The 144,179-nt window shown below is 36.4% G+C and overlaps 6 protein-coding genes and 3 long non-coding RNA genes across 9 annotated transcripts; 7 read left to right on the forward strand and 2 right to left on the reverse strand.

Annotated features, from left to right (window-relative positions):
- Positions 1-3,112: 3,112 nt before the first annotated feature.
- LOC123663556 lies at positions 3,113-3,468 on the reverse strand. Its single transcript, XR_006744680.1, has 2 exons — positions 3,335-3,468; positions 3,113-3,209 (listed from the first exon to the last, which is right to left on the reverse strand). It is a non-coding gene; the product is annotated as an uncharacterized LOC123663556 (long non-coding RNA).
- Positions 3,469-9,319: 5,851 nt separating this feature from the next.
- LOC123663531 (general odorant-binding protein 84a-like) lies at positions 9,320-11,278 on the forward strand. Its single transcript, XM_045598207.1, has 4 exons — positions 9,320-9,512; positions 10,469-10,530; positions 10,849-10,996; positions 11,196-11,278. Exons 1-4 carry the CDS (start codon positions 9,320-9,322, stop codon positions 11,276-11,278), a joined length of 486 nt encoding a protein of 161 aa, XP_045454163.1.
- Positions 11,279-13,524: 2,246 nt separating this feature from the next.
- On the reverse strand, positions 13,525-18,908 carry LOC123663582 (zinc metalloproteinase nas-13-like; the record flags this gene model as incomplete). Its single annotated transcript, XM_045598253.1, has 7 exons — positions 13,525-13,605; positions 14,231-14,316; positions 15,024-15,157; positions 15,502-15,657; positions 16,487-16,633; positions 16,913-17,080; positions 18,770-18,908. Coding segments are annotated over 7 exons (900 nt in total), but the record flags the coding sequence as incomplete, so codon positions are not given.
- Positions 18,909-20,867: 1,959 nt separating this feature from the next.
- Positions 20,868-23,119, forward strand: LOC123663166. Its single transcript, XR_006744622.1, has 3 exons — positions 20,868-21,132; positions 21,684-21,685; positions 23,104-23,119. It is a non-coding gene; the product is annotated as an uncharacterized LOC123663166 (long non-coding RNA).
- Positions 23,120-24,187: 1,068 nt separating this feature from the next.
- Positions 24,188-39,999, forward strand: LOC123663602 (vanin-like protein 1). The gene is made up of 10 exons (XM_045598274.1): positions 24,188-24,226; positions 28,606-28,722; positions 29,635-29,757; positions 30,902-31,074; positions 32,318-32,532; positions 33,314-33,400; positions 33,782-33,885; positions 34,593-34,784; positions 38,720-38,844; positions 39,499-39,999. The coding sequence occupies exons 1-10, from the start codon at positions 24,188-24,190 to the stop codon at positions 39,938-39,940; spliced, it is 1,617 nt and encodes a 538-aa protein (XP_045454230.1). The 3' UTR covers positions 39,941-39,999.
- A 16,135-nt stretch (positions 40,000-56,134) lies between these two features.
- On the forward strand, positions 56,135-57,764 carry LOC123663603. Its single transcript, XM_045598275.1, has 4 exons — positions 56,135-56,308; positions 56,505-56,625; positions 56,926-57,065; positions 57,700-57,764. Exons 1-4 carry the CDS (start codon positions 56,239-56,241, stop codon positions 57,762-57,764), a joined length of 396 nt encoding a protein of 131 aa, XP_045454231.1. The 5' UTR covers positions 56,135-56,238.
- Positions 57,765-57,904: 140 nt separating this feature from the next.
- Positions 57,905-58,959, forward strand: LOC123663461. Its single transcript, XR_006744660.1, has 3 exons — positions 57,905-58,161; positions 58,411-58,506; positions 58,785-58,959. It is a non-coding gene; the product is annotated as an uncharacterized LOC123663461 (long non-coding RNA).
- An 8,919-nt stretch (positions 58,960-67,878) lies between these two features.
- On the forward strand, positions 67,879-69,971 carry LOC123663515. Its single transcript, XM_045598188.1, has 6 exons — positions 67,879-67,948; positions 68,233-68,372; positions 68,472-68,532; positions 68,874-68,985; positions 69,438-69,533; positions 69,898-69,971. Exons 1-6 carry the CDS (start codon positions 67,893-67,895, stop codon positions 69,958-69,960), a joined length of 528 nt encoding a protein of 175 aa, XP_045454144.1. The 5' UTR covers positions 67,879-67,892; the 3' UTR covers positions 69,961-69,971.
- An 11,766-nt stretch (positions 69,972-81,737) lies between these two features.
- LOC123663604 (fatty acid synthase-like) lies at positions 81,738-116,115 on the forward strand. Its single transcript, XM_045598276.1, has 47 exons — positions 81,738-81,884; positions 82,630-82,822; positions 82,924-83,044; positions 83,186-83,389; positions 85,934-86,050; positions 87,107-87,285; positions 87,776-87,918; positions 88,566-88,769; positions 90,491-90,677; positions 92,551-92,713; positions 92,830-92,999; positions 94,562-94,713; positions 94,938-95,121; positions 95,269-95,417; positions 95,500-95,684; positions 95,793-95,912; positions 96,018-96,127; positions 98,564-98,754; positions 99,027-99,178; positions 99,420-99,677; positions 100,133-100,247; positions 100,646-100,897; positions 101,143-101,319; positions 101,757-101,906; positions 101,988-102,097; positions 102,482-102,632; positions 102,992-103,160; positions 107,249-107,361; positions 107,898-108,062; positions 108,613-108,785; positions 108,838-108,897; positions 108,950-109,009; positions 109,062-109,121; positions 109,174-109,233; positions 109,286-109,345; positions 109,398-109,457; positions 109,510-109,569; positions 109,622-109,681; positions 110,176-110,325; positions 110,402-110,608; positions 111,813-111,915; positions 111,983-112,142; positions 112,583-112,733; positions 113,471-113,618; positions 114,183-114,359; positions 115,295-115,397; positions 115,479-116,115. Exons 1-47 carry the CDS (start codon positions 81,738-81,740, stop codon positions 116,060-116,062), a joined length of 7,167 nt encoding a protein of 2,388 aa, XP_045454232.1. The 3' UTR covers positions 116,063-116,115.
- Positions 116,116-144,179: the final 28,064 nt, after the last annotated feature.

Here is a 144,179-nt window from a genome sequence, read left to right on the forward strand (position 1 = left end):
CTGTTCCATTAGCAATACCTGCTCCATAACTTCATCGGCTGTGAGATTCAGTATAGGATTGGTTACACCATGAGAACTACCATCACTTTTTCTTACTCTTTTAACATTAACATTATTTTCTTCAGCTTGCTTTTTATTAATTGTATCTTCTAATTCGTTCGTAAATACAGTTACATCATTTTGTTCTAGTACTTCAGGTTTTTCTTGAAGTAAATTAAATATATACTTAAACACAGTTGGTATGGCTCTGACGACGTTTAGACGTTGAAAATTAAAATATGATGTACCCAGTGCTTCTTCGTCTGTAATAATAATATTCTTTATTGTAAACTAAAATATAAACAAACACAGTAATTCGCTAAAAGGTGTACAAAGGCGATTTTTTTCAGACACCTTTTGGGCACATGATACAACATAGTAGCAGCAGTTAAGTAACGAACAAAGGTAACCAAAAAACAAACAAATAAAAATGTAACAGCGTTAAACAAATTAAATAAATATTTTTAGAAAGATATATAACACATTTTTTTTACCCATTTAGGTCAGTAACACGAGCGTACGAACGTCTCAACGAATTGTAAGCGATTACCGCAGCTTGTAGACGCCGGCAAACACCAGACGTATCGCAGGCGTGTTGCTGACTTTAGCAATCTCCCCCAGGAGCTCTGTTCACCTTACTCACCACAGAAACACAATACTGCTTGAAAGCAGAATTATTTAGCTGTGATCTTCTGTAAGGTTGAGGTACTACCCCAGATGGGCTGCTCCAGATTTTGAATGGGATATTTCCTGATTTACCCTACCCCAGGACCTGCTGTGACCTTTTTTTTTTACGTGGGGAAAATCCATATTGGTAACCGGGTACCTGGTAGGGGTTTGTCAGACTCCTACTGACTAAAAAACCACCACGTGTGAGCAGTCGTCCGCCTGTGTGGGGCGAGATGGGGTCGCGCTAGCATTCGCCACCTCACCCCGTAGGACCTGCTGTGACCTACCTCAGCACACCAATCTAGCATATTAACCCTAGACACCTAACCTTCGAACATATCCCTTTTAACCTAACCATTCGTCGATTTGACGAACAGTTTTTGGCGGCGTATAATTTTATAAAAATATGTATTTTCTCGGTAGTTTTAAAAGTTAATAAAGTAAAACATACATTATTTTAGTAAAATAAAACAAAATATTTGTAGTTTGGTAAGAAAATATTTATTTTATACTAAAGTTACAAAACACTAGACTTTTTGAGATCAATGATGAAGACAATTACCTACAAATAAAATTTAAAAAACATAACAAAAATAGCCTTCTTTTCTTTGGCAAACATAAATTATAATAGTCTTGTTACTTGGTAAAACACAAAAAAACTAATTATTTTGAAGCGCACTGTACACAAAAATCAACTTTATGTTCACCACAAATTGCGGTATTGCATTTTGAGCAGTAACATTTTGTCATGCGCCTTTTTTTGTATGAACATAGGCCACAAATCTTTCTTTTTCTGTTCACAGCCTCGAGTGGCTGAAGATCATTGTTAGATGATGATGGCTGACCTTGACCTTCCTCGATGGACACTCCTAACACATTTTTTATCTTATCCTTCACGTGTCTTGGCATAGTACGAATTTCCAGACGGGTTTTGAGCCACGATTCTACCAGTTGCATATGCAGCTTCTTTATAAAATCACGTCGAGTCATTACTTTTTGTCCTATTACACAAGTATTATGGCAGTAAATTATATAGCTGTTAATACATGATATGTTCAACATACCGTAGAAAACACAGAGTGGCCACCGACTAGTTTTTCTGCTGCAAGACATTACTGAACACATTTGGTCAAACGTATCCACGCCACCTTTTGTACTATTATAAAATTGAACCATGTGAGGTTTCTTTGTGTGGGGGTCAACTGTGCCGTCCTCGTCACACGAAGAAAGTAAGTAAACCATTTTTGATGGTTTTACCTTGTAAGAAAGAAGCGTTAGGGGACCATCGTAACAGAACATCGACGTATTGACGGCTCTTGATCGATAGTTCTTCATTTCTTCAGGGATTTCCTTTTTATTGGCTCGTAAAGTACCTACAAGCGTCATTTTATAAGGTTGCTGGAGTAACTGCTTCGCCAATGGTACTGATGTGAACCAGTTATCCATGGTTACATTCCGGTTTGTACCATGAATACTGCGAGTAAGTTCTTTTACAAAATACTCCCCCAATGGCACACCTCTAGTATTGGTTCCTTTCCCGAGATATGGTGTACTATCAATCATATACCTTGTGCCGCTATCACATAGCATTTCTAACTTAACCCCATATTTCGCAGGTTTATTCGGAATATACATTCTAAACTTACATCTTCCACGGAAAGTCAATAGCTGCTCATCAATGGTGACATTTGTTCCAGGCACATAATTTTGGCGGCATTGAACCATAAGCATCTCCCATAGGTCTCGTATAGGTGTAAAGGGATCGTCCTTTTGTCGTTGCAAGCGGAATGTCTTGTCATCGAAACGCAGACATCGTAGGAGGAAATCGCATCTTTCTTTACTCATGCATGACACATATCTTGAGCCAGAATACTCGGTGTTGAATAATTCATCAAGAGACAGATGATTGTCTTTGAGAGCTGCAGATAAGACTAGAATACCTATGAGAGCTCTAATCTCTTCTTTGGTTGTCTCATTCTGAGTTGATGTATTTTGTTCATAGTTTTGCCTTTTTATTGTAATTTCAGCGTTTGTCCATTTTACAATATCTTCTTGCATCTGATTAGTTATAAAATGTTCAAATAACAGCAGAGGATCCTCTATACCCCTTAGACCACGAGTAGGTCCTCTGGCAACACGCACTATATTTATTGCAGCTGCTCTACTCGAAGTACGACCTTTGCTCGTAGTCCAAACATGACGGGACTGACTTCGAATATTTTGTTGGGGTAAGGTCAAGATAGCTGAATTATTACCTGAACCTTCTTCAGATAGAGTTGAAGGAATTTCTGGCTCCGGTACATTGTCGTTCAGATCAAGCGAAGAAATATTTTCATGGTCGGAAACCTCATCTTGAGCGTCACTTTCTGCATCATCCACCTCTAAATTATCTTCTGTTTCGCTGTTCGATGACTCCTCTAACGCACTGGGATCTTCCTCATCCATTAACAGTTGTGTTATATTATCCTCAGTCAGCCATCGCTTGGAAGCCATGGTAAAAGCTGTAAAAAAGAACAAACACTATAAACAAACGAAAGCAAACACTATAAAAATTTTATACACAAACCCTAACCATTCGTCAAAATGACGACTATTTTCGTAATATTTCGAAAAGAGAAGTACTTACCCGCCAGGCGCGGTCGTCACCCGGAAGAGCTCGACGAATACTGAATTGACAAGTGAAGATTCTGTGATCGGCGCGCGTGGCGAAAAGAAATAGCGATATTAGTGCGGCGTACTCGTCGATTCGACGAAGGTTAGGTGTCTAGGGTTAATTACTTAATAGTATGGTAGTATTTATACATTGATACCTTTGCAGTTAATTTCAGAAGTAATGAACAACACCATTAAAATTATTGGTAATATTTTCATTTTTAATATTATGTTGAGCAAACTCTTCGAAACGAAGCCGTCAGCAAAAAGGTGTCTAAAAACAATTACATGTGCTTGTTTTACAAAACTTGCCTTTTAGCTTCAATTAGAGACAATTACGGTAAAATTATACAATAACCTTACACATATTTTAACTGGCCAAGTGCGAGTCGGACTCGTCGCGCACGAAGGGTTCCGCACGAAGGGTTACCATTATCTATAAAAACGGCAAAAAACAATGTCTGTTGTATAGGAGCCTCCCTCAAATATTTGTTTTATTTTTATTTAATAATTAATTTTTATAATGAATATATAACTAAATATTCTGTGAATATTTCAAGCGTCTACCTATTGCCGTTATCAATTTCGAGCAAAAAGTGCAAAAATTGACGTTTGTTGTATGGGAGCCTCCTTAAATATTTATTTTATTTCGTATTTTTTTTAGGATTTTTTGTTATAGTGGTAACAGAAGTATATCATCTGTGAAAATTTCAACTATCATGGTTCATGAGACACAGCCTGGTGACAGACGGATGGACGGACAGCGGAGTCTTAGCAACAGGGTCTCGTTATACCCTTTGGATATAGAACCCTACAAAAGGAAATGAATAATTATTAATGATAACAATAGTATATTATTACTAAATGCAAAAAATACAGTTATGTTAGGTTTTGATATTACAGTCATATTGTAAAAGCACATTTTAATTTCTAATGATCACGGTGTTTACATAATAAATTTAAAAAAAAAAATATCTTATGACATCACGGTCGTCTGTTCCTATACTAAGTAACAATGCTTATGTCACAGGTAACTGCCGACTGTTATAACGATTTTAGTTTTTTGATAAAAATTTTACACCCAGAAGCAGTCGGGAATCAAAAGAAGAAAGCGGAAGAAAGCCGAGCCAATACAAACTGCGTTAACGGGCTAGTCATTTGTTTTCAGCCGCTAGTCGGAGCCCACATGCACTTTTTGGTTACTAGATGCACCTGGAGCTGAATTTCTAACATGCACGATGATACGAAAATCTCTGAAGAATGTTTTCATTAACTCAACACACATTTGTGATTCCTTTTGGGTTTTAAATATTCGTTATTCGCTTTCGTATTCTTACGTCGTTATATATTAGTGTTTTCTTATTTATTTTAATTTGATATATTTGATATATCCTTTACTTTTGTTTAAAATTTTTGAAGTGATCTTTTTTTTACATTATTTTGCATTAGTATTAATGGGTTAAGTGGTTTTTACTGCAGTAAACGACAAATCCATAATGATAAAACTTCCGTAACAGCCCCTTTTACTTATCTTAACTGCCAGTATTTAAGTTCGAACTCTTTACTATCTGTGTCGCAAAAGAGTTTGTATATATCAGAATTTTGTTAGGAACTTGTTGTTTTTTTTTTAATCTAACAATGGTATCTAGAATTTATTAACGCCTTTTTTAGCTGGCAATAACATCTCTATTTAAATTATTATATTTATTATTATTATATAACTTGAAATAATAAAATTTTAAATCAATAATTGCTTCTTAAATTTATCAATTCCAAATTTGACCACGCGTTATAGCAACGATCACAGCACAGGCTGTTGTGCTGGCGGTTGCAGGTTCGATCGTACGTCGCATACATTTATTGACCATACAGATATTTGCCGTGGTTTGCGTTTGTGCTTGTGACTGTAGTTTCGGACCTCCGGGTTAACCCGAGCTAGGCCTTTGAGTGTTTTGTTTTCACTTCAAAAATATACAATACTATAAATAGTACAATGTACAACCTACAATCTTATTATTTATAGTATTTGCGGTATAAATCATGTCCGCGTGGAATAGTGTCAAATGCTGGCGAAATTTTCCCATTGAATCCCAATACCCAGTACTCTAGACAAAACAGGCACTAAATTTTTTGTAAATAGTGGAAGCTATAAGTGATTGTATTAGTTCAATTATAAGGTACATACAATTTGAATATACTGAATAACTAGCTTTTACCCGCGGCTTTGCTCACATTGAATTTTTTTTTAATAAAGAGTATCCTATGTTACTTCTGTATTAGAGTTAACATAGGATACTTTTTATTACTCGAAAAGTATGTGTACAAAGTTTCATGATGATCGACTAAGCAGTTTCTTTATAATATTACTAGCTGTGCCCACGACTTTAAAAAAAATATTATTTAGTTTTCAGAGTTACAAAATAAATAAATTTCTAAAATAAAAGTCGTAAAGTTACTCCTTATTACATGAGTTATCTGCCAGTAAAAGTCCCTTCAAAGTCGCTGCAGCCTATTCAGAGATTAGCTGAAACAAGCAGACAGACAGACAGATAAAAATTATAAAAAATGTTATTTTGGTATGTTATATTGTATGTACCGTGTATACATCCATATGCATTTAGTAAAAAGCGGCTATTTTAATATTACAAACAGACACTCCAATTTTATTTTTTTGTATAGATTAGGGATATCTAATTTGACAGACGCTGTTTGCCCTGCGAACTATCAAACGTATCAATAAGTTGAAATATTTAATTTTTTTTTTCATTTTAAATTTTTCTTTGAAATTTTCTTAATTGTACTTTGCTCTACAAAATATTGGGAAATTAATTTAAAAAAATTGTCTTAAAGTGGTCAAATCCCTGTCGGTTAGCGTCTTAGCGGTTAGTATAAATTTTACGTTTTTTTTGGCATTCCAGCAAAATCTCTCACTATAATCTTCTGAAAGACCTTGGCCTGACGAGAACTGCAGTAAGTTCTATTTTAGAACGAGTGTCTAAGGCTGCACTAACAGGTTCCTACCAAAGGCTAGGCTAATATTGGCAGGGCGGGAAACTCGAGCAGTGAAGGTGAGCGTTGATGCGCATCTCAAAGGGGACCCCCTTAAGCCTACACCTAGGTCACAAGTCCTGGGAACTGCTCTGAGTTTCTCCTTTTGTCACACGATGGACCAGGTACCCGCACGGTGAATCCATGGAATGTTAAGAACTTTGTCTCTCTATTATTAACAGAATTAAAAAAGAAAGAGTTTCTCAACTCGACTGTATTTTTTGTCGTTTACCTCGAAACTTTTAAACTGTTTACTGGTTTAAAGATGGTGTTTCTCATGCACTTAAACTTAATTCAGATCTGATTAGAGTTTTTATTTATTTGAGTAATCTCTAATAATGGGTATTTAATTATTTATTTTTTCTTCTACCTACGTTGCATTACTGGTCTATGTAATTGCAGTCGATTTTTTAACCGACTTTCAAAAAAGGAGGAGGTTCTCAATTCGTCTGTATTATTTATTTATTTATATGTATGTTACATCAGAACTTTCGACCGGGTAGACCGATTTCGACAAATTTTGTTTTAATCGAAAGGTGGTGTGTGCCAATTGGTCCCATTTAAATTTATTTGAGATCTAACAACTACTTTTCGAGTTATATCTAATAATGCGTTTTTACTTGACGCTTTTTTCGTCGACCTACGTTGTACTATACCGCATAACTTTCTACTGGATGTACCGATTTTGATAATTTTTTTTTGTTAGAAAGGGGATATCTCTAGTTTGGTACCATGATAAGGAAACCAGTATCTGATGATGGGATCCCAGAGAAATCGAGGGAAACTCTCGAAAATCCGCAATAACTTTTTAATGGGTGTACCGATTTTGATAATTTTTAATTTAATTTAAAGCTGATGTTTATCATGTAGTCACATATAAATTTTATCGAGATTTGATAACTACTTTTTGAGTAATCTTTGATAACGCGTAGTTGCTTGACTATTTTTCCGTCGATCTACGTTGTATTACTTGTCGATGTAATTGAAGTCGGTTTTTTTTTCGTTTGCGAGCAAACACAATTATTTGACGTGACAACGACTAATAAATCGATGAATGCTGGCTGCATGCACGAAAAAGGATGACCCATTGTCCCGATATGCTCATTGGCCTATACGTCCGAGTAGATGTTTTGTTATGACCTTGTCACGTTTTTAAACTATCTTCCGTAAACCAACCCAATAATTTCATCCATTGTTTATCTGTGAAATCGTTGCAGTGCCTTGAATACAAACCTCATCAATATGAGATTCATTCAATTCAAATTGAAATTACAGATCCATTTAAATGATTATGATACCAACGATACGGAAGTTGTTATCGGCAATTTGCAAATTGGATCTAGACATAAACAGCTTTAGTACAAATTGAATCTTAATTAATAAAAGTGCTTAATTGTACTTTCAAATTGCGTTTATTACAGGTAATAATAAAAGCTATAATGAGGAGCCTTGCGTCAGTAAATTACTCTAATTCAGCTGAACTTGAAAACATTTTTGTCTTTCAATCTTTCGAGAAATATTTGCTGAATTTCAGTATTGATTTGACTTTTATATTGATTTTGATTTTAATTTTGATTTAATGGGATTTATTTGTGTAGTTAGTTACAGTTTATTGAATCTAATATAGATTAAGAAAAAATATAACTAACAAAAAATGATGTCTCCAATAAATGTTTATTATTATTATTATTACAACAGCAACAACAGCAACGCGCTTGTAATGCTCCTGGGACCGTACGCTTATTTGGCACCTTAATAATAAAAACAATTTTGTTTGCTCGCAAACGAAAAAAAAACTGACTTTAATTACATCGACAAGTAATACAACGAATGTAGACAAATAAAACAGTCAAGTATATACGCGTCATCAAAGATTACTAAAAAATTAGTCATCAAATCTCGATCAAAATTAAATGAGATCACATTACAAACATTCACGTTCGAATAAAACAAGAGTTATCGAAACCGGTACGCCCAATTAAATGTCGCGAAGTAGATAACAACGTAGGTCTACGTAAAAATAATCAAGTAAATACGCATTATTAAATATAACTCAAAAACTAGTGGTCAGATCTCAATTAAATTGAAACGGGACCACATGACAAACACCACCTTTTAACGAAAAAAGAGTAATCGCAATTGCTCTACCCAGTAACAAGTTCAGTGATAACATACATTAAAAAAAATAGTCGAATTGAGAACCTCCTCTTTTTTTGAAGTCAGTTAAATATAGCAGGTTCGAAGGAAATAATCAGCGAATAATTTATATTGTCTTCAGCGTCTTCGGTGCGACAAAGCCAATACTGCGGTCACCAACCCGCCTGCCCAGCGTGGTGACTATGGGCAAAACACATGAGTTCACGTTATTTTTGGCGTAAACTTGTGGAGGCCTATGTCCAGCAGTGAACTGTATAGGCTGTTATGATGAACTTATATTGAGTGAATCTAACCATAAATGAACGTTTGCAGGCGAGAGGAAACAAATGAGTTTTTATCTAAAAGGATATAGAGATATAAGTGAAAGGACAAATTTAACGGATTTTATCTTTGTGATAGTGGGAGTAGGGTCAGTAATCTCTTCAGCTTATCGCAGTATACTGTTGGACATAGACCTCCACAAGTACGCGCAAAAAATGGCGTGGCCTCATGTGTGTTGCCCATAGTGAACACGCTGGGCAGGCAGGTTGGTGACCGCAGTCAGTACGTACTCTTAGTATTCCAAGCGTTCATAAAAACAACATATATCGTCTTATTCAATATACATATGTTCGATTTTTTGGTAAAACTGATTAAACTATTTTTTTAAAGTACGTGCAGTTAATAAAAATGCTCTTAACCGCTGTCACATTAACTCAAGTATATAAAACGATCGCTACTTCAATCAGTTGTAAGTTTACATAAAAATCCTACGATGAAAACTCTTTTAAAAATAATATTAATACTAATAACATTTTCAATGACAAAATGCGAGAAAAAAATAGAAAATAAGATGAATCCGGTAGTTCTTACAACCGCTGCGTCGATGGAAGATGGAGATGGTAAAACTTTTGTCGATGTCATGGGAGTAATGATAGACTGCAATGATACCTTTCGTGTCGAAATGCGTAAGTATGCACTAAAGGCTTCTTAGTCGTTGTATTTTGTTATTGGATTTTACTCCTTAGTAAACGATATACGCTTCAGTTAGTAATATCCAACTGCTGGGAATAGGCCTCTTTCTCCAAGTAGAAGAAAGGTCGAAGCATAATCCACCACGCTGCTCCACTGCGGGTTGACGAATATATTCCCTTCTATGAGTATCGATCGCTATCAGGTGTACATGATAACAACCGGGACGACGGCTTAACGTGCTCTCCGAGGCACAGTGAGGAGACTCACAAGGACTGCACAAACACACAAACTACCGTGAACATCTGTATGGTCAATACAAATGTTTGTCATGCGTGGAGATTGAATCCGAAACCGCCAGCACAACAGCCGCAACCCAGTGCTGTGACCGTTGCGCCAAGTCGTCGTCAATAAAAGCCAAATACTATTCCGTCCGAGCTTGCTCAAAGGGAACACATGACAAGCACAAACTTTCGGATATATTCCCTTTTATGAGTAACGATTGCTGTCAGGCGTCTAGGTTAACAACCAGGACAGGAGTCGAAGGTGATGCACACTTTTCATTACTTAAATTTGATATTGTATTTTAAAATTTATCTGCAATATTAATGATTTGATTTTGTCTCTAGTGTTTGTAGGTTTTACTTTGTAGTCGCACTGATGTGACACTATCTTTAACGACTACAAAAAGGAGGAGGTGCTCAATTTGACTGTATTTCTCATAACTTTTTAATGGCAACACTGATTTTTTTTTTAATTTAAATTTAATCGAGCTCTGAGTAGTACTTTTTTAACTATCCCTAATAATGCGTATTTAAATGACTTCAATGACGTCACAACATTTTTATTTGATTACTTGTTAATGTTAATTGAAGAGTTTTTTTTAAACACAAAAAGAAACATTTTTTTTTAACTCAAATAGCAGCAGTAAAAGACAGTTTTTTTATTACAGCATATTTAGATAGTTTCAACAAGAGCGGCAGTTTTCCAGACGAAACGGACAGAACACCTAAGGTATACATTCTTAGTCATTTTACTATTTATATCATTATTGTACATTTATATGTAAAAAAATAAGACGTTAATATTAAAAAAAAACATTTTTTTTTATATAAAAAAGTCAAATCTGCTGTGTATGTATATCTAACCTTTCGAGAACTGGCTCTTGCGCTAACATTTGTATGGGTCATTCAGATGTTTGTCGTGATCAGAGCGTTTGTGCTTGTTTATTGTGTGTGTTTCCGGACCCCCGACACCCGACACAGGAGCAAATCTTAGCGGGGGCTGTTGAGTGTGAGGCGTTTTTATTTATTTATAACATTCGTTTTGTAGTGTTTTATGCGGTGCGTTTTGGAAAAAGTGGAGGTTGTCTCCGAAGACGGTCAGTTTGATGTGAACCGCACAGCTGAAGTGTTTCCACAGATCAGAGACGTTCCTCAGGAGGAAATTATTGAAATGGCAACACCGTGTGCGGAGAGATGTAAGAATTTATTTATTTCATAAGAACTACTAACAGAATTACTACCAAAACTTTTGCACTTTTTTTTTACTTTTTTAAAATTTGTATTGAGTATTCGTACAATTTCTCTTAGAGGAAATTATAGTATGAGCTTTAGACAAACAAGTTATGTGATTATTGTAAAAATTATATGAAATAAATTTTTTTGTCTTTGTTTTAGCGGAAAGTTGTAAATGCGAAAGATCATACCAATACATGAAATGTCTTCTAGAAAAAGTCATAGATAAATATGACACAACATAGTACAAAAAAAAACAAAAAATTAAATGAGTGAGGATATAAAACCGACTTTGGCTTACGTTCAATCAAATATGTTACAAATATAGATCGAGTAACGACTAATATTAAAAATAAAAATAAGTATGTATGTCAGTTCCGACGCCCGACTAGAGTTTACTTCTTAAAAAAGGTTACTGTGAAATTTCATAATTGTGTTTGCTCGCAAACGAAAAAAAGACCAACTTCAATTACATCGACAAGTAATACAACGTTTATAGATGAAAAATCGGTCAAGTAATTACGCGTTACCAAAGATAACTCAAAAAATAGTTATGAAATCTCAATTAAATTTAAATAGCACCACAAGACAAACATCAACTTTCGAGTAACACAAGGATCATTAAAATCGGACACCCAATAAAAAGTTATGCGGTAAAATACAACGTAGATCCATGAAAATACGCATTATTAGATATTTAACTCAAAAAGTACTTGTTAGATCTCAATTCAATTTAATGGGACCTCATGACATGCAACACGTTTTCACTCCCCCAATTTTTAACAGACTTCCAAAAAAGGAGGAGGTTCTCAATTCGACTGTATTTTTTTTAATGTATGTTACTTCAGAACTTTTGACTGGGTGGACCGATTTCGACAAAAAAAATTTTAATCGAAAGGTGTTGTGTTTCATTTGTTCCCATTTAAATTTATTTGAGATCTAACAAGTACTTTTCGAGTTATATCTGATAATGAGTTTTTACTTGACGCTTTTTTCGTCGATCTACGTTGTATTAAACCGCATAACTTTCTATTGGATGTACCGATTTTGATAATTTTTAATTTAAGCAAAAGCTGATGTTTATCATGTGGTCACATATAAATTTTATCGAGATCTGATAACTACTTTTTGAGTAATCTTTGATAACGCGTAGTTACTTGACTATTTTTTCGTCGATCTACGTTGTATTACTACGATGTAACTGAAGTCGTTTTTTTTTCGTTTGCGAACAAACACAATTATTCATACTGCGCTAACATCATTTCTTCTTCTTTTTTTGTGTTGTATTTTTTTATGTTAAAAAATAATAAATTGCTTAAAAACTTTTTGAGCGGCCAAATTTTTTTTTCTTTCGTAAGGAGTAAACTTCGAAAATTCTATGATTGATGTAGTTGTATAATCAAACGAACTGTGAGTTTTAATTAATACCACAAATTAGTTGCGTGACCGCGGCACATACACAGCAACTTGGTAAATCTTCTGTTTTATATCTTATCTGTATTAGTGTTAGATACCAGAAAAATATAAAAATAAGCACTTGTATTAAAATGATATACATCATCAATTTGTTTTGTTATTTTTTTTTTTTACCAATTAATCTTCCTTAATCCCCACATTGAAATTACATTTGAATGAAAAACATAATTGTGTTGAGTCGAAAACTAAAAAAGCAGACTTCAATTACATCGACAAGTAATACAACGTAGGGACACGAAAAAATAGATCTCGATAAAATTTTAATGAGATTACGTAACAAGCATTAGCTTTCGATTAAAGTAAGAATCATCAAAATCGGTTAACCCAGTAAAAAGGTATGCGGTATAATACTACGTAGATAGTATATAGTCAAGTAAATACGCATTATTACATATAACTCGAATAATACTTGTCAGATCTCAATTAAATTTAAATGTGACCACATAACACGCAACACGTTTCGGTAGGAAATCGGTCAACCCAGTCAAAAGTTCCTAGGTAACACACATATAAAAAAACGACGCTATAATCAAAAACATGGCGCCTCCACCTATAAACCTATCTCTACCTAACTCGAACCTATTTCGCGATTCATCGTCTTTGCTAATGAAATTGTTGTAGGCGCTTGGGTGCAAACAACCACTTCAAAACCAAGTACCAGTGGTCGTTTTATGTCCAATTTTTTTACTGTACAGGATCATTTCATTCATAAATAAGTATATATCTATACACTCGGACAATATAACTTAATTGCATTTGATTTACTGCGAAAATAACAAGGCACTTAATTTCTGTCTATTAGATTCATATCAGCATAGATTTTATTTTGTTTTATCAATATGGACGGTTAATAGAGGATAAAAATGGCGGGAATGTGATTTAAGTGCTATAAAATAAAAATAAGATATTATTAGTTATTTTATATTATTTTATTACATAAGTCATGTTTAGAATAATAATAACGTAAAAAAGAGACATTTAAAAAAAAATCAATTCCTTTGTAAGTGGTAATGTTCGTTGAAAATTTTAATTGTGTTTGGTTTTATCTCCAAATAAGCTTTGCCATATTGACCCGACCCATCCGGTTTGCGGTTCTCTGAAATGAATAAAAAAAAAATAGCTTAATAATGTAGGTCTAGGCGTTTTAAAATCGAGTATCAAGTTTTGTTGAATAGGGTACACAGTACACAGTAGGAAACATATGGCTCAATATTTAGACCAGTCCGACTGAGGAAGTCCCTCAAATTTACAGGCGATTAAAGTTAGATAGTACTGCTCTCAAGCAATGTTGTGTTCCTGTGGTGAGTAAGGTGATCAGTGCTCCTGAGGAGATCTCATCTTAATTCTCTATTACAACAACTGAACTTGTTTTTTTTTACTTTAAGTGAAAAATAATATGCAATGCCTCCATATTTGTTACGTATTTCAATAATTGAATGATTCATCGATGGTAGCTTTACTTTTACAAAATAATAATTTATAATTATTTAATGTTTTAATTTGTAAAATGACGATTCGAAAGTGCTCTTGGGGCCTGTTTGAATACAGCGGTTTTTGATTTTGATTTTTGATTATTTTAACGATAAGACCGAAATACGTGTACATTTTTTATATTTTGTTAGTGTTTTATTGTTTTTTTTTTTTTGGTGTATAATAAAGAATATTTGTATTGTAATATTTTTGTGTTGTATGGATATTTTAAAATTAATTGTATTACTTACTCCTTTTTACAGTTGTACATGTTGTTAATTTTTTTCACGTCACTACGGCTCAATCCTTCTCGCTGCCCGAGTTTCACTCCGCCGACCTTTAAGACAGTAATTACATTATTTTAAACATATTGTTATATTTTTTTATCATAATGGGTGAATAACAAGGGTACGGCCCGCGTGATGGTGAGTTGGTGCTGTAGCTTATGGACGCTTTACAGAAGCATTATATCCCTGGCTCTTCTCAGGAGCTCTGGTTACCTTACTCACCACATCACACATCACTCACCACATCACACATCACTCACCACATCACACATCACTCACCACACAATCATTTATGGTCTTGTGCAAGGTTAAAGGGTTTCTCCAGTCGGGATGCTCCAGGTTTTGATCAGGATATTTCTTGCTGTGTCTTATTTCAATAAAACATCACAGTTAAATTTACTTATTTTTCTAAGTCTGTTGGCGCGTTTGGGAAAAATGATGAGATAAATTTTTACGATGCGCGCGCACACCGTCACAAAAATCGACACCCAGAAGTTAGCTAGTCAACGAAGAAGAAGTTAAAACATGAAGTTAGCCAGCCAATGAAGTATAACTTCTTACTTGCAAACAAAAGTACACACACACTATTCTTAAATAAAATAATATTATTTCATTTATTTTTATAAACACAAGCACATAGACCACGACTAACCTCTATATGGCCAATACAAATGTTTGCTATGAGCGGGCCTCGGACCCGCGACATTGTTAATTAATAAATTGCTATAAAATAGTGTTGAAAATTGGAATTATTTACCTTAGGTTCAATGGTTTTTTTAGAATTTTTAGAAAAAGCGTATTCAGAATAATGCATTACACTGTTGTAGTCGTACGGTATGCCAAAGTCATTTTCGCGTTTGGGATCCTCTTTTCTAAAATTAATTTCGGAACCTGAAACAAGAATTAAATAAATATAATATTTATTTTATATAAAACTAGCTGTACCCGCGACTTCGTCCGCGTGGAATTTAAAAAAAATATTTTTAAGTTCGAAGAGTTACAAAACAAATAAATTTCGAAATTAAAAGTAGCCTAAGTTGTACTTTGTTGCTTTTTTAATTTTTAAGTCGTTTAAAATAATCATTAAAATCGGTATACCCAGTAAAAAGTTGTAAGGTAAGTAACACATGTATAAAAAAAACCATTGACTTGAGAACATCCTCCATTTTTAAAATGATTAAAAGGAGATCAAAATGAAAGATAGTTTACGTAATATTTTACTAAGGCATAGTTACCACTTTTGATGTTATTATAGTTGACTGTGACAAAGTCGTCTCGCTCTGGGCGACTCTGTTCGTGCATAAATCCAACTGCGTGTAACAATTCATGCAGGACTGTCCCTATCTTAGACACACAGCCTGGGGACTGCAGGTTCACTTCTTGACGACCACCTGCAAAATTATTAAATTAACATTGAATTATGAAAACTGTTTAGATTTTTTCCAAACTACAAGAATGGCAAACAAACATATAGTCCGCTTGATGATTAGCAGTTGCCGTAAATTATAGATGCCTGGAATATCTTGATCATCGCGATTACGTTCACGACCTTAGCCCTGTCAGAGCGCATCCTCAGAAGTTCTGGTCACTTTTCTCGGCACAGGAACACAACACTGCTTGAAATCAGTGCTATTTAACTGTGATCTTCAGTAAGGTTGAGGAACTTCACCAGTCTGGCTGCATTTGAGCAATATATTTCCTGCTGTGCCCTAACTCAATGATCATCATCACTTCAGCCTGATACAGTCCACTGCCGGACATAGGCCTCCAAGAGTTCGCAAACATGGCGTGAACTCATGTGTTTTGCCCATAGTCACCACGGTGGGCCCAGGTTTGTGACCGCAGGGCTGGCTTTGTCACACCGAAGACACTACTGCCCGTCTTCGGTGTGACAAAGCTTGTATTTCAAAGGCAGCAGTTGGATGGTTATCCCGCCATTGGTCGGCTTTTTAAGTTCTAAAGTGGTAGTAGAACTGTGTTACCCTTAGTCGCCTCTTACGACACCCACGGGAAGAGTGGGGGTGGCTATATTCTTACTGCCGTAACCACACAGCAATGATATGTAGGTATAATAACTCAGTTTTTTTTTTGTTTTTTTTTTTTGTTTTGTTGTGTTTTTTGTTTGTCTGTTTGCAGCAATACTTGTGTTTTTGTTACAGTTTTAATATCTCTAATACGTTTTATAACATTTTAAATCAACTTATTAGAATAAATAATTACCAAGTCGGCCGACACTGGACCAACAGCCAGTGTTCGCGCTCTTTATAACAATGTAATCAGTCTGACCACTGTAGGGGACGAAGCGAAGACAGGTTAGTCTGTGGTAGTCAGCTATCGCCTTCATTATCGTGTCACGTTGTTGTTGATCTGTAAATAATTAACAATTGCTACCGACAATTTCTATTTCGATGGCATTCAAAGCCGTTGTTATGTTCTCAATTCTCACTAAGAGACACCTTCATTATGGAATATTAAGCCTCGTCGTGAGCCCTTTATTCCAAGACTAAGCCTCAATGCTCTGTGATGGAATATCTTATCATCTGGTGACGTTATCAAGAATAACTAACGGTTATTTATTATACATTTTAAATAGTTATGTCAACTGATTATAACCTTCTTATATAGAAGAAATGAAATCAAACGTACTGTATCGTCCTTCAATGACGTAAGGGATTATTCCTCTTGGCCACCGCGACGCATGGTCCCGCACGCCGTTCCTGGTGTACTTAGGAATAAGTATGTCACCTTCTGCATACTCTCCAGTTTCTTCAGGGTTCATGAGAGAAGATTCCGTCCATGCTGCGAGAGCTTCACCTACACAAACGATTATACACAAATTAACCTAAACCAGTTCATGACCCGGTTAACTTCACACCATATGTTTTTAACATGCTATTTTTTAATATATATTTATTTATGTCGTTATGAATGTATTCGTGAATATGACGACCTTTTTTAATGAAATCTTGTCTTGACAATAAAGTATGCAGAAAAAAAAAGTAAGCAATCTCCTGCAGTCGTCCAAAATTCCTGCGGGTAGATACAATTCATTGTGTTATTCAAAATCAAATTCAAAAACAACTTTATTCAAACAAGCTTTAGAAGCACCTTTGAATCGTTAGTTAACAAATGAAAATTTTAAATTGATTATTATTGTTACATTTTTTATATATATATTTATACTAAGATTATATAGCTGAAAAGTTCGTTTTTATAAACACGCTAATTTCAGGAACTACAAATTAGAATTGAAAAATTCTTTTTTGTGTTGAACAGCCTTTACTGAGCAAGGCCTTTTTTGCTAAAATTAATACGTATGAAACCACCGGGCAAAGGTATTAATTAGGTAAAGGCAAAATATATATTTTATAAAATCTCTATAACTATACGCGTAAGTAAGAGTGTATGAAAATTTAAAAAGAGGAATCAGTACATTATATACATTTGGTTAATTATAATTTTAAAAATAACTATTATTTTCAACGCGAATTGAAAATATGTAATGTAAAGGTAAGAACAAAACAAAATAAAAAATTATTTCATTAAAGTAAGCTTTAAAAGTACTTTTGAATCATCGTTTCGCAAATTTAAATAACATTTATTTTAATTATTTATATAAAGCCAAAGTGAAGCTACCACCGATTCGGAATGAAGAATTGGCAAGAAACTCCGCAGTTACTGCTTAAAACGATGTGCTTAATCATAAAATTAGTACAATGAAAAACACCGCAACTAAATATATACATATTTATCATAAATATATTCCAAAATATTTTTTAATAAAAAAAACTATAAATTAACATGAAAAATTATATAAAAGAAAAACTTTAAAACTTGTCAATATGATCTACTTTACAAAAATTGACTGGAACATGTTAAGTTTAAGATGATTATAAAATTGTCTGCACATATTTTGATTTTATTTCAAGTGATTTGAATCTTGAATCTAACAGGTCAAGAGCTCGCGGGGGCTAACCTTCATCTTTTTATAATAGCTGAAAATTTCTCAACGCATGTTCACAGAAGTTCAAAGAAGCTATGGCCAAATGCGAAGTTTAACTCATATTTGCTTTAGCAGATACAAGGTATCAAAGGCGTACAAAGTTTTTTCGTATTCGCACATACGGCGAACCTAAATATTTGTCTGGTCAGGGGTTGAAAGTGTCTAAATTATTCGGGTAACGGGGAATATTTTCCAATAGCTACCTAAGTAACATGTATGAAATTTAGCGTATTGTTTGATGTGATTTCTGATACTACTTCGAGCAAAATAAATATTATAATACGCTTTATGGAATGACAAAAGTTAGTTTTCATTTTGTACGCCTTTGCTACCTGGTACTGCCTAAGGTACTATGAGTTATACTTCATATTTGGCCATTACTTATACTTTTATTGGCAGAATGCGCTGAGAACTTTTCAGCTTTTATAAAATGAGGAAGGTGGTGATATTGAGCTATAATTTGTTTCTAATATGTAGTTTTGAAATGGAAAAAGTCTTACCGCTTTCATTTTTTGGAGTACCAAACGCCTGCGGTTGTAAATTACTGAGATCTATAACATCACTGTCGTCTATACTGTTATCAATATAATCAGTAACTTCATCGTCACTAACTGGAAGACCGTTAATGGCATTTAACAAAATTAAATTTAAAAATAAATACATTGTTGCCATTTTATACAAAATGTTTTTTTTTTTTTTTATAAATGAAAACCTTTTTTTGTATTCTAGTCAATGTACCAGGCGATCACGAGTCACAAGGAGGTGTGAAAAAAAGAAATTAATTTGTCCCATTTATATCAAATGGTGTTTGTCGTCTGAAGTTCATTACACCTTTCTGATAAAGGATGTTCGTTACATGTACTCTGATAACGAATGCCTTGAAGCTTGTTTTTTATGTGTCTTAGTGTTTTGATAGTAGATCGGTAATATTTATTTAGTAATCTTTCCGGTTGTTTCGGAAAACGGAATTAATTTTATCCATGATATCATTTATATTTTCACATTATACACGGAAACGCCTTGATTAGTGTATTTTTAAGAAAATTTACTAATTTTGCATTTTTTATTTTATAAATAAATTAAAAGAAATAACTTTAAATGTGACGCTAAAAGTTATATCATTAAAAATTATTTTATACAGTTGAAAAAAAAAGTATTGCTTTAAAAGTATTGCACGCAAGTGAAAGTCAAGAATAATTAAAAACAGCTATTAATATCGCCTTATCGAAAATACGTTAAGATTTAAATGTAACCATTTACAAAACACAAACATAATTATATAAAAAAGTGTGTGTGTGCAATTCACACACGGCAGAAGTGAAGCTACTGAGAAGTCGTAATTAGGCCTTTGAAATTCGTTCTATTGACGATAATCACCGTCTCGTGAAAGAGGTCGTAAGCGCTTCCCATACATTTATGTTTTTTTTAACGTGACACATTTTCATTTCATCGAATTTCAAATCACAACGATTCCAAAAAGGTTTCACTACAAAAAATTGTGCAAACACAGTCGATAAGTAACGCTAGTATTGCGCGAGAATTACATCATATAATGTTTGCGAACGAAATAATTTTTATCATAATACGGAAACACATTTCATAACATTTACCACGCTACCAGTAACGTTGACAGATGACAGCAGTGTCTGCCGGATGTGAATTTAAATGGGTAACATTTATTTATCCGTTTTCATGACTTGTGTTAGTTAAATATTTTGAAAATATACCACTGAGATAAAAAAAAATTAAAAATTTTGCGATTTAAGAAATAAAAATGATAACACCTTCAAATTAGTCTAGGTCAATCAAATATAAGTTACAGATGTCTGTTACCCCAATAAGCGCTTATGCTTCAGCCTGTAATATTCCACTGCTGGGTATAGGCCTCTTTCCCCATGTAGGAGAAGGATCAGAGCTTAATCCACCACGCTGCTCCAATGTGGGTTGGCGGATATATTCCCTTCTATGAGTGACGATCGCTATCAGGTGTACATGATAACAATCGGGACCGACGGCTTAACGTGCTCTCCAAGGCATGGTGGGAAATCCCATAAGGACTGCACAAACACCCAGATTACGGCAAACATCTGTATAGCCAATATAAATGTTTGTCATGTGCGGTGTCACCCGCAACCGCCAGTTCAACAGCCACAAACCAGTGCTGTGACCATTGCGCCGACTCGTCGTCAATAAAAGCCAAATACTATTCCGTCTGAGGTCGGTCAAACTTAAATGGGAACACATGACAAGCACAAAGTTTCGGATATAAGAAGAAACATCAAAATTAGATCATAAAAAATATAGTCGGATTAAGAACTCTCTCCTTTTTTTTCTAAGTTGGTCAATATGTACGTTATTGTACGAGTAAGTGAATCAACGAATTAATTAGTCTGTGAACGTCTCACCGCTGGGCTAATTACCTGCTCTCAAAATGGAAAAAGGATGAGGCGTGTACTTTGCACACCGTTAGATAGAACATTTTAGAATCATATTAATCTTAACCTTGTACAACTACCATGTTCTTGCAAATAAATTAATATATTATTACTAGCTGTGCCCGCGATTTCGTCTGCGTGGAATTTAACAAAAAAGTTATTGTTCAGTTCGTTGAGTGATAAAATAAATAAATTTCTGAAATAAAAGCAGTCTAAGTTACCCTTTACTATATCAGGTATCTGCCAGGGAAAGTCCCGTCAAAATCGGTTCTGTAGTTTCAGAAATTAGGAACAAACAGACAGACAGACAAAAATTGTAAAAAATGCTATTTTGGTATATGTACCGTGTACATCTATATGCAATTAGTAAAACTCGGTTATTTTAATATTACAAACAGACACTCCAATTTTATTTAGATGTATAGATGGTTAAAATGATATAGAAAGTGATTATTTTTTGGGAATAATTCTTTTAAAGATTAAAAATATTATCTTTTATTCCTAAAAAACACATTTAAAACTTATAAATCCTATTAACTATTTCTGAATAATAACGCCATTAGTACATAATAGTTGGTTTTGTATAGGGGACCCCTATTTTTGTAGCTATCTAGTTTTATGTGACATATCTTTTATTTAACTTAATTAGACAAGGCTCACTATCTTAAAGAAGTCAGCATAAAATAATTTAACGAGGCAATTGACTTTTACACACAACGGAAATGGCGAAATAAAATGGTTTACGTAAATGTCTAAGCTTACAAGCTGCGTATCAATACTAATACTATAAAGCTGAAGAGTTTGTTTGTATGTTTATAATAATAATAATTCTTTATTTACAATTCCGCCGTAGTCTGGGTGTTTGTGCAGTCCTTATGGGACTTCCCACCATGCCTCGGAGAGCACGTTAAGCCGTCGGTCCCGGTGGTAATCATGTACACGTGATAGCGATCGTTACTCGTAGTACCGCGCATTAGAGTAGTGGTGGATTATGCTCTGACCCTTCTTTTACATGGAGAAAGAGGACTATGCCCAGGCTGAAGCAAATAATAACTAATAATACCCATCATATTTCGTCCTATCTTTTTTTAGGTTGGTCTTCTCCCACCCTGGCCTTCTATACATCGTGTAAAAGGCAAATATTCGAAATATATTTTGGCTAAACTTTTTTTACACATCCCTAGTACGTATTTTTTGGCTCTTCTCAGGGTGTCGTTTAAGGCAAATATACAGACGGCCCTTTCTCCCTGATTTAAGATGGTTATTGTCCCCTATGAATATCTGCAGAATTTATCTAGATCCATTTGTTTCATTTTATTTTATTTTAGTTAAAGATTATATGTACGTTTCATTTACTAAGGTTAAAGAAAGGTACAAAAGTATACAACACTATATTTCAAAATATGGCGCCTTCACGTCCAACGAATCTATTCAGCGATGCGTCGTCTTTGCTAATAAAATTGATGTAGGCGCTGTCGTTTTTTGTCGTAATGTCGTTTTATATTCAAAACTCTTAAGAAGTAGAACTTCTTACGCAGTGTCGGAATAAATTAAAAGTGAATTAATTGAATGTAAACGTGTCCATTGAACCATTTCGGCATGCGGCTTAAAGGTTTGATTAGTTTTACAATTCTGGGACATTTTACCTTGACTTTTCACAAATAGCTATTAAAAGAGTTCGTACAATAATTATCTTTTTCTCTTTATTAAATTTAGGCTTAAAAAAGTGAAATGGTATAATTTCTTAATAAATAATCGTTTATTTTAAGTGTTATGCTACCTATTACTGGATTCGGAAAGCAAATTCTGCAGAGAATATTATAGGATACTAGATGTGCCCGCGACTTCGTCCGCTTGGAATTCGACAAAAAAGTTATTGTTCAGTTTGCAGAGTTATAAAATAAATAAATTTCTAAAATAAAATTAGCCTAAGTTAATTATTATTACATCGGCTATCTGCCGGAAAATCGGTCCAGTTTCAGAGATTAGCCAGAACAAACAGACAGCCAGACAGACAGACAAAAATTATAAAAATATTATTTTGGTATATGTGACGTGTATATATCCATGTGCATTTAGTTAAAAGCGTTTATTTTAATATTACAAACGGACACTTAAATTTTACTTATTTGTAAAGATATTTATTTATAAGTGTTAACTGATACTTATCTGCTTGTCTTGCTTTTTAGTTAAAATTTAAATATCACACATTGAAAAATAATAATAAAATCTTTTTTTAATTTATTATTTAGTTTATAGTATACTAGATTTACCCGCGGCTTCGCTCGCATTGAATTTTTTTTAATAAAAAGCATCCTATGTTACTTCTAATACCTCCAAAAACATGTGTACAAAGTTTCATGATGATCGATTTAGTAGTTCTCGTATGAAAGCGTTAGAAACAAACTTATATTCACATTTATAATATTAAATAATATTGATTAGAGAAGTTCTAAAGAACCACAAATATATTATGGATAAATCATAAATATAGTTACAGAATGTGTCCAGTAGGCAGACATAGCTACTAAGCATTTTTTTATGGATTCTTCAATAATTTAATTAATTTAACTTATTAATTAATAGCTTATTTTTAAATTAATTAATTAATTAATTAATTAATTAAGCTTATTATTCGGTGCAGGATTACATAGTTGATAAAGATGTGTGGACTTAGTGACGCTGTATTTTATGCAACATGTTACTAATTTTGTACTAAAACATAGTTTATATATTATTTTTCAAAAGAGTAACTGCGGAGTTTCTTGCCGATTCTTCTCTCCAGAATCTACATTTATTTTTAAAGTTTTACTTTGTAAAATAACGATTCGAAAGTGCTCTTGGGGCCTATTTGAATAAAGTTGTTTTTGATTTTGCTTTTTTAATTTATTTATGTTTCTTCTTGACTTGAAAATATAAAATGAAATAATAAATTTTCTATTGCTAATCCTTCGTCCTACGTTAACGTCTATTCTGTGATAAGATATTGCAAATAATATCTTGCGTATATAAGATAATTCATACAATTTGTGTTAGTTTGTGCCGTGGCAGTGTTAAATGGGCCGGTTATCCTCAAACGAATTATGAAGCGAGCAACGGGCTTTTTTATATTGCTGTCTTTCTTGGGACTATCGATGCAGGTAATTTTATATTTATATAAAAAATCTTAGTTCATGATAAGATATTAAGGAAGTTTGAAGATTCTTCTCTGCACAATTTACATTGCGAGTCCGGTAGCTTCACTTTTAACTGTAATCGAAACCAAACTTTCAATGTATTTAAATATGTCGAAAGCAAGCGCTTATCATGTGGTCCCCTTTAAATTTTATCGTGATTTCACGAGTACTTCTTATATTACCCTAATGACGCGTATTTCGATAATTAGTTTTTCGCCTACCCACATTGTGTTCGGCATTCGATGGAAATTGAAGTGGTTTCTTTTTATTTGCAAGCAGACACAATTAACCTATTTATACAATCAAAATGTCTGTCCTTAAGGGTCTTCCCACCGTACCGCGGAGAGTACTTTAAGTTCTCGGTCCCAGTTTTTATCATATACACTTAATAGCGATCGTTACTCATAGTAGAAATATATTATCCACCAACCTGCATTGGAGCAGTGGAGTGTATTAAGTTCCCATTCTTCACCTAGATGGAGAAAGAGGCTCCCAGCAGTGGGATGTTATAAGGTGGATTGTGATCGATTAGACAAATTGTAAAATTCTTAATATAAATTCGACCAATATAGCCTTTTTGTTTCGAACTGCAAAACACGTTTTCCACGCTATCGCTTCCGTCGGATTAGTATTTATTATTTTTATTGTTTAAGTAAATCTATCATAAATTGTCGCGATAAGCCTCTAATTATATTATCTAAATCTAAATAAAACAATAAAGATATTAGGAACCGTCTATTATCTTCTGTTTATGTATTTATGGGAAAAATTAAATGGTCCGTAGTTTATTTAAGGTGTGTGGTTATGGCAGTAAAGAATATAGCCACCCTCTCTTCTCCTCTCTCAAGGGATAATACAGTTTCACTACCACCTTAGAACTTAAGCCGACCGATGGCGAGATAACTGCTGGCTTTGAAATACACAGGCCGAAGACGGGCAGCAGCGTCTTTGGTGCGACAAAGTCAGCCCTGCGGTCACCAATCTGCCAGCCCAATGTGGTGACTGTGGGCAACACTAACGAAGGCCTATGTCCAGTCGTGGACTGCGATAGGCTGATGTGATGATGTGATGATGAGTTTATTTATTCATATAAAAACCAGTACATACTACTATTTTAGTACCTATAACTGAGGTAGGGCACAGCAGGAATTTCTTGCTCAAAATATGGAGCAGCCCGACTGGGATAGTACCTCGACCTTACAGAAGATCACAGCAAAATAATACTGTTTTCAAGCAGTATTGTGTTCCAGTGTGTGTAAGGTGGGGGGATTGGGGATTGGGTCGACAACGCGCTTGCGATGCTTCTGGTGTTGCAAGCGTCTATAAGCTACGGTAATCGCTTACCATCAGGTGAGCCGTACGCTTGTTTGCCGACCTGGTGACATAAAAAAAAACCTAAAACTTCTTTACGCACACTTGACTTGGGGAGTAAGCTGGTGAATGCGTGACGAGAGCGTTACGAAAAGTGTGATCGGACGAGGCGAACGGAAGTCGAGAGGGTATAAAATGTAAGTTAGTGAAGATGAAAGTTTTACTTTAGTCGTGTGGTCTGAAGCACACTCGTTTTTTATACTCATATCTCTTGAGTATTTCCCTTTTTTATCAATTTCGTCAAATAATTACTGTACCTAATGCAAGTTTTGGAACTAAGTTCCTTATGGGGCGTTGCGGAGGGTTACCCTAGCCTTAAAAATGTCCGTAACTTTAAAAAAGCGTAAGATTTTTAAGTATCACTTACACTAAATACTAGAAATCAAAGTCGCTTCCCTCTGTCTGTCCCTATGTATGCTTAGATCTTTAAAACTACGCAACGGATTTTGATGCGGTTTTTTGTACATGTGTTTTGACGGACTGTGTAAACACTGCTCACCACTACCAAGCAAAATGAAGCCGTCAAAATCTACCGGCATGAACCTTTCATTAACAAGACATTCGCAGTTAATGTCGAAATATCGAGCTTGGCAAAATGAAAATAAAATAGTTTTAGTAATAGAAGTAACCACGTTAATCTGAAATCTCATACTTTGTACTTGTTGATTCACTTCCAAGGACCTATCTCTAGTAAACTAAAGTCAAATACACAATTACATATACATTGTTGCGACGACAGTCGCTCACACACACACGACACAATTTCTATATTCTCGTTTACTCGTTTCGAAATAAAAATTATAGATCTTGCTTGATAGATAAGAAGATAATAAAACTAGTGCGAAAAAATTATTTTGTAATCTATACAACGCGTTGTTACAATGGCGTTCTTTCGTTCAGGGCCATTAGAGATACATACACGCATAATATAGTCGAAATAATATATGAAAAATTAACCAATAGTAAGTACAGCACATTCTGCGTAACTTTGAAATCAACAAATTAAAAAAAAATTGAGAAGACTTGGGAAAATAGGCCATAAATAAACGACTTAACTGTAACTAAAAAAACTCAGTCGTTTCGGTCATTGACACAACACTAAAGTACACACGACGGTAATTTATATATAATTAACGTTATTATTTTTTGTATAAATGCGCTAGAGCAAATAAATTGTATTTAGGTTATAATATCGATTCAGATGCCACAATTATAAAAAAGGACGCCAGTTTAATAATGTTGTCTCATATAATATTGTTTACAACAAAATTGTTAATGCCCGTATGATGGTAACTGAAATGTACTTTATTAAGGGGTGGAGACCTGGTGTTCTGAAACACAGGCCTCGAGCCTAGCTTAGGTACCAGTCTCCCACAGTATTAGTGCTCATGTTATTATGTACCTATCTAATGTCCTGTTAGCAATATTGTGGTGAGAAAATAATTGTGTTTGCGCGCAAACGAAAAAAAACCGACTTCAATTACATCGACGAGTAATACAACGTAGATCGACGAAAAAATACTCAAGTAACTGCGCGTTATCAAAGATTACTCAAAAATTAGTTATCAGATCTCAATGAAATTTATATGTGACCACATGACAAACATCAGCTTTTGATTAAATTAAAAATTATTAAAATCGGTACACCCAGTAAAAAGTTATTGCGGATTTCCAAGGAGTTTCCTCGATTTCTCTGGGATCCCATCATCAGATCCTGGTTTCCTTATCATGGTACTAAACTTGGGATATCCTCTTTACAACAAAAAAAGAATTATCAAAATCGGTACACCCAGTAAAAAGTTATTGCGGATTTTCGAGAGTTTCTCTCGATTTCTCTGGGATCCCATCATCAGATCCTGGTTTCCTTATCATGGTACTAAACTTGGGATATCTCCTTTCCAACGAAAAAAGAATTATCAAAATCGATATATCCAGTAGAAAGTTATGCGGTATAATACAACGTAGGTCGACGAAAAAAGCGTCAAGTAAAAACGCATTATTAGATATAGCTCGAAAAGTAGTTGTTAGATCTCAAATAAATTTAAATGGGACCAATTGGCACACACCACCTTTCGATTAAAAGTTGAAAAAAAAAAAAAAAAAAATTTGTCGAAATCGCTCTACCCAGTCAAAAGTTGTGATGTAACATACATAAAAAAAAAAAAAATACAGTCGAATTGAGAACCTCCTCCTTTTTTGGAAGTCGGTTAATAAATAAATCTTATTATTATTATTATTATTGTATAAATAAATCGCTAAAATATTCTCGCATAAGTTCGGAACGACTACGCATAATTCGAATATTAATCTTTTCTGTTCGTTAGTGTCAAGATAAGGTACGTATAATAGAAAATTCTAAACTCTCATACATCAGCTAGTTATAATAGTTAGACTTTTAATTGAACTAGTGGTTGCCCAGTGGTCGAAATTAATTTAAATTACCATACGACTATAATTAATTTAAATTATAGAACTTTTTACTTCTATAATAATAAACAAAATATGTAGTATAATTTATGCGTGTGTATGTCAAGGTAGGGTCTAATGTTTTTTTTATTCTGTTGATTTAATGTATTTTTTATGCATAATTAAAAAAAATATATTTACATTCTGCACTCCTCTATATAAAATATAAGTTATAATTTCATACTCCTCACATAAAGTTTTTGTTTCACGTATTAATATATAAAAAACATAGCATCGCGTCGTGAGAACGCATTTGCCAATGTAAATTTATCCTACGTTCACATGCGTCAGTCAGTCTTAGTCGTATGTTGACTTGCAAAGTGTATACGCGTCTTAGGGGCCAAATACAGAATATATACAAATAATTTTCCTGCGATGTAATTACGTCACTTCATTCATTTTTTAATTAAATGATTCGTTTAGAACTTTATTCGGTTTTGCGGTGATGTTTATAATGTTTAGGTTTTGTTATTTGGTTTTCTATGTGGCTCCTATTCTAAACAGATGAGAGAGAAAAAATTATATGTTTATGTTTTTGCTTTTTTTTTATCTACTCGGTTGACAAACAAGCGAACGGCTCACCCAATGACAAGCGATTACCGAAGCTTACAGACGCCTGCAACATCAGAAGCATCGCAAGCATATTGCCGACCCTAACCCCATCCACCCAGGGGATCTCTGGTCACCTTACCTCTGGAACACAACATTAATTGAAAGCAGTATAATATTTAGCTGCGATCTTTTGTAAGGTGGAGGTACTTCTCCAGTCGGGCTGCTCTAGATTTTGAGCAAGTTCTTCATAGTGTGCCTTACCCCAGTTAAGGTATTCATAAAACCAGTTCACGACATACAAACGTACTAAACATTTATTTTGTTTTCGTTTTCCAGCGATCGACCCCAGAAGATGACAGCTACATCGCAGCTGTGGTAGAATACCAAGTTTACTCAGACACGGCCGTCAATTTACAAAATTACGTTACACTAATTCAAGATGCTGCTCAACAGGTATGGCTTTGTTTGACTCAACTTTAATCCTCCTTATCCTTTGATTAATTGATTCAACATGTAACCCCCCACTGCTGGAGATTGGCCACTTTCTTCATTTATAAGGGTATTTTTTTCTACGAATACAGTATTTTTCTTATTTTCGGAGATTACTTCTTAAGAATCCGAAAAGAAGAATATACCCCCGTAAAGAATAAAACCCCCGTTATGACAAAAATATGGGGAGTAAAATCTACTGAACGAATGACCTCGCTGATACTTTTAATATATTAATACTAAAAGCTAATCGGTATCACTACATAATATAAAACGAAGTCGCTTCCAGCTGTATGTATGCTTAGATCTTTAAAAATACGCAACGGGTTTTGATGCGGTTTTCTTTAGTCAATAGAGTGATTCCAAAGGAAGGTTGATATGTATAATACATGCATAATATAATTGAGGAACACTGATAATTTTAGAGATTTCTAATGTGATGTCGGAAATTAACACATTTTTTGCGCTTACATTGCAAATATTTATTTTTATATTTTATATTTAGTATCAGTATCACACCCGTGCGAAGCCGGGGCGTGTCGCTAGTATTTGTATAGATCATAAAAATGTTTTTCATTGTGTTTGTTTGTGTGTTGTGCGATCCTTATCCTACTTGGAGAAAGAAGGCTATGGCAGCAATGGGATGTTACAGCCTGAATTGTATTACACATACAGCATAAGCCTAGACTTGAAAGCAGGGCCATAAGCAACTACTTGACTTACATTGGAGCAGCGTGATGAATTAAGCTCTGATCCTTCCCCTACATGGGGAAAAAGACCTATGCCCAATAGTGGGATATAACAGGCTGAAGCGAAGCGAAGCAACTACTTAAGTCTGATATTTTTTCAAAATCACATTCCTTTAAATAATTTCAGGGTGCAGATATAGTCGTATTTCCTGAAATGACTCTCACCAGCGGCAGAAGTGTGGTCGTGCCCATGAATGGTACACTCAGGGAATATCCCGTTCCAGCCGTATATCCTGACTTATATGACGAGGTGAGGCTTAAACGATGTTTGAGTAAACACATTCTATACTTCTATACAAATTCTATTGAGGTCCGAAATAGCAGAAAATGTTTTGCTCCAAATCAATCTAACAGAAAATAACATTGCTCTCAAGTATAGTTTTGTTTCTGTGTTGAGTAAGGTAACCAAAATCCTTGGAGATGATCGGTTAAAAGGTACGTTTAGTCTTTTTGTGGCAATTTAGCAGGCGTCAAATTGCTACGGTTACGACTCAACAGCAGGAGGTCCGCACATTTATTTGCAACAAAAAAATGACCGTTTTTTTTAATGTCACTAGGTCGGCAAACAAGCGTACGGCTCACCTGATGGTAAGCAATTACCGTAGCTTATAGACACCTGCAACACCAGAAGCATCGCAAGCGCGTTGCCGACCCAATCCCCAATCCCCCCAAGAGCTCTGGTCACCATACTCACCAACAGGAACACAATACTGCTTGAAAACTGTATTATTTTGCTGTGATCTTCTGTAAGGTCGTAAGGACCGTATCAGACTTCAATGTGTTAACTCTGAAAATCATTCCATGATACGATTATCTAATTATTCATACAAGTATCGTAAGAAAAAGACTTTTCTATCAGTTAGGTATCAAAATATTTAACATATTTTGTTGATAGCCAGATACACATCGTTCACGATAACGTATTTAAATTATTGACCCCTTTTTCAAGATAATCGTAATGTATGTAATGGATCAACAGCATCTAGCACCACAGTCCATAGTAAAAAATCAATTAAAATTACGTTTCATTTAAATCCATTTAGTAGTTCCAGGATAATAGAGCCAAGGTGCGGACAGATAAATAAAAATGAAAAAAGTACGGTTTTAGCTTCACCATCAATTATGAAGTGTTCTCATTTTTAATTTTATTACTGTGCAGAATTAAGCCTCTTATTGTTTTATCAAAATATAGATAAATATCATAATCGTTTTAATATTTATAAACAAATTCATAAATCTGTGGTCTTTGTATAAATTTTAAATACAATTTGACAGTATTGAAAAAAAAAAATTTAATTAATTTTAGAATGCAATCGTGGAGTACTAACACAAAAAGAACGAAGCGCTTTAAAAAAGTTGCAAAAATACTTAAATTATCATAATAATATTTCCAGATTCTGGTCACCATATCATCAGCAGCGAGGCAGAATGAAATCTACGTAGTGATCAACATCGAAGAATTTCTCAATTGTATTATAAACTCCGACAATGAATACTGTCCGCAGTTAAACCTGTATTTATTCAACACAAACGTCGTCTTTGATAGAAACGGAACAATTATTGATAGGTAAGGATTTGGCTTGTGAGTATTTCTGTAGATAGCCATTCAGAAATAAAAGTTGCTCATCGGCCATCAGCACGATTAGTTCTTGTCAGAAGTCCTGAAACACAACGTACAAGCACAAAAGCCCAAACAGAAGAAAGAATAAATATATTTTTTAAAGCCTGATCGAAAGTCAGCTTTGGGAGCAGCTTTGCTAGTTTAATGGTCCGAAAGTTGAATCATTTATGGTATACAGATAGGTTGCGTTGGCGGTTGCGGGTTCGATCCCCGCACATGACAAACATTTGTATGGGCCATTGGTGTTTGCCATGGTCTGGGTGTTTGTGCAGTCCTTGTGGGTCTCCCCACCGTGCCTCGGAGAGCACGTTAAGTCGTCGGCCCGGTTGGCATCATGTACACCTGATAGCGATCGTTACTTGTAGCAGGGAATATATCCGCCAACCCGCATTGGAGCAGCGTGGTGGATTAAGCTCTGATCCTTCTCCTAGATGGGGAAAGAAGACTATGCCTATTAGTGGGCTATTACAGGCTGAAGCGAATACAAATAGGTCCTATATTATAGTAAAATGTTTATAGCAACTACTTGAGCACTTCTTTGTAAATATAATAAATTTCAACGCGAACGAAATCGCAGGTAACCGCTAGCATGCAGTATAGGAGAAATTTTGTGAAGTGCCTCACCTTACAGAAAACCACAGCTAAATAAATTGATAGCTAAATAAATATCCATAATGATCCTGGTATTGAGGGCGTCTTTAAACTACGATATCCGCTTACCATCAGGCAAAACCGTACGTTTGTTTGTCGCCTTTGAAGTACAAAAAAAAATTGCGGGGATTAATATTCATAGACGGTACGAAAAGAAAAGTTATACAACTAGTTTTATGGTCATTGCTTGCTAATAATCTTGTATCGCATGTGTTGATCTTTTGTTGAACACATACTCCACATTAGCTTATTTTTTTTTTTTTTTTTTTATAAGTCATATACATCCACGGGCTTATAAACCCATGTCCTTTTTTATTCGAAATACATGCAATTTTTTTTTTATTTTTTTTTGTATTTCAAGGTAGGCGTTACTCACATTAGCTTATTGTGTATGTGTTTTTTTTTGTAATTATGATTATCATACACACACCGCCGTTTCCACGGTAGAGAACTTAATGACTTTAGTGTGGAAAGCAGAATTATCATCTAATTCCTCACCGTTAAGTCACCGTAAGTTAAATATAACTCAAAATTACAGATATCGTAAGATCAATCTATTCGGCGAATTCACTCGTACGCCTGCGTTGACACCGGATTTGGGAGTGTTTGAAACGGACTTTGGTGTCACCTTCGGCCACTACATCTGTTTCGACCTGATGTTCCAAGTGCCGGCGGTGCAGATCGTCCAGCAACGAAACATCACCGACGTTGTGTTCACAACTATGTGGTTCTCCGAAATGCCGTATTTAACTGGCAAGTTGAATGTTTCGTGTTAAAATTGAATGTTGATAAAACTATGTTGTTTTCTGAAATGTCCAATTTAAGTGGTTAGTGAATATTCCACAACGAATTATAATATTTCTAAATCTATGTTGTTCTTAAAGCTACTTGTTAAATAACTAATTGTGCAAACGTTCGAAATGTTAACGGAATCGGCGTGTCGGTAAATCGTAGTGTTTGCGCTGTTGCCAGTGTCCCTTCTGCCTTTATTGTCAGTACCCCGGGAGTTAGACATGCCTGAAAGTTTGCTCAAGCACTGATGCCAGTCGCACCCTTTTCCTTTTTTATACGACTAGACTGGCAAAGAATTTACTTTAACGTATGGCGTATACTTAAGAGCCACACTAAGCACTAGCTTCTGTAAGTTTGGGATACTTTCCCAGACGGACTATTCTAGATTTTGAGCCATAGTTCCTCATCATCATCAATGGAGGAAATAATCTGTTCAAAATCTGGAGCAGGCTGACTGGGAATTTACTTCAACTTTATAGAAGCTCACAGCTTAATATAATATAACTGTTCTGAAGCAGTGTTCTATTCCTATGGTGAGTAAGGTAGCCAAAGCTGCTGGTGAGGGTCGAGGGTAAGTTTGGCATCGCGCTTATGATGTTTATGGTGTTGCATTTTTGATAGGCTACGGCTACCACTCACGAACAAATAGGCCGTATGCTTGTTTGCCGACCTAGTAGTAACAAAATATTATAATTGAGTTGACTTTGATATGATATAAATGAAATTCTCGATATTATTTCAGCTGTCGAGATACAACAAGCTTATGCTCAGTCGATGAATGTCAATTTCCTCGCCGCTGGAGCCAACAACGTGAGGGTTGGTAGTGCAGGTAAATATTTCTATTTAAGTTTCGAAATCAATATATTTCAATATCAGTGTTTCCATTTTTTTTAATCTTGTTATATTTTCTGTAAATTGAAAATCTAATCAAATTTTCGAAACAAATGTCATGAAATTTTTTAAGTTGAGTTCTTTACGCACGCTTGACTTTGGGAGTACGCTGGTGGATGCGTGACTAGAGCGTTACGAAAAGTGTTAGCGAGTGAGGCGAACGGAGCAAGAGAGAGAGGTGCAAGCTCTAATTTTCTTTCTCTCTTTTTCTCATAGCCGTTTCAAACGTTTCGTATATCTAAGAGTGTGGTCTAAAGCACACTCGTTTTTTTAATGATATAAGTATGTGTCAAAGTAAAATATCTGTTATATATTACAGGATCAGGCATTTACTCGGGGTCAGCTGGGTCCTTGATAAGTATTATGCCAGGACAACCGACCACAAGGCTGCTCGTCGCTAAAGTACCAAAAGTTCCTGGTCGGGTAAATGAAATTTTAAAACATCCAATTATAGAGTTCACCTTTTCGAAGGACATCTTATATTTTTTTTATCTGTCTGAATGTACATTGGTGGGTGACCAATGTACATTCAGACAGATAAAAAAATCATGCCCCACACACTATAAAATGAATATATCATATCTTAATCCACCAAGCCGTCCGACTACGGGTTGGTATATATATTCCCTACTATGCAATGATCGCTATCAGATGTTAATGATAATACCAGAATCGAAAGCTTAACGTGCTTTCCGAGTCACGGTGGGGAGATCCACAGAAATAGCCACCAAGAACGTTAACAAATATTTGTGCAAATATGAATATCCATCTCGAACAGTAATCGAACCAGCAACAGAGTTAAGGCGCTCACACACGCCACTACACCAGAGCAGTATGCATTTTGCATTGACATTTCATAATAGTTTTATATTATAATATATATGTTGTTTTTTTTACATACGTCATCTGTTCCTAACCTAAGCAATTTAATGCTTGTGTAATAGGTAACAGTCGACTGATATAGCTACATTTTTTTTCAACAAATACATTTAAATAATACTTACATAAATAAATACATAGATCACACCCACGCTTGAGGCGGGAATCGAACCCTCAACACCCGGAGCAGAAAGCACTACTGTAAAATTTGCCAATGGGCTAGTAAAAAAAAAGCGTTTCTACAGTTACAGCCTGAAGACACATATCCGGGCCCTATCTACGAAGATCCCGCCGTTTTGGACAATTTAGTCTTGATAACTGATCCATCTCTACCATCTCACGTGACCAGACTATTAAGAAATGGCACTCAACAGTTTATACTAGTTAACAGAGACGTCTTGTGTTACTTTCGCGTGAACTTACTCCAAAGAGAAGGAGCAACGGTAAGTGTTATTGGGTTTTAGTGTCTTTGTTTGTATAGTTTTTATATTTAGAAAAAACTGAATTCGTAGATAATGGATCTTTGTTTCATACTAATCTTATATTTCGCGATGTTTACTTCTGGTGGTACAAATCTGACATACAGAAACTTCGCATACGTATATAGGCGAAGATGTCTGTGTGAATTAAAAAATCTTCTTCTTCTTCTTCTTGTGCCTCTCCACTACTGGAGGTTGGCCGTCAGCTTAGCGAATTTTTCGCAGTCTCGCGCCAAGCGAAATAGCTCTTCCATGCTGGCGATCTGCATCCATTCGCAGATGTTGCGCAACCAGGACTTTTTTCTTCTTCCAACGCGTCGCTTGCCCTCTACTTTGCCCATCATTATAATTTGGAGCAGCTGGTATCGCTCGTGTCTCAAGACGTGGCTCAAATACTCGGCTTTTCTCTTCTTGACGGTTTGCAGTAACTTCCGGCTACTGGCGACGCGCTGGAGTACTCTCACGTTAGAAACTTTCTGTGTCCAGCCAATACGGAGCATTCTGCAATTAACAAATACTAACAATAAAACTACCAATTGATGGAATGTTTTTGAAGTTTACTCGTTAAGAATCCATTTTCATACAAGGCCCCCGGAATGAAAAAAATATGAGGAGTAAAATCTACTGAATGACCTCGTTACGTTTTTGTGCACCATCTATCGGCATCAGTCGATCTGAAGGAGTAAAGTCCAGTCGTGCGTCAGAGCTGACACACACTATTTTATTGGTCTTTGATCTTCCATTTATGAGCCCAAAATACAAGTGATTCACGGAATAGATTTCTTACATTGATTCGTCGACCGTTTAATTTGTCGCTATAAGATATTTTGTCTTTCAATCAGTTTCAATAGTCTTTCTTTGATTTTATTTACTATGAATAAATGCAGGATGGATGAAATGGCGACAGGTCTCTGGAAAAGCTTTTGATCCACGAATGCCCTTAAACTTAAGGGGAAAATCTGTAAAACGATCATAAGACCTGTCGTAATGTATGGATCAGAATGTTGGACAACGAAAGTGACGGATGAAAGAAGAGTGCACGCAGCCGAGATGATGCTAAGATGGATGTGTGGAGTGACGAGGAAAGATCCGATTAGAAATGAGTATATAAGGGGAAGTATGAAAGTAGCACCTTTGACGGAAAAAATGAGGAGCAATAGGTTAGCGTGGTATGGGCATGTGATGAGGAGGGATGAACGCTATGTTGGTAAAAGAATGTTAGGGATGAATGTCGAAGGACAAAGAGAGATCGGCAGACCAAAAATTAATATGTGTGTACCTACATTTTATAATATGATTACGTACACACATAGTCATCTGTTCCTAAGTTGAAGAACTTAATTATTGTGTTATAGGTAACAACCAACTGATATAGCTACTTTTTTGATACATCAATAAATATATGTATTACAACCAGACTCAGAACTGGAATCGAACCCCCAATGGTCGAAATAGAAAGGGTATGCTCAAATGCTATGCCTGTTTTATTCCATAATATGAGAATTATCATTGCAAAGGCTTAGAAGCTTTATTTACTTTGCTTTTATTTTTTTTTTATTTTTTCTTTTCCAGACTCTGGATGTGTTACTATCTTCCAGTATAGATTTGTGAATATGCCGTCGATGTGTATCTCTACACAACTTGTTGCATCGATTCCGATACTTTTTATAAATTGAATTGTTTTCTTCAGTTGGATTCGACCTATATTTTGCTTTTGCCAAGTTTTTCCTCTGTTGTAAAGTTTTTATTTCAGGAGTAATCCAAGGTGCTGGTAAATGTTTTATTCGGATTCGTCTGATTGGTGCATGAAATCGTACAGTTGAGTTATTAAGGAGTTAAGTATATCGATTTGTTCATCAACTGGTCTACCATTCACCGCTGTCAACCAGTCGATCTTAGCAGCGTCGTCCCGCAAGCGATCCAAGTTCATTCCACTAAAGTTGCGCTGAAGAAGAATACTTGGTTTTGCCTTTGGAGGTTTGATTTTATAAGAGAGAAACAGAAGATCAAAACGAAGACGAAGAGAATCTTTTGATTGAGGAATTGGAAATAAAAATGACTTCTTATAGCAAGCATTATAATGCCACATTGAATTACTATCCGATTTCATTGAAGAATAACAAATTTCTGTTAATGCCAAAAAAAAAGGAAAATCAAAGCGAAATAAAGAAATCTGATGACATTAAAAAATATGACCATTGTGAACATTTGACATACAAGTTGAATGCACCGCAGCAGGAACTCGTTTCTTTTGGAGTTTGGGGAAGAATTTTCACTAAGGACGTAAAAACAAAATACAATCCATCAAATGAAGATAAAAAAATACGTTGAAATTAAAAATATTATTTACAATATCAAACGGAAAATTTTATTCATGGATTAATTTTAATCAAGTTTTGTGCTTTAGAATCTGATTAATATGTTTTATATAATATATTATTTCCGGTGGTAATCTTTTTATCGGAACGACTGTTTTAAAGATTACTAAAACGTGATATGATCTGTTGTAAAGAAATTACTTTGCTTTTACTTTATATCTTTACTCGGTGTAGGATTACATAGTTGATAAAGATGTGTGGACTTAGCGATGTTTTCCATGCAAGATATTACTCATTTTGTACTAAAACATAGTTTATATTATTTTGTACTCTGTGGCTACGGTACTAAAGAATATAGCCACCCCCTCTCTTCCCGTGAGTGTCGTAAGAGGCGACTAAGGGATAACACAGTTCCAACTACCGCCTTGGAACTTAAAAAGCCGACCGGTGGCGGGATAACCATCCAACTGCTGGCTTTGAAATACACAGGCCGAAGACGGGCAGCAGCGTTTTCGGTTGCGACAAAGCCAGCCCTGCGGTCACCAACTCGCCTGCCTGCGTGGTGACTATGGGCAAAACACATGAGTTCACGTTATTTTTGGCGTAAATGATGTAAAGATGATGATGATTATTTTCAAAAGAATAACTGCGGAGTTTCTTGCCGATTCTTCTCTGTAGAATCTACATTCCGAATCGGTGGTAGCTTTACTTCTACAAATATAATTTATTTTTAAAGTTTTAATCCGTAAAATGACAATCCGAAGGTGCTCTTGGGGCCTATTTGAATAAAGCGGTTTTTGATTTTGATTTTATAAGATTTTAGATTAAATGGAGGTACATCAACTACGACAGCAAGAAAAGAGCATAAAATTAATTACAAAGTATTTGTTAACTTACTTCTTTGCCAACATTGTATTATTAGATTGAGTTCTTTCTTGAAAAAAGGCGTTAAAAATATTAAATTACTCTTACCTAAGATAAAAAATTAAAAAAATAAACGAGGAAGTGCACAATAAATACGAAAAAAGTACGTTATGTTTTATAATTCTATGTTTGTTTTTTATCTTATTGAATTCCCGATATATCGGCACTATTGCAAGCACGATGATTCAATAATATACCGTTTTCTTTATATATTTTTATACCACTAGGTCAACAAATAAGCGCACCTAATAGTAAGCGGTCAACGTAGCCCGTAGAGGCCTGAAAAATCAGAAGCAACAAATGAATGTTGCCGACCCTACCACCGACTCTCTCCAGGAGCTTTGTCCCACTTTATTCACCACAGGAACACCGTACTGCTTTAAAGCAGTATTATTTAGCTGCAACACCAGAAGCATCGCCTCCAATCCCCTCCAGAACCTCAGGTCACCCTACTCACCAATAGGAACACAACACTGCTTGAAAGCAGTATTATTTAGCTGTGGTCTTATGTAAGGTACTTACTACCTCAGTCGGGCAAAACTAACGACATAACGTTTTAAAAAAAATATAAACAAGTTTAAATTGTGTTCCCGTCCCCCTTTTTCTTTCATTCCTTTAGGCTATGTTATGTTACTTATTGATTGATATATGTTTCAGAATTATAGGTACAGGGCAGCAGCCTTTAGTGGGGTGCGTTCGTTTTCTGGCATGGCTACCGGTGGCAATAGAATTTGCGCTGTAATCGCATGCACTGGAGAAAGTATTGACACATGTGGGAGACGGTAACACATCATACTTCATTAATAAAATTAATTACCAGACCTCTTCGAAAATGCGCTAAAAAGGATGATGCTCAGTTTGAATCGAGATTGATACATACATACATACATATAATCACGCCTCTTTCACATAGGGGTAGGCAGAGACCACTTCGTTCCACTTGCTACGATCCTTACATACTTCTTTCGCTTCGTCCACTTTCATTATTCCCTTCATACATGCTCTTCGGTTTAGGGTACTCTTGACCTGGCCTTTTTTCAAGACGTCCCTTATTTGGTCTCGGAACGTCCGCCTAGGTCAACCCCTTCCAACCCTCCCATCCACACTCACCTTATACACTTTTTTTGTCAATCGTTCTTCACTCATTCTCTCGACATGACCGAACCATCTGAGCATACCTTTCTCAATTTTTATCAGTACACCTTCTTTCAGACCACAACGTTTCCTTATCTCACTATTGCTTAGAAGAAATCGAGATTGATATTGGTACAATATTCAATAAATAAACTAAATGTTTATTTATTGATACCCCATGATGACCCAGCGTGGTGACTATGGGCAAAACACATGAGTTCACGTTATTTTTGGCGTCAACTTGTGGAGGCCTATGTCCAGCAGTGGACTGTATAGGCTGTAATGAAACTAAATGTTTGCAGATTCGACAACTACACATCGAATACTATAGGAGTATTTGAAGAACTCCGCATCACTGCAACTTTACCGACACCGCAGAATGATGACGACCTTGAAGCAGATAGAGCAGCATACTTCCCAGTCACTTTAAATACCGCAATAATGCCACTTCGACCGGAAGACTATTCATTTCAACGATTATCTATATTCAACATTGTATCAATTTATAACTTCGTGTTGACGAATACTAATGTCCAGTTATACAGTTTCGCTATCTGGGGTAGGGAATATACAACCGATGGTCAGTTTGCAGCACCACCCAGTAACCAGCACGATAGCGCTGAAACAACTACAACGACAACCACGACTGCTGCCCCGACAACCGCGCAACCAGGGTCATCAGCTAGTCATAAAATTAGCATTATCTTGTTCATATTGAGTACAATTGTTTACTTAAGATTGTAAATTAAAATATATCATAAGTATTAATATGTTTAGAAGTAATAAATAAAGTGTCATAATTATCTTTTGCTGTTTTATAATCATGTGGTAATGAAAGATAAGTAAAATGAATTTGATTAAAAAAAGTCGAACAATTTTTAATCAGTTGTAATTTCTCAGGTATACTATATATTATAAACTACGTACATACAATACTATATATTATATACTACGTACGTTACAGCCTGGTGACTATGGGTAACACACATGAGTTCAACCATTTTTGGCGTGATCTTGTGGAGGCCTATGTCTAGCAGTAGACTGCGATAGGCTGAAATGATGATGATGATGATGATGATGATGATGATGATGATGATAATGATGATGATGATGATATATTATAAAGCTGAAGATTTAATTTTTTAATTATTTGCTCTAATCTCAGGACAACTGGTTCAAATTGAAAAATTATTTTTGTGTTACAGAAGTCCATTTCGCGAGAAGGTTATATAAGAACGCGAGATATGTCAACAAATACTTAGTAGATATGCTGGTAGTTTTTGATCTAGCTTGGTGACAATTAGGTTAGGAAATTTAGACGAAAGCCTATAAAATATCCTTTATCCCTTCTTTACTCTCGCAAATTTTCGTATTAATAATAATAAACTATTTTAATAATTTTTAAAACAACGCAAGACATAGCACGTGAAATGAAAGTCAAATCAGTTTCCTGTAAAATAAATTTAATTATTGAAATTATCATTAAATTGATACGCTTAGTAAAAGGTCAACACTGACTTAGTGTTCTTTTTATTTATTTAACTTCATAAGTACCTGGGTGACCGAGCTTAGCTCGGTATTTTTTGTAAATCGTGTTTTTTGGAAATCATTTATAAAATATGAATAATATTTTTTTTTCACCAACAATAATAAAAAATATAAATAAATATAAAAATCAAAAATAAAAAAATAATTAAAAAATAATAATGATAAAATATGAATATCAACAACAACGGGCAACAACTTAGACAAGGAAGCCGATAGGAAGATTGGGCTGGGCTGGGCGGCGTTTGGTAGGCTTCGTCGAGTCTTCACTTCGAAGATTCCGCAAAATAAAAAACAAGAACTGGCTATTTAAATAAAAAATAACGAGTGCAATTAGAAAAAAAATAATAATAATCGATCTGGAAATATGAGGATTCGAACCGTGGTCTCTTCGGTCGAACGCGACCGGCCGATTTCCCACCCGAGCTATTACAACTTTATTGACAAGTGCGAAATTTATCTTCGTATTCTAACGATATTGTAGCCATTTTTTCACTGTCTAAAAACTGGGATAAAACGACATTTTCTAAAAATGAATCCTAGCTAGATTTATTTATCTCCCCCAAAATCCCCTGCATACTAAATTTCATGGAAATCGTTGGAGCCGTTTCCGAGATTCAGATTCTATATATATACAAGAATTGCTCGTTTAATAGTATTGGTTATGATAATTTATATATGATGATGAGATATATTTTAATAATTTTGTACATTTGAACGTATTGTACCTATAGTTTTTTTTATTTCGTATGAATTTAATTTGACCAATTGACGCACAATTTACATTGTCTGTACTGACATTGAAAATGTATTTAATTTAACATGTATATTTTTATATGTACGTACTTTGACTTCAATTCTTTATGTTACTTTATTTATTATTTGTATTTGGAAAACAAACGATACAACATAACACAAAAAAATAATTGTGTTTGCTCGCAAACGAAAAAAAAACCGACTTCAATTACATCGACAAGTAATACAACGTAGATCGACGAAAAAATAGTCAAGCAACTACGCGTTATCAAAGATTACTCAAAAAGTAGTTATCAGATCTCGATAAAAATTATATGTGACCACATGATAAACATCAGCTTTCGATTAAATTAAAAATTATCAAAATCGGTACACCCAGTAAAAAGTTATTGCGGATTTTCGAGAGTTCCCCTAGATTTCTCTGGGATCCCATCATCAGATCCTCGTTTCCTTATCACGGTACCAAACTAGGGATATCCCCTTTCCAACAAAAAAAGAATTATCAAAATCGGTATATCCAGTAAAAAGTTATGCGGTATAATACAACGTAGGTCGGCGAAAAAAGCGTCAAGTAAAAACGCATTATATATAACTCGAAAAGTAGTTGTTAGATCTCAAATAAATTTAAATGGGACCAATTGGCACACACCACCTTTCGATTAAAACAAAATTTGTCGAAATCGGTCTACCCAGTCAAAAGTTCTGATGTAACATACATAAAAAAAAAAAAAAAAAAAAAAAAATACAGTCGAATTGAGAACCTCCTCCTTTTTTGGAAGTCGGTTAAAAAATAAGAGATAACAACAAGATATCGCACAAACCGAGTTTCCACGAATAACTGCACAAACTTGAAGCAGAAAGTAAGAAATGGGATATTAATTTACATAATAATTTAAAACAATTAAATTCAAAATTAAAAGTCATACTGGACAACGAGTACCTAGGTTAAACTAATTCAATACATTGATTTATCTAATATATCGACATCAAAAAAAAAATCATTAGTATCTAAATACTACAGGAAAGACGAATAAAGTCGTTTAGAGCATATTTAGTCTTGATTCGGGGCTAATCGAAAAGAGCATGTTTGCGTTTACTGAATTTAGGGTCATTCAAATCTAAAATATAGAATAGGTAAGGCGACCAACGGCATTATTTATCAGCTTGAAAAGAAAAATTTGAGACCCACAAGGACTGCACAAATACCCAGACCACGGCAAACATCTGTATGACCAATACAGATGTTTCTAATGTGCGGGGATCGAACCCGCAACCGCCAGCGCAACAACCAAAAACCAGTGCTGTGACCGTTGCGCCAACGCGGCGTCACCACGTCACACGTAGGTCACCGTGTATACCAAATTGCAATTTTTTGGTTTTTTCAAACTATAATTTATTTTTTATTTTTTAGTATGATTTTTCAATTAATTATTTGCGGACATGTGATAGTATTGAAATGCCTTACGAACTATTTTGTAATCTAGTAATTTCGTCTAAAGCTTCACTGTTGCATGGGGTTTTCCCTGTTAACTTAGAGCAATCAAGTTCTTCAGTCCTAATAGAATAACTATTCTGCTCAGAGCGAAGCTACGAACTTACGCCACGCAAAAGGGGGCGGGAAACAGCTAGTAAGGAATAAACAAGGTAAAAATGCAACTAGCCTGAAAAAGTATCTGCCTCCGTTGTGCTGTTCCGAATGCCCGAAAAAAAAAGTAACCCGAGTAGAAATTTTTTCGTCTTCCTTAGAAGGACCGGACCGGGCATGCCTGATCTAGACCGAATAAGGTATGTAACGCAGAAGATATGTCTGGACCTGATCAGGATAAGATGAGATTTCCAGATCCGGTCCAGATCAGGAAATCTCATCTCATCCTGATCAGCCGGTTCGGTCCGGTCCTTTTAAAAAACACGAATGTATATTCTTGAAATAATTGTCGGCCTGTGTATTTCAAAGCCGCCACCGGTCGGCTTTTTAAGTTCCAAGGTGGTAGCGGAACTGTGTTATCTCTTAATCGCCTCTTACGACACCCAGGGGAATAGAGGGGGTGGCTATATTCTTTATTACCGTAGCCACACAGTACAAGAAAACTTTCATTAAATTTGAAATGTTTATGTTTCAGTTATGATAATATTAATCCATATAATACTATCCAAATAATTCTGATTAATCTAAATAAGCAACAAAGTAGTTATGCATTTACAAGATTAACTATTGATATCTTAATATTTCCGTTTATCATTTTTATCGGTGATATCAGTGTCAGGTGTTGGCAATTATAAGCGTACCTGATTTATGTATATAGCAACGTCTCAAATCGTATCAGCTGTGGATTGTCTGCATTTCAGTTCAGTACGAAGAACTTCTTTTTTTTCAAGTTACACACTCACTTTTTTTATATTTGTTACTCCCAGAAAAGATTAAGATTTGTATTAATTTTTTTTTTTAAGAGTATCTGCGAAGCTTTCCACCAATTCTTCGCGGCAGAATATACATTCCCATTCGGGAAAGCCTCATTTTAACCGTAATTAGTTCATTAAAACAAATAACATTTATAATTTTTAAAATTACGATTCAAAATTGCTTTTTTTAAACTACTCAAATGAAGTAATTTTTGTTTGGACTATGAAAATTAAAAAACAAAAATCCATATTTTACGAAACAAAATATGATCCATGAATCTACCTACTTGAAACGGTGTAGGAAGTTTTCCGTTTCAATTAGATACATGTACCTTTAATCCGAACGGCAAAAATTCATATAGCATTCCTACTTTTTTGGATAGCTGAAAGTTAAAAATGTTGTTATGCTCACCAGTGGACTGCGATAGCCTGACTAGAAATAAGGTTAGGCTCAACCAGATCATGTATCCGGACCGGATCAGGATAGAATGAGGCATGCCAGATCCGGCAATCTCTATCAGGACCAGGTCTGGCCCAGACAAGGATAGCCTGATGTAAAATATAATCAAGTATGGTAGGGCATACTGGATCAGGAATCGGTCCGGTCCAGATCAGGATAGCCTGAAAGGAATTACGCGAACTGAGCCTGAATCGCGCTATTATATATACGCACTTAGTATATATACAGTTATCAGGACAGTCTAGCAGGGATTCCATTTCTACACAGTGGAGCAGTCGTAAGTAATAGGAAATAGGTAATTAGTAGTTAATTATAAGAAGTTAATAAATAAAATTTAATTAATAATAATAATAATTAAATAATAACATAAAAATAAAAAAAAAAATTAATATTTAAAGTAAAAACATAAATAAATAATACATTGGAAAAAATAAACGGAAATAAATATTTATGATATTTATATATTATGGTCAGTAACATATTTATAATATCAATTCGCTTTTTTTTTGTTAAACAATTTTTTCAAGAATATACATTCATGTTTTTTAAAAGGATCGGACTGAACCGGCCGATCAGGATGAGATGAGATTTCCTGATCTGGACCCGATCAGGAAATCTCATCTCATCCTGATCAGGTCCAGACCAATCATCTGCGTTACATGCCTTATCTAGTCCTGATCAGGCATGCCTGGTCCGGTCCTTATAAGGAAGACGAAAAAATTTCTACTCGGGAGGGTGACATGACGTGACGTGCATGAAATACGAAAATAGATTTCACACGTACATTAACTGAGGTAGGGCACAGCAGGAATTTCCTGCTCAAAATATGGGGCAGCCCGACTGGGGTAGTACCTCGACCTTACAGAAGATCACAGCAAAATAATACTGTTTTCAAGCAGTATTGTGTTCCTGTTGGTGAGTAAGGTGACCAGAGCTTGGGCTGTGGGATTGGGTCGGTAACGCGCTTGCGATGCTTCTGGTGTTGCAGGCGTCTATAAGCTGCGGTAATCGCTTACCATCAGGTGAGCTGTACGCTTGTTTGCCGACCTGGTGTCATAAAAAAAAAGACGTGCGTTTTTATCATAATCTTTAATTGCGATATAATATCAGCGGATACTTTATCAAAGCTTTACGAATACAAAATTTATTACAAATAAAAGTGCAATCAATCTTTAGGTACTTATGATTTCACTTTTTTTTATTAACTACAAAATATGTAATTAACATAATATGTCTGATGATTTTTAAGCGCAACCAATGACATTTCACAAAGCCCTAGCTTTATTTTTGTTTAAATTAACAACATCTATGGATTCTAAATTACTTGCATATCTTTCAAATATCATACATTATCGCTTATACATGCGATTTATTTGGTCAGAACGGTATCAACATCCTTATACTTGCCTGGTAACGCTAAAACTTAGTACGACGTTGACAGTGCATCTCTGCTGTCTTATTTTTTATTATTATAGTAAAACTTTTTTACGCACGCTTGACTTGGGGAGTAAGCTGGTACATGTATGATGAGAGCGTTACGAAAAGTGTGTTCGGGTGAGGCGAACGGAAGCTGAGGGTGAAATATAAGTTAGTGAAGATAGCGTTAATGAGTTGATAGTAAAAGATACGAAGCTAATCAGCAGTCACTCTTTTAAAAACCACCCGTTACATTTGGCATTTACACAATTTTATACTGATTACCATAATAATGTTCTATTGTTTACGCGAATTTTACTCATTTAATGAAACAACTTTTTCCGGATTTTATCGCGGTTTATGATTAACTTTTGATTCCCGACGTTTCGGATAAGTTAATAATAAACCGAGATAAAATCCGAAAAAAGTTATTTCATTAAATGTTCTATTATTATCTTATTTGCGACCATCCCGCCGTTATCAAGTTTTCGCACGATCTCATACGAATGCAGGTATCCGTTGCCCATTAAATCGAATGTTTAATACATATAATAGGACATTTTATACATAAGACATTTTCACCAATTGTATTGACGCATATACGAGGCAGGTTATTAATATTTTAAATGGACAACCATAACACACAAGTCACTTACACGCATAATATACCTATATTGAAGATATTATGTAAATAAAAATATATTTAAAACTACTTAGTGTATTTGTATATGTTTATGTATGTGGGTATATATATGTGTATATATATTTTATAGTCACTATAATAATTGTACCTATTAATCAAATTTTATATATCTATATGTGAGTAGATATGTATTATATATTACATTTTGATTATAACTTATCAAATTTAATTATAGAAACAATGAATTGTAAGACAGGTTCAACATTTGCAATTTAATTATTTTCAATGTGACCATCAGTGTTGAGTTTGCAATAACTTAAATTGTAATACTTAAGCTTAATGTAATTAATATCTATTGTAAACTTGTTTGTGGATCCAATACATTAATATATACATATATACAATGAAGAAAGATGGGCGCCCTTTAAGAGGGCTCATGGAAAACGCTCGTCCTAAGGATGTTTCCTAGCGAGATCGTACCTCGGCTTAGAACCTCGTGGGAGGGGAGAAGGCGCTATACAGAGCGCTGTGACGAGCTATTAACAGTCTATATGACTAAGCGTGTTCAAGCCGTCCTAACGCGGCGACCTCGTATTCGCCACCGAAGATGGTGTTGTGTTCCCTGTAAAGGAGGCGCTGTCTGTGTTAGCTTATCTTCGAGATCTGTCAGGACGTGCGTAGGACGTCTAGGGCTCGCAAACATCACTGTACAGTCCCTTTTATACTTTTTATAATCTAAACAATCTTTATTGACACCAAATTGTAACAATCAAAATCTAAGTCATCTAAAATATTCTTTAAAATTTAATAGCAATAATAATACGTAATTCTTCGATCTTATTATAGTTGTTTTAATCAACAATAAAATCATTTTAAGTACCTTTCAATGTCAGTATTAAATCTGTCAAAGTACATGATTGCTCAAAACGTATAACCGAGTAAACCGTCGTCTTATATACAACATATTGAAAAACCTTGGTTTTGGGTGTATAATTTTTAATCTATGCTTAAAAGTTTTAATAAAGATAATGTCTTATAGTTTTATGCATCATTTAGTGAAGTCGCATGTGTCCTTAATTTTATCATCGAATTTAAATTTTTATAATTTATTGCATTCAATTCTTTATCAATAATTACATTCAGTTACCATGTAATCGCATTAAATATGTCAATGTATCAATAATATCTTTTTAAGCTCTTTTTTTAAATAACTAGGTCGGCAAACAAGCGTATGACTCACATGATCGTAAGCGATTAACGTAGCTTATAGACGTTTGCAACATCAGAAGCATCGCCCCCAATTCCCCCCAGGTCCTCTGGTCCTACTTACCAACAGGAACACAACACTGCTTGAAAGCAGTATTATTTAGCTGTGATCTTCTGTAAGGTCGAGGTACTACCCCAGTCGAGCTGCTCCATATTTTGAGCAGGATATTTTACCTCAGTTAAAAGTCACCATATAATAAATCTCTTAGCAATTGCTTCAATATATGGTGACTAATCCATTGGCGCAGTTTACGGTGACCCTGCTTTCTTCTCCGGGGCCTATATGTATTATTTGTATGTACATATGTTGAAAGATATGTATCTATATTATTTGGCTGTTACCTTAAACATAATCCACTTAGATAACAAAAGTTTATGTTTTACAGCTTCGCAAATCCTTTTAAAATAAAAAATAATAATAATAATAAAAAAATTAATATAAAAAAAATATTTATGGTAAACTCAGCAGTTTAGACCATTACAAGAAAAATCATATTATTTAACAAAATAACAAATAATTTTATTACAAGTTATAAATTTTATTTTTCAATTATTAATTTTATTTATAGGTCGACTTGATGTTAAAGAAGCTTTCCGACTAGCTAAGGGAGGCTATAGCTGACAAAACTAAGGGTTGATACGCGTTCACTATGCACATCATATACTAACATAATTATATAAATTAAACTATTTAACCGACTTCAAAAAGGAGGAGGCTAATCAATGCGATCATATTTATATATATATATAAGCGAAAAGTCACTCACTCATCACGAAATCTCCTAAACTATAACACCTATAAACTTGGAATTTGGCAGGTTGGTTTCTTATGGAGCGTAGACATTTGCTAAGAACGGATTTTACAAAACTCGACCCCTAAGGGGGTAAAACGGGGGTTGGAATTTTTATTAAAGTCCTATGTTTTTGAAGTAAGAGGCTTGAAATTTAAAATGTAAGCTCTATAGATGCTGAGAAGGTGTACAAATAATATATCTTTCGAAATCAACTCCCTTTTGGGGTCTAAGCGGGGGATGGTAGGTTGACTCACTCATCACGAAATCTCCGAAACCCCTCAGTTTCCGAGTAGAAATTTTTTCGTCTTCCTTATAAGGACCGGACCAGGCATGCCTGATCAGGACTAGATAAGGCATGTAACGCAGATGATTTGTCTGGACCTGATCAGGATAAGATAAGATTTCCTGATTTGGATCCGATCAGGAAATCTCATCTCATCCTGATCGGCCGGTTCGGTCCGGTCCTTTTAAAAAACACAAATGTATATTCTAGAAAAAATTGTTCAACAAAAAAAAAAAAAAAAAACGAATTGATATTATAAATATGTTACATAACATAATTATTCTGATCTTTTAAGCTGTAGTACAGGCTCGGCGCGTGCTAGGCTTTTGGCCGTGGGTACGCATGAGGCCGGCTACTGGCTTCACGCGTACCCTTCGACAAATACAGGAACATTTCTTGAGCCTGACACGCTCCGAATCGCAACCTGTCTACGGCTTGGGGTTCCGGTCTGCGCTCCTCATAAATGTCCCTGTGGCAGTGATGTCGATAAGCTAGAACATCACGGTCTGTCATGCCTAAAAAGTGCAGGCCGCTTCTCGAGACATGCCGCACTTAACGATATCATACGCCAGTCCCTTGCCACCGTCAACGTGCCAAGTCTACTTGAGCCGACTGGTATTGCAAGAGACGATGGCAAGAGACCGGACGGTATGAGTTTGATTCCATGGAAGATGGGCCGGGTGCTGGTATGGGATGCAACCTGTTCAGACACGCTGGCCCCTTCCCATCTACATGGAACCAACAACAGAGCTGGTGCGGCTTGTGAAGCGGCGGAAAAAACAAAAGCAGACAAATACAGGGGTCTAGGCTCCGAATATGATTTTGTCCCATTCGGTGTCGAGACCCTTGGTCCGTGGGGTCCTAGTGCTATAACCCTTTTTAAGGAAATATCGAAAAGGTTATTCGAAGTCACAGGAGACCGAAGAGCTGGCAGCTACTTCGGACAAAGAATTAGTCTAGCTATTCAAAGGGGGAACGCTGCCAGTATCTTCGGAACCTTGCCTAAAGGGACTCCTTTTAATAATATTTTTTAATTATTATATTATGTATATATATATACTTAAGGTTTTTTAGTTTAATGTTATTTATCTAATTATTATTATTATATTATAAGTTGCTAATAAGAGACATAATTTTATAATAATATTTCTCATGAAGGAAATAATATTGTAAATTTATAGTGAAACTATTAGTTAAATGTTCGTACATTTAACCCAATAATCGTAGTTTTTTTGAATGTTTTTTATAAGGTTAACTCTAACTTCATTTTTTTAAATTAAAAAATAATTAATGTAAATAAATTATTCTGATATTTATTTCCGTTTATTTTTTCCAATGTATTATTTATTTATGTTTTTACTTTATATATAAATTATTTTTATTTATTTTTATGTTATTAATTAATTATTATTATTAATTAAATTTTATTTATTAATTTCTAATAATTAACTATTTCCTATTACTTACGACTGCTCCGCTGTGTAGAAATGGACTCCCTGCTAGACTGTCCTGATAACTGTAACTAAACTAAACTAACTAAACTAACTAAACTATAACAGCTACAAACTTGAAATTCGGCAGATAGGTTCCTTATAGGGCGTAAACATCCGCTTTTGGTTGTGGGTTTAATCCCCGCACATGACAAACACTTGTATTCGCCATACAGGTGTTTGGCGTGGTCTGGGTATTTGTGCAGTCTTTGTGGGTCTCCTCACCGTGCCTCGGAGAGCATGTTAAGCCGTCGGTCCCGGTTGCTATCATCTACGCCTGATAGCGATCGTTACTCATAGTAGGGAATATATCCGCCAACCCGCATTTGAGCAGCGTGGTAGATTAAGCTCTGGTCTTTCTCCTACATGGGGAAAAGGTCTATGCCCAGTAGTGGAATATTACAGGCTGAAGCGTAGCGTAAATTGTGTCTTTTAAAAAGTTACTCAGTGTGATAAGCATTTCAAGTGACTGAAATAATAAAAATAGGTAAAAAAACTTTTTAAGTTAAACGGTTTTATGTTAAACATACATTGCAATGTTTAAGATAAATGTACTAAAAACCAAAAAATAATAAAATAGATACAGTCGTGGGAATTATAAACATATGCATAGACTAGACTAAAATAAAACCGTGGGGCACGTCAATTGTCTACAATCGTTGATTAAAATGTTTGTTTTGTAATGTTACACTATAATTAGGCAGTTGTTTTTAACGACGAATTAAACGATTCTTCTATCGCACATTAAGTCGATAATTTGTAGACAATTGACGTGCCCCACGGTTTTATTTTAGTCTAGTCTATGCATATGTTTATAATTCCCACGACTGTATCTATTTTATTATTTTTTGGATTTTAGTACATTTATCTTAAACATTGCAATGTATGTTTAACATAAAACCGTTTAACTTAAAAAGTTTTTTTACCTATTTTTATTTTCTAGTTTTTAGTTTTTATTTCGCATTCTGTTTAATTCATTTAGTGCTTCATTATTGCAAGGCCCATCTTAAATATTGAGGTTGTATAGTGCACTGTATTCTTCTTGTCAAGCCCTTTTATTTGATACCCATATTGGTGGGATTGATAAAAAATTGTTATCAGACATTTGGTAGCGGCGGCCAGCTTAGATTTCAATTTTGCATAGTAAACTGTATTCTACTTGTTGAGACCTTTCATTTGATACCCATGTTGATGGGACTGATAAAACCTAAGTTATCCGCCTTTTTGTAGAGGCCGCCATCTTGGATTTTAATTTTATATAGTACATTGATTATACTGGTTGAGCACTTTCATTCGATACCCATATTGATGGGATCGATAAAACCTACGTTATCCGCCATTTTGTAGCGGCCGCCATCTTGTATTTCAATTTTTTATAGTATATTGTATTCTGCTTGTTGAGCCCTTTCATTTGATACCCATATTGATGGGATTGATAAAACCTACGTTATCCGCCATTTTGTAGCGGCCGCCATCTTGGATTTCAATTTTTTATAGTATATTGTATTCTGCTTGTTGAGCCCTTTCATTTGATACCCATATTGATGGGATTAATAAAACATAAATTATCCGCCATTTTGTAGCGGCGGCCATCTTGAATTTATAATGATAATGAATAAACATAATTGTATTGTCACCAAAATCCAAAGTGTATACAAAATTTCAGATTAATCGGTTGACAGGAAGAGGGTGAAATTTGAATTACTAAATTTGACCCAAGAATAATAAAAAATAAAACAAACGGGGTGAGCTAAATAAAACCGTTTAAAAAAATAATTTGCGTTAAACATCTTAATAGTAATGCATATCTTCATAACCACGCGGACGTAATCGCGGGCAACAGTTAGTGTATTATAAAACAAAGTCACCAAAAGTGTATGTGATCGATTCCCTCAAAATCTACTGAACGGATTTTCATGCAGTTTCACCATTGGAGAGAGGGCTCCACCATTCGCAAGAAGAAGGTTTACGGAACGGCTAAGACGATTTTGATGAGAGTTTCACTGGAAATTTGTCAGGAAAACTTTGTGACAAACTAATTTCAACGCGGGCGCAGCCGCGGGCACAGCTAGTATATATATCTATGTATTGTCGGGGATAACTTCGTCGTTTATGAACCGATTTAGATAATTCTTTTTTTTTTGTTAGAAAAGAGATATCCCAAGTGGGATACCATGATAATGGAACCAGGATCTGATGAGCCCAGAGAAATCGAGAGGAATCCTTGAAAATCGTAGTGACAACTAGTGCGTTTGTTAATTTTTTTCGTCTACTTACGTTGTATTTATTACTTGTCGATGTTATTGAAGTCTATGTTTTTCGTTTGCACAACATTATTCACATAAATTTAAATATAATTACCAATTCAAATAATATTATAAATGCGGACTTTTTGAGGATGGATATATGTATGTATTGTGACTCTTTCGCGAAAAACTACTGGACCGATTTTCATGAAAATGGTAAGTAGATAGCTGGAGATTGAGAATAATAATATATAAATAAATACCATCTATACTTGTTTTCTGATATGACACAAAGCAGATACAAAGTACAAATTTTACAGGGTTAATATAAGTAAAGTCTGTGTATGAAACTAGCGCAGTTGTGCTAGCGTAGTTGTGCTAGGAGACCTGTATTACAGATTGTCAGTTTCTCCACATCCGGACCGGGTGGAAATCTATACAAATAAATAAAATTGGAGTGTCTGTTTGTAATATTGAAATAACAGCTCTTTACTAAATGCATGTGGATGTATACACGGCACATAAACCAAAATAACATTTTTTACGATTTTTGTCTTTCTGCCTGCCTGTCTGTTTGTTCCGGCTAATATGTGAAACGGCTGGACGGATTTTGACGGTACTTTCACTGGCAGATAGCTAATTTAATAAGGAACAACTTAGTCTACTTTCATTTTAGATATTTATTTAGTTTATAACTCTTCGAACTGAAAAATAACCTTTTTGTTAAATTTCACGTGGACGAAGTCGCGGGCACGGCTAGTTAGTACATAAGTTTGAATGTAACATTTAGTGGTATGCAGAAAAGAGCAGTTCCAAAAACTATTACAAATGTATATTTATATATATATTTATATTTATATATATTTATATATAAGTGAGTGTTAGACGGGTGAAACCACGTGGCGCAGCTAGTTAAAGACAAAATATTCAATTCCATTAATAAACTCAAGGCCACGTGAAGCGTCATAAGAATCGTTTACGAAAATTATAATAACTTAATTCTGACAAATGCATTATAGATAAACGGATAATGCGTTAGGTAGAAAATCATTATCAAAGAATATATAATATATTTGATTAATACTCATTCTAAAAAAAAAATCAGTAGGTATTAAAGAACTAAAATACCCGCTGCCATAGCAACCAAGTTAAAAAGTTGATAAATCTTTCGACTGTTTACTAGAAAATAATGATTCCCTGTTCTTATTTGCTCTGGTATAGTGTAGGCGCCTAAAATACCGATGGTTTGTGGTTTCGGGATGGATATTTTAATTTTTATATCCTCTTTCTGGTTTGAATATCTGTCCTTGTGGGTCTCCTCACCGTGCCTTGGAGATCACAATAAGCCGTTGAACCCGGTTGACATCATAAATACCTGATAGCGATGGTTACTCATAGCTCATATATCCGCCAACCTGGAGTCCTCTGCAGCGTGGTGGATTAATCTGAAATACTTCTCTTCATATGAAAAGGCCTACGCCCAGCAGTGGGATGCTACAGGTGAAATGTGGTCGTCGTAATTCCTGTTCGACAGACCCACATTTTTAAAATTAACATGTTTATTTTTATTAATAAAATTATTTTAAAACGGGAAATTTGCCATATTTTTTTTATTTTCGTTTTACGGACATCATTCTTATTAACATAGAACATTTCAATTTTAAAACGTTCAAAACTTTTCTTAACATAAAAAACAGTTCCATGCTGTATTATCTCTTCGCGATTAACTCATAAACTAATGAACAGAGAATGCGGTTTATACCAATAGTTTAATAGAGTAGACGGAGTGAAACCTAAGGAAGTTATATGTGTATAATTTGTCAATATTTTGTGACAATTCGTTGAAATATGATGATAATCTAACAATATCGGAGAAAATTATACTATCTTGAAGCTTTAATCGAATATATGCTGACCCTATCTCCCATTCCCCCCAGGAGCTCTGGTTATCTTACTCTCTAACAGGAATACAGCACTGCTTAAGAGCTGTTTTATTTAGCTGTGATCTTCTGTAAGGTCGAGGTACTTCCCCAGTCGGGCTGCTCCAGATTTTGAGCAGGAAATTACCTTAATTCAGTTAAAGTAAATAACTTTGTTGTTTAAGCGGATACACAATCAATCCTTATAAACCTAAATATTTGTTACTTTTCAACCTACTTCGAAATAAAAAAGAAAGTTCCCAATTCGATTGTATTTCTTACGTGTGTTTCTCGGAACTTTTTACCGAGTGAATCGATTTCGATTATTCTTTTGTTCAACCTGGTGCTCGTCATACCATCATCATCACTACAGCCTATTGCAGTCCTCTGCTGGACATAGGCCTCCACAAGTTCGCACCAAAAATGGCGAGAATCCATATGTGTTGCCCATAGTCACCACCCTGGGCAGGCGAATTAGTGACCGCAAAGCTGGCTTTGTCGCACCGAAGACGCTATGGTCATGCATATATATGGTCAGTCGTCATATGGTCTCATTTAGATTTGATCAAGATCTGACGAGTGCTTTTTGAGTTATTCGTCATAATGCGTATCTACTTGACTTTTTTTTCGTCTACCTACGTTGTGTTACTGGTCGATGTAATTGAAGTAGGTTTTTTTGTTTGCGAGCAAACACAACTATCACATTTCGTGGACATTATGATCAATCATAACAACATTTTACACAGTTTAGGTTCGTTACGTTAAAACATAAAACGATCTATATATTATGACGAAATCCTAATTTCTAATTAATATTATTATTAATTGTAATTTATACGTTATCTAAACCGTTGGACATCTATAAATTTCGTATAAGTTAGTAAATTTAGGGCCTATTTCACCGTTGTGGATAAAACGCTATCTTACGGATGACAGTATCCGAGAGATAACAATTCTTGGTATGCATACTGTTTTTTATTTCATATCTATGAAATATTTCTATTCATATGAATGTTAATCTCCAAGTTGTTTATTATTAATCGATGCTGTGTGGTTACGGTAGTAAAGAATATAAGCCAACCCCTCTCTTCTCGTGGGTGTCGTAAGAGGTGACTAAGAGGTAACACAGTTCCACCACCACCTTGGAACTCAAAAAGCCGACCGATGACGGATAACCATCCAGCTGCTGGCTTTGAAATATACACACCGAAGACGGACGTCTTCGGTGCGACAAAGCCAGATCTGCGGTCACCAACCCGCCTGCTAAGCGTGGTGACTATGTGCAAAACACATGAGTTCATGCCATTTTCGGCGCGAACTTGTGGAGGCCTATGTTCAGCAGTGGACTGCGACAGGCTGAAGTGATGATGATGAATTAATGAGAAATTAGCCTAATGGCCTTTTCCATCTCTTGTTTTCATTCACAGGCGGTTAAACAGGCCTTCAGTCATTATTTGTACCAACTGCTTGAATTCCAACTCGCTGTAATCTGTAACCTTAGAGCAACGACGTCCTTAATATTACTAGAGAAATGTGTATTAACAGTCCGCAACCATGTGTCAAAAGGAACTACCCCTAACCTAGAAACAGAATAAAGAAACATAAATTTTAGTCTGATGCAAAGCTAAAGCAGTAAAAGTTCTATTCTCTGTTGTCATTTCTACATATCTATTATGTAACGTTTTTATTTTTGGTATATCACTATACCATTTTTAATCTTATCAAAATTAATCACCGATTAATATTTGTATAAATACTGAGCATCGTAGAGGCACTTTAGTACTTAATATTTGAAATTTAATTCAAAGTTAAGTTTCTATTAAAATGAAGGTTGCCGTGCTCTCCGTTCTACTGATCCTTGCAGGCACCTTAGCCTCGCCTCCTCAATTCAATGGTAAATATTATAACTTAATTTTTTCTTTTTTGATTGCATATATCAGTTATCCATTTCCTATTAAGATTTATCAAGTATTGGTAACATTTACATTATTGAAATATTCATAATTCTCTTATTAATATAGTCCTCTATATTATATAGTCCTGTAGAACATACACAACGTTTCAAATTCACTTTAATATTATTGTTACAGAAAGCAGCGACATCGTTACTAATCTTGTTCGTAATATAATTATAAGAATCAGTGAACATATCAAGAATTCTGGTTATGACCCGCTAGATATTAGTAGGTTTGCCTATGAATACATCGGAAAGTAAGTGGATATATGGTTATTTACTCAATCTCGTTCTTTTCTTTGTATGCTTTAACGACGAATATTCCTTAATTTGCTTCTTTATTATTTGAGATATGTAACAGAGTTTTACTCGATAGTTTAAATGTTAGTTCTCTGGAACTCTCGATGACATGAATGTAGTCTACCCTTTGCGATGATTATTATAGAACCATTGTTATCGAAATGAAACCATTTTTAAAATTTAAATGTTTTTGTCTTTGATTATGTATGTTTTATATGTAAAATAATGTCTTAATTCGGTGTTGATTTTTTTTCTAGCTTTTTTCAATTTAAGTTCGATATTGAAGACTTACATTTCTCCGGTGCTAGCAACATTGTCATCAGAAGACTCTTCAATAATGTCCTTCTTAGCACATTCGACTTCGATGTTGTAGTTCCACAAATGAATATGAGAATCGGTGAGTTTATCAACTTTTCATAATTTTATACTACTTATATGCTTAAATTCCTTTCTAATTCTTTCCTTTTTTTAAACGACAACAAACGGGTAACAAACAAACAAGCATATGGCTCAGCTGATAGTAAGCGATTACCGTAGCCTATAGACGCGTGCAACACCAGAAGCATCGCAAGCGCGTTGTCGACCCTATCCCTAATCCCTCCTAGGAACCCCTTAATTCACTCTAGGAGCTTTGGTCACCTTACTCGCCACAGGAACACAACACTGCTTGAAAGTATTATTTAGCTGTGGTCGACGTACCAGCCCAGTCGGGCTACACCATATTAAGCAGTAGGAAATTCCTACCTCAGTTACCGTAGCCTATAGCCACAACATAGAACCATCGCAAACGCGTTTCTAACCTTATCCTCGACCCGCTCCAGGAGCTCTGGCCACCTTACTTACCACAGGAACCCAGCACTGCTTGAAAGCATTATTATTTAGCTATGGCCTTCTGTAAGAGCGAGGTACTTCCCTAGTCTGACTGCTGCAGTTTTTGAGCACTATTAATCCTGCTACGATCTACCTCAAAATAGTATATTTAATTAAAAACCTATCTTTGTACTGTAATTGTAATTCTTTTGTATGCTTAGGTAATTCTGGCCTAGAAGTTGGTATTGGAGAAAAGGAACTGAGTGGAGAATTAAGCGGCTGGTAAGAGTTTGATAAGCTTGATATTTTACTAACCGAAAAAAATCCTTCTCAAATTTCATTTGTATCGATCACTAAAAATACAACGAAGGCGTGCTAAGAACAAGCTAGTAACACATTTGTATCAATTGTTGAATTTCTATAAATATAAATATTTATAGATTTCATACATTTTCATCTCATTTCTCTTACATGCTGCTATTAAATTAAATCATTCACAACTACTGGACGTTTAAAGATGATTAAATTTTTAATGAAACAATGACTTTAAATTCTTGTACTTCCTTTTTAGGCTTTCAATTAAAGACATACGCCTATCTGGCCAGGTTCGCTATGAAGGTAATATCATCGTCGGTGTCAACATAGTTGGCATCCACTTGCAGAACGGTATTGGCAATATTGAGGTACGCATTGAAAAAAAAAAACATTCCAATAGTTTTACAAAATTAACAAAGCTACCTAAAACCTTCCTGTACGAATTTCTTGAAATAAATAAACATTCACAAAATCAATACAAACGACTAAAATTTATAATATATTAAAATATGACGTAATTTTAAAATCAATGTTCACAGCCTGTACTGATACTTATCCTACTAAATATTAGTCATCTATTATTTTAGTTAATAAATACTATATATTATATTTTTCAGGCTGACGTCAAATTGATTGGTAATGGAAATGACTACTCCGAACGTGTGAATAAGTTCTTAAACGACACTCTTCCCAATACTCTCGAAAAATACCAGGTACATTAAGCTCAAGAAATCTCACCTATTCCAGTCATTAAAATTTTTGAAAGTTGATACATTTCTTACTATATTATGTATGATAAATTTAAATTTATTATGAAGTCTGTTTTTAACCGAATTCGAAAAAGGAGAAGATTGTCCATTCGACTGTATTTTTTTTGTTTTGACAGTTCAACTTATGAGCTTATGATGGGTTGGGTCAAACTAGTTTTGTGTCATTTAGAGTGTGCCTTGTACCATAATTGACAATACTAATGCAATATTTATTCTTACAGTACGAAATCAACGCGGTGATTGCTCGTATCATCATGGCGATCATCAATCGATCATACTGAGAAGATTTTATGCAGATTTAATGATTTTCAAATGTGTGAATGTAAATTATTAATTTTGATTTATAAAAATTCGGATGTATAAGTCATAAGTTCAATATATACGTTTAAAAAAAGATTTAATTTTTTTTATTTACCCCACCTTCACATTGATCTGATTAAAATATAAATAAGACCTGAAATAGTAATTAAAATTTTAATTCATTTAAATTTTATTGCGATCTAACAAGTACTTTTCGAGTTATATCTAATAATGCGTATTTCCTTGGCAATTTTGTCGTCGACCTACGTGGTATTATACCGCATAACTTCACCTTTGCCATCAACTTTACATGTAATTTTCTTTATATTCTGTTTTTGGTGCAATAAAGTATATAATAATAATAATAATAATCTGATCTCTCTACGAAGGTGAAACCTATAAATATCTCGGAATATCAGAGGCATTGGGCATTGATGACGGAGCCATGAAGCAACTGGTAAAGGAACGATTCTTTGGCCGGCTGAAGAAAGTTCTCCACAGCTTTCTTTCGGGCGATAACAAGGTGCGTGCCTTTAACAGTTGGGTTATGCCCTTAATCGTCTATACCTTTGGCATTTTGAGATGGACTCAAACGGAATTAGATACCCTTGATCGCCAAGTCCGTAAACTTTTAACACCGTACCGAATACACCATCCTCGATCGTCTGTGATGAGATTATAGATCCCACGAAAATGTGGGAGTCGTGGCTTTTTAAACGCTAAAAATCTCCACAATCGTGAGGTGTATAATCTCAGAGAGTACTTTTTAAATATAAAGAGCGATATGCACATGGACGTTGTTGCGGTTGATAGGGGCTTTACTCCGCTGTCCTTAGGCAAAGAGAAATGGCGTAAGCCTATAGTAATGCGTACCGTTGACCGCGTGGCCGTATGGAAGAGCAAGGAATTAAATGGCCGGTTCTACAAAGTTCTGACAGACCCAGATGTAGACCAGTCCAGCTCTATATCCTGGTTACAACACGGGAACCTCTTCGGAGAAACCGAAGGTTTTGTCTGTGCAATTATGGACGAAGTTATCAAGACGAATAACTACCGGAAACATATCATGAAAGACGGAACTCCAGACATATAGACTAGCTTGCCATAAGCCTGGAGAATCCATTAGACATGTTGTTTCCGGTTGTAGTCATCTTGCTAACGGTAAGTACTTGCACAGACATAACCAAGTAGCCAGGATTATACACCAACAACTTGCTATTCGATACGGCCTCGTTGAAAATGAGTTGCCTTATTATAGGTATAACCCAACGCCATTTCTTGAAAATGGTCATGCATTGCTCTACTGGGATCGATCTATTGTCACTGACAGGTTTATTGCAGCCAATAAACCTGATATAGTGCTAGTAGACCGATCAGCTGCCCGAGCAATAATTGTTGACATTACAGTTCCACATGACGATAATCTCGTAAAGGCCGTAAAAGAAAAATTAAGTAAATATTTAGACCTTGCCCACGAGATTACCAGCATGTGGAATGTAGACTCAACAATAATTGTTCCTATTGTTGTATTGGTTAATGGTCTTTTAGCGAAGAGTTTCGACCAACACCTTAAGAAACTCTCACTTGACTGTTGGATCAAGGGTCGGATTCAAAAGGCAGTGTTGCTTGAAATGGCCCGCATTGTGAGGAGGTTCCTCAGCCTGGAACCTTAACTGCCGGTGGCCTGGGCCTCAACCTGCCACCGGAGGACTCCTATTTTTATATTTTTAAATATTTTTATTAGTCTTTTTTATAAATATATTTAAAAATGTAATCATAAGAAAATTAATTGAATAAAAGAAATAATAATAATAATAGCATCAAGGGTCGGATTCCAAAGGTAGTGTTGCTTGAAACGGCTCGCATTGTGAGGAAAGTAATCATGAGGAAATATTATTACAAGTATAAAACAAAGTCGTTTCCCGATGCGGATTTTGATGCGGTGTTCTTTATTAATTAGAGTGATTCCAGAAGAAGCTTTATATGTATAATACACGCATAATATAGTAGAGGGACACTGATAGTTTTTGCAACAGTGCGAAGCCAAGGCAGGTCGCTTGTATTCAAAAGAAACACATAATAATAATAAGTTTTCTCCATGTATACCGATTATAATGATTCTTATTTGAATCGAAAGCCGATACTTGTTTTGTAGTTTCATTGAAATTTGATTAAGGTCTGGTGATTACTTTTTGAGTAATCTTTGAAAACGCGCATTTGATTGATTATTTTTTCTTCTACTTACGTTGTATTACTTGTCCATGTAATTGAAGGCGGTTGTTTTTTGTTTGCGAGCAAATACCAGTATTAAATTCTGCTGGTAACATCTATCAGTAATTTATGTGCCACATAAACTTTATCAGCAACCTGTAAAACAGGCCCTTAGTACGCATTATAGTATCATCACAAAAATAGAGCGAACTCATGTGTTTTGCTCATAGTCACCACGCTGGTCAGGCGGGTTGGTGACCACAGGGCTGGCTTTGTCGCACCGAAGACGCTTCTGTCCGTCTTCGGCCTGTGTATTTCAAAGCCAGCAGTTGGATGTTTATTCCGCCATCGGTCGCCTTCTTAAGCTATAAAGTGGTAGTGGAACTGTGTTATCTCTTAGCCGCCTCTTATGACACCCACGGGAAGAGAGGGTGTGGCTACATTCTTTATTGCCGTAACCACACAGCAATGTACTTACAACTGACGAGGTTTTAGGCGACAACACACACCACAATAGACTGGCTGTACTTTTTTGGTTTTACGTCTTTTTTTGTAAAGCTACTGAGGTGGGCACTGCAGGAAATTTCACGCGCAAAATCTAGAGCAGCCCGACTAGGGGACCTTAAAGAAGATCTAACTGAGGTAGGTCACAGCAGGAATTTCCTGCTCAAAATATGGAGCAGCCCGACTGGGGTAGTACCTCGACCTTACAGAAGATCACAGCTAAATAATACTGCTTTCAAGCAGTGTTGTGTTCCTGTTGGTGAGTAAGGTGACCAGAGCTTGTGATTATGGATTGGGTCGGCAACGCGCTTGCGATGCTTCTGGTGTTGCAGGCGTCTATAAGCTACGGTAATCGCTTACCATCAGTTGAGCCGTACGCTTGTTTGCCGACCTAGTGACATAAAAAAAAAGATAACAGCTAAATAATACTGCTTTCAAGCCTGTTGGTGAGTAAAACGACCAGACCTCCTGCGGGGGATCGGAGGTAGTAGTCCGGTCAAATTAAACCAAAACATGAAGCTACATTAATATACAACAACCTTAAAATTGGTGAAATAGTCCAAAATATAATTATAAATAAAATTTGAAAATTCCCCATCTTTCCCCTGTATGGATTTTTTTATTCAAGGTCAAATGTTAAAAAAATGCTTTTTACGCGATTTTCAGGAAAACAGCAAGATTTATCATAAAAATACTTCAGACAACAAAAATGAACAAAAAATGTGCAAATACTTTTTTGCTACGAGTCACCTATATATATGTATACGGTCGAATTGTGTAACCTCCTCCTTTTTTGAACTCGGTTAAAAAAACGCTAAGTACTTAGTACGTATTTTTATATTTTTTATAGATAATTTTATGATTTACAATTATTGTCTGAAATTATTTTTACGATAAAACTTGCCGTTTTGCTGTAAGTCGCGAAAAACTCATTTTATTTACCTTTGAACTTGAATAAAAAAACTCCATACAGGTCAAAGATGGACAGAAGAACTTTCAAATTTTATTTATAATTATATTATGAACTATTTCACCAATTTTCAGCATGTTGTAAATTTATGTAGCTTCGAATGTCTAAATTGACCGGACTATAGGGTCGGCAACGCGCTTGCAGTGCTTATGGTTTTGCATGCGTGCTTATAAACATAAGTAGTTGTGGTAATCGCTTACCATGAGGTAAACCGTACGCTTACCTGCCGACCTAGTTGTGTAAAAACAAGAAAAAAATGAGTCATCATTACAACCTATACAGTCCACTGCTGGACATAGGCCTCGACAAGCTTACGCCAAAAATAGCGTGAACTTATGTGTTTTGCCCATAGTCACCACGCTGTGCATGCGGGTTGGTGACCACAGGGCTGGCAAAAAAATGGGCGATTACGCCAAAATAGCTGACCGTTCGACGTTGCCACCTTACCTTCCCCTTGTAACTCCCCTACATATTACATACGATACTGCAGACTAGTGACCAAAAATACTAATATTTAAATTGCAAAATCAACTGCTGAATGTCCATATAACTTTCGGTAAAACATCGACATTAATTTTGCCACTTGAATTAATTATAACATTTCATGAATTAATAACAACATTCAGAACTCATTTATAAAACACTAGCCGACCCGTGCCCACTTCGTTAGCCGTTAATTATTATTTTTGTGATGCCAATATATAGTAAAGTTTTCATCTCGCTCGTATTTCTCCGACTTGATTTACATATACAATTTTTTTTTACGATAAATATAACCTATATCACTCCTGAATAGTGTAGCTTTCTGTTAGTGAAAGAATTTTCATGATCGGATCAGTCTTTGCGAAGATTACCCCCTACATACAAACAAAGTTAGAAACTTTACCTCGTTATAATATTAGTATAGATTACGTTTTTATTTTTCCGTTGGTAACTTAACAAGTTATTTGCATTTATTATTTGATTTCCTCTTTATAAATTAATCTTCTAAGTAAAGAAAGAATAATGTATTATTGAATGTGTTGCTAAGCACAAATCTCAAGAACGACTTGACCAATTTTGCAAAACACGTATAAATTTTCAGAAAACGTAACGATCATTTCAACTTAATGGATTTTACAGTTCGCAAACAGGACTCACGGAACTGTCCGGCCAACAAGATATATATGTATATAAGTTTTTTTTAACGTGGGGAAAATCCATCATGGATACCCTCCGGCGCGGGGTCGCCAGAGGGTTATGTCAGACTCCTATTGACTAAAAAAACCACCACGTGTAAGCAGTCGTCCGCCTGGGTGGGGCGAGATGGGGTCGCGCTAGCATTCGCCACCTCGCCCTGGGTATGTATATAAGTTTGAACACAGTCAGCCTACACACACACAGATCACAGCTAAATAACATTGTTCTTAAGCAGTTTGGTGTACCTAAGTAAGGCGGCCAGAGCTCCTAGGGAAGGTCCGGGGTAGTCTGCAGCGCACTTCCAATACTCCTGTGGTATTTCAGGCGTTCATAGACTACGGTATGCGCTTACCACCAGACGGACCGTACGTTTTTTTGCCATTTTTTTAACCAAGTTCAAAAAAGGGAGGTTCAAAATAGGAGGTTCTCAATTTGACTGTACATATACGAAAAAGTGTCACGTTCTACCTGAGCTTGAGTGTGCAAGCGAGAGCGCGGAACAAGCGACAGAGAAACACAATCGGCCCAAGTGTTGACTTGTGACACAATTATCTCCCTTCTCACGTGACGTCAGAGCTAGCAGTTCGAAATTTTTTTGCGATAATAATACAATTAAATTTATAAAAGTATGGAATTTTCCATCAATGTTTCTTTATGAAGTTATCACGCAAAATTAATGTCCGTAAACCGATTTTACAGACGATCAATTTTTTATGCGTGTTTACAGAAGTTTTTACTGCGTGGGTCGATTTCGATTTTTTTAGATTATTGAATTATCTTCAGTAGTGCTTATTTAATTAACTATTATATATATGCTTATTTAATGTAATAGTTTTTTTTTTTCGAAGTTATACTTCTTTTAGCGCGTTAGGGGAAAATGATGAGAGTAAATTTTAATGCGCGCGCACACTGTCACATAAAACTGACACCTTGAAGTTAGCCAGTCAACGTGAACTTAACAACGTGAAGTTAGCTAGCCAATGAAGTATAACTTCTTACGTGCGCACATAAGTACACACACATTTTTCATTTATACCAAGTGTAATATAATTAGTCTTGCTTAGCTGTCGATCCCAGTTGTCATGCTTCACGCTTCAGCTTGTAATATTCCACTGCTGGACATAGGCCTCTTTCCCCATGTAGGAGAAGAATGAGAGCTTAATCCACCACGCTGCTCCAATGCGATATATTCCCTACTATGAGTAACGATCGGTAACAGGTGTAAATGATAGCAACCGGAACCGACGGCTTAACGTACTCATTATTGTCAAATATACCTAATTATCGGCCTATAAGCGTTTTAAGCAATTTTTTTGGGTATCCCGTCCAGGTCATTCACCACGCTGCTCCAATTTGAGTTGGCGGCGATTAATTCTTTGTAGTTCACTTAAAATCACGGGAAGATTGCTCAGAGCATCAAGTTACCTTAATCCGGCACTGCTAATGAGATAGCGATCGCTACTCATAGAAGGGAATACATCCAACCTGCTGAAACATCCGACCCTTAAAAATTAACACACAAAAGGGTTTCTCTTATCCACTCTTTACGCTGTTGACCGTAAGGCTTCTCCGTCTTTTGCCGATTATGAACAGCTTTGGAAGTGCCCGTTGTGCAAATCTAAAAAACCTCATGAAACTGGTGATGATTTAACCATATACAAAAAATATATATTATAATTAAATGTTATAATCTTTATTTTTCTTTTTTTTTTGTTATATCACGATTAATTAGTAATAAGCGAGTCATTTAAAAATAAGTGTTCTAGAAATACTGATATTAAGCTTTAGATAAGATTTGAATCTTTTCGACACAGGATACATTATGTACCAACTTATTAAAGATAATATATTTAATTCCGGTGATAATATTAAGGCCACTTGAGACGTCAACTGTGGTGTTTACGAAAGTTTTAATACCTTATAACAAATGCATGGATAAGCGGATAATGTATTAGGTTATAATTTTTTTTTGGCCGCAAATGAAAAAATCGACTTCGATTCCATTGATAAGTAATACAACGTAAGTAGACGAAGAAATATTCAAGTAAATGCGCATTATCAAAACTTTCTCAAAAACGTAGCCATCCAGGTCTCGATCAAATTTAAATGGAACAATATGACAGTATTGTGTTCCTGTTGGTGAGTAAGGTGACCAGAGCTCCTTGGGGGAATTGTGGATAGGGTCGGCAACGCGCTTTGATGCATCTAATTTATAAGCTACGGTAATCGCTTACCATCAGGTGAGCCGTACGCTAGTTGTCGACCGAGTTGTATAAAAAAAGCAACAGCTTTCGATTAAAACAAGAATCATCAAAATCGGTGTCAAACAGTAGACTGTTCTGAGATAATAACATACATAAAACCGCCTCCTTTTTTGAAGCCGGTTAAAAAACAATCGAATCGAGAACCTTCTTCTTTTTAGGAAGTCGGTTAAAAAGGTCTAGTCCATTCAAAAAATAAAACAACCGTTGACACAAAATTCTAGTTGCATTTTTGCATGCATTCAGCCTGTATCGTCCCGCTGCTGGCCATAGGCCTCTTGCTCCACTTAGAAGAAGGATTAGAGCTTAATCTACCACGCGCTCCACTGCGGATTGGCGGATATGTTCCTTACTATGAGTAAGGATCGCTATCAAGTATTTTGATAACAACTGGGACCGACGGCTTAACGTGCACTCCGAGGCCCGATGGTGTGACCTACAATGACAGACATCCAAATCGGAAAGAAATATTTATACAAAGACAAATATCCATCCCGAGCGGAATTCGAACCGGCAAAACGTCAGTGTTTTAAGCGACTATTTGCACCGCTACACCAGAGCGGTTGTTATGCTAGTTGAAGAAGGCCTAGTAGGCCCCACAAGTTCACGCCGAAAATGGTGTGAAGTCATGTGTATCCAGTCACCACGCTGGGCAGGCGGGTTGGTGGAAGAAGATATAAAACCTGTAAAATAATGCTCTTGAATAAATAACTATAACTAAATATTGATAATGCATTAAAATGTATTAATGAAAATGCGAATTATAATTGTACTTTGAACCAGAACTAAAATAATGGATAGCTGTTTGTTAAATCAATGACCACTACAACATTACAGTTGAAAATATATTAAGACTCCAAATACGTTGTAATTACTAGAATTTATAATTGCTACATTACGCTGCTTTCAATGCGATTCGATTTCAATTTTTCGATGTTTATCAAAACAAGGCATCTCTGACCACAGAGAGAATGAAGAAAAATTTAAAAATGGCGTAAAGTTAGTACAGGAACGATTTGGTCTTCTGTTGCCATGTATAAAGGTAGTTACGTAACGTTGTCGTACTTATATTATCATTGTACCTATTTAAAACAACAAATCTTATCGAAATATATATCGGATTAGTATTTATATAAATACTGGGCACCGTACCATTCACTGCACATATTTGAAATTTAATTCAAAGTTAAATTTCTATTAAAATGAAGGCTGCCGTGCTCCCCGTTCTACTGATCCTTGCAGGCGCTTTTGCCTTGCCTCCACAGAATGCTGGTAAGTAATAATACGACTCACCATTTTTTTTGTTAACTATCAAATACTTACACGCTAGTTATCTGTTTTCACATATTGCGATCAATAGTTATGATCTGATATTTAAAAATTCATCAAGTATCATAAAGTCCGTTTTAACGACGTCCATTAAAGGAGGAGGCTAGCAATTCATCTGTATTTTTTTTTATGTATGTTACCTCAGAACTTTTTACTGAGTGGACCTATTTCGATGATTTATTTTTTTAATCAAAAGATGGTGTGTGTCATGTCCTTTTTAAATTTAATTGAGATCTTATAAGTAATTTTCAAGTTATATCTAATAATGTGTATTTGCTTGACTATTTTCTCGTCGATCTACGTTTGTATTACACCGCACAACTTTTCAATTCGTATACCGATTTTAATTATTCTTACTATAATCAAAAGCCGATGCGTGTCTTGTGGTCCCATTTAAATTTTATCGAGATATGATAACTACTTTTGTAATTGAAGTTGGATTATTGTTAGTACACAGTGGACAATTATTGTTAGTATGGTATTGTTGGTTTTAATAATTTTAATTTATTATTACAGAAACCAGAGACCCAGTTACTGAATCTGTGAGAGATATAATTGAAGGAATCATTGGAATCATGAAAAACGTAGATCCGTACGAGTTAGAGAGCTATATCGTGAAATACGACTGGAAGTAAGTGTTCGTTGTTTTTTATTAGTTTTTTGATCGTCCTTCTTTACCGAGATTTATCAATCAATATTTCTTGATTCCCTTCCTTCTCATATGAAATAGGTAACAAGTAATCTCTAGAAATCTCAATGATACGACTGTAGTGGATCCTCAGTGATGCTTATCATGAGGAATCATCGACTGGTGCTTGGCGTGACATGACTGTTAATTGTGCTTCTCTGATTGTGTATGTTTTATTTGTTGTAATTTAACTATTTCTAGACACTAATTCAATTGCCTTTTTTTAGGCTTTTTCAATTTAAGGTCTCCATTGAAAGATTTTCTTTCACTGGTGCCAGCAACATTGTCATCAGAAATCTCCACAACAATGTTCTTTTTGGAACATTCGGCTTTGATTTACTTGTTCCAGAGCTCAATGCGAATCTAGGTGAGTGTGAAACTTTTCCAAAATTTTATACTGATTTTATAAGTAAATTGCTTAAATAAATGAAACACTGTCTGTAATTGTTATTTTATTCTTGTTTAGCTAACTCTGCAATTGCTGTTACTGTTGGGGATAATTCTGTAGAAAGTGAATTAAAGGGCAGGTAAGAGTTTGCATAACTATCATTGATAGAATCTTGATACTCTATTATCTAAATAAAGAATTCCTTTCCTACTTTAATTGTATTTACATCTATGAAAAAAAAATCTTACTTTGCGCGCTGCCATCTAACATCGAGATCCTCCAGATAATAAGTTGTAAGACTTCATTTTTTTTAAATATAACATCAAATTGATCATTTTGTACCAATAATGTTATCTTATAAATGAGATCATTCATAGTCTCTAAATCATTTAACTCAACTCTAATCATTAAACTCAAAGATGTTGACATTATTTATACTAAAATATTGACTAATGTTTTATTTTTGTATTCCTCTTTTAGCATATCGATTAAAAACATTCGCCTAGTTGGTCAGGTTCACTACAGAGGTTCAATTATTATCGGCGTCGAGATAGTTGGCATCTCCTTGCAGAACAGCATTGATGCTATTGAGGTGCGTATTTGGGAATTACTTACAAAATATATATCGAAATTAAATAAAATCGTTACAGGCAGTTGTCGTACAATAGTAAACTCAACTGAACACTATTATATATATACCAATAATGTTCATATAAAACAGTATGTGCGTAACTTTTTATAGTGTAACTAACTGTAAGAGGTCACTTGTTGTGGTGTACCGGGTAACTTGAAGTATTGACCTATTCCTGTGGATCACTATGGTGTCTCCATACCTTCCTTCGCAGATTATGATTCTCCTACGTACAGAAAATTGCCTTTTGCACAGTAATTATTTGTCTACAGAATCTATCAGTTAGTTTATTTCATAACTATCAGTCGTATGTATTACTTCGCTTATTTGTCGCCGTCCTCGCTCACGTAGGACACCGGAAAATTTTCGTACAATAACCTAACTATATGAATGTTTTGTATTTTATTTTTCAGGCTGACCTCAGTATAGTCCGTAATGGAATTGATATCTCCGAACCTATCAATGTCTTCTTAAACGACACTCTTCCCAACACTCTCGCCAACTTCAGGGTACGTTTACTAACCTCATGGAGATCTAGAGAGATTAGTTGTTTGTTTATCAATTCTTACGCGTTATCCTTAACAAATACTTTACCGACATGAAAATTATATTACCTACCAAGTACATTAAATAAAGCTTTAATTCAGTTATATCCATCTCCTTTAAGTCATATTACAGACGATACAGCAATATTATTACTCGTATTATAAAGAACCTACCTTAAAGTTTTGTTCGATGAATTACGATTTATACGAGGTCTGTTCTAGATAATAATTTTATGTCTGAGAGTTTAACCGACGTCACTTAGTTTAGCTTTATTCCTAATAACCCGTGTAACAAACGTGTTAACAATTATAAAATTTGTGTTTTCAGAGCGAAATCAACGCGATACTTGCTGAAATTATCATGGCTATCATCAGACGCTTAACTTATTAAGAATAATTTTGAGTAAATTTGATAATTTTATAAATTACTTAATTTTGAAATATTAAAATAAAAATTTAGATTACTTATTATTACTTGTTATGTATTATCTTTAAAATGAATAAATATATTATAATAAAACATTTTGTTTATTTTACGGGTCGGTTATTGGCCTTAGTCCGTCTATTGCAGACGATTTAAACAGTGTCAGACAGACACTGAGTCACCTAGGACACTCTTCAGGAAAACGCAGAGTTGCCTAAGCTCTGCGCCACCCTCTCGACCTCACTGGCTAGGCCCACAGGAACGACGAGTCGATACGTGTGGAGCCAGTTCGGCTGCAGGAGTCTTTCGCATTTTAGAGCTATGCCACGAATGCTTGACGGAAACCCCATTCCGGGTTTCAAATAAAGTTTTCCTTCTCCAGGATTTCCCAGGACCCTCATGATTTTGAGCCAGGTTTACCCCTCGGTCGGCTTTTACGACCCCCACGAAAAGAAAGGGAGTCGTGCTATTCTACTCGGCCGACACCACACGGCATTTTACGGCTAAAAAGTACGTTATTTTGCATATTTTGAGTTTCAAGTTGTTTGGATCTATCCTTAGTGTTATCTTTTTAAAAATTATAACTATAAGATCTCTCTCTATTACTAAACTTTTTATTAGTTGATTAAATAATTTTAAATGATTACAAGAAAATCATACTGCGATCTTCAGAGTAAGAGAAATTTATTCCCCAACGTTAGTTTTAAAAATTCTTCATATTTTATATGAAATACTAGCTTTTGCCCGCGGCTTCGCTCGCGATGAATTTTTTTTAACAAAAATGTATCCTATGTTACTTCTAATACCTCCAACAATATGTGTCCAAAGTTTCACGATGATCGGTTAAGTAATTTTCGCGTGAAAGCGTAACAAACAAACTTACGTTCACATTTATAATATTAGTAGGGATTATCCTAAGTATTTGCATTAGAAAAATATAGATATACAATTATTCTTAATTATTACGTGATACGTATACGTTATTTCAACTAAACTTTTAAAATAATTTTGTAACCTAACGATGTTTATATAATTATTATGAAAATAATTTGATGTACTACGATATTATATTATCAACTCTTAAACTTTAAAATAAATCTATACTAATATTATAAAGCTGAAGAGTTTGCTTGTTTGTTTGTTTGTTTGAACGCGTTAATCTCAGGAACCACTGGTCCGATTTGAAAAAATCTTTCACTGTTAGATAGTCCATTTATCGAGGAAGGATATAGGCTATATATCATCACGCTAAGACCAATAGGAGCGGAACATCAATGAAGAATGTTTCAAAATCGATTTTTTTTTCTTCTATTGAGAGCTTCTACTGAGCCCAGTTAATCCAAAGTAACTATTCCTCGCGGACGAAGTCGCGGGCAGAAGCTAGTATTTAATCTCAAGCTCAATCATAAAGCTCAAGCGGAAGATCGGCGCTGACAGCTCTGCCAGCATATGCCGAGCTTGAGACCGGGTTTGCGATATCCTCATTGTATAATTTAATTGTTTAGCTACATTTACATATCCATTAATGTAATATTGATTTGTGTGTATGTTGCAAATAAAAGAGTATTATTATTATTATTCCACTGAATGTCTCTCCGCCCGCCCAATACATAATAGATACATATATTACAATAACTACTTATATAGATAATATAGTAAATTTACTTATACTTACATATATAAATATAAGCGGGTGGAGGAATACGCCCCGGCAGGGAGATCAAACGGCCGGGGGTTAGGGCTGTAGGCTGAGAAACCGGCGGACAATCCTAGCCGAGTCAAGTAACACCGCCTTCTGCATCCTGGCTGCGAGTGAACCGTCCCGGATCCCCAGTTGCCTCAGATGGTGAGCGAGGCTAACCGGGATCAAACCGCTGGCAGATATTACGATAGGGATTATTTCAGCGGACCCCACACCCCACATGTCGACAATCTCGTGCGCCAGATCCAGATATTTACGTTTTTTCTCAGTCTCGGCTTTCACGAGGTTCTCGTCATGCGGGACGGTGATGTCCACTAAAAATACCCTCGACCGTGCCCTGTCCATCACCACGATATCAGGCTTGTTCGCCAGTATCGTCCTGTCTGTGGCGATAGGCAGGTCCCAGTAGAGCCGGACTCCGTCACGTTCGAGTACTGGCACCGGTGAGTATTGGTAATACGGCATCCTCTGTTCCAGGAGACCGTACATAAGAGCAAGCTCTTGGTGGAGAATCTTGGCCACTTGGTTGTGTCTGTGCAAGTACTCAGTATTAGCAAGCGCGGAACAACCCGAAAGCACATGCCTGAGTGACTCACCGGGATGACGACAGGCTCGACAGAAGTCGGGAGTGCCATCCTTCAGGACGTGCTTTCGGTAGTTGTTCGTCTTGACCACCTGATCTTGTATTGCACAGACAAAACCTTCGGTTTCCCCAAAGAGGTCGCCGAATCGCAGCCACTGCAGGAGGCCTTACTGTCCACGTGAGGCGCGTGAAGCGCCTTGTAGAACCGTCCATGCAGTTCCTTCTCCATCCATACGGTCTCCCGGTCAGAGGTGCTCAGTACGACCGGTTTCTGCCAGTTCTCTTTGGCCAAGGCTAGGGGGGTTAGTCCTTTGTCACACATTGAAACGTCACCATGCAAAGGGCTGTCCCGTCTCGTTTCAAAGTAGGCCCTGAGGCTGCACACCTCGCGGTTATGCATGGTCTTAGCGCTTAACATGCCTCGACCACCACACTTCCGCGGGATGTACAGTCTCATGACCGACGACTTAGGGTGATGCATGCGATGGTGCGTCATAGTTGTGCGGACTCTTCTGTCCAGGGCGTCAAGTTCGGTCTGAGTCCATCTGAGTATGCCAAAGGTGTACAAGAGAGTGGGCATGACCCAGGCGTTATAGGCTCGGAACTTGTTGGCTCCTGACAAATAGCTCCGAAGAACTTTTGTTAGCCGTCCAAAAAAGATTTCGCAAACTGCCTGTTTCATGTCCACTTCCTTCACCCCTATGCATTGTGACATACCCAGATACCGGTAAGATTCAGCTTCGGAAAGGGTCTTGAATGATGTTAATTCGAGACTAAGCTGTGACGATTGAGTCACCCGACCCCTGTCCACATGCACGACCGCACACTTACCCACTCCAAGCTGCATCCTGATGGAACTGCTGAACTCCGTAGTGATTTTCAGCAGTTCCTGCAGGCGTGCAGCGTTAGGTGCCAGCAATTTGAGGTCGCCCATGTAGAGAAGGTGGGAGACTTTAGTACCTCCTCTCCGAAACTGAAAGCCTGTCCCCGAACGCTCTAGCAGGGTGCTTAGAGGATTCAAGGACAAGCAGAACCATAGTGGGCTCAGGCAATCACCCTGGAAAATACCCCTCCGTATCCTGATTGGGTCATCCGCATCCGCCAGTCGCTCGCCCTGGAGACATAGGATCGTGCTCCATTGCCCCATACATACTCCGAGGAAGTCTCGAACTGCCTGGTCAATCTTGTACAGCTCGAGGACCCTCAGGAGCCATGAATGAGGCACCGAGTCGAAAGCCTTTTTGTAGTCGATCCAGGCGGCCGAAAAGTTCCGACGGTTGCGTCTGACAAGCTGGCCCGCCACAGAGTCGATGAGAAGGAGCTCCTTTGTACCGCGACCGCCTCCACGACATCCGTTCTGAGCTGCAGACAGGATATTAAACTCACCAATATGTCGTGAGATCTTACAGCTCAGAACGGACGTCAGTGTCTTGTAGATGGAGGTCAGACACGTTATGGGGCGGTAGTTGGTGGGATCTGCGGTGTTGGTGGACTTAGGAGCTAAGTGAGTGATCCCGGTAGTGAAAAGGTTCGGGAGTGTCTTCCGATCTATTGCCTCTTGGTATTGTCGAGCCAAGGTCGCATGGCAGACCGAGAGCCCTTTCAGCCAGTAGTGATGCAGACCGTCGGCCCCCGGACTTTTCCAGTTCGGAGCCCGCCGGACCGCACCACTGACGTCCTCCGTAGAGATGGCGATTGGGTTCATCGGTTCGATTTTAGCACATGCGTCCTGAACCGCCGCAATCCAAGGGCCCTCCTCGTGCTCCACCTCCCCTGACCATATGTTGCGCCAGAAGGCGACGAGGTCAACCGTACTCGGTTTTAGGGAAGCAGAGCCCGATATCGGATTCTCCAGCTTTCTATAGAACCTTTTCTGATCACTCACGAAGAGGCGATTTTGTCGAAAGCGCTCAACTCTCTCAGAGTACCTGCGAATGCGCTTTCCCCATGCCGCGATTCTCTGCTTCAGGCCGTCGATGCGCTCCGTTAGTTTATCGGCTATGTCAGGCTGATCGAGGCTGATGCCTAGCCCGTTGAAGGCCATTCTAACAGAGCGCACAATCCTTGGCCTTGTGTTGCCCGACCTGAAAGCTAGCAGCCTACCAATGAGGGCCCTGGCCAGGTTGATACGGCGTTCTATTCTCCTCTTCCAGGCTGGTACGTCGCTATTCTTATGAGTAGCGCGTCCAGACTCCTGGGTCTTGGCTCCGACAAGGCGGTGCACCGCTAGAGCGGCGCCGAAGAGAATAGAACCCGTATCCTCCAAGCTGAGGCTGCCCTCCAAATAGGAAGGCAACAGTCTGTTGGCTGCCTCAATGGCATTCCGCGTCGCGGCATTGAGGGGGAGGCGAGAGAGTCGCGGTCTCATTTCCAGAGGAGCGCCTCGAGTCTCGGAAATCGCCTCTTGCAAGATCCCTCTCATCTGTTCTACTTTTTGGGCGACTGCTCCCTCAGTGATCACCTCCACAGGCGCTTCGCTACGAACGCCTTCTTGTTGCGCTGACACTTCGTTGCGCACCGTGGACACGGGTTCGACTTCAGGAGCAGCCTCACGTCGAAATCGTTCGAGCTCGGCGGCGTCAAATATGCCCTTTCGTTGGATGTACCGAGCTCGATCTGCCAGGTTCTGTTCCGTAACAGTTAGCGTAGGCTCAAGCAGTAGGAACTCGCGGTGCATTACTGCCCGGTAGCCAGTCCGCCCGGTTTCACGTCGTACAGCCCTATAGTACGCACGCATGACACTCTCGTTCATTTTCGGTGTCCATCTCATGCGACGTACTCCACCAGCGGCGGGCAACGAATGCTGAGTCCCTTGGGGCTCCGTCGTCGCCAAGCCAACTGGTGGGGATGGTGGATAACCCGACCGGTCAGGTGGTGGTGCCGGTCGGCGGGGTTGGCTGGCGGCCCGCATGCTGCCACGTCCAGCGCCAGCTCCAGACGCGCCCTGGCGTCCCCCAGGCAGCGGCCCCATGCGCCTTTCTAAATCTTCCTCCATCATTGTATTTTTTTGAGTGCTAATATACTCACTTGGAGAGGCACTCACGCTCTCCAAGGAGGCTGCGCGGGTGTTATGCAGCTTTTGTTGCCCTTAGTCGCCTTTTACGACACCCTAGGCGTAGGAAGGGGTGGTCCTATTCTACTCTGCCGGGAACCACACGGCATTTATTATTATTATTATTATTATTATTATTATTATTATTATTATTATTAATAAGCTATGAACACGTTCTGGGGTTGTTACTTTACGATTAAGTAAATGTGTTCATTGATTTAGTACATTTTTTTTTATTTTTTTATAAAAATATATTCTTATTCGTAATCGTAAATAAAATTTATTTAACTTTAAGAGGTTAAGTCACCCCGCTCACTTCACCTTACATCCAGTTCCGTTCATACGTTGATGATCTCCCTCAATGAGATCTGCAACTTACAGTATGCCTGCACTTGCTTTATAAAGGTTTGGTATAATTTTACGGTCATGTACATCAGTTGCAACAGCCGAAGCTGAGGAATTAAAGTCGGGAATATTGTCAAGTTTAATGTAAAAAAGCACACAAAGTCCTATTGGTGTATTTTGTGACTTAAAAGCTTTTGATTGTGTCGATAATTCCAGTCGCGTGTTAAAGCTGACACACACACACATACACCCTTTTTTAAGGCTAAATACTGATACAGTTGTCTAGTTCAGTAGCATTTCGATAGTAGGGAATGATCAGCTAACAGTATAACAGGTTATCCCATCCAGCTGCACTACTAGAATATCGTATCCACACATGATATGACAGTCTTCAGAGGATAGATCACAGTGACCCTGAGAGTTTCAAAAATCACGTTTGAATTTTGGCTTGAATGGACAAAATTTTTGAAGTTATACTTCTTTTAGCACGTTAGGGAAAATGATGAGAGTAAATTTTAGAATGCGCGCGCACACCGTCACGAAGAACCGACACCCTGAAGTTAGCTAGTCAACGAAGCAACGTCGGTGACGTAAAATTAGCTAGCCAAAGAAGTATTACTTCTTATAAAAATATATGTCGCCGCGGACGCTTATCGGACTTCAATATATAAGCTTTATTTTAAATTGTATAATTGTATTTGCTTGCAAACGAAAAAAAACCGACTTCAATTACATCGACAAGTAATACAACGTAAGTGGACGCAAACAATTGCACTAGTCGTCACTATGATTTTCGAGAATTCCCCTCGATTTCTCTGAGATTCCATCATCAGATCTTAGTTTTCTGATCATAGCACCACCCTTGGGATATCTCCTTTCCAACAAAAAAAGAATTATCAAAATCGGTTCATAAATGACGAAATTATCCCTGAAATACATATAAACATACACATACAACATATATATATATACATACGGTCAAATTAAGTCAGTTAATAATTTGCAAAGTGCATATTTAAAGTTAAATTTAAGTTTAAGTAGTATGAGATTTCATTTTCATACTATTTTCATTAGTTATTTTTAATGACAGTAGTTTAAAAATAAATTAAAAATCTACCAACAAAATCTATAATACTTTGTTGTAAATACCTCCATTAAATCTTTATTTGATTTCATTTTGTTTTTACCTTTAACTTATTAAGCAAAAATGCAAATGAAAGCAAAATGAAGTAGCACTATGGATAGTGATAGCAAGCAGACTTAACTGAGGTCAACGGTTCTGCCGTTGTTATGCTAACGAGGTAGCAAATTTTATATATATAAAAACCAATTTATAAATCTATAAAAAATATTTAAAAATGGGTGTGAATTTTTTATTATCTTATTATGTATCCATAATAAATATACATAGTCTGATCATGAATACTGTAACAATTAAAAATAAACAAAATATTACATTTGAATTTAGAATATATCACTTTTTTATATAATTGATTCATGCCATTAAATTGTAAACTATTATATTTTGTGATAAATGGCAATCAAAGGAGTAAGGGAAATAATTCGAAGAAATCCTGGCCGAAAGCAAAAAAGTTATTTCGGGAGACGAAGATATCACCTAGAACCATATCACGTATTTCAAAAGATGGCTTAAGACTTGCGGCCTATAAGAGAAGCACTGGTGATTTCTTAATTGATAATTTAAGAAGAATAGGGTGGTGAAATCAAAGCAACTACTTAAGCGGCACGCAAAAATTTTGTTTACCGATGATTTTTTAGCAATTGAGCAATATTTTTAAATGAAAATTGACCGAATTTATGCTCGAAGCTCTAAAGAAGCTTCCCAATTAGTTAACAGAATACAACGGGTACCGGGTAAACGGATTATTATTATTTTTTTATTTATAAGGAAAATATACAGCTTGTAATTATACATATGAATCTTAAAAACTAGAAAATACATAAGCCAATTATGCTTTTACTAATTACTCGTAACAAATATTAGTTGGGAAAACATTAAAATTGTACAAATTAATACAAATTTAGTTTTTTTTGTTATCACAACATTGTATTTTTTTTTTTTGGTACATAGAGGAGCCCATTTACGGGTGATATCCAGGATGCCCGGGTAGGCATTCCTAGACCGTATGTCGGCTTAGCACTTCGGGGTGCAATACCGACCAAAACCACTGCGAGAGTTTTCAGCCGCATTAGTTGGAGGGTCCCGGATCTGCAGGCAACAGGATCCCTCCAGCGACAGGCTGGCCTCGGCGAAAAGACCAGACTAGTCCTCCATGGCGACTGTCCGGCTCACCTCTGAACAATCCCGAGGACGCCATGTCTAGCAGGACCGGGTTCCCACCCCGGCCCGACACGGGCACAGGGGCGTTACTGGAAGCGCATTAAGTAGCGCCTCCTAGGCACCCCCGTTCGTCGCCTTGTCACCAGAGGCCTTGTCGGTGGCCCCCTCTCGCATCCGCTCGTCATTCTCCTTCTGGGACTCACAACATTAAATACGAAATAAAAATTAGAGCAATAATATCTTGTGACAATTACAGTTTATTTTAATTGCTCGACGACAGTTTTAAATTTATTAGATTTTAAATAAAAAATGTCTAGCATATTATAATTATTATTATACAGTCCACAGGCCCTAACGACAAATCGATTCAAAGCATAGTCAGTTCTGCAGAATGGAATAGCAAATGTATAAGTTCGGTTTGATCGCGGACTATATTTAGGACAATTTGAGCGTATTCGTTTAAAAAATATGGTGAATCAATATGGTTATTTGAAATCTTATACAGAAAAATGATATTCACATCGATTTTCAAGGGCTATTAATGTTCTATGTGGATATATCTTAAACTTATATTTGAGTAGCTTACAGAATTTATCTTGAATACCTTGAAGCATATGCTTATATTTGTCATATTGCAGATTCCATGTAACAGAAGCATATTCTAGATGTAATCTTACGAGTGCATTGTACAGAATAATAATAGTATTGATATCCTTAAAATCGATGGTTTGGCGAATCAAGAAACCAAACATTTTGAATATTAGAGATTTTGGCGGGGTTTTAGCCATGTAGTGAAAAAGGTATAAAAACATCGACATAAGTATGAAGTCGAATTTTTATTTTATTTTATAAAAACTTTATTATCTTAATGACGAACACAAGAAAATTGATATCGATGTCGTCGTTCGCAAGTTACACGCGTTTCGTGTCACATTTCGGTGATTTATTTTTCATTCACAGAAAATTTTCCACAAAAAATACATTTAACCGTTACACAATAGCGCGCAATCATTAACATCATTTGAAAACAATATAATTAATTATAGCAAGGTGAAGAAAAAAAATATTTATTCTAATTTTATACTCGTCATTGTATTTTTTTTTTTACAATAATTAAGCAAATAATGTAAAGTTCAAATCAAATGGCATGAATATGTGTATATATACATTTTGTTGATGTAATAAATTGTCACACGATTAAGTAAGAAGTAGACGATAATCTATTTGATGAATAGATTATTTGTGTAAATGAAAAACTTTTAATTAATGTCCATACAACAAAACAAATTATAAGTTGTCTGGAAGAGATCGGTCTTTCAGCGATAAGACTGCCTTTGTACATCTTTCATTTTATGTCACAACACTTTTTTTTTATGTTATACAATAAAGAGTATTATTATTATTTATTCAATATATTTTCTTATGCCGCTGTGTGGTTATTACAGTAAGGAATATAGCCACTCTCTCTCTTACCGTTGGTGTCGTAAGAGGCGACTAAGGAATAACACAGTTCCTCTACCAGCTTTGAACTTATAAAGCTGACCGATGGCGGCATAACTATCCAACTGCTGGCTTTTAAATGCACAGGCCGAAAACGGGCAGCAGCGTTTTCGGTGCGACGAAGCCAGCCCTGCGGTGACCAATAACCCTGCCCAGCGTGGTGACTATGGGCAAAACACTTGAGTTCGCACCATTTATGGCACGAATTATTTAAAATTAAATATTATGATATTAATTATATATTAATATATAATTAAATATTATTATTATTATTGTATTCTTTATTTCTTTTAAAACTCATGTAATACTGAACTTCATTATTTCTCTCACTATTAATGAATTTGTAATAATTATTGTAATTATTATCATTATTTAAAATTGAATTATTAATATTAAGCCTCTTTCTTAACTTTTTTTTCTATTATAATACCCGAAAACGTTTTTGCTTAATTGAAATTATTTTGTTTGTCATTCTACAGACTATTGTCATACCGTTTAATTAAAGAATAATATAAAATAAAAATAAAATAAAAAATGTGCATAATATATAAGCAAGCCGTCGTTTATCGTCTACTATCGTCGCTATTGGAAAGTAGCCATTATCAGCATGAGCAAATGGACAAGAGTCCATTATCGTCTCCAGCCGGGTCACGTATCGTACAGAAGCACTGGGCGGTGCCTGAACGCACGGATTTAGTTCATGTTAAATACATTAAGCTCCTGGGGCGGATTGGGATTGAGTCGGCAACGCGCTTGCGATGGTTCTGGTGTTGCAGGCGTCTATAAGCTACGCTTATCTCTTACCACCAGGTGAACCGTACACTTGTTTGCCGACCTATTGATAGAAAAAAAAACATTATTTTTATTATAATCAAGAAAGTAGCCAAATATTTGATCTAGCTTATCTGACACCATTATTAATTACAATTACTTTCAAAAACAAGTATCTGACACACCGAGACCCTAAACATTTTTTTGTTTTTGATAGGTTAAGGGTTGTCACCGGATTTTTAATCTGGATATAAGCTATTATAGATCTCCCCATTGTGCCTCAGATAGCACGTAAAGCTGTCTTAGTTACAAACCATAGACGGAGTGTTCTAAGATAGACATTTGAAACTCAAATGTGTTTTTTTTTTTCATTGGTGATTGTTATAAAAATTAAAATGCAGTGTAATGTATTGTAAGTGTGCCTATGTAATAATAAAAATTATTTTACATTCCCTGTCAACTTATTGTCACCCTAGTTTTGACTGAATTTGAATAGGAAAGAATGATAGGTTAAGTAATAAATTAGCAAGAATTAAAATCCGAAATTAATACTAATGATTAAAATTTATGCACAAATAGTTTATATATATAAGGGATGATATAGAACGTAACGTTACTTTGTTGTTACGTTAGTTGTGCAAGGAGAAGACGTGTTTCGTATAAGTTAATAATTATATTTATAAAGTTTATTCGAGGAAGCGTCTTCTGTTATAGGTACGTTACTATTTATTATCTTTAAAACTGAAAATGCTTATATTAAAAGTTATGCTGTGTGGCTACGGCACCAAAGAATATAGCCACCCCCTCTCTTCCCGTGGGTGTCGTAAGAGGCAACTAAGTGATAACACAGTTACGCTACCACCTTGGAACTTAAAAAGCCGACCGATGGCGGGATAACCATCCAACTACTGGCTTTGAAATACACAGGCTGAAGACGGGCAGCAGCGTCTTAGGTGCGACAAAGCCAGCCCTGCGGTCACCAACCCGCCTGCCCAGCGTAGTGACTATGGGCAACACACATGAGTTCACACCATTTTTGGCGTGAACTTGTGTAGGCCTATGTCCCGCAGTGGACTGTGATAGGCTGAAATGATTACGTTGTATTATAACAGCATAACTTTTCAATGGGTGTACCGATTTTGGTGATTCTTATTTTAATTAAAAGCGGAGGTTTTCCTTGTAAATTTGATCGAGGTCTGATAACTTCTTTTTGAGTGATCTATACTACAATTATAAAGCTGAAGAGTTTGTTTGTTTGCTTTAACGCGCTAATCTCAGGAACTACTTGTCCGATTTAAAAAAAAACTTTCAGTGCTAGATAGATAGAGATCCATTTATGGAGGAAGGCTTTATCACTATACTAATAATTCGGAGGTTAAAGTTAGCGCTAGCCTAAAGTAACTAGTAGTAGGCTTAGCGAGCGTAACTCGCGCCCGGGCACAATACATTTCGAGACATGATATATAATAACAATGTAATTTTTTTAGAAATGGAACCGTCAACGAAAACCTTTGCTGAACCACCAGACGTCGACATGAGTGCCATATCCGGGGATGCGGTTGTGATATCGGGTATGGCCGGGCTGTACCCGGAGTCTCATAGCGTTAAAGAACTCTCACATATTCTTTACAACAAGGTACGCTTCTAATAAAGATCTAAATAAATCTACTATAATCTCTAAGCTTGAGCCCATTGCTCAGTAGTGGGACTTATACAAGCGTTTTCAGTATTTTAAGCACTTGTTTCCCACACGTACAATCTTTTTTATACACCTAGATCGGCAAACAAGCTTACAGCGTATCTGATGGTACGCGATTACCGTAGCTTATAGTCATAGCTAAAAGTCTGGAACACCAGGAGCATCGCAAGCAATGCTCTGGTCACCTTAATTACTACAGGAACATGACACTGCTTGAAAGCAGAATTATTTAGCTGTGATCGTCTGTAAGGTCGAGGTACTTCACCAGTCGGGCTGCTCCAGATTTTGAGCACTCAGTAATGAGTGAGCTAAAGTTAGCTTCACTTCAAAAAACAAGAAAGTTTGGCCGGTCTTGATACTGTGCAACAACTATATTTTAGATAGTATAAGAAAATATTGTCTCATCTAGAGAATAAGGTAAAACTATTGATTGTATATTGATATACGCTTATTAAGACCTAGTAATATGAAAAAACTGATGGAAGTGGGGTGATCATTCGTTCAGATATGTCGAATGATCACCGCATGGCCCCCCAGGTAGTCTATTTTATTTGCTTTTATTAGTACAACATCCAAACCAAGTTGATCACCAACCAATTCACTAACTTATCCTTAAGAGAAGCTCAGCGATAAGCTTAGTATTAAAAAAAAACTATAACGAATCAATTTATAATTTTTTCAGATAAATCCAATAAATCCTGAAAGTAGTCGCTGGAAATATGATCACCCTGAAGTTTCTCAATACATTGGTAAAGTTCCTGAACTCGACTTGTTTGACGCTCAATTCTTCAAAGTACATTACCGTCTAGGTAATAACATGGATGCAATGGGAAGAAAATTCTTGGAACAGACGTTTCAAGCTATATATGACTCCGGTGAGAAAGTTTTTCAAGAGAAACAAAAACTACTTTAATTGCACTAAACATTGAATTAAATCTAACAGGTGACGGTTAACTGATTATTTTCTTGTGTAAAGGTATGAGTCCAAAAGAGCTGGATGGAAAGAAAGTCTGTGTTTACACTGGTACTTGTCTTTCTGAATCTGAGAAGCGTTGCCTTTATGCGGACAAGTCTAGCACTGGTTTGGGTATTGCAGGGTATGTAATAACTTACCGTAGTAAATATATATACCTATATCAAGAGCAAGATATTTAAATATGGCGTCTCTTTGTAGTGAACCTATATCTCATTAATCAGCGTTTCCTTCATCGGTTATTAGTTCCCTTAATATATTGCAGATGCAGTAAAACTATGTTTGCGAACCGTATCTCGTATTGGTTGAATGCCAAAGGTCCATCTATGGCTGTAGACGCGGCCTGCAATAGTTCCACGGGAGCACTCGAACTGGCGTACCAGGCTATCACACGCGGTGAATGTGAAGCAGCTATTGTAGGAGGAGCTAGTTTATGTTTACATCCAGAAACTTCCATTCACTTTGGAAGGTAAGAATTTGGAATTCGGAAGGTAAAAACTAAAGTGTACTCCTTAAAACGGTGTACTGACGCTTAGTGACAGAGTGTCGATTGACAATTCTTTTAGCTGTTCACATAAGATATCAATACATATAATAAACATGTAACTACAACAAAAAGTAAATAAAATGTAATATAACATATTAATGTTTATGGAAACTAATCTCAGAAACAGCTTTTTGATTAATTATAATTTTATTTATTTAATAGAAGATTTTATTCTATTATTCTGATTCGTTATCAATTTTTAAGAATCGCTTATACAAACATTATCTACTCATTTAAATGTTTTTTTTTTTAATATTATTTTGTGATATGCATTTGTGTACTTATGTTGCAAATATATGTATGTATGTTTTTGGGTGTATGTTGTAAGTATTTAATATCTGTATCTATATTCTTACGTATGGTTTACGTAAATTTATTTATGCTCATGATTTTGTATGTTTATCTTAATCTTCTATATGTATTATGTGCTTTTATGTATTTATAATTATACTAGCTGGTACCCGCAACTTCGTTTGCGCAGGTTTAGTAAGTACTTTGAGAAGGTTATTACCTTTTCAATACCGAAATTCATCAAAATTGGTTCTGCGATATAAATTCCAATTTTTTACTGCCAAATGTGCATTAAAAATATACTATTAATTTTTATTATATTTATGGTTCACTGTTTTTGCGATAATGGCTTACTCATAAAAGATAGATACATATATGCTGTCGCAGAGTTTTTTGTAGGACTAATTAAGATAAACATTTCTCTTATACATTATATACGTGTAAGCTCTACAGTTTTTGCAGCGCACGCCAGAATAGCTCACAGATGGCAGATTTTTTCCGACTTACTTGACAATTATCGTTATATTTGGACAGTTCATACATTATCTTTAAAAATTGTAGCCTCAGTGTTATTCTAATGTATAAGCTTTATTATTATAAACTTTCATTAAAATTTATTTAGTAGTTTTTGTGTGAAAGAGGAACAAACATCTATACATCCATACATCTATACATCCATACATCTATACATCCATACATACAAACTTTCGCGTTTATAATATTAGTAGGATTTCTATTTATCTACTTTTACATAATCCCGTACTTTGTTACTAATAATCGCCTTTTACCTGAGGTTGCCTGGAAGAGATTGTTTAAAGCAATAAGACCGCCTTTGTATGCTGTCATTGTAACAACTTTTTGCTTAAATTTTATTTCTGTGCTACTGGTTTTTTTTTTCCTTTTTTTACTACGTAAAAGTGCTTAAATCAGTGATGAAACTGTCAGTTCAGTCAGTCAGTGCGAACCATGTGACCTAATAGCAGAATATCCGGCCGCCCGATTATCCGGCGGAACTTAGCTTTTTGGTGTATCGCACACACACACACACACACTTGCCTTTTTTCCCATGGGGGTCGTAAAAGGCAACCGAGGGATAAACCTGGCTCAAAATCATCAGGGTCCTGGAGAAGGAAAACTTCATTTGAAACCCGGAATGGGGTCTCCGTCAAGCAATCGTGACATAGCTCTAAAATGCGAAAGACTCCTGCAGCCAAACTGGCTCCATACGTATCGACTCGTCGTTCCTGTGGGCTTAGCCAGTGAGGTGCCGCAGAGCTTAGGCAACTCTGCGTTTTCCTGAAGAGTGTCCTAGGCGACACAGTGTCTATTTGACACTGTCTAAATCATCTGCAATAGACGGACTAAGACCAATAATGATGATACTGAATTACTATCCGGTATCCGGCCGTAGGTGGTGACCATGGGCAAAGCACATGAGTTCACGTTATTTTTGGCGTAAACTTGTGGAGGCCAATGTCCAGCAGTGGACTGTATAGGCTGTAATGATGATGATCAGGCCGGATATTACTATCCGGTATCCGGCCGGATAATGAAAACAAGGCCGGATACGCTGGATACCGGATAGTTACCGGATATCCGTTACATCTCTAGTTTAAATATACATATGCAAAAAGTATTAAATAAATAAATTAAAAAAAATAAAAAGATTTTAATTTTGGATATCACGGTAATGGTTAATAGTAGTAAACTCCAGTCGCATGTTGAGGTTGACACATACTTTTTTATTTAATACTGTGTTGCATTAGATATGATAAATGTAAAAGCATTGAAAATTTTATCTTAAGTATAAGCAGTTAAGATGAACATGACATTTAACATTTTTAAATAATTTAATTATAATACCGATCTTTAAATTACTAAACTGTGAAACCAAGGACCTTTAAATATACATGAATCAATTCTCAAACGGCAAATTTCGGGATAAATGTAATATAAAGTATCCCGTTTCCTAGCTTTTCGTACAATATCAAATCGGGGCCAATTTTTATAAATTCATTTGGTCAGGTCAGTTAGTCTCGGTTATAGAGAATCCTACACTACAATTTTTACTTAATCTCCTTACAGTTTTCTAAAAAAATATAGATTTTTTTAAGTTTTATTCATGGTATCGAAGAATTTGAATGTATTAACTTAGTTATTTTCGTTTTTTTTTAGAATCTTGAATTTGAGTACGGACGGTAAAACTAAATCATTCCACAACAACCCCACTGGATGCGTTAAATCTGAAGCTGTAAATATTCTGTTCTTACAAAAAGCAAAAGATGCTCGTAGGTACGTATGATATTACATAATATTAGCGTATGATAGATGTATGCCTCCAACAGGGTTAGTCACAAGCCTCGATCTCCCGCTTTCGCCATCCAGTCACTACCAGCAACCCTCCATCAGTCGGTCCACCTGGCTTGAGGACGTCCGAATCTACACTTGCCGAGCCATAGTTTCAATTCGAGAACCTTCTTACTCCACCAACAATCAACCTCTTGTCTCTCCCGAATGGTCGGCAATCTGCACTCCTCCATATCTTAATATATATAAATCTCGTGTCACAATGTTTGTCCTCAATGGACTCCTAAACTAATTAACCGATTTTAATCAAATTTGCACACCGTATGCAGTTTGATCTAACTTGAAAGATAGGCTATATTTTATTTCGATATATACTCAAGTAAAAAAAAAATAAGGCGGTACGAAGTTCGCCAGATCGGCTAGTAAACTATAAGTGTACGAAGTTTCATACTCCTTTGTCCGCGCAATTTTCGTAAAAAGGGATTCAAAGTGTAATATATAGATTGCTTCACATATTAATACATAGAAATTTATGAAAATATTCACTAATTACGATAAAGTCATTTAAGTTTTTAATATTTATTTTAATGTCCGTGAATTCGTTATTTTGGGTTTTGGCAAATGTGTTTTTTATAACCTCCCATGAGGCTTGGTATTTGTTATAAGAAACTTAACATATTTAATAGAATTAGTTTTTTTTTTGTATCTGAAATTATACATTTCTTTAGAATGTTACAATACTCGTGGTATTTATTTTTGTTATATTTTTTGTTTGAAGCATCAAGTATTATATACATTTGTCTTCTTAGTTTGCTACACTTTTGAACTATGGAAGTTAGTTTGGTCTTCTGCTATATTGTCTGATTTAGGACCTAAGTGAGATCCCGAGCATAGACCTTTCCATAGCTTTCTGAGTGACATGCAATCGGTGGGGTACTTTCACTTCAGCTTGGACTTGAGGCTTGTTCTTATACAAATATTTATTTTCAATCTTTTTGCCTGTCATCCTTGTAGCCTTTTAATTTTGTTATGTTTTTTTAGAATTTACGCTGAGGTAGTGCATGTTAAATGTGAATATACTTCGCTACCGAAAAACGGAAAAAATCCACGGTATGGCTTCTATAGGAACCCTTCAGTTACGGCAAAGTTCATCAAAGACTTCTATGAAAAAGTGAAGGTTAAGCCAGAAGCTGTAGAGTATGTCGAGGCCTTTGGTGCAGGTAACAAATATATTTGTTCATATTTCAGTAACGTGACTCATGAAGGAATAAAAATAATTATCACACATAATTATTTTATTTTTTCATTGTTACAGTTAAATTCAGATTATGAAATAAAGCTTTAGTTAAAATATTCAACGTTAAATATATTATAAAAACCATAAATTATGCGTTTCAATTATGCTCTCTATTGCTGTGACTTACTGATGCTAGTAATAAACTGAACACCAATAATCCGAAATTTGTTTCGAGTATAAATACATTTATTTGTTGTTGGCGTTAGGCTAAACTAATCGCGTCTACTGCATAAAACCGTCCAACAGCCAAATAAACTTGATACATTGTTAACTTAGTATTGAACATTGAATTCAACTAAAATGCTCCGAATTGGAACTATTTACTTATCTCGTAGAACATTATTAATGTTCAATGATAAACAGTTGATGTTGTACTCAGAAATCACGCACTTTTATTTTTTTCATGTTAATAGCCAATGCGGAAGCTGATAAAGCGGAATTAGAAGCAATTGAGGAAGTGTACTGTAATAACCGTAATGATCCGCTTCTGATCGGAAGCGTCACATCCAATATAGGATATGGAGAAGCTGCTTCAGGAATATCAGCTATTACTAAGGTATACACAATTTTATAAGACCTGTCACACATACACTAATTAAAACGTCACGCTTCAGCCTGTAATATCCCACTACTGGGCATAGGCCTCTTTCCCCATGTAGGAGAAGGATCAGAGCTTAATTCACCACGCTGCTCCAATGCGGGTTGGCGGATATATTCCCTACTATGAGTAACGATCGCTATCAGGTGTACATGATAACAACCGGGACCGACGGCTTAACGTGCTCTCCGAGGCACGGTGGGGTGACCCACAAGGACTGCACAAACACCCAGACCACGACAAACACCTGTATGGCCAATACAAATTAAAACGTCACACATAAATACAAAGTCAATGTTAAAAAACGCAATTTATTTCCAATACTAGAGAAGGAGCGAGTGATTAATGTAGAGACATCTACCCATCATTATTTTTCGTAGAAAAATTGCCTAAAATACTGTAGCACGAAACTGTAGTAAACACAAGAAATCGCCACGAAATACGTTTAACTATAGCTGCATAAATAAATGTATCACTTCAGCCTATAGCATACAGATGCTTGATATAGGATTCCCCAAGCGATCATCAATCATCTCGGTCGCCCGCAATACTCAACCTTCCTCTGGTTTTCTATTAAATATTAAAAATATAAATTAAATTTACAGGTTCTTCTTGCATATCATACTGGCAAGATAGCCGCTAATCTGCATTGTGAAGTGCCGCGACAGGACGTGGCAGCTCTGCGCGAGGGACGCATGCGCGTTGTGACTGACCACCAGGAGTTCGGACGAAACTATGCCGCCGTTAATGGAATGTCTGTATCTGGTGTCAACTCACATGTTCTTTTGAAAGGTTACTACAAGCCGAAGGTGAGATGTAATATGTACATTTTATAAATCGTTCAAATAAAAATAATCTTATCATTAAAAATATAGTTCCGTTATCACGTTATTTCAACTAAATCCATTTATATTAAACTTGTGACCCGCCCCGGCTTCGCACGGATGGAATGCATGTGATGCAGGTGACCAGCCCACTGCCACTTCAACTTGCTAATTCTGTGACCTATGTCGGTTACTTTTGTTCTCTCGCGTATAGTTTCATTGCTAATCTTATCTTTGAAAGAAACCCCAAGCATAGTCCGTTCCATTGCACGCTGAGTGACTTTAAACTTGTGTATTAGAACCCCCTCGTCAGTTGTCCACGTCTCGGCACCTTATGTCAAAGCAGACAGGACACATTACTCAAAGACTGTACACACAATACAGTATTCAAGCAATGCGGATTTTTCGAAGTGAAGACTCGACGATGCCTGCCAAACGCCGCCCAGTCCAACCGAATCCTCCTATCAGCTTCCTTCTCGAAATTGTTTCGGGCTAGTTGAATGATGTGGCCAAGGTAGACATAATCCTGAACAACTTCGAGAAGGATACCGTCGACCGATACCGGTCTCGATATGACTTGTTTGTTATACATTACTTTCGTTTTATTCAAATTCATACCGAGACCGACTCGTCGGAGGAAGACTCGTTTAGACCGACCAGCATTTAACCTAGCTCCAGCCGTAGAGCGCGTCCATTATACGTCGCCAGTTGTAGTATTTGGTGGCAGCACTCTCTGCCCCACTGTTACCGCGACTGATTACTGTAAGTGCGGCTTAAAAAATAATTTTAATACCGACTAAAGTACAATTTACGATGAACACAGAATTTGAAAATAATTGTCGCACTGAATAGAACGTTTTGTTTTTAAAAAGATTCCTTTTCGTGTTTAAATAATATCATACAATTTGAATATAACGAAATGATTATTTTGTCGCGCAGAAGAACACATTTTTATCAAATAATAAATGTTATTTTACTCGCTCTCGCTAGAGAGCTCCGATAAACGCATGCGATTTAAATCTGTAATATTCTCGAAAATATTCATTTAAATTACATGCTGTTAAGGGCCATATTGAGGTATATTAAATGCACAATCTATTTAAAGTACTTGATTGGATAAGGATTGATGCCATATTCCTTAAAATCGCTTCGTAAATAAACCATTATTTCTCGTAAAAAGTAAAGGATAAAAAATGGTTATGGTGGATTATCCCTAAGAGATAGACATATAACATTGTGGACTTTTTTGGAAGACCTTTTCAAGGTGTACAATACTGTAGTACATTATTTTGATCCATCTCATAGGGTTCAACCAATGTTTGCAATGTATGCCCAAAAAACTGTTTACTTAGGACATTACATTAGAAACCTCTAAAATTATCAGTGTCTCTCTGCTATACTTGTAGTATGCATATATCTTATATGTAAAATTCTCGTAGTATGCATATATCTTATATATAAATTCTTAGTTATTATACTCCTCCGAAACCTTTGGACAGATTTCTATGAAATTTTGTGAGCATATCGGATAGGTCTGAGAATCAGCCAAAATCTATTTTTCATACCCCTAAATTATAAGAAGGGAGGGGGGGATTAAGGGGGTTAATAACATATATGGCAAAACAACGTTTGCGGGCTCAGCTAGTTATACATATAAACCTTCCTCATGAATCACTCTATCTATTTCGTACATTTTTATCTGGCAGGATCTTACACGCTACAAGTCAAGCATACCGCAGCTGGTCACAATATCGGGAAGACAAGAGTCGTCTGTAAAGAAAATATTTGATGATATAAAAACTCGCCTCGTCGATCCCGAGGAACTGGCGCTGTTCAGAAATATACACAAAATAAACATTTTTGGTCACATGGGTAGAGGATATATGATAATTGGTAAGATATTTTATATATTTTTTTCAATTATAGGTTGTTACTGTAGGACACAGCAGGAATAATTTTCCTGCTTTGTCCTACAGACGTCTATAAGCTACGGTAATGCATTAGGTGAGCCTTAAACTTGTTGGTCGACCTGGTTGTATAAAAAAAAAATCTACAATAACGGTAGCAATACATACAGAAGAATATGGAAAATCATAACACGAAGGGCGAATGTTGTATAGGTGTGGTGTGTATTTTTTCTGAGTCTGTTCCTATGGTAAGAAACTGAATGCTTATTTTACTAACCGACTTCAAAAAAAGGAGGAGGTTACTCAATTCGACCGTATATATATATGTATGTTCGGGGATAACTCCGTCGTTTATGAACCGAGTTTTATAATTATTTTTTATTGGAAAGGAGATATCCTTAGTACCATGATAAGGAAACCAGGATCTGATAATGGTATCCTAGAGAAATCGAAGGAAACTCTCGAAAATCTGCATAAATTTTTACTGGGTGTACCGATTTTAATGATTTTTAATTTAATCGAAAGCCGATGTTTATCATGTGGTCACATTTAAATTTCATCGAGATTTGATTACAACTTTTGAAGTGATCTTTGATAATGCGTATTTACTTGACTATTTTTTCGTCTACCTACGTTGTATTACTTGTCGATATAATTGAAGTCGGTTTTTCTTCGTTTGCCTGCAAACACAATTATGTACAATAATGTGTTAAAAATACATATGCACGTAAATAATACTCATATAGAAATAAATAAATATATCATAAACAGACTCGAGAGAAATTGAACCCACATCCCTCGGAGCACAAAGTAGAGTCTCTGCAAACTACGCCAACGGGCTAGTCAGATTTTATTATATTTATGACACAAGACTTTAGACTAGCCTCATGGGACGGTGTCCTGGCCACTGCCCTGCTTTCTATTCCGGATGTTGTGGATGTATCAGTCGACTGTAATCTATGACACAAGCATTAAGTTGCTTATTTTAGGAACAGATGACCGTGTGTTTACATCAAAGATATTTATTTTACACTTATTTATATAACTAGCTACCCGACTTTAATAGTAATGTTTTTTTTTCATTTTTTTTTTTTAGTTTTAAAACCTTCCGTGGGCTTTAAGGAACATACAAAAAATAAATTAGCCGAATTGGTCGAGCCATTCTCGAGTTATGCGCTTAGCAACATACATTTTTATTTAAATACTAGCTGACCCGGCGAACTTCGAATCGCCTAACACAAACTTTATCGTATGGTATTAAAGTTCAAATTGACTTTTAAGTATTATCACAAATCTTTTGTATGGGAGTATAGAAAAGTGTTGTTTTTAGACTTTTTTAGGAAATTAAAATTTTTTTTTTTTAGACTTTTTTCTCTCCGTAAGAACCATCCTCGTACTTCAAGAAATATTTAAAAAAAAGAATTAGCGAAATCGGTCCAACCGTTCTCGAGTTTTGCGCTTAGCAACACATTGAGCAACTCATTTTTATATTATAGACTAGCTGACCCGGCGAACTTCGTATCGCCTAACAGTGACTTTTAAGTATTATCATAAATCTTTTGTATGGGAGTATAGAAAAGTGTTGTTTTTAGACTTTTTTAGGAAATTTAAATTTTTTTTTTAGACTTTTTTCTCTCCGTAAGAACCATCCTCGTACTTCAAGGAATATTTAAAAAAAAGAATTAGCGAAATCGGTCCAACCGTTCTCGAGTTTTGCGCTTAGCAACACATTCAGCGACTCATTTTTATATTATAGATATAAATTATACATGTAATAATAATTTTGTAACTTACTGAATTACTGACTTCACACGTACGTAAAATTTCATCTTTTATATATCCAATTATTTGTGTTTTAGATACAAACGACAAAAATGAAATAATTAGTGTATCTGAAAAAGTGGATTACTTCAACGACGTCAAACGTCCTCTGTGGTTCGTATACAGCGGTATGGGATCGCAATGGGCGGGCATGGGCGCGCAGCTCATGAGAATACCGATCTTTGCTGCGTCTATTGAACGGTGTGTACCTTTCTAAACACATATCTTATATTTATTATAGCTACTCGTAGAAAAGTTATCAAAGCATAAATTTAGTTTCACTCATAAATTAAAAATTGAATAATTATCTATTGCAGTTGTCGTCGAGTTCTGGAACCTAAAGGAATTGATATAGTCCACATTATAACGTCGCCCGATAAAACTATATTTGACAACATTCTCAACTCGTTCGTTGGAATCGCCGCAGTTCAGATTGGTCTTACCGATATTCTCAGTGAAATGGGAATCTTCCCAGACAACATTATTGGTAATTTCGAACCAGGGTAACCTGGTCTAGGAGTACGTACTAAAGGTTTGATGTATTCAAAAAAAAAAAACAATGAGGTCAGTCCTTGTTAGTCCCTACCGTGCCTCGAAGAGCACATTAAGCTATCGATCCCGGTTGTTATCATAAATACCCGATAGCGATCGTGACTGATAGTAGGGAAAAATCCGCCAACAAAAGTATAGCTTGGTGGATTAAGCTCCAATCCTTCGTAGATTTTACTACATTTTTTGCATCTCCATTTTCGTCCAAGGCTAACAGTAAAATTCCGGATAACTCAATATGGAATTCGTACCAACTGTTCATGATAAATATTTGTAAATTTGAATCTAAAAAAATACATAAATACGTACTCTTATACACTCCAACGAAATCATTAAAGTGCGGAAATGTTAGTTACGATGCGTTTGTTAGTTACGATGCCTAAATTTAAAAACGCAACAGCTTACATCGTTTTTAAAAAATAATTCTATTATTGTCTCAAAAATACTTGCAAAATGTCAAAAAAATTAAAATTTTAAGAACAAATCTTATGCAAAATCTGTATTTTCTCCCAATCTGATTTTTTCTTCGCACAGCACTTTTGATCATAGTTGACATCAAAATGCGACTGAAATCAACCGTAAACCGTAACTCTTTGCATGGTGTTGCGTACTCTTAAACCACGTTACCCTATTACTTTAACAATAACATTAAAATTATATATATATATATATATATATATATATATATATATATATATATATAATAGTGTTCAGGTGAGTTTAGTATTACACGACAACTGCCTGTAACGATTTTATTTAATTTCGATATATATTTTGTAAGTAATTCTAATGTTCTAATACGTTTCAAAAATATTTGTAATACACTGTTGCATTTACATTTTCTTTATTATATATTACTGCAACAAAAATGCCTGCTATGTGGTTACGGCAGCAAAGAATATAGGCACCCCTCTCTTCCCGTGGGTGTCGTAAGAGGCGACTAAGGGATAACACAGTTCCATTACCAACTTGGAACTTAAAAAGCCGACCGATGGCGGTATAACCATCCAACTGCTGGCCCGTCTTCGGTCTGTGTATCTCACACAGGCTAAAGACGGGCAGCAGCGTCTTCGGTGCGACAAAGCTGTGGTCACCAACCCGCCTGCCCAGCGTCGTGACTATTGGCAACACACATGAGTTCATGCCATTTTTTGCGCGAACTTGTGGAAGCCTATGTCCAACAGTGGACTGTGATAGGCTGAAGTGTGAGTGACTGTAAGAAAAGTATATCATATTTTTGTTCGACTTTTCATTTATTTAGGTGTGTTTTTTATCGGAATGTAAACATTTCTATGCAATTTTATTATAAAACTACACCAAATACTCAATTTCGATAATAACTTATCTTTTTATATGTATGGGTTGTCTGGAATAAATGGCTAATTAGGCATAAGTCCGCCTATTGTACTTCACACTCTGTAACTATCTTTTATGCTTTGTTTCTAATGTATTTGTGGTGTACAATAAATTATAAAATAAATAAAAATAATTGCCTTTTAGGTCATAGTGTTGGTGAATTGGGGTGTGCATATGCAGATGGTTGCCTCACAGCTGAAGAGATGATACTATCTGCATATAGTCGAGGATTAGTTTCCCTGCAAACTCCTTTCATAAAAGGATCGATGGCAGCTGTGGGTGTTGGATTCCAACAGGTATGCTTTTTAATTAAACCAAAATAAAGCGTGTTCGTGATTGTATCTATCTATCTTTCTATAACATAAGAAGATATGGTTAACTGTATCGAATTTTTAAAACACCACATGTCATCTTGGTGCATCTTAACATTTTCGGATAATTTATTTTGTAGGTATCGTATTGTTAACTATTTGAATATAATTGATCATTGAGTTATATCTGCGAATAATATTTATAACAGATATCTAAGCTGTGTCCACCAGAGATCGAAGTAGCGTGCCACAATGGCCCCGATTCGTGTACGATCTCCGGACCAGCCGACATCATGAAAGAGTTCGTCGCCGACTTGACGTCGAAGCACATTTTCGCAAAGGAAGTGCCGTGCTCCAACATTGCGTATCACTCGCGCTATATTGCTGAAGCAGGTAACACTGATATTTATAATATGTGTACTGTATAATATAAACAATTATTAATTATTCAATAATATGCTGGTATTACCCACACACTAGGATTATTTTTTCTATTTTATCTTTATAATTTGATAAAAAAGGTTTCACTTTTTTATGTAGGTCCTGGTCTCCTGAAGTATCTAAAAGACGTGATTAAATATCCAAAGCCCAGAAGTGAACGCTGGTTGTCGACATCTGTTCCACAAGAACGGTGGGGTGAACCGTTAGCTAAGTATTCCTCAGCAGAATACCACACCAACAACTTGCTAGTAAATGTCGCATTATAGTATATTTTGTGTCTAGTAAAATAAACTTGATATGGCTATTATCATCAATGACAACTTTTTGTAGAACCCAGTCCTCTTTGAGGAGACGTCAGCTTTGATTCCACCCAACGCTGTGTTAGTAGAAATTGCTCCACACGGTCTTCTACAGGCGATCCTTAAGCGATCGCTGCCAGAATCCTGCAAACATATTCCACTCACGAGACGTGGACACCCAGACAATGCAACATTTTTCCTTGAAGCTGTTGGAAAGTAAATATCTTTGATTGCCTAAAAGTGTAAACCACTAAGTGTGCTTCAACTTCAAGTGTACTGTTTGGTACCAAAACAAAAATGTTTAATTCTACATCCATTTTACAGACTCTATATGGAAGGATATAATCCAAAACTTGAAGCAATTTATCCTAAAATCGAATACCCTGTTTCAACTGGAACACCAATGCTGTCCCACTTGGTGAAATGGGCTCATAATGAACGATGGTAATTATTTACTAAAAAAAAATCTCATTTTTAGAATAAAAATACGATTTATATTTTAAAAAAATGTTAACATATACATTTTGCTTATATAGTTATTTCTTACAGGTTTTTACCATTTCACGTGGCTGCACATAGAAAAACAGCTGCCGCATGTAAATTTGTATTATCAACTCAAGACGATGACAATGAATATTTGAAAGGACACGTCATTAGAGGTAGAGGTTCACTTCAGCCTATTGCCACACTTCACTGCTGCACATGGTCGTCCCCAAGTTTGCGCCTAATATCCCGGTTTCCCTCAATCCTCATCTAGCCACCACCGGCAATCTTACGTATATCGTCGGTCCAGCGGGCCAGAGGAAGTCCCGAATCGCGTTTGCCAAGTTGTTATCTCCACTCCAGGACACGTCTGCTCCATCATATCATCTACATATAGCCTGTTCCATTGTATTTTAAGCAACTTTAAGCTTGAGTTGACTAGTTGTTAAACACAGCTTTCGTTTTGTCTAAATATAAACCGGAACCAGCTGGTCCGGTGGACTAAGTCAGAGGTAGAGCATAGCAGAAAAGTTCCTGCTTAAAATATGGAGCAGCTTGATTGTACCTCGACCTTACAGAAGGTAACAGCTAAATAACACTGTTTTCCAGCAACGTTGTGTTCCTGTTGGTGAGGAAAGTGACTAGAGATCCCCCACACCCCCCACAAATGGCAGCACAAACTACCCCAAGAGAGTAAGGATGTTTTTATTGTTAGCTTGGAAGCATCGGTAGCCCGCGATTTCTGGGGGGGGGGGGGGAATCTGTGCTAAACACATTAACTGCTTGGGGTAAACAAAGCAGTCAGAAGAAGTACTCTTCCACTATGACCCTGGATTTCTGGAACATCAGGGGACTTCATACCAATCTTAACGCCACCCACTACCACCTCCAGACGGTGAAGCCGGCCTTGCTTTTTTTTTACCGAGACACAGAAATCCTCTTCAGCTGATACCTTTTATCTCTGTTGTCCGGGGTACAAATTAAAACACTTTTGTACCGCAGGCTGGAGTTTGCGTGGACTTCAGAAAGGATGTCTGCTTTCGTCACCTTGGCAGTCTTGAAGGTAGGGACCTTTCCATCCTTTGGTTGCGCATAGACAGCGATGATAATTCCCGCGACTGTGCCTGCCTATATAGAACCTCAGCGGTAATGACGAAACAGATTCCGTGCTACAACAGATCCCATCCACAGCGATCACGATACTTGGTGATTCCAACGCCCTCACACTGAGTGGCTCGGCTCGCGTACAACCGACCATGTGATCATCCCGTTGGCATCCCTTCGTTAGTACTACGAACTTGTGCTCCTGAGTTGGTACCCGTCCTTACGCGTCTTTTCCGGTATTGTTATTCATAAGGCTTCGTCCCACGCTCGTGGAAGATAGCTTTAGTGCACCCGATCTCCAAGAAAGGGGATTTAGCGTGGTACCTCGGTGGATAAAGGCATTAAAGAGTTTCGCCAAAGCTTTTAAAGCAGGTCACCCTGCGGCTTGAAAGAGCTCTGTCATAATTCCGTCATCCAACGGGCCCTCCCATTTTTAAACTGCCGAACGCCGCACTAATCTTATTTACTTCGATGTCCGGGATGTCCCCCAAATAATGGCGCAACAATGTTGCACGTGGATCTTTGGTGTCCCCTTCTTCTCTTCCTTCCTGGCTCCTCTTCCTCTCACCACTCTCCTCTCTGCTCGGATCTGAGAGCGTGGAGCAATTGGTTCTGCGCAATATGAGTAGTAAATTCTCTCGTATTAAAGCAGTAGAGATATCTGCGTATAAGTTTCCGTATCGTCTTGGAAAGAGCCTGCAATTCTCGTGAAACTGCCCAACGTGCATCTCGCGCCTCCACCACATCAGATCCAAGACTTCGGAAGAAAGTTTGGACTGTTTCGTTGAATTCGTCGCTGGAAAGTGTCTGCGGCCCAGTGTATCATCTCATCCGCGTCGCTAGTGGTTTCCAGCGAATCGAATCGCTTTGGAGTTCCAGTTGGATCTGCTCGGAGCCATATAGTACTTGGGGCAGTCTAGGTCGCAGAGTAGAAGTAATTTGTTATAGTGTTTTAATTATATTATAATAGAACTACTTCTAATTTATGGACGGTAGTAAAAAAAATCCTGCGCAAATTGGATAATAATATTTACCTACAGTAAATACTATTACGCAATTTGCGTAATAGTAAGCACCTATAGGATTGCTTTTCATTATAATATTTATATAAGAATGTAAATACATCACATCGTGGGCTTCAACAAAACACTAACATTAAGAAAGTATTCTATTACTTATAATTTCTTCATTTATTAATACAATTTGAACTTAATTATTATAATTTAATCTTAAATATCTGTGCATGATTATCAATATACAAAGAATAAATATACTTCGAATATTTTATTTTGATGACTGACTGAGTTCCGTGCTTGCTGTGATACAAGATGTAAAGTTAGATTTTACGTTAAAGACGTCAAATTATTATAATCAATTTAAGTACTGTGTTGCACGCAAAATAGGCGCACTAAGTCGTCGAGTTGCGGAAAATAGCCCGTGGATAATCAATCAATCAAAGTACTGTGTTGATATGTAAACATGTATTAATGATAAAAAAATGATTGCAGAAAAGAATATGTTTCCGTTTGCGGCGGTATTAGTGGCGGTGTGGGATACTTTAGCGATGTCGTTGGGAGTCGAGAAAAAAAATATATCAGTGGAATTCAAAGACGTGCAACAATATTCCCAACTGGTTCTTTACGACCAACGCCAGGTCTCCCTTAGCGTGGCTCTTCATAGAGGCTCTGGGAAATTCGAAGTAATTATTTCAATATGAAGTCGTATTTAGTTAAATCGAATGAACTGAAAAAAAGGAAATTTCGTTAAAATTTCAAAACAGTTTCTTATTTTGGGGTTCGTTAGTACTATGTTTCCCTCTTCAAATACAATACGAGATACAAAAAAAATTCAAAAATAAATTTAATTTACTACGATCGCTATAAACTTAGTAGATCATAATAATTAATATCACCGTAAAAACGTAACATAATATAGACACGTGTTACATTTTCATTACATCGTATATTTTAGGTTTTGAGTAACAAAACAAAAGTCGCAACAGGTTTTGTTATTGAAAAAGGCGACGAAGAAATGGTACCCGCCACAACCCAATCTGATGAAACCATGGTTTTAGATTCAAATGACATTTATCATCTATTTCATTCAAGAGATTATAATTATTCGTAAGTTTTTAATGGAATATATTATAAAAATATAATAAATATATAATATATAAAATGGAATATATAATAAATTATTATTAAAAGTAAATATCAAGTCATTCAAATTACTACTTAATTTACAATTCAATTACTTTTTCTACAATATCAAACAATTCATTGTTCACTAAATCGATTTAATAAATTTTTTAAATAATGTGTTTTAAAAAACAAAATTTTAAATGTATTTTTTTTTTTGTTACAGAGGCGAATTTCGTTGTATCTATAATGCTAATCAATCTTTGGATGAAGCTAATATTCTGTGGAAAGATAATTGGATTACTTTTATCGACGGCTTGATTCAACTAAATACGCTCAGACGAAACAACGAATCAGTTTCCCAACTGCACACAATAAAAAAAATTGTTATCGATGTCCAAAATCACTTAGGACATAAAAAAATATTAAACGATGGAACAACAGTCATGAAGGCTACATTCAGTGAAAATAACGATAGCATCAGGTGCGTTATTAGAAGCTGTAAGTTATTATATATTTGATGCAAATCGACTTTAATTGAGGTAGGGCCCAGTAAGAAATATCTTGCTCAAAATCTGGAGCAGCCCGGCTGGGAAAGTACCTCATCCTTACAGAAGATCACAGCTGAACAATAATTCTTTAAAGCAGCGTTATGTTCCTGTGGTGAGTAAGGTGACCAGAGCTCCTAGGGGATTGAGGGTAGGGTCAGCAACGTGCTTGTGACCCTTTTGGTATTGCAGGCGTCTATAAGTTACGTCAATCGCTTACCATCAGGTTGGCCGTACTAATGTACTTGCTTGAATTGTGCACTTAATTTTTTTACCTTTGGTTTGTATTTATTATATGATTAAATCAGAGTAATTGTTATTGATAAAACAATAACAAAAATAAAAATAAAAAACTATTCAAAAAAAATAACTTCTGTGCTCTCATTTTCAGTTGCGGCGGTGTTCAAATGTTTAGTTCAAGATTCTACGATCTGCCATCGATGAACAAGAATGTTACACTCAAAAGCGTACAGTTTGTCCCACATTATACTAAAGACAAACTTGATGTAATTATTATTATACTTATTTTTATATTAACAATACATATAAATAAAATGGGAGTGTCTGAATGTAAAATTAAAATAACAGTTTTTTTACTCTAATAAATGCATATGGATATAGATGTATACACGGTACATATACCAAAATAGCATTTTTTTAAATTTTTGTCTCTCTATCTGTTTATTCTGGCTAATCTATGAAACGGCTGGACCGATTTTGACGGGACTTACACTGACAAATAGCTGATGTAGTAAGGGGTAACTTAGGCTAATTTTATTTTGGAAATTTATTTGTTTTATAACTCTGCAAACTATGCAATAACTTTCTATTAAATTCCATGCGGACGAGGTCGCGGGTACAGCTAATTATTAAAATATATTTAAAAAATCTCATTTATTTACAGAAAACGTCAGCACTTTACGTCATTTTACAAGTAGTTGCTGAAAATTTAAAGAAACAAGAAATAAGTGTCGCTGAACTCGTTGATAATAAAAGTGATAAATCTGAACACAATGAATTAAATAAGATTATCAATGATATTCCAGGGATACGTATACAATACTCAACTGTGCACAGATGTCAAGTCTTAAAACAACATGACTTTTTAAAAGACGTCGATGTTGTTGTGGTCAACAATTTATCAAATGATGAAAATGTATGATATACGCTTATTCTTTTAAGTAATTATTGCAGATTCACATTATGATTATCGGGTCATTATTTTTTTTAAATTCCTATCAGATTTTCTTCATTATCACAATCTGAGATCTAGCAGCAGAAATTACATCAGAACTATTATTAATTTTTTCTTAAGAGAATATTATACGAGACAAAACTCCATAATATAATATAGTTTGGATTTTTATTGTACTTACTCTTATTCTATTTATTGTTTTACAGTTGGCTCAAGTTCTGCTTCACATGCGAACCCGTAACTCCTTCCTAATTAACACTGAGTATACTAAAGAAACTGCAAAAAGTCAATCGTTAATGTTGTACCGCACGGTATGCGCTCACACAACAGGATCAATGTGCATCGAACTGGGTTTGTGGCAACCTACTGGAGCACAAGTACAGGTAACGCTGACTTTAATATCGGAACCTTTAAAACTGTACTTTAGTGGTTTGATTTTACACATAAAATATTTAAAAAATGCCTGAATTCAGACCTTGTTTCATACTATTTAAAGAAGGAAAACGTCAATACAACTCAATTGTTTAGATAATGTTCTCTAATGTTAACGCGAAATTCACTCATTATAATAAAACAACTTTTTCCAGATTTTATCGCGGTTTATTAAATCACAGGAGAACTGGGTATTCTCCCGTGACCATGATTACTATAAAATATCCAAAACGTCAGGCATTTAAAAAACTTAATAAGCCGCGATAAAGTTTCTAAAAAGGTGTTTTATAATCAATTGTTTAGGATTTTTATGGTGATAATTACTTTCTATATAAATACTACTATTATTGAGCTTAAGATAACAATGTGTTGTGAAATAAATTTGAAGGGAATTTGGAGCGGAGAATATTATTTACCTATACGTGAAAACCCAATCAAAGGACGCGATATGATGCTTAAAATTAAACAGCCTGGTGAACTTGATACTTTGTATTGGGCAGAAGCTCCGGAAACAAGTACTGACGGAGTAAAAGTGAAGGTTTGTCACTTGAATAAATTGTAAGCTTTTGTAATATTTGTTAAATTTAGTCTCCAATTAATGCATTCAATGGTTTTTTAGGTTCATTACGCTGGTATCAATGATGTTGAAGTAAAGAAAAAATCTGGTTTTGTGGCTTTGGACGAGTACAACGAAAACACTCTCCTCGATTTCAGCGGCGTTACTGAAAGGTTAATGCTAAAAATTTAATGACAAAGTTTGCCTTGGTCTAGTATTGTCAAATATTTGTATAGTATTTACAAGTGTAAGAACTTGTCCCCGGACCCCCCAACTATACAACGCATATACTATAATAAGTTATAGCCTGCTGGTTTGTTTTTGAAACCCCAGCAAATAGATTCACCCTAGTAGGCATTAACCCCACTAGGGTGAATCTATTTGTGCGGTGTTTATAACTTATTAGATTTTTTTTATATCAACAATAAAGAGTAAGAAGAGAATGTATCCAATCGCTCTGTGTATTCTACAGTAATGTTCTTTGATGCCATAGTTTAAAATAAATACAAAAGACATTTTATTAACATAGATATTGCTTTATTCTTGTATATCTGCAGTGGAGAACGTGTAATGGGCATCGTATATGACAAATCAATCAAAACGACAGTGAGAGCTAATCCAGACCTATTGTGGCCAGTTCCTGATCATTGGACCCTTGAGGACGCTGCTACTGTACCCCTAGCATATTCTTTGGCATTCTACTGTCTGGTAAATCTTACTATATCAAATTTTATTAATTATTTTATTTATTAATAGACATTAGTGTCACTGTAATGTGGTCATGGTATATGTTTGTCAGAATATGAGCATCTATAACTATGTTTTGCGTATTCCCTAGCTCTCGACACAGGACTTCTACCTATGCTACGGAGGGCGGTTAATATGAAGCGTTTCCTTATATTTTATTTCTCTATTATAATGTACTTATTTATCCGCCAACCAGAGCAGCGCGGTGGATTAAGCTCCGATTTTTTTTTATATGGAAGAAATACTAATAGTTGATGAAAAAAATAATAATAATATATTGCAATATAAATCATAGGCATAATTTTTTTCTCCTATTACAGGCAAGGGGCAGATTCCGGAGAGGTATTAGTATACTTGTTCACGGCGGAGCCGGCGCTCTCGGTCAAGCCATTATATCTATCGCACTGGCGCACGGTTGTCAAGTCTTCACAACAGTCAGCGACAACAGGAAAAAACAATTCTTGCTAAGATTGTTTCCAGATTTGAAAGGTATTTTAAATGATATTTTGATGTATAAGGTCATTTACAATACTATTGTTAGCGTTTTTACGATTTTATTGAAATTGGACACAATAATCTTTTTATAAATAAATGAATGCTGGGTGGCTACGACATATAGAATATAACCACACCATCTCTTCTCGTGTGTGTCGTTAGAGGCAACTAAGGGATGACACAGTTCTACTACCACCTTTGAACTATTGAAACCAAACGATAGCAGGATAACCATCAAACTGCAGGCTTTAAAATACATAGACGAAAGACGAAAATGGATAGCGCCGTCTTTGGTGTGATAAAGTCAGCCCTGGGCCAGCGTTATGACTAACCCCAAGCGTAAAATCCTATGAGTTCGTGACAGAAATCGGCGAATGTTTGTTTTTATCTCTAGCTAAATAAATAATAATTAGTTTAACTCAACTGTGTGAAGTGCGCATTCTTACCTCAATCATCGTCCGTGGAACCTCACATTTACTCTCCCAGCTAGGTTCACGGTATGACGTGAACCGGTTAAACACCGCTATGAGTACACCACCACCAGATTTCTAACTGCTGCAAGACAGACAAGTATCTCAATAACATCTATAAGCCTCTCTGTCATTGAAAATTTCGGAATCGACAATGCCATTGCAAAGTCACGTGTCAGTTACCACACATATTATATCTTAGTTGCTATTTAGGATTTGGAAACGTACCTAGATGTGAATGATATTAAGCCTCGAACGTATATACAAAACTAATTTTAAGCTTCTTAAAGTATCCATATTGTTAATTAACTTGTATATAAATTACATGTTCATTACATTCTACTTGTATAGATAACGTACTTAGTAATATTGAAATCCACAATAAATCTGTTATAACTGGTTTAACTTCCGATCACTGCGGTCAAAAATTCTCTCTTAATGAGAAAATTAACATAAATTCTCGAAGAATTACATGTAGACCAATAACGGTAAAGAGAATGAATTGTTTTAGGGATATTGTAGCGCAAAAAATATATAAAGTAGATATGATGGCACAGGATCCAGATGTAATCTATAGTTCAGTTTTCAAATTAATTTTCGATGAATTCTATAACATTTTTAAACTTAAAACTTTCGATATAAATGTAAACTTAAAATTTAGTGAATGGGCCTCTGAAGGTATTTATAAGAGTAAAAATAGGTTGTACGAACTGTACAGTATAAAGCAATGGAAGCAGGAGACTAGATTTTGAATTATGTAAAAAAATATTCTAAAACTTTTAAAGCTGTTTGTATGGCTGCTAAATCAAAATATATCATAGATAAAATTATTAATTCTGATGATAAAATTAAATGCACATGGAATATAATAGTATCCGTGGGAAACGTAATAAGCAAACTATACCAATTGAATTAAATATAAATAAATGGTGCTGTTGTAAGCTCGGATGACAAGTTGGCTAACGTCTTTGAAGCCTTTTTCGATAAAGTACCCATTTACTTAACTTCTCGACTGAATTCATCTTCAACTGATTCTTCCCAACTTCTTAAAAATAACGTAAGCAAATGTAATGTTGATTTTTCATTTTCGCAAGTTGATTCTTTAGATATTCTTAAAGATTTTAAGAGTCTTAATATTAAAAAAAAATGATCTGTGGGGCATTTCAGTTAAATTAATTAGTTCTATCATTGATGACCTCGCTCCGTACTTAGCTTTAATTCTTAACAAAGCTATTAAAGTGGGATCTTTTCCAGATTTGCTAAAACGTAGTAAAGTTTTACCACTTTTTAAAAAGGGAAGTCGAAGTGATCCCAGTAATTATTGACCCATTTCAATCCTACCGTCCTTAAGTAAAACATTTGAAAAAAATATGCTAAATCAACTTCTTTTACATTTTATAGTTAATAGAATTTTTCACAGTGAACAATATGGTTTCACTAGAGATCGCTCTACGACAGATGCTGGTGTGGCACTTCTTAAACATATATATGACGCCTGGGAGAGATCACAAAATGCTATTGGTATATTTTGTGACCTATCAAAGGCATTTGATTGCGTGGACCACGGGATCTTATTAAGTAAACTTGAGTATTACGGCGTTAATGGTAAAGCTCTTAATCTAATTGCTTCATATCTATCTAATAGAATTCAACACGTATCAATAAACGGAACGAAGTCTTCTGGATCTGTGCTAAAAATGGGCGTTCCACAGGGGTAGATTCTGGGTTCATTTCTTTTTTTAATATATATAAATGATCTGCCATTTTATGGTTAATATATTTGTGATATAGTGCTATTTGCAGATGACACTTCTCTAATATTTAAATTTGATAGAAAAAAAGTAAATTATGATGACGTGAACGCTTCTTTGTTGCGAATTCAAGATTGGTTTAAAATAAACAACTTGGTTTTGAACGCCAAAAAACCAAGTGCATTGTGTTTTCATTACCTAATGTTAACCATCCAAATTATAATTTTATAATAAATAACGAGAGGTTTATTGTCAATGATACTACAGTTTTCTTAGGGATACATTTGGACTCAAAACTTCAGTGGAATTCCCATTTGTCATCCTTGAATGGTAGACTCAGCTCCGCGGCATTCGCAGTTAGAAAAGTACGACAACTGATCGACGTTGCAACTGCACGCTTAATATATTTTAGCTATTTCCATACTGTTATGTCTTACGGCCTGTTACTGTGGGATAATGCTACAGATATTGAGACTATATTTATCTTGCAAAAAAGGGCTATTCGCGGCATTTACGATCTTGGAGCTCGAGTCTCCCTACGGGATGTTTTCCAAAAGGTGGACATATTAACGATCGCGTCACAGTATATTTATAACAATATTATGTATATCCACCAAAATAATCATTGTTTTGAAATAAATAGTAATAATCGCATTGTAAACACGAGAAGGAATAACAAAATTGTAACTCCAAGTTTCCGTCTGCGCAAAGTAAACGTTTCCTTTCTGGGTCATGGTATTCGCATGTATAATAAAATACCACAAACGATTTTGGAATGGTCTCAACATAAATTTAAAGTTTTTATTAAAAAAAAATTAATAGATAAAGCATATTACTCGGTGCAGGATTACATAGTTGATAAAGATGTGTGGACTTAGTGACGCTGTATTTCATGCAACATGTTTCTAATTTTGTACTAAAACACAGTTTATATATTATTTTCAAAAGAGTAAATGCGGAGTTTCTTGCCCATTCTTCTCTGCAGAATCTACATTCCGAATCGGTGGTAGCTTCACTTTTACAAAAATAATAATTTATTTTTAAAGTTTTAATTTGTAAAATGACGATTCGAAAGTGCTCTTGGAGCCTATTTGAATAAAGCTATTTTTGATTTTGATGTATATGGTCGGAAGAGTCACTTTTTCTCATATTCTCATGGACGTCCGAAGTCCAGTATGAGAGAATACTGTATGTTGTCTGCTACTGAACTGAGTTTGGTACTACTTTTCCTTAATCAATAATGCATAAATCAGTGATTATTTAACTCTTACATTTTATCACAAGCCACTAGGAGATAGAAAACATTTCTCTTATCATGGGCTTCAGATGATAATCGTAACAGGTAAATACAAATTTCAACTTCCAATAATTTTTGTTTTGTTTCCAAAATCCAAAATAATTTTTATTTTTATCTCCAGCCCTAGTAGTATTGTTACGAAACGCTCTATTCCAGGATTTGCTGACCGGAGTTTGCTCCGAAACATTCCCACGTCTCGAATCGTTAGCCGGTTGTTTTGTTGTTTTTCCCCGACTGAACGATGCTTCTTTAATTTTAAGTCACTCTTGTTTCTCACATCGAACAATTGTCGCGTCTAATTAGTTATAGTTTTGTAATAATAAATTTTAATTAAACTTTGCTTTTTTAGCAACCGGCTGTCGCTTTTATAATTGTATTATAAATAAATATTAATTAGTTTCACCAGCTGTGTGGAGAGCTCTAGAGATAGCGTAGATACAACGTCATCTAGCGGAGAACGCAGAATAAAGACGGTGTAGTGATTTATAATAAACTTCGGATTTCAATCGGTACACAAAAAAAGGAGTATGTAACTTATGACTACAAAAAACTTTTTAATTTCAGAGGAGCACATATCAAACTCGCGTGATATAACTGGTACCGATATGGTCCTAAATGCCACAAAAGGACAAGGTGTAAATTTAGTAATATGTTCTGTTCGCGGAGAAATGAAAAATGTAAGTAAAAAATACAGAAATGGGTAATTTTTTACACTACTAGGATTGCAAATAAGCTTATGGTCCGCTTGATGGTAAGTGAATACAAGGAAGCGGCGCACACGGACGCCAGCAACATTGCTAGGAGCATTGAAAGTGCGTTACCGACTCTACCTACGACTCTCTCCCGGAACTCTGGCTGCCTTGCTCATCACTGGAATATAACCGTATTTGAGAACAATATTGTGAACAAAAAATATATAAACGACTCGCACTCAATAGATTTACCCTACTTATATTTACTCCTTTGTCGGGCGTTCGGAAATATACACAATATACAAGAACAAACGTCCAAACACAATCATGTATGCCATGTGCGGGGATCGAACCTGCAACAGCCAGCGCAACAGCCACAATCCAGTGATATGACCGTTGCGCTAAAACGTCGTCAAACTACTATTTGGCTTGGATCTTCTTTTAATTACTATCATGTGATCTTAGTTTAGTATGTAACACGTATGAATTTAATTTTGTCATAAATTATTTTTAATCACCAGGCTTCCTTGAGATGTTGTGATACGTTGGCGATTGTAATTGATACAGCTGTTTTACCAAATCGCGAAGATTACAATCTTGGCATGAAGTGGCTTTTACAGGGAATATCTTACTACAATCTAGATATGTATTCGATTCTGGAACTTCATAAGCAAGGTGAATTGAAAGTAAGTAAAATTAGGTAACTTACTGATTAATTAGGATCCTTTGAATCAATTTTTTGAAAATTATTATACTAGTATAATAAAATGCAAAAAAGAGTTAATCATATACGACTCGAAAGACGAAATTTGAACAGAAATATAAAATATGTAATTTGAGAAAAACTTAAAAGAAATATTAATATTCTAATTAACCAAAAAGTTAATTTTGAAAATTAGGTACTTTTGTAAAATCTTTACCAATTAATAAGTAGCCTCCTAGTCGTCTACTCTACGTCTAACTCATAGTTGACCTATCTCTAGATTTTAATAATTATAAAGGATAACTTACGACCTACCTATACCTAACCTACCCATATTAATTACTTTAGATGGATATCGGTTTCATAACAGGTTAATATTTTAAACTGCTTACATAGTATTATAGAAAAAAGCAGTGCGTACGATTCACGTAATGGTAAGCGATTAACGAAGCTTATAGTCTGCATCACCAAAACTACGGCGTTGATTCCCGACCCTGTTCAAGAATTATTGAATATTTGGTTGTCGATCGCAGGAGTTGCAAGCCAAGGTGATCGAAGGCATAGCTCGCGGGTTCGTGCGGCCGCTGTCGCGCGTGACGTACAGCGCGCCGCTCGCGCCGCGCGCCTACCGCCTGCAGGCCGCCAGCCGGCACCGCGGCCGCGTGCTGCTCGACCTGCGGGGAGAGCCCGCCGCCGTGCACCCGCAGTGAGTGCTGCGTTTGTTTTGTGCTTTGTAAGGTGAAACTCTTTGTATTTAGCCGGCACCGCGGCCGCGTGCTGCTCGACCTGCGGGGAGAGCCCGCCGCCGTGCACCCGCAGTGAGTGCTGCGTTTGTTTTGTGCTTTGTAAGGTGAAACTCTTTGTATTTAGCCGGCACCGCGGCCGCGTGCTGCTCGACCTGCGGGGAGAGCCCGCCGCCGTGCACCCGCAGTGAGTGCTGCGTTTGTTTTGTGCTTTGTAAGGTGAAACTCTTTGTATTTAGCCGGCACCGCGGCCGCGTGCTGCTCGACCTGCGGGGAGAGCCCGCCGCCGTGCACCCGCAGTGAGTGCTGCGTTTGTTTTGTGCTTTGTAAGGTGAAACTCTTTGTATTTAGCCGGCACCGCGGCCGCGTGCTGCTCGACCTGCGGGGAGAGCCCGCCGCCGTGCACCCGCAGTGAGTGCTGCGTTTGTTTTGTGCTTTGTAAGGTGAAACTCTTTGTATTTAGCCGGCACCGCGGCCGCGTGCTGCTCGACCTGCGGGGAGAGCCCGCCGCCGTGCACCCGCAGTGAGTGCTGCGTTTGTTTTGTGCTTTGTAAGGTGAAACTCTTTGTATTTAGCCGGCACCGCGGCCGCGTGCTGCTCGACCTGCGGGGAGAGCCCGCCGCCGTGCACCCGCAGTGAGTGCTGCGTTTGTTTTGTGCTTTGTAAGGTGAAACTCTTTGTATTTAGCCGGCACCGCGGCCGCGTGCTGCTCGACCTGCGGGGAGAGCCCGCCGCCGTGCACCCGCAGTGAGTGCTGCGTTTGTTTTGTGCTTTGTAAGGTGAAACTCTTTGTATTTAGCCGGCACCGCGGCCGCGTGCTGCTCGACCTGCGGGGAGAGCCCGCCGCCGTGCACCCGCAGTGAGTGCTGCGTTTTGTTTTGTGCTTAGTAAGATGGAACTCATTTTTAAACAACTTGGTCGGCAAACAAACGTAACCGGCTTACCTAACGGTGAGCGCGTTGCCGACCTAAAAGCTCTGGTCATCTAGTAAGAGGAGTACCTCACAAGATCACCCACTGCTTGAAATTATTATTTAGCTATGATCTTCTGTAAGGTCGATGTACTTCCTCAGTTGGGCTGCTCCAGATTTTGAAAAGAATATTTCCTACTTTGCCTCTTACCTCACTTAAACTAAAACAGTTATAAGTTTGCAATAGCGTTGTGCTGGGAGAATATATTAGATATTAAAAAAGTGTATTCATAGATACGTTTTCATTCCGCACTATATAATGATTAATTATTTATTTTTTGTGACTTCTTTCTGATTTAATTCACTATTTTGATGAGTAATTTTGACAATGTTATCTAGTTATTACTTTGATCGCTATGCATGTAAAATTGTGTCCTTTTCAGAGTCAATTGCTCTCCTGAACTTCACCAATTACTATTCTTGGAGAATGATGTACTAGGAATGCATCTGGCCAACAGATTGATAAAACGTGGAGCCAAAAAACTGATTATAGTTAGTTCCAATCCATCGAACTATCTGTCATTTAACCTGAAGTATGTACTATTTTCAAATCATACTTATTACTTTCGCTTTAACTTTGTTCAAATACATGATTTTAAAATTTTATAGGAATTGGAAATCGCAGGGAATAAATGTCGAATTGTTGGACAAGAATGCCTTAAAGACATCTCTTTTAAATATTGTTGAGAAAAATAAGTCCTTGAAAAGTATTGAAGGAATATATTATGTAGTTTCGCCGGATGTGCAAGCCGCTAGTGCTACGAGGAATTTGGAACAATTGCTGTTGACTTCACAGATATCGCAATCAACATTGAAGTAAGCATTTGAGCTATTACAAGTTGTTCTATAAATTGTTAGTTTTACTTCAGCGCGATTTTAAGCACATGAACCTGAAACGCTTGAGGGAGGATGCTAAAAACATCGACAGGTTCCGTAAGCATGACCACATATCATTTTTTCGTGCTCAACTTAAATGGCTCCCAATCGACCTTCGCCGTGATATGCACACCCTGTTGTTTACAGAGTACTTTATAATTAGAATTCTCCCGAATATTTCCGTTCTCATTTCCAAATTCTCCCTCCTCCTTCACGTTCCAAACGGCCTTGCATCCCTACGATGCTAGTCATACCGAAGAGCAACGCCATATTTCTCTTGCATTCTTTTTCGGTATAAGATTATTCTACTTCTATATATGTACGGTCGAATTGAGTAATCGCGTCCTTATTGAAATCGGTTAAAAAAAGGTGTTTTAAGCTTCTCACTCAAATTAATCCGTAATCAATTATTCGTTAAAATTTTCCAAAAATTTAAGTGCAATGAAGAATATTATTTAATACTAGCTGGCCCTACAAACGTTTTTTTGCCATATATGTTATTAATCCCCCCCCCTTATAGCTTAGAGGCATGAACAATTGATATTGGCCGATTCTCAGACCTACCCGATATGCACACAAAATTTCATAAAAATCGGTCCAGCCGCTTCGGAGGAGTACGGTTACTAACATTGTGACACGAAAGATTTATATATAAGATTTAGACACCCGTAGTCAATAACGCTATGGCTTATATGTGAAACAGAATATTTACCATATTTGTTGTTAGTTATTTAGTTTTTTTTTGCATTTTATAATATTCACACGTGGTTATTCGTTCCTAAGATAATCAAATTGATGCTTGTATTATTGATAACAGCTGAGTGCTATAGCTAAATATATTTTTTTTAATAAATAGACATGAAAATAATACATTTATAAATGTAAATTACACACCCAGACTTAGGCGGGAATTGAACTCACAACCCGCGGAGTAGAAGCCAGGTGCCACCACAAACATCGCCAATGGAATGGCCAAAAATATTTGTATTCCTAATATTTCAATACTATTACAAGAGGCGTGGTCATGAGTACAATTGTGTGTGCACAAATTGCATTCACTTCGCTGGTTAATTATCCCATATTACATTTAAATCATAGTATTAATAAGTAAAATATTAATTTAGATATCATTATATCATTTTAGAAACTTCGCAATAATAAATACTGGAAATAATTGTTGGCTAAATCCGATTGTAAAAAACCTTCAGGAAAACGTAACTTCAATCAAGTTACCCAATTTGAAACAGGTAATAATTATTAATAAATTAAATTTGAAAACTTCTAAACGATATTTTATTAATCTTTCTTTTATAGCCACAGGATTCAGTGAATAAATCTGAAGAAGCTATTTCAGTACTTAGCGCAGTTAATGCTATTGAACAAGCGTTGTGTTCCAAGCAGCGCTTTGTAATCGTACATTCGCCGAAACAGGTTCCTCAACTATCTTTAGTAGATGAGGTAGCATTAATCACAGGTAAAAGATATTTACATTTTTTATTGTTTGAAATCACATTATTTAAGCAAATGAGACAATCACAAGATCACAGCTAAATAATACTGTTTTCAAGCAGAATTGTGTTTCTGTTGGTGAGTAAGGTGACCAGCACCTGGGGGGAATTGAGTATAGGGTTGAAAAGGCGCTTATGATGCTTCTGGTGTTGCAGGCGTCTATAAACTATGGTAATCACTTACCATCGGATGAGCCCTACGCTTGTTTACGGACCTAAAAAAAAGATGACCACGTGTGTACTCTTTATGTAAAACTTGTCTTGATGACAACAAACAGAAAAAAATTACTCAATTTTGTGATGTCATTCAGTATGCGCGTACTTTGGCGATTTACATATAATTATGTATATTATATGTATGACAAACATGTGTATTGTGTAAATAATTTTAGACTGTGTATTTTAGGAATACAAATCACAAAGGATAGACCACGGGACGCCACGTTGAGAGATTTAGGCGTCGATGGCACTAAACTTGAACTCTTACGAGTTCACTTGCGAGATGTCTGGCTGACATTGCTCAATGAAAAGGAAATTGATATGATGACCATTTCAAAGTGAGTAATTTATCATAAAAAGATACAACAATGTGAGCCATATTTAACACCTCAAAAAAGTAAGATTTCCCTGGTATATGGATATTGACTCATCACTTCATCATTATCACTTCAACCTATCGCAGTCTACTGCTGGAGATAGGCCTCCACAAGGTCGCACTAAAAACGGCGTGAACTCATGTGTGTTGCTCATAGTCACCACGCTGGGCAGGCGGGTTGGTGACCACAGAGCTAGCTTTGTCGCACCGAAGACGCTGCTACCCGTCTTCGGCCTGTGTATTTCAAAGAATTGAAAGTTGGAACTAATAGTTTGATAGGTATTTAAGGGTTTTAGACAGCAACCGTTCTGGAGTAGTGATGGGTGTGAGCATAAACACAGACGGTTTGCGAATTCGATTCCCGCTCGGAAAGGGTACTTCTTTTCCGTTTGGATCTCTGTCCTTGTTGTTCTACCCACCGTGCCTCGGTCAGCACTCTAAGACGTTGGTCCCGGTTGTTATCGGAAATACCTGATAGCAATTGTTACAAATAGTAGGGCGAGTATAACACATATCGGCAAACCCGCAGTGGAGCAGCGTAGTGGATTTAGCTTCAATCCTTCTCCTTCATGGAGAAAGAGGCGTATGTGACCAACAGTGGGATGTTTAAGGCTGGATACAAATATAATAATAAGAGTTTTAGAATACCTACATGTATTGTATTTTTATTTCGTTTTAGATTTGTTTGTTTTTTTGTAGCTTTATCGACTTAGGGGAAAGCTTATCAGAAAAGGTCTTTAAAGAAACCAAAGGCTTGGAGACATTTATTTCCTACATCGATAGTGATGAGCTTCTAGCTACAACTGAGATGATCCTTTTACCGACACTCACAAACATTTCTAATGAGGTAAGCCGTATAGTAAAAAAAAAATTAATTCATTTGGTTACATGACTTTATAAAGTATAAAAAAATTGATACAACTGATTCAAATATAAATAAAAAATTATACCAGACATCAATTTTGTTAAAAATGTAGATAAATATTTTAAGTGTCATCAAATTTAATCAATACTACTTTGCCAAGAGATAACCATCAACACTATATTAGATCACGTTTTGCGTGAAAAAGAGGATTCCAAGCCCATCTTTAAAAATTGACTTAGTTTCCATAGACGAGCTACTATTATAAACTCGCTCCGCGTGACACATTTCGTGACGTAGGGTGGGTTTTTTTTTCATTTGGAACGTGATCTGTAACACCCACATAACCCTCTATTTGAAGTAACGCAGTTAAGAGTCGAACCTCCTATATTTTTTATATCAACATTAAATTTAATGAATACATTTAAATTGTATGTTGTGCTCGGCTGTCATTGAAATACAAATTTAGAAATTTGTATTTTGTAGCAACTTTGTATCGATTCGTGTTTTGTTACCATGCGAGTAATGAATAATTAAACATGTTGACAGTGCGACGACGAGTTCGACGTAAACCAAACGTACCTGTGCGTGGTCCCGGGCGCGGACGGGCACCACGCGCGCTTCCGCACGCTGTGCGAGCGCTCCAAGCTGCCCGCGCTCGTCATGCAGCCCGGCCTGGATGACCCGCACGAGACCGTGCGGGACATAGCTGACCGATTCGCAAAGGTTTCTTTCAAATATTATAACGCTGAAATTTCTTTTATTAAGGTAGGGCACAGCCAGAAATGTCCAGAAAACCGACCGGGGAAGTACATCAAGTCACACAAAATTATTGATGATATGATATAGAATTATATTTTTTTCAACTATTATATATATTCCTGCGGTATGGTAGCCAGATTTCATAGGGAGGGGTGGGGGTAGAATCAGCAGCGCATCGATCAACATTTGTGATACTTCTGGCCTTCTGGCTTCTGGCCGACTTCCAAAAAAGGAGGAGGTTCTCAATTCGACTGTATTTTTTTTATGTATGTTACATCAGAACTTTTGATCGTGTGGACCGATTTCGACAAATGTTTTTTTAATCGAAAGGTGGTGTATGCCAATTGGTCCCATTTAAATTTATTTGAGATCTAACAACTACTGTTCGAGTTATATCTAATAATGCGTTTTTACTTGACGCTTTTTTCGTCGACCTACGTTGTATTATACCGCATAACTTTCTACTGGATGTACCGATTTTGATAATTCTTTTTTTTTTTGTTGGAAAGGAGATATCCCTAGTTTAGTACCATGATAAGAAAACCAGGATCTGATGATAGGATCCCAGAGAAATCGAAGGAAACTCTTGAAAATCCGCAATAACTTTTTACTGGGTGTACCGATTTTGATAATTTTTAATTTAATCGAAAGCTGATGTTTGTCATGTGGTCACATATAAATTTTATTGAGATCTGATCACTGCCTACTTTTTGAGTAATCTTTGATAACGCATAGTTACTTGACTATTTTTTCGTCGATCTACGTTGTATTACTCGTCGATGTAATTGAAGTCGGTTTTTTTTTTCGTTTGCGAGCAAACACAATTATTACTCTATAAATGGATACTAAAAAGATAAATATTTATTTATTGTTTATTTATTAATGTTTGTTTATTTCAGACTCTCCAGAAGAATACAAAATTATCGGATGGATTTTATTTATTGGGTTACGAAAGCGGTGTAATGATAGCTTTAGAAATTGCTGCAATCTTTGAAGATCAAGGTGAGTAAATTTTGTGAAAAAATATATTTTTTCTTTTCATTGATCCACAACTCACTTAACTTCATCCTGGTAAATTTTCAGGATTAACTGGCACTGTTTTTTGTCTCGGAGGTACACCAAAAGAGATACAGGAGCATTTCGAAGAAATACTTAAAGATTACAAAACTGACGACGAACTCCAGAACGCTGTCATACGTCACATGTACACTTTGTTGACTAACAATGAAGATACAGAGAAGTTGGACAGTGTTATGTCTAATCAACTGTCTTGGAACGAAAAGGTTACCGCTTGTGTTAATTTGGCATCTGATCAAGTGGTTCATTCAAACCAATACACCGAGGAGCTCATCAAAGCAGCTTACGGAAGGATTTTGCAAGTACGTCGTTATAATTACGAGCCTCGGCAACTTCGTTCTCAACTGATATGTATACGTCCTCGATCGAGCACGACTTGTAAGACGTCAAACCTACAACAATACTCTTTGAAGCCTGTTATAGAATATGAATTACAAGCTCCATTCGCCTTCGCTGCCGAAGATCTAAGTTGCAGTAACATTATCAATCGCCACCTAGATCCCGCGATATTGGAAGCTTTTGAAAAGAAAAACCTTTGTGAAACATACATCATTAGCTCTAACTATTTCGTGTCGAACATTACTCAATAATCACCTCTAATTGTTTTATGTTGCTTCTGGAATAAATTCTTTCTTTTAATGAATATTGTTTGAAGTTGAAGTTTTTGAATGATGCCTCTAAATAATTATAATTTAGTCAACTAACAGACTTACTAAAAACACATTCGCAATTCGTCAATTTTATAACATTGACAGTTCGCACCAATATAAATATATATATATATATATATATATATATATATTATTCCTACTTATTAAAAACCTTATATTTAAAATTAATAGATTGATACAAAATGAGAACAAATGAAAATGAAAATACATAGACATCTATTTATTTTCCCTTCAGTTACTAACTTTTCTTTTCACTTAAAATATATTTTACGTAGTAATTAAAAAGGCAAACGATCAAAAGACAAAAGAGATTTAGAAAATAGATACAAACTTTTTGGTCTGATTGCTCAAATACTGCGCTATAGTGTCGTCAACCTATTCCAAAAGACTAGATACTTTACATTCAAAATTGCTTACATTTTTTTTTATAACAATGGGGCCAAACGAGCAGACGAATCCATCTGATGCTAAATATCTACCGTCACCCATGGACATCTGCAATATAAAAGGAGTTGCCGGTATATTGCCGGCCTTTAGGGAAAAGATATCTATACACTTAACGCTTGAAAACTCCCAAATTATAGCGCTCAGGGAAAACTTCAGGAGAGAAATTATTCCACAGTCCGCATGTACGTGGAAAGAATGCGTGCGAAGCTCGCACATTGGTTGCAAGCCAGGCAACCGGCTTGCAACCAAGTGGTGTGGATGAAACTTAGTCCTTCGGCGTATGCTGCGATGGTTAAAACGTGATGGCGGCACCATATTAAAACAGTATTTTAAAACCCTTACTTTTGTAAATATCTACAATCTACTTACACACACGGTCGTCTGTTCCTATAGAAAGGAACTTAATGCTTTTGTTAAGGGTAACTAACTGTTAAACCTAAATAGTTTTTTTTGGTAAATATCAAAGCATGTATTATAATACATATATAAATACAAATATTACACCCAGACTCAAGTGGAAATCGAACTCGTAACCCGCGGAGCAGAAATCATGGCCACTATCAGAGATTACACTCTGATGAACTGGATGCGGTAATCCCCCGGATATTGTATTATTTTCCACCTTCCGAATATGGTGCCAAATTGGCGGATCCGGTGATGACATTTTTTTCACAAAATGACCGCTCTAATTAAAGTCATGGGGTAATTATTAGGTGTAGATGTCATTTAGTGCTGAGATAAAAGACTTGGTTACTAGTTTTCAGACATTTAAATTAGCTTTAGATGCGATATGGTAAAAATATTCAACTATATTTACAGCTGAAATAACATTGAAGTTGTTTGACATAGCGCATTTAGCCTGTGACATCCTACTATTGAGCATAGACTTCTTTCTCCATGTAGGCTCTCCTAGGATTATTCTAGTAGGATTTTCTCCTGTGTTGGGGGTTCGAAAACATACACAATACACAAGCAAAAACGCCCAGACCACGGCAAATAGATATCACTTCGCTTCAGCCTGTAATATCCTACTTTTGGGCATAGGTCTCTTTCCCCATGTAGGAGAAAGATCGGAAATTAATCCACCACGCTACTCCACTGTGAATTGGTGGATATGCCCTCTACTATGAGAATCGATCGCTATCAGGTATTTTGGGATAACAACCGGGACCGACAGTTTAACGTGCTCTCCGAGGCACAGTGGGGAGACCCACAAAAACTAACAACCACACCGGAAATAAATATTTGGATAAACACAAATATCTACTTCGAACGGGGGCTAAGCTTTAAAGACTAGGAAAAACTGAATTATGGGGTTTTTGGGGGTGGAGGGCGAAGGGTGTAGGGGAAGCTATACAAGGTAACACTGCCACACTTCGAAACCCCATGGTTATGGAGATATCCATGATTAAAGTTTTGAGATTAGAGGAAGAATTTAAAGCTATTATAATACCTTTGAGTTCCGCGTCTGACTTCACCTTAGCTCCGGCGCTGCGGGGGGTGCCACCCATTCGCCGTTTCACAACTTTAATAATAATAATGGTAATATGTTGGCCCGTAGATTTGCTCGTTGTACGTCACAAGTAAAAGTAATTTTATTTAAAGCCCTTTGCCAGTCTTTTTACATGTGTAGTCTATGGGAGAATTACACTTGGCGAGCATATAGTGCTCTGCGTGTACAGTGCAACAATGTGCTGAGGGTTTTGTTGAAGAAGCCTCGGTACTGCAGCGCTTCGGCAATGTTTGCGGAGGCTCGTATAGATGATTTCTTTGCGATCACACGCAAGTGGACCGCATCCGCAATGCGCAGATTACTGAACAGCTCCAATAACCTTCTCAGCACATTGGCTGTAAAGCTGGATGAAGCTTAAAGAACTAAATTTTGATAGCTTTTACTTTTTTTATAACTAACATAGTTGTTAAGAATTATTGTAACTGACATTTAATTTTAATTTTGATTTCAATTTCGATTTTGTTTTGATTCTTAGTTTTAATTTTTGATTTTGGTTTAACGGTGATAATTTGTGATAATATATTGAAATTTTTTAAATTTAATTTAAATTGAATAATTCATTATTTTTTAAGCTTTTGATTGATTGAATTTTGATTTTAGTTTTAATTTTAATTTTGATTGAATTTTAATATTGATTTTTGCTTGTTTTTTAATTTTAATTAATGTATTTTTGAATTTTAGTATTTATTTTAATTTTTAATTTTAATTATTGTAATATTGATTGAATTTTAGTATTGAATTTGGTGATCATTTTAATTTTGGGTTTGATTGAATAACCGTATAACCGATATTGTATATTGATTTTGATTTTAGTGTTATTTTTATTGATTTTTGATTTGGTATAATTTGTTTAAGCTATGGAACGATGTACCCGCTAGATTGAAATTTTTGATATGATGATTTTATATTCGGTCTAAGCGGCCGTGGCGCCGTCTATAGTGAGTTCTTTACAGAAACCCGTAACTATTCAAACTTTCATATTACAATGAAAATCTTTGACAGGAGACGACACCATGCTATTTTTTATTCGTACGATTTTATTTTTATGTTACCCACACATTAGGAAATTCTAAACATTTTTTAATATCATATCAAAAATCGACCGTTCCAACGGGGATCGAACCTGTTTCTTCGACTGACCGTAACCAATAAAGCTATGGAACGATGTACCAGCTAGATCGTTTGTTCGGTTCTAAGTGACGAAGAAGCAATATTTAGAATTCCCTAATGTATTGGTAACACAAAAATAAAATCGTACAAATCTATTTTTGTTAATGTTAAATACAAGACATGTATCGAACCAGAACGTAATATACGAAAAACTACATTATCAAGCGCTTTGGCGCTCATTCCCAATCTACCCTATACTAAAAATATAAAACTAGTATGTAACAGATTCATGCTTAATTAGTGCCTATAGTAGTAATGTTTTTATAATTACTAGTGGTCGCCCAGAGGTTGAAATTCGACCATAATTAAAAGTTTAAATTAAAAAACCCAAAAAATAATGAAAATATAGAACCCTTAAAAAAATAATAATTTGACTACGACTAACAATCAACAAAAGAGTATAATAAGCGTTTGTGTGTCAAATACATGGTAGTGTGTGTGTAACGTTTTTCTTTTTTTATTGCATTAATATATTTTTTTGCATAATTTCTAAAAAATATTAGCATTTTGCACTCCTTTTTTACATAAACTATAAGTGGACGAAAAGGGAATGTCTATTTTCGGCCTAGCGTGAACAGAATTCATACAAAAAAACAAATATACCAAAAATTTTCATATATTAAATCATGATTATTCGTGATTTTCAGTTGTATCAATATAAACAGATAAAAAGTTTATTTAATAAGTATTTTAATTCATTTATTATATACTTCTAGTTTATTTTCGGATGGTGATTTGATTATACCACGTTGCCAGTCTTAAACAAACAATAATTATTAACGAACAATCGATTTTAAAATATTTTTAAATCAATTATTTGTTAAAATCGATTAAAAGTATTGTTAAATCGAATTAATAAGAATAAAGTTATCTATAAAAGTTTATTTAGTAAAAATACATGGGTGAAAAATAAACTATTTTAGAAACATTGTTATTGACTAAATAAAAAGCAAGCAATTAATTATATTAAATTCGATTATCGATTTAATCGATTTATTTGTTTATTGAAAATATTATTTATTATGGCAACCCTAAACTACAGACTTTTGCGTCATACATTCATTTGATTTCCATATTGCTTTCATAGTGATATAGCAACCTACTAAAAGGTTTTCCGTCAACCGAGAATTCATCACGACTGCGACGTAAAATACACAGTACATAAGTAGGAAAATATATTTTGTATTTCTTTTATATGTTAACAATAAAGGTCAGGCAGAGAAGCCATAAAAAAAATATTATTGCAACTGCATGGTTGGTCGACGGACAGTAGGTTGTTGTGCCCATGTCATGACAATTATTTGATTTTTGGGCTGGAAAAGGTTTCCAGATTTTATAAATCTACCTGCCTAGTTTTTAGATAAAATTCTGTTAACGTACGAATCCGATTAGTAAAACAAAAATAAAAATAGTTAAAAAAACTTTTTAAGTTAAACGGTTTTATGTTAAACATACATTGCAATGTTTAAGATAAATGTACTAAAAACCAAAAAATAATAAAATAGATACAGTCGTGGGAATTATAAACATATGCATAGACTAGACTAAAATAAAACCGTGGGGCACGTCAATTGTCTACAATCATTGATTAAAATGTTAGTTTTGTAATGTTACACTATAATTAGGCAGTTGTTCAACCGACAACGATGGACGTGTGATAAGTAGGGCTAGAATGTGGAAACAAGCTAGCAAGCTCGATTATAAGCGAGTTTTAGGGTTTCATATTAGTGAGCGAGTAGTACTTTTATCATATGTTTTGTTTGTCGATTAAAGACAAACTACGAGCAGTGAAACGATTCCTCGCCAGTCAGCAGTGTGAATGTCCAACGATAAACTAGTTGAAACATCTCTTTTATTTACATGGAGTGTATAACTATTGGAATTTCCATGAGCAAGAAAATAGTAAGTAATTTCCTCACCGTCTGCGGGCCAACTGCCTATTTTAACGACGAATTAAACGATTCTTCTATCGCACATTAAGTCGATAATTTGTAGACAATTGACGTGCCCCACGGTTTTATTTTAGTCTAGTCTATGCATATGTTTATAATTCCCACGACTGTATCTATTTTATTATTTTTTGGTTTTTAGTACATTTATCTTAAACATTGCAATGTATGTTTAACATAAAACCGTTTAACTTAAAAAGTTTTTTTACCTATTTTTATTTTCTAGTTTTTAGTTTTTATTTCGCATTCTGTTTAATTCATTTAGTGCTTCATTATTGCAAGGCCCATCTTAAATATTGAGGTTGTATAGTACACTGTATTCTTCTTGTCAAGCCCTTTTATTGATACCCATATTGGTGGGATTGATAAAAAATTGTTATCAGACATTTGGTAGCGGCGGCCAGCTTAGATTTCAATTTTGCATAGTAAATTGTATTCTACTTGTTGAGACCTTTCATTTGATACCCATGTTGATGGGATTGATAAAACCTAAGTTATACGCCATTTTGTAGAGGCCGCCATCTTGGATTTTAATTTTATATAGTACATTGATTATACTGGTTGAGCACTTTCATTTGATACCCATATTGATGGGATCGATAAAACCTACGTTATCCGCCATTTTGTAGCGGCCGCCATCTTGTATTTCAATTTTTTATAGTATATTGTATTCTGCTTGTTGAGCCCTTTCATTTGATACCCATATTAATGGGATTGATAAAACCTACGTTATCCGCCATTTTGTAGCGGCCACCATCTTGGATTTCAATTTTTTATAGTTTATTGTATTCTGCTTGTTGAGCCCTTTCATTTGATACCCATATTGATGGGATTAATAAAACATAAATTATCCGCCATTTTGTAGCGGCGGCCATCTTGAATTTATAATGATAATGAATAAACATAATTGTATTGTCACCAAAATCCAAAGTGTATACAAAATTTCAGATTAATCGGTTGACAGGAAGAGGGTGAAATTTGAATTACTAAATTTGACCCAAGAATAAATAATAAAAAATAAATAAAACAAACGGGGTGAGCTAAATAAAACCGTTTAATAACAAAAACATTGATTTTTTATTACAGAAACCTTCTTGTAATTATCCACAAAAAAAACAAAAAAAGGAAATACCTGGACACAAAACTATATCGTTTTTCTAATTCCTACTTGTTAGTACTACTAACTTAATATATAATTATTATTTTCAATGACTGTCCACTCGAGGCCGAAACCCCCATACAAAGTGGACAGTCCCCTTTCACACTACTCCGCGTCCATGCAATTTTCGTAAAAAGGGGTATGAAAATTTTGCTTCACGTATCGTAGCTCACGTAGTTCAGCTCGGTATTTTTAGTAAATCGTGAAGGATTAGTAGAAGAGAGAGTTAAAATGATTCGCTGCCGGTTTAGATGAAGTCTTTTTTAACCGACTTCAAAAAAGGAGGAAGTTATTCAATTCGGCCGGAGAAAACTCAATATATACTCGTATATATATATATGTCGCCGCGGACGCTAATCGGACTTCAATAGACAGACAATCTTCGATTAAAATTATAAAATTATGTTTTTAATTTATTAGGCTAAGATTTTATGTTAAATGTTTTTAATTAATGAGCGACGTCTCAGTGAATTGATTATCTGTTTTGTAACTTCTTGAAGTAAGTACCTGTTTAGTTACTATTTACTTTTATGTAATGCTTTCGCTGTTTAAATTGCTGAATGATTAGCACTAAATTATTGTTGTAATTTTAGAAGCCAATTCTATGCATTTCTACTTTGATTTATTTGTTTAATAATTTAATTTAATATTGTAACGATCCTAATGCGTGCACTCTCTCGACCAATAGGAATGCAGTATGTCAATGTCTTGATGCAATGTCATTGGCGGGAAATCGAGTTGACGTAAGCGTATTTCGATCGGTAAAGAGGCAGATTCCTTTTGGTATAAGCTAGCGAACGATAGCCATTGTTGAGTAGTGGAAACTCTGCCCATTTTCTGTGTGATTTTACGATAATATTTGAAGTTCTTGTTTTTTTTATGACAAATAGGCAGGCATTTGACCACAATCTCACCTGATGTTAAGTGACGATGCGGTCGAAGGTGGAGCATACCTGCCTAATAGCAGCCTATTCACTCTGGCCTTGAAGGCACCCAGATTGTATCATTCGGGAAACACAGACGGGGGCAACGAGTTCCATTCCTTAGCTGTGCGCATCAGGAAAGTAGTGCCAAAGCGTTTTGTGCGCGTAGGTGGCATATCAATGACATAAGGATGGAACGATCGACCGCGCCTAGTGTCCCGATGGCGGAAGGTTGTTGGGGGAATTAGATCGTGTAATTCCTTCGCACACTCACCGAAATATATTTTGTAGACTGACAGACGAGCTACCCGACGCCGATGATCGAGACTCTGCAACTTGGTGTCTGTCAGAGTAGGGTCACCTATGAGTCTCTTAGCTGGTTTTTCCACCGAGTCCAAAGTTGCCAGTTGGTATTTGGCGGATCCATCCCAAAGATGGCAGCAATACTCCGTACAAGACCGAACTTGTGCTTGATATAGTTGAAGCAGCTGTTCTGGAGTGAAGTATCGCCTGACCTTAGAGAGAATACCTAGTTTTTTTGCTGCAGTTTTTGCTTTGGACTCGATGTGTTGCCCAAAGTTCAGGTTGAACGATAGCTCTACACCGAGGAGCTGTAGGGAGTCGGTAATTTCCACAGAAACATCCCGGAAAGTCGGAGCCAGGTGTAAAGGCCTCCGTTTAGAGGAGAACACACACGCCTGTGTTTTTGTAGCGTTAAACGTGACCAGATTGGCATTGCCCCATTCGGAGAGTGCCTGGAGGGCGACGTTCAAGCGGCTAACCATATCCTCTCGACAAGACTGGATAACATCCTTACTAGCCCTTGCACTCGAAAAGTATCTGTCCGTTACTGTGATGTCATCAGCATACCCAAACGTACCGGGGACGAGCAGATCGTTAATATGCAGCAGGAAGAGGGTAGCGGACAAGACTGATCCCTGAGGAACACCGGCGTCGATAGCCTTTTGGTCCGACGAGTACCCGTCAAGGACAACTTGTATTGAACGTTCACTCAGGAAGTCAGAAATCCAAGTGCAAAGGCCAGGTGGAGTACCATATGAAGGAAGCTTGTTTATAAGGCTCGCGTGCCAAACCCTGTCAAAGGCCTTCGAGATATCGAGAGACACGGAAAGTGCTTCGCCGTGTTTGTCAATGGCCTCACTCCATATATGTGTAGCATACACTGAAGGTCCCCAGTCGAACGGTGCTGGCGGAAACCGTACTGCCGGTCGCTGAGGAGATCGTTACCTTCCAAGTGGGCCAAGAGTTTGTTGTTTAGTGCACGTTCCATAGTCTTACAGAGTATAGACGTGACCGAGATGGGACGGTAATTGACAGGGTCTGCACGACTACCTTTTTTGGGCACAGGCTGCAACGTTGGCAAGCTTCCAAGACTTCGGCACTTTGCCAGTCTTAAGTGACAGGCGGTACAGGCGTGTAAGAGGTGGAGACAACTCAGGGGCACAGGTACGCAGGACTATCGCTGGTATACCGTCTGGTTCGCTGGCCTTGTTCACGTCTAGAGTTTGCAGGATTTTAAGGATCTCTTTTTGACGTATGCGTACTTCTGCCATAATGCAGTCGGCACGAGTTGAGATTGGTGGAGCTTTTCCTGCAACTTCCAGACGCGAGTTCTCAGCAAAAAGAGATGCAAACAAATCCGCTTTCTCTTTTGCAGAATGGGCCAGTGATCCATCAGTCCTCAGCAATGGTGGTAGTGACGGCCGACAAAAGTTAGATTCAACGGCTTTTGCCAGGGACCAAAACGCTTTGCTCCCAGAAGGGTAAGAAGCTAGTTTGGCCCCAATACGGCTGATATGGTTGAATCTAGCCATGCGTAACGTCCTTTTACATGCCTTGGCGGCTTGGTTAAAAGCTTTCTTCAAATTCCGAGAATTCGGAGACTTGTGCGCTCGAGCTTCAGCCCATGCAGTGTATGCCGACCGCTTTTTGGCTTCTGCACGATAGCATTCCACATCAAACCATGGGCGAGCTTTTCCATTCGTCGCTACGTCAGAGTATGGTATAAAATATTCCATACCCTGGCGTATAACCGCGGTAATGGCTTCAGCGCAGCTCGACGGATCATCAGAAGAAAAGCATACCTCTCGTCAAGGATAGGACGAGAAAAAGTGACGCATCTCATCCCAATCTGCTGCCTTGTAGCGCCACACCCGTCTTGGGCCACATGGGGCTTCTTCGGGTGGGGAACAGACGGATATAGATTTTACCAGACAGTGGTCAGGAGTACCCAGTGGTGCAGAAACTGTTATTGAGTAACTGTCTGGATCAGTTCTTAAAAATAGGTCTAAGCAGTTGGCGGTATGAGAGTCTAGGTCTGGTACCCTGGTAGCACAATTTACAAGCTGGGTGAGGTCTAGCGTCAAGGCTAGTTTACGCACTTCTCTCCCAGCATGGTCGGTCACCTGGTATGGGTATAGCCACTCCTGGTGGTGGGCGTTGAAGTCCCCCAGAATGACTAACTGTGCCGAAGGGTAACGCTCTCGAGCCTTATCCGTCGTTAGGGTAAGATGGTCACATAACTGAGTTGTTTCCACGTCTCCTGTGCGAACGGTAGACACAGACATACAGGATTTTCTCCTGTCCTGTGTCCACCAGAACCCATTGGATGGAGTAACTGGATGTCTCAAGGTGCTTGAGACGCTTGATGCAAATGCACGGACGTACACAGACTCCGGCACGAGGTATGAACCTGTGCTCCAGAGAATACCCGGGGTAGCTGAGGTACTCCGTGTCAGCCGGACATCTGATCTGCGTCTCAGTGAGGAACAGCAGCTGCGGTTTTTCTGTTTCTAGGTGGTGGTGGACAGATTCGAGATTGGAGTGCAGACCTCGGATGTTAGAGAGGTGTACTTTCAATGGGAGGACGTGCAGCCGCTGTGTAAACCTTTTTTTACTATTGTGTGCTTTCATGGGGAGTGAATAGGTTCTGGGGAACGCGAACTGGACGAGGCGGCATCCTACCTACCAGGACTCAACACCGCCGCACGAAGGGAGCCTGACGCGGAGACCGCGGGGACGCCCAAGCCCCCCCAGAATGGCTACCTGGTCCTCCCTGCCGGTCGCCAACCGGCAAGGTAGAACATTCTGGGATTTTTCGTCAGGTGGCGGGGCAGCCTTTCACAGGTGGCTATCCTGCTACTTGGGCCCCCAACTTCCTACGGTCGGCCAGCGGCGGCACCGTGCCTCGGATACCGCTACCCTCCGAAGCCAGGCACCCGATGCGGCAGTGATGAGCAGACAGAAACGGTCACATAGAGTGCCACAACTACCCAGACACATCCCCCAAATGGCTGCTCTGGGACCCGCCCCGGCACACGGCGATTGCCGTTTGGCGGCGCGACTTTACCCAGAGGGTGGTAATCAAGCCACGGCCGAAGCCTACCACCGCAAGAATTTTGTTGGCTCTTACGACAGGCAGACGCCGCATTGGCGCAGCGGTTACAGCCATGGATTGTACCTGTTGCTCTGGCGGTTGCGGGTTCGATCCCCGCACATGACAGACATTTGTATTGGCCATACAGGTGTTTGCCGTGGTTTGGGTGTTTGTGCAGTCCTTGTGGGTCTCCCCACCGTGCCTCGGAGAGCACGTTAAGCCGTCGGTCTCGGTTGTTATCATGTACACCTGATAGCGATCGTTACTCATAGTAGGGAATATATCCGCCAACCCGTATTGGAGCAGCGTGGTGGATTAAGCTCTGATCCTTCTCCTACATGGGGAAAGAGTCCTATGCCCAGTAGTGGGATATTAGAGGCTGAAGCGTAGACAAATATTTGCTTAGATATTATTAAATTGTGTTTGCATGCATACGAAAAAAAATCGACTTCAGTTACATCGACATGACGTTTGAATACAGAGAAAATTTTGAAGACATTTATTTTTCGTGTATGGCATCAGCACAGTCTTTAATTGAATCAAATATGAATGACGGTTCTAACTGTAATAGCTCGTTAACTTCTAGTATAAAATTACCTCAAATAAAGCTACCCTCCTTCAACGGTTCTTGTGATCAATGGTTAGAATTTAAAAATTCATATGTTAGTATGATACATATGCGTTCAGATCTCGATGCGATTCAAAAGTTTCATTATTTACATTCATCACTTTCCGGTAGTGCATATCAAGTAATAAGCGCTTTAGAATTTACAGCTCTCAACTATTCGCACGCTTGGGCTTTACTTGAGAACAGATTTAATAATGAACGGCTTTTAGTGCATAATCATATCAAAGCGTTGTTCACTGTACCTGGTATGAATAAAGAATCGCCGAAACAAATCAGAATATTAATAGATACTGTTTTACGTAGCTTACGAGCTCTTAAAACGTTAAACGAGAACCTACCGAGCATTGGGATACTTTAATAATTTATTTAATAGCATCTAAACTAGACGTTTGTACTGAAAAAGAGTGGGAAAATTACAAAGGATCTATTACGTACGCTACACAAAAGGATTCTAGTCCTAAATTAAAATTTGATGATTTGTTAACATTCCTTCGCAATCGAGCTGATACATTAGAAATGATATATGCTAATCATACAGGTGCTAGTTTGCAAAAATTGCACGATAATCGGCCTCATAGTGATATCAAAAAACCGACATCGCAATCTAAATTACGAACATTTTGGTCATCATGAAATGATATCTGTAGTCCTATATTGTAGTTTGTAGGGCTGAAACTCAAATTATATACTAATGATGAGTCCCAAGTATGACATGGCAGGAAATATACTGCTCAAAATTTGGAGCAGACCTTGACTTAAATAATTAGGCTTTTAAACAGTTTTGTGTTTCTTTGGTAGGTGACCAGAGCTCCTGTTGGATTGGGAGTAGGATCGGCAACGCGCTTACGACCATTCTGGTGTTACAAGCATCTATAAACTAAAGTATTGCCTTACTTTAAGGTCTGCCATACGCTTGTTTACCGACCTAGTTACCTTTCGATTAAAAAAAGTATAATCGAAATCGGTCCATGGCCAGTAAAAATTTCGGAGGTAACAAACATATTAAAAAAATACAGACGAATTGCGAGCCTCCTTTTTTTGGAAGTCGGTTACAAATAATTATTCTGTTACCAGAGCATGAAGCGAGCTCTAGTTTTCGCATAGCATATTCAATTTAAAATTCAATTTAAATAGATGTGTTTAGTTTCCTAAAATTAATGACTTAATGATTCTTAGATACTAGGTTTTAAAATAATAAAATCGTTGCGCTGATTAAACTCTAATAAAGTTTAAAACAATTTAAATTACATTAACTATGAGTAACGATCGGAAGAGCAGATTATATGTGCCAAATATTTAAAAAGTATAATGACAGTTTTTACGAAAGCCGCTGATTGGTCGAATTTGTATGTGGACGACTTTCAGTGTTGCTACGTAGTCTAGACAATGACTAATGAATGTCTATATCAATAATAGTATGCGTTGACTTCTTTTGTTCACAGCTAGTTGACCCGGAAAACTTCGTTCAACCATTTTGTTTTAGGTTCTCAATTCAACTGTATTTTTTTTTATGTATGTTACTGCAGAACTTTTGACTGGGTGGACCGATTTCGACAACTGTTTTTAATCGAATGGTGCTGTATGTCATTTGGTCCCATTTAAATTTATTTGTAAATATATCTTTCGTGGTGACTATGGGCAACACACATGAGAGCCCCCCTTTTTTGGCGCGAACTTGTGGAGGTCTATGTCCAGCAGTGGACTGCGATACCGGTTGGTGACCGCAGGGCTGGCTTTGTCTGGTTTGTCTTCGGCCTGTGTATTTAAATGCCAGCAGTTGAATAGTTATCCCGCCATCGGTCGGCTTTTTAAGTTCCAAGGTGGTAGTGGATGAAACTACTTTATACCTTAGTACGCGTCTTACGACACCTACGGGGAGATAGGGAGGGCTATATTCTTTACTGCCGTAACCACACAGCAAACTCAATCGATGGCAACAGCAACACCTGCATTGATTTGGAGCCCCTCCAATATTTAACAGAAGAAGACACAAGTCTGAACACCAACAGTAAAAAAATGTGTTTTTAAAATACAACATCTGTCTCCCTAGTTCAGCACCAGTGGAACGATTACTTTATTTGAATAATATATTCTGAAAATACCTACCTATTTTGAATTTAGTATTTAAATACAAAAAGCAAAAGTATGTTGTATTTTGCATTTGAAATTAGAAAAGTATTTGCATTTTGTATTTAAATACTTTTTAAAAGTATTATGTACATCTCTGGTATTCAAATATGATTTCCAAAAAAACATGATTTACCAAAAAAAAAAACCGAACTAAGCTAGTTCATCCAGGTAATATATAATGAATTGTCATACAAATAGGTGAGAAGTAAATATAACTTATCTGTTCGCATTGCAGATTATTTATTGAATACAGAATACATGCAATTGAGATGAGAGCGTTAAGATGTATGATAGGAGTTAAACTGAGTGATAGATAAGGAAACGTTGTGGTCTGAAAGAAGATGTAGTGCCAAATATTAAGAGAAATATGTTCAGATGGTTTGGCCATATCGAGAGAATGAGTGAAGAACGATTGACGAAAAAAGTGTATAAGGCGAGTGTGAATGGAAGGGTTGGAAGGGTTAGACCTAGGCGGACGTTTCGAGACCAAATAAAGGACGTATTCAAAAAAGGCCAGGTCAAAAGTACCCTAAACCGAAGAGCATGTATGAAGGGAATAATGAAAGTGGACGAAGCGGAAGAAGTATGTAAGGATCGTAATACCCCTACGGGAAAGAGGCGTGATTAAATTATATGTATCAAATCGTGATCGGCGGCAGCATCTTTGAGGGGCGTGTCCACTATAGTTTTTATTAACAATACCTTTTAAATGGGCATAAAATGCTTACTATGACGTAAGGGACTGGGGGTATTAGGGCCGCAACTAGCCAATGTCAAATTGATGCAGTAGCACTCCCCTATCGTTTATGCACTCCTTATTTTATACTAATATTATTAACCTTACTCTATGCATACCTTCTCATAAATCTGGTTTTGTGTCTAATTCTTTTACAGTTAATGCCATCAGACTGTGGAATGAGTTACCGGTCAACATCAGGAACTCTCCTTCTCAACTTTCTTTTAAAACCCAGGATAAAAAGTGGTACCTAAAAAAACTCTGTCAATAGCCCCTCCTTATTTATCTTTTTACTCTCCTCATCTTAGGCTTACACTAAATATAACTTCATGTCATGACATTTCTTCGTGTGTTTACTTTTGTTTGAACGTATTTTTTTTATTATTTTTTTCTTTTTTTATATATTTTGTTTGTAGTATGTATATATGTATATATATAAGTATATTTATGTATTTATATGCGTATGTTTATTTTGCTTGTATTGTTTTATAATCCTACCTCAACACTTACTTTTACTATTTTTTTACGCCTTAAGGTTGACTGGTAGATAAGGCTGTACGGCCTTAAGTCCGCCTTTTGCGCAACGTGTTATCTTGATGTGTTGTTATGTTGTTTTTTTTTTCTTTTTTGGAGTTGTGTAATAAAGCTTACATAAATAAATAAATTATTATTATCTAGCAATAAATTGAACACAGAACTATTTAGACGTACTATATATACTAATATAGTCTATTAATGTGAAAGTTGGTTTATTTGTTTGTTTATTCCACTTTCACGGCTCAACGGTTTCACCGATTGCAATGCAATTTGGCATGGCCATAGCTTAGAATCCCGAAACAGACATAGGCTTTCATCCTAAAAATATGTGTAGTTCCCAAGGGATAATACTAAATGGTACTACATATGGGTATATTCTATAATAATAAATCTTTTGACGTGGCAACGTCTAATACAACGTCTAGACACCTTGCTATTGATTTTGTTTGTTTCTGATTTGGATACATGCTTTCGTGGATCTCTCCATTGTGCCTCAGATAACACGTGAAGCTGTCTCAGTTACAACCATAGACGCAGTGTTGTACGATTAGTTATTGACTTTGGAAGTCAAACGTGTTTTTGAAGTTATACTTCTTTTGGTGAGTTAGATAAATATTATGAGAGTAATTTTTTACAATGCGCGTGCGCCGACACCGTTACGAATAAAAACCAACACCTTGAAGTTAGCTGGTTAACGAAAAAGAAGTTAGCAACCTGATGTAGCTACGCGCACACTTTCTTTTTAATAAGTGATTGTTATAAGAATTTAAATGTATTTTAATATATTGTAAGTTTGCCTATGAAATAAATAAATAAATATTATTTTAAATTGCCTGTCAAATTATTGTCACCCTAGTTTCGACTAAATTTTAATAGGAAATAATAATAATAGGCTATGTAATAAATTAGCAAGAATTAAAATCCTAAATTAAAACTAATGAAATATATGCACAAATCATATATATACAGTATTATATTGCACGTTACATTACTTTGTTATTAGATTGATTGTGCAAGTAGCAGACGTGTTTTGTATCAGTTAATAATAATAATATTTATAATAATCCGAGAAAGCATCTTCTGTTATAGGTACGTTACTGTTTATTGTCTTTAAAACTGAAAATTGTTAACGTGAGTTAGCAGTAGATATTAAAACTTTATAAAAAATCAAAATTAAAAAATTAAATTTTTAATAATTTTTTCAATTAAATAAACCTACTTCAAAAACTATGTTTCTTAGTGAAAAACGACGTGAGGGCATCACGCTTTTTGGTAGACGTTTGCTGCCCAGTTATAATTTATATTGTTAAATATCAAGTCAACAAATATAAATTGAATTTTTTTCAGTATAATACTTTTAATTCTATACAATGATTTAATGAAAAGAGTAAAAGGTATGTATACGTAAAAAGCACGAAGTTTTACAGGGCATAAAATGAAAAAAAAACAATGATAAATTAGACACTCCATGATGGAGGATAATTAAGTTGGTAACAAATAAAAATTTAGAACGTGTATAAATTTTATTTTATTAATTATATTTTTTTCATTTTAAAAATAATCATAATTTATTATTCATTATAAAAAAAAAACAAAAGTGACGATATATTTAATCACCACTTTCAGTCGGTAATAATCTAATTTTCCGTTTATCAAGGCTCCGGAGAAAGGGTTTTCCGTATCAATAATAATACTATATCCCGTGAAATATGATAACTGGTTTGTATGCGAACGTTGTGCGAATTACATTGACTCCGCGTTGGCACAACGGTCACAGCTCTGATTTGTAGCTGTTGCGCTGGAAGTTGCGGGTTCGATCCCCGCACATGACAATCATTTGTATTGGCCATACAGATGTTTGCTGTGGTCTAGGTGTTTGTGCAGTCCTCGTGGGTCACCTCATCGTGCCTCGGAGAACACATTAAGCCGTCTGTACCTTGTTTTTATTAAAATCTTTAATCCACTGGGAGGCATTTGAGTTTCTGCCAGTGAGTTTTTCAATCACGAAATGTTCTGCGATTTTTCCCAAGATTTTAGTTTCGATTTTTTTTCTTTTCCTTCAAGTAATTTCTCTGATAGTTATTCTAATATTTGATCTGAAGTACCGTCTGACCGGACTGAAGTAAGGTCTAGTGGATTCAACTTTTTTTAGAAATGGAACCGAAGACGAAAACCTTCGACATGGACGTTGACATGGGCGCCATATCCGAGGAAAAAATCGTGATTTCGGGTATGGCGGGGCTGTACCCGGAGTCCCATAACGTTAAGGAACTCTCACATATTCTTTACAACAAGGTACGCTTCCAATAAAGATCTACATAAATCTACTATAATCTCTAAACTCAAGCTCTTTGCCCAGTAGTTGGACTTTTACAGGCGTTTTCAGTATTTTAAGCACTTGTTTCCCACACGTACAACATTTTTTTTTATACAACTAGATCGGAAAACAATCGTATGACTCACCTGATGATAAGCGATTACCGTAACTTATAGCCATAGCTAGACGCCTGGAACACTAGAAGCATCAAAAGCAATGCTCTGGTCACCTTACTTACTACAGTACAGCAGTATTATTTAGCTGTGGTATGTAAGGTCGAGGTACTTACCCAGTCGGGCTACTCCAGATTTCGAGCCGTCAGTATGAGTGGGATAAAGTTAACTTCACTTCAAAAAAACAAAAAAGTCTGGCTTGTCCTCATACTGCGTGACTATTATATTTTAGATATTAAAATAAAATATTGTATAATTCTAGTGTTAACATTTAAATTTGTAATTCTGACAATTATTAAAATATTGGATTTTGTGTCGATAACTCTTATCGTTTATTCGCTTAGTACCGGAACAGTACAAAAATTGTGACACCATCTTCCGAATGGTTAATTCCTATTACTTTACAATTAGTCAGTCACTATTTTCGTTATCTGTTTTGCAGAGTTCTTTCACAATAAATACTGTTATCATTTAAATGTAAGCTTCTAATAATTTTATAAAATTGTATCGTTCTTATTCTGATTATTATTTGTTGAAGTACCGGAAGAGCATAAATATGGAGACACCATCTTCTGAATAGTTAATACTAATTTTCTGATTTGTCAGTCGCCATCTTTGTCATGTGTTGGCGGGATTGTTGTCCTATAAATATGATAATTTGTAAGTTAAGAAGCAGTTATTGTTTAATTATTATACGGCTAGCGTTGCTGCTCGATAAGTGGCGTATAAGTGATTAGTGTCATATCATATTCAATGTAGTTAAAAGTGTGTATTGTGAATGAATAACTATAGATTTGAAGCGATACATAAATGTTTCGTTAAGTGTTCTCAATCGTGTTATACACTAGGGAACACCAATAAAACTATTGATTTCAAATTGATATAACTTTAAAAACCGATGAAAAAAAAAACGGATGGAAGTGGGGTGATCATTCGTTCAGTTTTGTCTCTTTTATTTATTAGTATCTACAAAAGCCAAATCAAGTCGGTAGCCAACCAATTCACTAACCTACCTTTTGGAAGATGGCCAGCGATAAGCTTAGTACAAAAAAAATAGTTTCATGAAATATATATTTTTCTTTTTTAGATAAATCCAATAAATGCTGAAAATTCTCGCTGGAAATATGATCACCCTGAAGTCGCTCAATACACTGGTAAAGTGCCTGAACTCGATTTGTTTGACGCGCAATTCTTTAAAGTACATTACCGTCTAGGGAACAACATGGATCCTTTGGGAAGAAAAATTTTGGAACAGGCGTATCAAGCTATATATGACGCAGGTGAGAAAATTTTCAAGAAAATCAAAAACTACTTTTATTGCATTAAATATTTTATTGAATCTAACAAGAGACGGTTCACTGATTATGTTCTCGTATTAAGGTATCAATCCAACAGAATTGGATGGAAAGAAAGTCTGTGTTTACGTTGGTACCTGTTTCTCTGAAAGTGAAAAGACTTGCTTCTATGCGGAAACTTCCACGACGGGTTTGGGTATAACAGGGTATGTCATAGTTTACTTTGATAAAAAAAAAACATCGAACAAGAACAACATATTTGAATATTGCGTCTCTTTGTAAAAATTAACCAATATATCATTAATCAGCATTTCTGTCATCGGTTGTTAGTTGCTTTAATATACATATTACAGATGCAATAGAGCTATGTTTGCGAACCGTATCTCGTATTGGTTGAATACCAAAGGTCCATCAATGGCTGTAGACTCGGCCTGCGTAAGTTCCACTGGAGCACTCGAATTGGCGTACAAGGCTATCACACGCGGTGAATGTGAAGCAGCTATTGTAGGAGGAGCTCATTTGTGTTTACACTCTCAATCTACCATCCACTACGGAAGGTAAGATTTTAGAATACGGATAGTAAATACTGGAGTTAACTCCTTAAGATGGTATAAGGACGGTGGTGTGGTAAGGAAGGTAGGTGGCATTAAAAAAAGTCTGTGTGTACTTATGTATCCACGTTAGAAGTTATACTACCTAGCTAGCTAGCTATCAATCTCCTTGCCAACTTCTTCTTCGTTGACTAGCTAACTTCAGGGTATCAGTTTTTTTCGTGATGGTGTGCGCGCGCTTCTTGAAAATTTACTTTTATTTTGTTCCCAACGCTATAAGTATAACTGCAAAAATATTAGTAGCAAAATCGTGTGAAACGTCTGAAGTTGCGTGTCAGTGACTATGCCACTCGGTGATACTGACGCTTAGTGACACTGAGAGTGTCGTTTGACGGTGCTTTTAGCTATTTATGTAACATAATAAATAAAATTGGAGTGTCTGCTTGTAAGATTTAAATAACCGCTTTTTACTTAATGCATTTGGATGTATACGCGGTTCATATATCGAAATAGCATTTTTTACGATTTTTGTCTGTCCGTCTGTCTGTTTATCCGTCTGTTTTTTTTCGGCTAATCTCTTAAACGGCTGGTCCGATTTTAAAGGAACTTCCACTGCGGCAGATAGCTGATGTAATAATGGGGTAACTTAGGCTAACTTTTATTTAAGTTTTTTTTTTTCTATAACTTTGAGAACTGACCAGTAACTTGTTAATTAAATTCCCCTTGGATAAAGTCGCGGGCACAGCTAGTTTAAAATATAAATGTAACTATTAATAAGGTACTTTTATTTTTTTTATTTTCTATGTCACCAGGTCGGCAAACAAGCGTACGGCTCACCTGATGGTAAGCGATTACCGTAGCTTATAGACACCTGCAATACCAGAAGCATCGCAAGCACGTTGCCGACCCAATCCCCAATCCCCCCAGGAGCTCTGGTCACCTTACTCACCAACAGGAACACAATACTGCTTGAAAACAGTATTATTTTGCTGTGATCTTCTGTAAGGTCGAGGTACCACCCCAGTCGGGCTGCTCCATATTTTAAGCAGGAAATTCCTGCTGTGCCCACCTCAGTTAAAACCTACGAAACACCATAAAAAAAGGTACGACACCATTGTACCGATTCGAATAGCAAGCATCAAGTTTTCGTTATTATTTTAGACTTTTCTAATTTTTTATTAATAGAATTTTTATAAAATAAAATTATAATTACTTTATTTAATAGAATATCACGGTTATCGTTTATTAGGAGTAAGCTCCAGTCACGTGTCGGAGCTGACGCACACACTTTTTTTATTTATTATTTTTTTATTTGTTATTGTGAAAGTAATAGTAATATTACTGTCATTAGTAATTAGAATTGTCTATAAGCAGTTAAGATGAACTTGTAACATTTTAAAATTTCAACCAATTTAGTTATAATACTGATGTTCATGATGTATGTAATTGCTGAACAGTGAAATCCCAAGTAGCGAATTTCGGGATAAATATAATAAAATGTGTCCCGTGTCCTGGCTTTTATTAGGTTGGAAGGAAAGTAATAAGCGTTATTAATAAAAAACAAAATTTAAAAAATATTTTTTATTTAGATTTAGTCTTGTTCATAATACACACCATTATCATCTACAACCCGTTGCCAACGTTTAGGTGGATGCCTTTAGCATAAAAACTTTGGGGCTGCGTTTCAAAAAACTTTTGAATGAACTCTGACAACTCTACTCTGTTATCAAATTTTTTGCCTTGAATGTGTTTACTAAGAGATCGAAACAAATGAGAGTCCGTTGGTGCTAAGTCTGGAGAATAAGGAGGATGTGGCAGTAACTTCCATTTAAAATCCAGTAATTTCTGACGAGCGACTTTAGCAATGTGCGGCCGAGCATTGTCGTGAAGAAAGTATACTTTTGAACATTTACCGCGTTTTTTGATATTTCTGTGTGAAGTCGGTCAAACTGATTACAGTATATTGCAGAGTCTACTGTGGTATTTTGTGGTAATAGCTCCCAATAAATAATTCCTTGTGAATCCCACCACACAGACAAAACTTTTTTTTGATGTGGATCCCTTTTAGGCGTCGGTACTGGTGTTTGACCCGGGCTTAACCATTGTCTTTTACGGGAATGGTTTACATATAAGACCCACTTCTCGTCTCCAGTAACCAGTTCGTTGAGCCAATGCTGGGTGCGACGCAAAGAGAGAAGACTCATACAGATGTTGACCCGTTAGTCTAAATGCGTGGAGTATCGTGAGTCTAGTTCGTGTGGTATCCATACCCCTAATTTATTTCTTTTTTACATTTGATTTAAATATTCTGATACTTGCGTATGACTGCAACCAAGGTCTTCTGCCAAACAGCGTGAAGTAAGGCGGGGCTCTCTTTCAATTAATTCCCTTAAACGGTCTACGTTAATTTCAACTGGTCGTCCACTTCGAGGAAAATCTCTTAAATCACAGTTGACGTTCCTAGACTTTTCAAGCCAACACGTTGCTATCGCGACAGAGACCGCATCTTCCCCTTCTGCACTGCGTATGTTTCGAGCGGCTACGGCTGTCGCATGACCCAAACGATACTCATACAAAAGACAGTGACGAACTCGCTCCCTCAACGTTTCCATTTTTTGAAAAATAACTGATTGTTCAATTATGAGTAACACATATTTATAAAGCTTACCCCCACTATATTACACAATATACTTAAGGACATTTCTACATTGGTTCTAGAAAAAGAAAGAAACTTCAGAAAAAATCGCTCATTACTTTCCTTCCAACCCAATAGTACAAACTCAAATCGGGACCGGTTTTGTATAAATTCATTTGGTCAGTCAGTTGGTCTCGATTATAGAGAATCCTACACTAAAATTTTTACTTAATCTCCGATGCACAGAATTTACAGTTTTCTTATAAGTAAAGATTTTTAAATTTTATTCGTGGTAATAAAGAATTTGTATGTATTAATTTAGTTACTTTCGTTTATTTTTTTAGAACCTTGCAATTGAGTATGGACGGCAAAACTAAATCGTTCGACAATGACCCCACTGGTTGTGCTAAATCTGAGGCTATAAATATTCTATTCTTGCAAAAAGCAAAGGATGCTCGTAGGTGCGTATGACATTTACATCATCATTAGCCTATCGCAGTCCACTGATAGACGTAAGCCTCCCACAGGGTTCACCATAAGCCCCGATCTCCCGCTTTCGCCATCCAGTCATACCAGCTACTCTCTTTAAGTTGTCAGTCTGTCTGGCTTTTACCAATGGGCTTTTCAATGGACGTTCAACATTAAGTTTGCCGACCAATCGGTGGAGCAAGAAGGTTCTCGAATGGCAACTAGCCATTCGAGAACCTTCTTACTCCACCGACGGTCGCGGGTTCTTTTCCCGCTCGAAGTAAATAATTATGTTTATACAAATATTTATTTTCGACCTAGTTAACTGTCAACTGTGTTGGTTTATAATTTTGTTATATTTTTTTAGAATTTACGCTGAGGTAGTGCATGTTAAATCTGAATTTAATTTGCTACCAAAAAGCGAAAAACATGCACGGCATGGCTTTTACAGGAACCCCTCAGTTATGGCTAAGTTTATAAAAGACTTTTATGAAGAAGCAAAGATTAAGCCAGAAGCCGTAGAGTATGTCGAGGCCTTTGGTTCAGGTAACAAGAATATTGGTTTATAATTCAGTTACGTGACTCATGAAGGAATATAATTAATTATCACACCTAATCAATTTGAGTTTTTAATTGTTACAGCTAAAATCATATTATAATATAACATAACATAAGATAACATAACATGACATGACATGACATGACATGACATGACATAACATACACTTTATTGCATACCAAAACAAAAATAATACCTACACATCAGATTGATTTAAACAAAGTATAATAAAGTACAAAGGCATGTTAGGTGCATTATATGTAACAAACTTTAGCTCAAATATTTTTCGTTAAATTTTTTTTTTTAACAATTAATGGTGCGTGTTTTTTCGCTGTCTATTGTCGTAACTTACTGATGCTACTAATCACCCCAGCAGTCCCAAATTTGTTTCCTCCTCAGGGCATATATTTGTATTTTCATAAAGATTAGAGTTTAAAAAAATATAAAGATTATTAGTTATTGGAAAATTGGTCGTCAGTTCATTGTTATATAAGTGTAGGAAAACAAAAATCTTAATCTTTCTTTTTTCACTATGTCTTACTAACTGAAACTTCTTGCGTGGGCTAATCTAATTGCGTCTACTACATAAAGCCGTCCAACAGCCAAATAAACTTGATATATTGTAAGTTTAACATTGAACATTGACTGCAACTAAAAAGCTCCAAATCGGAACTATTTACTTTCTTCGTAAAACTTTATTCATGTTCACTGATAAGCGGTTGATTTTGTACTCAGAAATCACGCTCTTTTGCTTTTTGCATGTTAATAGCCAATGCGGAAGCTGATAAAGCCGAATTAGAAGCAATTGAGGAAGTGTACTGTAGTAACCGTAATGATCCGCTTCTGATTGGGAGCGTTATATCCAATATAGGATATGGAGAAGCTGCTACAGGAATATCAGCTGTTACTAAGGTATACACAATTGTATAAGACCCGTTAAGAATACTCACCTGCAATACCACTATACCATAATTCAACATCCATAATTACTAAGTCAACATTAATAATTGTGATTGCAGGCATACGAATCAAAACTGACTTCAATTATATCGATAAGTAATACAACGTAGGTAGACGAAAAATTAGTCAAGTAAATACGCATTATCAAAGATTACTCCAAAAGTTCAGTCTCTCAGAATCAGATCTCGATGAAATTTAAATGTGACTACATGATAAACATCGGCTTTCGATTAAATTAAAAGTTATCAACATCGGTACACCCAGTAAAAAGTTATGCAGATTTTCAAGAGTTTCTCTCGATTTCTCTAGGATCCCATCATCAGATCCTGGTTTTATATCATGGTACCAAACTAGGGATATCTCCTTTCCAACAAAAAAATAATTATCAAAATCAGTACATCCAGTAGAAAGTTATGCGGTATAATACAACGTAGGTCGACGAAAAAGCGTCAAGTAAAAACGCATTATTAGATATAACTCAAAAAGTAGTTGTTAGGTCTCAAATAAATTTAAATGGGACCAAATGACACACACCACCTTTTGATTAAAAGAAAATTTGTCGAAATCGCTCCACCCAGTCAAAAGTGCTGAAGTAACATACATAAAAAAATCTCAGAAAATCATCAGATCCTAGTTTCCTTATCATGATACCACATCTGGGATATTTTCTTTGCGGTCGAATTGAGTAACCTGCACCTTTTTTTGAAGTCGGTTAAAAACGAATACTTCTTGTATTCGACAATTTAACACAACACAAAATTAAATAAGAAGTAGCACAAGACTATGGCAAACACAAGAAATTGTCACGACAGCCTATAGCAGTCCGACACTTGACAAAGGATTTCTAAAGCTAGCATCAAACCTTTCGTTTGTCCGCAATGCTCATCCTTCCTCTGCTTCTATATTAAATATTAAAATATAAATTAAATTAACAGGTTCTACTTGCGTACCATACTGGCAAGATAGCTGCTAATTTACACTGTGAGGTGCCGCGACAGGATGTGGCAGCTCTGCGCGAGGGACGCATGCGCGTTGTGACTGACCACCAGGAGTTCGGACGAAACTATACCGCCGTTAATGGATTATCTGTAACCGGTGTCACCTCACATATTCTTTTGAAAGGTCACTATAAGCCGAAGGTGAGATATAATATGTTTATCAATCTTCGAAATAAAAAATAATGTGTTATCATTAAAAATTTGTTATCACGTTATTTTAATCAAATCTCATTCACTTAGCTCCTAACCTGATGGTTGATGAACACCGCTGATCCTACCAACTACTGCCCCATAACGTATCTGACCTCCATCTACGAGACACTGACGTCCGTTTTAAGCTGTAAGATCTCACGCCATATTGGTGAGTTTAATATCTTGTCTGCAGCTCAGAACGGATGTCGTGGAGGCGAACGCGATATACATAGGAGCAACATAGATACAAAGGAGCTCCTTCTCATTGACTCTGTGGCCGGCCAGCTTGTCAGACGCAACCGTCGGATCTTTTCTGCCGCCTGGATTGACTACAAAAAGGCTTTCGACTCGGTGCCTCATTCATGGCTCGTGAGTCGAGTGGATCCTCGAGCTGTACAAGATTGACGATGCAGTTCGATACATCATCGGCGTGTGCATGGGGTAATGGAGAACGGTCCTTTCTCTCCAGGGCGAGCGACTGACAGGCGCGAAATACCTAATCAGGATACAGAGGGGTATTTTTCAGGGTGATTGTCTGAGCCCGCTATGGTTCTGCTTTTCCTTGAACCCTCTAAGTATCCTGCTGGAGCGTTGGGGAACAGGCTTTCAATTTCGAAGATGAGTTACTAAAGTCTCCCACCTTCTCTACATGGATGACCTCAAATTGCTGGCACCTAACACTGCAGGCCTGCAGGAACTGCTAAAAATTATCACGGAGTTCAATGGTTCCATCACTATGCAGCTTGGAGTGGATGAGTGTGCGGTCGTGCATTTAGACAGAGGTCAGGTGATTCAATCGGTGCAACTTAGTCTCGAAGTAACATCCTTCAAGACCCTTTCTGAAGCTGAATTTTACCGGTATCTGGGTATGTCACAATGCATAGTAGTGAAGGGGGTAGATATGAAACAGGTAGTTTGCGAAGTCTTTTTTGGATGGCTGACGAAAGTTGTTCGGAGCTATTTGTCAGGCACCAATAAGGTCCATGCCTTTAACGCATGGGTCGTGCCCACTGTCACCTTACCACATACTTGTACACCTTTGGCATACTCAGATGGACTCAGACCAAACTTGATGCTCTGGACAGAAGATTCCGCACAACTATGACGCACCATCGCGCGCACCACCCTAAGTCGTCGGTTATGAGACTGTACATCCCGCGGAAGTGTGGTCGTCGAGACATCTTAAGCGCTAAAACCACGCATAACCGTGAGGTGTGCAGCGTCAGGGCATACTTTGAAACGAGACGGGAAAGCACTATGCATGATGATGTTGTAGTGTGTGACAAAGGACTGACCCACCTATCCTTGGCCAAAGAGAATTGGCAGGAACCGGTCGTACTGAGCACTTCTGACCGGGAGACCGTATGGATGGAGAAAGAGCTGCGTGGACGGATTTACAAGACGTCCCACGCCTATGTGGACAGTAAGGCCTCCATGCAGTGGCTGCGATTTGGAGACCTATTTGTGAAAACCGAAGATTCTGTCTGTGCAATATAGGATCAGATGATTAAGACGAACAACTACCGAAAACACATCCTGAAGGATGGCACTCCCGACTTCTGTCGAGCATTTCGTCATCCCGGTGAGTCAGGCTTGTGCTTTCGGGTTGTTCCGCGCTTGCTAACACTGAGTACTTGAGCACACACAAACACACACACACACACACACACTCGCAGACAGGCACACCTCACCAAACATTGATATATAACTAACTTGTGCTATATCATGAGGAATCACTGCCTAAGATACAGGATTTTCCTACTTTAGGCGACCGGAGTTTAAAATACAGTGTACAGATATATAATTAGATAATTAAAATAAGCAGTTACACATGTAGCATTACAAAAAAAATATTTATAGAAATTAAAACTAATATATTTTCATAACCTCCAGTTACAGAAAGTCGGATAAGCGGTCGGATCTGACGGCCGTGTATTTACAAAATGTCAACTATAAATGCATTCCTTTTCACATATTTTTTTCAACTAACGGAACGGACTAGACCTCACGACACAGGGAATCCTGGTGTAGGAACCAGAGATATATTATGATTTTAGTGACAAATATGATGTAATATGTGTTTATGTGATGTACTACTGTTTGAAGGAAAAAAGATTATTATTATTACTTGGACAGACATAACCAAATGGCCAAGATTCTCCACCGAAAACTTGATCTTATGTATGGTCTCCTGGAACAGAGTATTCCATATTACCAGTACTTACCGGTGCCAGTACTCGAACGCGACGAAGTCCGGCTCTACTGGGACCTGCCTATCGCCACAGACAGGACGATACTGACGAACAAGCCTGATATCGTGGTGATGGACAGGACGCGGTCGAGGGTGTATTTAGTGGATATAACCATCCCGCATGACGAGAACCGCGTAAAAGCCGAAACTGAGAAAAAACGTAAATATCCGTTTCTGGAGCACGAGATTGTCGACATATGGGATGTCAGGTCCGCTGAAATCATATCTATCGTAATATCTGCGAACGGTTTGACCGCGGTTAGCCTCGCTCACCATCTGAGAAAACTGGAGAGCCAGGATAGTTCGTTTGCAGCCAGGATGCAAAATGCGGTGTTATTATTCAGCTAGGATTATCCGCCAATTTCTCAGTCAACAACCCTAACCCCCGGCCGTTTGATCTCCTTGCCAGGGTGTAATCCTCCTCTGCTTATATTTATAGCTTATATCATGAAAATTCTTTCACTAATAGAAAGCTACATTATTCAGGAGTGCTAAAGGCTATATTTCATTGTAATTGAACAAAAATTCAGTAAATAAGAAAAATATTAAAATATAATATCAAAATGGTAAATAAACTAGCGCCATCTATCGCTATTAGAAAACAATTTATTAGTCTTTCGACGTTATTAATTTAGTCTTATTTTAGTCTATTGACGACGTTATCTCGATTTTTGATAGATGGCGTTGGAGCAACATACTATTTATTTATGTGCTATAAAATTTGTTCTTTAAAGTATGTAATCGGTTCTGTAATTTAAAATAATAAATACACGATATTATTACGATTTTATTCATCGCTGTAGGCGCCCGCTGCCGTAACTCGTAAGCCGCTGTTGCGCGAGGGGACAACTGGACACTGCGCATCATGTACCGCGCATCGCATGACCGTTTTATTGTTTTTTTTTTTTTTTCATCTATACGATAGGATGCCGCGCGGCCCACTCGCGCGGTCGGCTCCCTACGTAGCAGACGTCGACGAAATTGAAACGCAACATAATTGCATCACAAAGATAATAATTAACGCCCAACGAAGTGGGCACGGGTCGGC

This window comes from Melitaea cinxia, chromosome 20, assembly GCF_905220565.1.
Source record: "Melitaea cinxia chromosome 20, ilMelCinx1.1, whole genome shotgun sequence".
In the NCBI taxonomy this organism is placed as follows: domain Eukaryota; kingdom Metazoa; phylum Arthropoda; class Insecta; order Lepidoptera; family Nymphalidae; genus Melitaea; species Melitaea cinxia.

Coding starts and splice junctions, on each gene's coding strand:
- LOC123663531 (XM_045598207.1), top strand. CDS start 9,320: ATGAAAACTCTTTTAAAAATAATATTAATACTAATAACATTTTCAATG. Junction 9,513..10,468: donor TACCTTTCGTGTCGAAATGC/GTAAGTATGCAC, acceptor TTTTTATTACAG/CATATTTAGATAGTTTCAAC. Junction 10,531..10,848: donor AAACGGACAGAACACCTAAG/GTATACATTCTT, acceptor TTCGTTTTGTAG/TGTTTTATGCGGTGCGTTTT.
- LOC123663602 (XM_045598274.1), top strand. CDS start 24,188: ATGTCTGTCCTTAAGGGTCTTCCCACCGTACCGCGGAGA. Junction 28,723..29,634: donor TTCAAGATGCTGCTCAACAG/GTATGGCTTTGT, acceptor AAATAATTTCAG/GGTGCAGATATAGTCGTATT. Junction 32,533..33,313: donor CGAAATGCCGTATTTAACTG/GCAAGTTGAATG, acceptor ATATTATTTCAG/CTGTCGAGATACAACAAGCT.
- LOC123663603 (XM_045598275.1), top strand. CDS start 56,239: ATGAAGGTTGCCGTGCTCTCCGTTCTACTGATCCTTGCAGGCACCTTA. Junction 56,309..56,504: donor CTCGCCTCCTCAATTCAATG/GTAAATATTATA, acceptor TTATTGTTACAG/AAAGCAGCGACATCGTTACT. Junction 57,066..57,699: donor ACAAATGAATATGAGAATCG/GTGAGTTTATCA, acceptor TTGTATGCTTAG/GTAATTCTGGCCTAGAAGTT.
- LOC123663515 (XM_045598188.1), top strand. CDS start 67,893: ATGAAAAACGTAGATCCGTACGAGTTAGAGAGCTATATCGTGAAATAC. Junction 68,373..68,471: donor AGAGCTCAATGCGAATCTAG/GTGAGTGTGAAA, acceptor ATTCTTGTTTAG/CTAACTCTGCAATTGCTGTT. Junction 68,986..69,437: donor ACAGCATTGATGCTATTGAG/GTGCGTATTTGG, acceptor TTTATTTTTCAG/GCTGACCTCAGTATAGTCCG.
- LOC123663604 (XM_045598276.1), top strand. CDS start 81,738: ATGGAACCGTCAACGAAAACCTTTGCTGAACCACCAGACGTCGACATG. Junction 82,823..82,923: donor TCAAGCTATATATGACTCCG/GTGAGAAAGTTT, acceptor TCTTGTGTAAAG/GTATGAGTCCAAAAGAGCTG. Junction 109,458..109,509: donor CCCGCCGCCGTGCACCCGCA/GTGAGTGCTGCG, acceptor CTTTGTATTTAG/CCGGCACCGCGGCCGCGTGC.